The sequence below is a fragment of the Pleurodeles waltl genome, chromosome 8 (genome assembly GCF_031143425.1).
Source record: "Pleurodeles waltl isolate 20211129_DDA chromosome 8, aPleWal1.hap1.20221129, whole genome shotgun sequence".
Taxonomy (NCBI): Eukaryota; Metazoa; Chordata; class Amphibia; order Caudata; family Salamandridae; genus Pleurodeles; species Pleurodeles waltl.
In genome coordinates, this window is record NC_090447.1 from 1,169,994,330 (window position 1) to 1,170,138,508 (window position 144,179).

Genomic DNA, 144,179 nt, shown 5'->3' on the forward strand with positions numbered 1-144,179 from the left:
CAAGTTTCCTTTTAATTCGGATTGGAGGGAGAGTTCTGATTTTCCCTGTCTCCTTCTGAGTGTGGAGCCTTCTTTGTGTGTAATCTGGCTCCCCTGCCTCTAGCTCCTGTCCGAATCTGTGTCCTTGCATCTGTGAGGACAGGCCCTGTTCCTCGGTGTAGGAACTTGGTTTCGGCTCCGAGGCCGGATGTTTCGGTATCGAAACCTTTTCGACTGTCTTTTTCGGCTCAGATGACACTTTTTTGGCTTTCGGTGTTCCGGTATCTTGGTGCCGACCTGTTTCGGTGCCGCTCTCTCAATGTCGAGATTGCTCTGACCCAGTGTCTCGGGTCGAGTCTGTTCTGTGCCGGTATCTCGACCGGAGTCGGATGACTTCGACACATGTGTGCCCTTTTTCGGTGCCGATGGTCGGTCACCTAATTTTCGGGTTAAGCCATGGTCTGTTGACGGTGGCGTCCCCTGGGCTTTAGTGTATTTTCCGTGAGTTTTGGCCAGGGGCGTCTTACTCACGGTTTTCGGCGTCTGTTCGGTTTCGACCTCGTCCGAGTCCAATTCCGCGATGGAGAAGGTTTCTTCTTCCTCCAAGTCTTGGTGTCCTGACGGCGCCGACATCATTTGGAGTCTTCTTGCTCTCCGGTCTCTTAGCGTTTTCCTCGACCGAAACGCTCTACAGGCCTCGCAGGTATCCTCTTTGTGTTCGGGAGACAAACACAAATTACAGACCAGATGCTGATCTGTGTAAGGATACTTGTTGTGGCATTCGGGGCAGAAGCGGAATGGGGTCCGTTCCATTAGCCTTGAAGACGCACGTGGTTGGGCCGACCAGGCCCCGCCGGGGAATCGAAACCCGAAGGGCCACTGGAGCTCTTCAAGATTCGGTGTCGATCTGCGTTAACTAACCCGATACCGAACGCAAACAATACAGTCGAATTTTCCGAGATTTAACTATCTTTCCGAACCGAAACACGGAGCGAAGAGGAACACGTCTGAACCCGATGGCGGAAAGAAAACAATCTAAGATGGAGTCGACGCCCATGCGCAATGGAGCCGAAAGGGGAGGAGTCCCTCGATCTTGTGACTCGAAAAGACTTCTTCGAAGAAAAACAACTTGTAACACTCCGAGCCCAACACTAGATGGCGGGATGTGCACAGCATGTGTATCTGCAGCTACACATGCCATTGAACATATACATATATATATATATATATATATATATATTTATATATATATATATATATATATATGTATATATATATATATATATATATAAATAAATAAAACTTTCCGATCTCCATCCTTCTCGCTCATGCCAGTATCCTTCGATATGTGCTTAAATACAGGGCAGCGGATGGTCGTGAGCCATCTGCTCATGAGCTACTCCGGGTGTTGCACACGATAGGGGTATGGTCGGCACTCAGTCGGTGGTTATATAAAGGCCTCTGAGACCGCCTCATGATGCCATTTACATACTTAAGGGAAAGGTGGGAGCAGACTTAGCCAGGGCACTTTCAAACAAGGAATAGGTGTGTATGCTAGAATACCACAAAGTGTCTTGAAACTCAAGATTCTAATGTATTCAATTTGCCATACTTAATGCCTCGCAAAATCAATCAGATGTACCGCAAAGCATCCTCGATTTGTCCTCGCTGCTGAGTGGAGGGAAAAGACTTGCTTGACATGCTGTTGGCCTGTCCTCTAATTTCAGACTCTTGGTAGAGAACAGCCGGAGCACTAAGTGAGGTCACTGGACAGGCCTGTTGGGATAACATTGAACCCTGTATACCATGATTGCCCATGAGACCTAGAGGATCCAAAATGGGCATGCAATTCAAAAAATTTGCTTTCCTGCTGACAAAATGCCTTCTTACTAGATGCTGGAAGTCCCCATTGGCCCCAAAACTAGAAGACTGGTGGGTGGAAGTTCATTGTTGGGGTCTTGCAGAAAGTTTAGTGTTCAGGTGGGAGGAATATAGGGTACTCCAAAATCACCCATGGGCTGCTGGAGGGCTTTAATGCACAAGATACTGTTCCCTGAGTAGACACTGGCTCACAGCAAGGTTTTCCATATTGGTCTGGCAGTGATAACACCCTGGGGGAGGGGCTGTGGGGGTCTGTGTTCTGCAGAGGATCTAATACCACCGGTTCAACGAGGTCCATAACTGGACTGTACCACACTAGCATGGACACTCCCCCTTCATTTTCAGAATGGCATCAAGGTTTTTTTTATGGTTTGGGATCTGGGTGGGGGGTTGATTATGTTGGTTAATCTTGGTTTGCCTTCCTATATTGGCTCAACTGAAAATGGACTTGGATGCCATACTCATGGCACTTTATACAAGTTTTTGACTGCAATCGTTTGTACACATTTGTTATTTGAAAGTCATTCTCCTGTAATGTTTATTATTAAAAAAGAAAAATGCAATCAAGTTTGTGTAAATAAAAAAAAAAAAAAAAAAAAAAAAAAAAAAAAAACTTACCACTGAACCACCAGGGAAACTTTCCATTTAACCCAGGTTAGTTCCTGGACTTTACACTCCTTCTGTGTCAAAATAAAAATAACATCCAACCACATAACACAGCCTCCAAATGAGGGAAAGCAATTACAAACTGTTTTGCAATAAATGTGAAGGCACCAATAAAGAAGATACACAATCACAAATGTATGAAAGGATACAATAATATTCCATGGACCGAGCCTCAGCCAGTTTGGCCAAAATCCTTTGTACAAGGCAAAGAAACCTTCATTCCTCCAGGTCTGTGGGGAAAATGTAATTTTTTTAAGGTCCATGATTTTACATTTAGGAGAATCGATTATGCAAATAATTACGCTTTCAACAATAGTGAGTACACAAATGAAAAGGAGATCAGATGGAGAGCTTACATTTAAACTGTTTCATAAGACATTAACATCTTAACAGATTATGGCCCTCATTCTGACCTTGGCGGGCGGCGGAGGCCGCCCGCCAAAGTCCCGCCGTCAGGTTACCGTTCCGCGGTCGAAAGACCGCGGCGGTAATTCTGACTTTCCCGCTGGGCTGGCGGGCGGTCTCCTTCAGACCGCCAGCCAGCCCAGCGGGAAAGAGGCTTCCACGATGAAGCCGGCTCGGAATCGAGCCGGCGGAGTGGAAGCTGTGCGACGGGTGCAGTTGCACCCATCGCGTATTTCACTGTCTGCGCAGCAGACAGTGAAATACATTTAGGGGCCCTCTTACGGGGGCCCCTGCAATGCCCATGCCAGTGGCATGGGCACTGCAGGGGCCCCCAGGGGCCCCGCGACCCCCCCTACCGCCATCCGGATCTCGGCGGTCCGACCGCCGGGATCTGGATGGCGGTAGGGGGGGGTCAGAATCCCCGCGGCGGTGCAGCAAGCTGCGCCGCCGCGGAGGATTCAATGGGGCCGCGGTACACTGGCGGGACCCCGCCAGTGGTGCCGGTCCGACCGCGGCTTTACCGCCGCGGTCGGAATCCCCATTGAAGCACTGCCGGCTTGTCGGCGGTGCTCCCGCGGTCCTCCGCCCTGGCGGTCAAAGACCGCCAGGGTCAGAATGAGGGCCTATGTTTGTCCAGGGCTCATAAGCAAAAGAAAAATGTACTTATCCTCAAAAATGTTTCTGGGGGATATGTAATCTATCTGCACATTCATCACTTTAATAATACTCCTTCCAGACTTCAGACGGGTCTTAAAAGCTTTCTCCCAGGCAATGATCTCCAGGGCTGCCAGATGGTGCCATGCGGCTCCAGTCACAACTCCACCTCTGGATGTCATATCAGTGGGCTATATTAAGAAAAAAACTGCACTGACATCAGTTCTAAATTTCTTTTCACGTCAATCAAGGTGGGCAGGGGAACCAAGAGAGCCGCAACAGCAACAAATTCACCACATAATACGTTTGCATACCTCCGGTTCTTATTAATCACAAAACTAGATCATCAGAAATAAGGGAGGATGCTGAGGAATCTGTGGGAACAAAATACATCTTCTTGCAGATGTCTCAGTATCCATTGGGAAATGGGATTTAGTAGTGCAAGTCTGCCAAGGAAATCATTCTACACAGCTCAGGCTAAATACCCATTTCTGAGTATCTGATGTGAGACAGAAGTACTTTGCAAAAGCATGAAAGGATGTAGCTGCCCAGCACGTCTGCAACCAGGAAGCCTCTGGAAAGTGACATGGAAGGAGCCATGGCCCTGGTGGAATTCCTTCTAGCAGGGCATGTCATATCTTGATACGGAGGATGGCCCAATATAAAATGGTGCATTATTCACTGACTTGCCCGTTTTTAGCTTACACAAAGCCCACAAAGAGCTGGTCAGCAACTCTGTCCTATCGCACATGTTTGATGTAGCACTGTGCAGAAACTGTTGACTTTTGGGGCTCTTTGCACTTAATCCTTCATAACTTTTTTTTCCATAAAAGGGAACCAGGCTAAATGTGTTCCTTTCATTTCCGCATAACGGCTATCCTAAAAATACGCTGGGTTTGTGGATTTACCTGGAAGGAACTAAGAAAATAGCCAAAACATTGCAAAATATAGGGTTTCTTTTGGAAAATAGTAAAAAGTGACATGCAAGAATACATATTTATTTCTTCAAGCAAATTTTTAAAAAAGTAACCACAGTTTTTGCATTTTTCTAAGTGGTAGTCCATTTTTCATATTTTTGTGGTTTCAACTTGCTTGCAGTTTGTGACGAAAACAGGTGTGAAACCCATGGGTGAACCCAGAAAATGTTACCTTTCCGAAAACATAAAATAAAATTGGATCAAACCATGGACCACACCAACATTGGTTTGATCTGTTCCTGTTGTGGGCCATAGGCCCAGCAACACAAGTATGGTACTATTATAAAGGAAGACGTGTGGCACAGTGAGTGATAGAAATGTTGTGGTCACCCACAGATTCCTAAAGATTCACTTGCAGAAATGGGGGGTAAATATGTGTGCTTTTAGCCAAAATTTGGGAAAGTAAACTTAGTGAGATCCACACAAGTCACACCACTTAGACTCACTTGGGTGTCTAGTTTTCAGAAATGCCTGGGTTTTGTAGGGCTCCCTGATTTCCAGCTAACCCCAAACTTGAATAGAGCTGCCATTCCGCATGCCAAGTGAGAGAGCAGTGGGATTTACCCCCCCACTCTGTCAATCCATATGCCAAAACTGCACCCCCCCTCCCCTCCAAAAATAAATACATCAAAATGTCATCTCATTTGCCATGGAGATGGGGATGCTCTATGCTCAGGTGGACAGAAAGACTGCTGGAGTTTTAGGGATGGGAGGCTGGTCAGATGCCTGCGTGGACTGGCCCCACTCAATTTTCTTTCCTTATAAAAAAAAATATCCCTGGTGTTTAGCGGTTTTTCTGTCCCTCAAGGACAGATTGGTGGTATCCCCCACAATCTATCTCAATGGTGGGCAGAAACACAGTTGGGTCTGTTCCATGTTGGGGGCATGGCCTAAGGTCTGGGTGGGCCACAGACCCCCATTTTCCTCTGGTGTCTATCAGTCTTATTGCCCCCTTCGAAGGGATGGGGCAGACTGGAGCTATACACCTGCAATCTGCCTCGTAAGTTGCACAGAAAGACTGTTCAGGCCATGCCCTTTTGCCAAAATGAGCCTGTGCCCCAGTGGGGCATCCTCATCCCCTTTAATTTTGTCCTTTTTTCCTTGGTGTTAAGTGAGTTTTCTACTTCCAGGGAGCAGAATGGTGATAAACGTACCCTCCCCTCCCCAATCCTCCACCCGAGGGGACAGCAAGATTGTTGTCATTTTTATGCGATGTCTTGTTAGATGTCTGCACCCTCCGTTAACCAGGAAGTGAAAGGTTGAGGGCAAAGCAACTCCAATCCACCTTCGGAGGGCAGAAAGACTATACAATCCTTTCTCAGGTGGGGGCTCGGCCTGATGCCTCTGCAGACCATCCCCAGCCCTTCTGTGTTTTCTTATGGCATTTAGTCCCTTATGTCTGAAGAGAGGGACAGATCCAACCCATCAGCAACCTAGGGGGTGCAGAAAGACTGTTATGCTAGGAGTGGTGGGAAGAACAGGCACATACTCAGGGAGTCGCTCTACCCTAAAACGTACTCCTTGGTGTGTGGATCCTTGCTTGGGGGAATCGAGATCATGGGGTATTGTCTCCTTTCTAGCACTTCCGCTCCTATTTTGATAAGCAGTGTTATGCCCTCTTGGCACCGATCAAAAGTGAAAACAGACTGCCTAATGCCTTTCATTTTGTTTGATGTGACAACATCGCTCTGTGCAAGCATATCCTAAAAAAAGTTTCAGATTTTACACACACAAAACCATAGAAATTCAGCAGTTATAGTTGTGCCTATGTTAGGCAACTATAACTCTTGACCTAAAGTTACTTAATAGTTTCTTCAGTTAAGTATAACTAAAACCGCTGAAATTCTATGGTTTGTGCATGTAAAACCTGAACCCAGCTATAACGTCCCTGTAACCTTTGATTTTTGCAGTGAATTTCTACTTTTTTGTAAAGTTAAGTAATATTTCATTACTTTACATTAATCCAACCCACGCCACGCAAGTCCTTTCGCCATGCACAGAAGCTGCATGGTGCAAGGGCCTGGCCAGCGGTCAGGCCTGGAAGCAAACTCCCATACAGGAACTCAATCCCACACCACCATCGGCCTTTGGCCATGCTCAGAGGGGGTAGGCTGAAAGGCCTGGCCAATGGCCAGGCCTGTGTCCAAATCCGCACATGCAGTTAACTCTGGAGGGAGACACGCAGCTCCCCTCCCAGGTTGCCTGCATGTAGGGGTTTGGGTGCAGAGCCTGGCAGGTACACACACACCTCGATTGTGGCCCTATGTATCCCTTCCCCCAGGGCCCATGCATATAGTAAATGGGGAGGGGGCATAAAGTCCTTGCTCCCCGGGCTGATTTCAGCCTCTGGGCCCCCATCCCATGGGTCCTAGCCTTGTTATAAATCAGAGGGGGGCACGCAGCCCCCCTCCCTGGCCCGATTTCAGCCCATTGGACCCCATCTCCTGGGGGCTGGCTGTCGTAACTGTGGGGGTTATTTGCCCCCACCACCCTCTCCAGGCCGTTTCAGCCCAGGTGACCCCCATCCCCCAATTACTGAAAGGGGAGGGTGGGCCACTCTGCCCCCTCCCTGGGTCGGGTTTGGCCCCAGAAACTCATCTGCCCAGCCAGTCAATGGCAAAATATGCTGCTCCCTGCGTACGGGATATATGTTTCACCTGTTCCTCTGTCTGCTTCAGTGTGGAACTAGATGAAAAGACAGCTCCCAGAGGGCGGGAGCATTTTTCATGCTCCCACCTGTTTGGAACAGACTTCGTGTTTGCTCTTACTTGGCAGGAGTTTTTAAATTGCTTCTATCAAGTGAAAGCAAACCCAGATTTCCCTGCCTGCATCCGTATGGGCAGGGAAAATGCTAAGTTCGGAGGTAGGCACCCTGGAACATAGCAGAAGCCAGGCCCTGGGCAGTGGGGTCCCAGGGACATTAATGGCCTGGAGAGGAGGGCCGCATGGCACCTCTTCCTTTTTAATTTTTTTTTTTAAATGACTAGGCCCCAGGGGATAGGGTCTCAAGGGCCAAAATAGGCTCGGGGGAGGGGTAAGGGGCGAGTGGCCACTTGTCCCCCTCCCACCTTTGAAAATGAGTTGGGCCCTGGGAGATGGGGACCCTGAACCAACTTGGAGAAGAGGGCCATGTGCACCCCCTCCCTCACTTATATTAATCAATAAACCCCAGGCATCTGGCCCACCTGCGGGGCATATAGGAAACAACTATTTATTTTTTACTTTTACCGTGGAATTGCAGATCCTCCATGAATTCATAGTAAAAAAAATTATAAACTGTTTTTTGGCCCCATCTCACCACCAGGTCTAGGAGGGGTGGGTGGGGGCTTCAGGGTATTTCTACCATGCCCTCCTCTTTTTTTCTTTTTTTCTAATGTTTTTTTCTTGGGAATCAGCTGAGTCATAGTCCCTAGATGGCTGCCAGCACTTCCTGGTTGAAGTGCTTGCGGCCAATCAGCTCTCACCATGAGATCTGTCGGATTCGTGGACCCTCCACGTCCCTAGATAGCTACAAATCTTTTTTCTTTAATAACTCCAATACTACTGAATGGATTTTTACCAAATCACAAAAGAGATATTCCTGGACCAAGATGTAGCTTTCTTAAAATTTGGTGTAATTGCATTCAGCGGTTTGGGCTGTAGTCATGTTCAAAGTTGCTATGGGGAAATTGCATTGGGAAAACATGTTTCGGGACTCCACCGTGTTTTTGGACCCCACTTGACGAATCTCCCCGAAACATTTCACACATCACCTAAAGTGAGTGGAAAACTAGTTTTGAAAATTTCGGGAAGCAGCACCAAAGTTATTGGTAAAACAAAAAATTATCCCGAAACTAGGTCCTACCTACCAGCGACTGCCAGTACGATTAAAAAAAAAAAAAACACACACACACACACACATATATATATATATATATATATATATATATATATATATATATATATCGAAAATGTCACTTACCCAGTGTACATCTGTTCGTGGCATGAGACGCTGCAGATTCACATGCTGTGCACATCCCGCCATCTAGTGTTGGGCTCAGAGTGTTACAAGTTGTTTTTCTTAGAAGAAGTCCTTTTTTCGAGTCACAAGCTCTTGGGACTCCTCCCCTTTCGGCTCCATTGCGCATGGGTGTCGACTCCATCTTAGATTGTTTTCCCGCAGAGGGTGAGGTAGGAGTTGTGTATATAGTAATAGTGCCCATGCAATGGAGTAAATATGTATGTACATAATGTGGTTTAAAGTGATACATTTACAAATTTACAAATCTTCAAGATCAACTTAAAACGACTACAGGCTCCCGGGGAGGTGGGAGGGCACATGTGAATCTGCAGCGTCTCATGCCACGAACAGATGTACACTGGGTAAGTGACATTTTCCGTTCGAGGGCATGTGTAGCTGCAGATACACATACTGTGCATAGACTAGTAAGCAGTTATCTCCCCAAAAAGCGGTGGCTCAGCCTGTAGGAGTTGAAGTTGTTTGAAATAATGTTCGTAATACTGCCTGTCCTACTGTGGCTTGTTGTGTTGTTAACACATCCACACAGTAATGTTTAGTGAATGTATGAGGAGTAGACCACAGATTTCGGTCATTGGTATATTTCCTAGAAAGGCCATGGTGGCGCCTTTCTTTCTAGTGGAGTGTGCCTTTGGTGTAACAGGCAGTTCTCTCTTTGCTTTAACATAACAGGTTTGAATACACTTAACTATCCATCTGGCAATGCCTTGTTTGGATATTGGATTTCCTGCATGAGGTTTTTGAAAAGCTACAAACAATTGTTTTGTTTTGCGAAATTGTTTGGTTCTATCAATGTAATACATTAGTGCTCTTTTTATGTCTAATGTATGTAATGCTCTTTCAGCTACTGAGTCTGGTTGTGGAAAAAATATTGGGAGTTCCACTGTTTGATTTAAGTGTAACGGTGATATAACCTTTGGTAAAAATTTGGGATTTGTGCGTAGAACCACTTTATGTTTGTGTATTTGTATAAAGGGTTCCTGTATGGTAAATGCTTGTATTTCACTTACGCTTCTAAGAGATGTGATAGCTATTAGGAAGGCTACTTTCCATGTTAAGTATTGCATCTCACAAGAGTGCATGGGTTCAAATGGTGGACCCATGAGTCGTGTTAATACAATATTGAGATTCCACAAAGGAACTGGTGGTGTTCTTGGGGGAATGATTCTTTTTAGACCCTCCATAAATGCTTTTATGACTGGGATTCTAAAGAGTGATGTTGAATGTGTAATTTGCAGATAGGCAGAAATTGCTGTGAGATGTATTTTAATGGATGAAAAAGCTAGTTTAGACTTTTGTAATTGTAGTTAAGTAGCTTACAATGTTTTTCGTGGACGAGTGTAATGGTTGAATTTGATTATTATGACAGTAATAAACAAATCGTTTCCATTTATTTGCAGAGCAATGTATTGTAGTAGGTTTCCTAGCCTGTTTAATGACCTCCATACATTCTTGTGTAAGGTCTAGATGTCCAAATTCTAAGACTTCAGGAGCCAGATTGCTAGATTGAGCGATGCTGGATTTGGGTGTCTGATCTGTTGTTTGTGCTGAGTTAACAGTTCTGGTCTGTTTGGTAGCTTGATATGAGGTACTACTGACAGGTCAGGTAGTGTTGTGTACCATAGTTGGCGTGCCCAAGTTGGTGCTACTAGTATTAGTTTGAGTTTGTTTTGACTCAATTTGTTTACTAGATACGGAAGGAGTGGGAGAGGGGGGAAAAGCGTAAGCAAATATCCCTGACCAACTCATCCATAAAGCATTGCCCTTGGATTGAGGGTATGGGTACCTGGATGCGAAGTTTTGGCATTTTGTGTTTTCTTTTGTTGCAAATAGGTCTATTTGCAGTGTTCCCCAGTTTTGGAAGTAGGTTTGCAGTATCTGGGGATGAAGTTCCCATTCGTGGGTCTGTTGGTGATCTCGACTGAGATTGTCGCCCAACTGGTTTTGAATTCCTGGGATGTACTGCACTATTAGGTGAATGTGATTGTGAATCACCCAATGCCAAATCTTTTGTACCAAGAGACACAGCTGTGATGAGTGTACCCCTCCCTGTTTGTTTAGGTAATACATTGTTGTCATGTTGTCTGTTTTGACAAGAATGTGTTTGTGGGCTATGAATGGTTGAAATGCTTTCAATGCTAGAAACACTGCTAGTAGTTCTAGTTGATTTATATGAAGTTGTTTTTGTTGAGTGTCCCATTGCCCCTGGATGCTGTGTTGGTTGAGGGGTGCTCCCCACCCTACCATGGAAGCATCTGTTGTGATCACGTATTGAGGCACTGGGTCTTGGAAAGGCCACCCTTGGTTTAAATTTATAGGATTCCACCATTGAAGCGAGGTGTGTGTTTGGCGGTCTATCAACACTAGATCTTGAAGTTGACCCTGTGCTTGTGTCCATTGTGTCGCTAGGCACTGCTGTAAGGGCTGCATGTGTAATCTTGCGTTTGGGACAATGGCTATGCATGAAGACATCATGCCTAGAAGTTTCATCACTAACTTTACTTGATACTGTTGGTTTGGGTGCGTGCTTTGTATTATGTTTTGGAATGCTTGTACCCTTTATGGACTTGGAGTGGCAATCCCTTTTTTTGGGTTGATTGTTGCTCCTAAGTATTGTTGTATTTGACACGGTTGTAAGTGTGATTTTAGGTAGTTTATTGAGAACCCTACTTTGTGAAGGGTTTCTATGACGTATTTTGTGTGTTGAAGACACTGTTTCTGAGTGCTGGTTTTTATTAACCAATCGTCTAGATACGGGAATACGTGTATGTGCTGTCTTCTGATATGTGCGGCTACTACTGCAAGGCATTTTGTAAATACCCTTGGTGCTGTTGTTATCCCGAATGGTAACACTTTGAATTGGTAATGTACTCCTTGGATTACAAACCTTAAGTATTTCCTGTGTGAAGGATGTATGGGTATATGGAAGTAAGCATCCTTGAGGTCTAATGTTGACATGTAGTCTTGTTGTTTGAGCAAGGGAATCACGTCTTGAAGTGTTACCATGTGAAATTTATCTGATTTGATGTAAAGATTTAGTGTTCTGAGATCTAAGATGGGTCTCAGTGTTTTGTCCTTTTTTGGTATTAGAAAATACAGGGAATAAACACCTGTTCCTTTCTGATGGTTGGGTACCAGTTCTATTGCCTCTTTCTGTAACAACGCTTAGACTTCTAGTTGTAATAGATCCAAGTGTTGTTAGGACATGTTGTGTGCTTTTGGAGCTTTTAGGAATATTGTGCTACAAGATATCACTAAGTTGAAAAACCTTATAACTTATGAAATACTTATTCTACTTACCTGCAGTATCCAAAAGATTTATCTGTGGACGCACAAAAAAATAAACTAGACTGCATATGTAAAGTTTCAGATTTACCGCATGAACAACTGAAAGACCCATTTATGGTCACATGCTAGGGGAAACCAAAAAACAACTATATAACAAACAGAATATAGCTTAATTTACAAAAGTTGTTTTTGCATGCTCTCTGCCTTGCTAAATAAAGGCGGCCCAACAATACAAACAAAAAACATCTTTCTTATGCACCCCGGACAACAAAATGAAAAATTGCCCTAGCAGTGAGCCACACAAACTACTATTCGGAGGACATAGCCACTAGGAAAAAAATATTAATTACACTTTTCATAATAACAATGATGGCCTTCCATTCTCTTTAACTTTCATATGTAGCATAATCCTACTAAAAGTAGCAAGGAAGCCTAAACACTAAACTAGACTGGGGTACAAATTGGGTTTCTGGTTGGCAGAGGTATGCACCCTGTCCAAACAGGAACCACAATACTAGTCAGGGTAAGTCAGATACACATCCTACATTACCTTGTGCTCACCCTCTGGGAGCTGGGCACACAGCAGGCAGGCTTAACTTAAGAGACAATGTGTAAAGTATTTGTGCAACACTTCAAACAGTAAAACTGTGAAACACCATACAAAAAGATACCACACCTGATTAGAACAATAGAGCTTAATATGAACAAAACAAGACCACAATAACAAAATGTCTATAAGTAGAAGTCGAGATATGAATTTTTAAAGAATAAATCTAGTTGTAGTGCTTAGAAACAAAGGGCGATTCGGGGATATCTGGTCACGCTAAACTGGGTAAAATCTTAAAAGTCAGGCCGGCCATGACAGAGGTCAGATACAGGGAACAGCCTTCGCCCACTGAAAACAGTACCTTGGTTCAGAGTTCAGTCGGCGTCCAGAACCAGATGCAAGGAGCAATGTGTTGGTATCAATCCCGCAGAGGTAAGAGCTTTGTCCGCTGCGAGATGTGCAAAGTTGGAGTTGTGTCTGAAATGGAGGCGATGTGTTGTACAGTTGACAATGCAGTGCCTCCGATCCCCGCAGCAGCAGCGATGCGCAGGCGTCGATGGCAATGCAATGTTCTCGATCTTCACAGTAGCGACGATGTGTCAATATTGAGATGAGCAGGTTCTGATCAGCGAAACAACATTGATGCCCAGGTTCTGGCAGTTGCAGTACTTTATATGCACTTCCAAAGTCCCAGGACTGGATTGGTACCACTTGACAGCACAAGGCTTGCCGCAATGAAAGTCCAAATGCTGTTGCAGGATGAAGGGATGTCTTTGATGTCCCCGAGACGTCAAAAGAACAGAATCCTTGGATTCACTTTAGTTCTGGGTTGGACAGATTCAGGATCAGTCCTTCTCACTAAAAGGCAAGGAGGGCAGCAGGCCAGCAAAGCAGAGCAGGAGTGCAGCAGAGTGACAGTCCTTTCAGCAGCATAGCACTCCTTCTTCCTGGCAGAGTATCCACAGGTCCAGAAGTGTACTGAGTTTGTGGTGTCTGAGGCCCAGTTCTTAAACACAGTGATGCCTTTATAGTGGGAAAGACTTCAAAGAGAGACCTTTGAAATGCAGAGTCCCTCCACTTCCTAGCCTGGCTCCAAACTCACTAGAGGGAGCAATGCAACCCTTTGCGTGGGATCAGGAAAAAGGCCATTCAGGTGTGTCAGCTCCTCCCGCCTCTTCTGCCAAGCATGACCCGATCAGGCTGTGGATGGCCCATAAGTCACACCTAAGCTCCCTAAGCACACACAAAAAAAAAAAAAAAAAAAGCAGATACTGGTAAAGCAGGCAGACAGCACCATGATCTGACCATCACTCTGCTGGAACACTGATGCTTGAAAGCAGTAGTCTGGTGTCAATGACTGGGTGAGGCTAGAATGAGTCAAAGTGAACTCTGCTAACTAAACCCCTACCAAACTCTATTGTCTACACTGATTGCCTCTAAAAAACAAAACCCTTTCACTAGAAAATCTTCTGTGCGACTCTAGCGCCATTTCTTAAAGCGAGAACATGCCAATGTTAGGGATGATGATCAGCTTGGCTTTGGGGAGGGCGGATGGGAAGTTCTACCACAAAAATGATTTTTGCCTCACCAACATACAAACATACTGAGAGAAGAAAGACGACCAATCAGCTGGGACCCTGGGCATGACATTTTCACCGACGAGGGAATAGCACAGACAGTCATTACCTATACGATTTGAGTTCTAAGTAACCCAAGCGTAAGTTTAAGTATCCTGCAGGAGGCGGCCAGTTTGCAGTGGACATATGCTTCATCTAGGAGACATCTTCCTCATATGATTATGGAAGAATCATGCATATGATCATGACAACAACATGCAGCGGCATCTACAAAAATAGCAAAGTCGATCTCCAGGTGGACGCAGGCTGGTCATTTGTAGAACTGGCCACTGAGAAAGGTCATAGACTGCAGCCAGCAAAACATGGATGGTCATCAAGTGACATTAGCCTCTATATATGTCCCCAAACATGGCAAGAAATAAATCTGTAGCACACTATTCAGGAGACTGAGTTTTCCTCAGGCCCCTTAGTCACTGGAGAAGATTTTAAGCTTCGTTATGAATGTGCAACAGGATAGGTCTCAACAGCATCTGGCGAAAAACTCCAGGAATTTCAACTGAGAGTGATAATGGGTAGAAGATCCTGGCTTGCTACATTCCCTTACCACTGACAAGAGTAATTTCTCAGCAGTCCTTCATATAAAAAACTGACTGGATTTATAGACAAACATTTTTAAGTATATTTAATCATTAATCAGGGACCACAGATGTTGGATGCCGATTGTCAGTGACTTTCTTCTGACACACACATGGGAGACCAACACTCATGCATATATGCTATAAAAAGCCTCACAACCCTAGTTAGGGAGGTTAGTTAGAGAAGTTAAATAGGGAATTATGTGCTAACAAAACTACAAGCTTGTCTATATACCGGGTGGTGGTTGGGTGGGGTGGGAGCAGAAGGTTGGGGGGGGGGGATCATGACTATAAAGATGACCCTGACCAAAAACCTGTATGTATTACAAGCACTTCTCTTAACTCTTGAACACAGCAATATGAGCCATTTGCATAAACTTGGAATGGTCTGGTAACAATGTACCAAAGCCTCCAAACGGGGCAAATCCTGACCTAATCCACTAATAACAGGCCTCCCACTAGATGGTTGAATGGCTGCAAGTAGGGACAAACTGGTTGGGATGCGCCACTAATTAGAACTTACCCACTCTCCCATCAGTGGGAAGTCTCCTGAGAAACCACTAGGGTTGTAAATTGTATCTCTCTGATAAAGTGGTCCACTCTCAAGAAGTGAGACTACCTGACCCAAAGGAAGGGTTGAATATCTACTCCTCTCCACTCACACCATTCTAATGCCCTTCTAGCTAAGGAACAATAACATTGTTTAGGGACAGCAAGAACTATCTAGAGATCCCAGAAACTGAATTATTTCATTAATCACTTCTAAGACACCAGGCTCTTCACTCAGTAGATGAAAGTGGAGTAAAAAGGGAGCTCATACTGTGAGGGATTTTATTTAACCCTCACGTCAGAAAACCTGCCCTCTTAAATCTATATGGCCATACATTCACAGGAAGTTGTTAACAAATGTCCTTACACATTACAATGGGAAAGAGACAGACTAAGCAATGGGAGGCAGGACATTTTCTTACAAGCCATCAACTAAGCTAGAACACATGCAAGGTAAAGACACAATATAAATACCACTATACACCACTTTAGTGTGTCCACCCAACAATCAGAGAAATCTGATCAGAGGAATGCTGAAACTGGAAATATTATGGGTGAACATCTAGACAGTATTAAGCAGGCGACATGTCCATGACTCCTGAAGTAACAAAATATGATGTTGATCAACAACTGAGCGCTATTCAGGGGTAGTTAATTTAGCTTTTACCCCTGCGACATTCCAGGATGGTAATCTTACAGTATCAATTAAGCGGGAATTCCACCCTGGGTTATAAGCAGATAAATCACTGCACTAAGTCACTTCTACTTCTGGAGATAGCAGGACAGCTGAAGAGAGTTGCACCTTTACCCTGTGAATGTGGACAACAATCGTAGAAACAGTCGCAAATGTTTTACCTATTGGAAGGTGTTTTTGCTGTAAAGATGGTAGAACACTCTCACTCCGATTGTTGTGTAGTCAATCTATTTCTGAAAAGTTTGTTGGGCGAGGAGGGGGTTTCTAGGGCTGACTGTGAGCGGCTTAGTGCTACCAATGTTAGTGTTGTCAGGTGTAGACTGGGAAGGGTTTATCTTGAACCCCTGTTCCTAACCATATAGTATGCCTGAACCTGTGTTCAAATGCTATGAGTCCTTCAACAAGCTCATGGTTAAAAACTGTAGGCCAATATAATAAAAAATTAAGGCCAGAATGTATAATTTGTTGTGCAAAACTGCAGGAACTGAAAAGCACCTAATATGTCCTCCGTGATTGGTCTACAGCCTCTAACTTTTCGAAGCCAATGAATACTTTTATTATTCAGAGATTCTTGTGATTCCCTAGTACCTGCCACAAGTTTTGGGACATTAATCCTGAATATGTCTTGGTGCTTAGTACTATACCCCAGTGGCCTAGATCTGTCATCTTTCAAATTTGACGTAAAGATTTTTGAACAAATGTGGGCAAGTGATCTTTTATCCAGACGTATTAGTATAAGCTTCCACTTGTACGCAATTGGCGCCCTGAGGTTACAGCCCACATCCGGAGGTGGCCAATATTTGCCATTTAAGATTTAGTTCTGAAGAACATGTTTGTGGCCCACCAGGTGCACAGTTCTCAGGTGTTTAGTTGAACTGGGACATGGGAGGTCATCTTTCTCCTTGGCTTGGGGGGGGTCAAGGTTTAAGTTCAATAGCAAGGTAGTCAAAAATGGCTACTTTATAAGTAAGGGCTGTGGACAACCTGCCAATACAATTGCTTAAGTTAGAAATCTCATCTTGCATATAACAGGAAATTTGTCACCATTGTGAGGGAGTAACCCATTTGCTGAGTTCTAAATCAGGCCTTAAATTGGCTGACCAGAGGGGATGGAGGGGTCACTATGAACCTCAGGACTAGTATGAGCGTTATTTTTAAATTCAACCAGCTTATTAAAGAAGGACTTGGCTTCCCCCGTCTTACTCTTCTCTGCTTTTTCCCTTTTGTAGCTAAGAGGTTCTCAACCTCCTCAAGTCAACACATTTATCTCATCGAGGGCGCAATTCTCCCTCCAAAATAGCGTGAGATATAAAAGTAAACAACAGATTTTAGTGGGAAAAATATAGCAATAAACCCAGCTCGAGCACATTCAGCTATAAATAAGTACAGCTAGAGGCCACACAGCAAAGATTTAGCTTAACTCATCAATTCAGACTAAAGGACCGTATTTAAAAATGTTTGGTCGCGCACAAGATAATAAATAGGTCCCAAAGAGTTAAAGTCAATAGAACCAGTCCATGAGGAAATAGTACCATGAAAGAAACAGAAAAATAAAGAGCCAAAAAGGATGGCCTTAGGTAAAGTTAAATAGTGTTTGATAGCACCCAATTGGCACGTTGGTAACAGGCCCGCCCTCCTGGCAGCTGTAAGTTCTAAGGGCCAAAGTCCTTGCACAAGCTATCAGCAGGAATGGTGTGCGTGCTGGACTGCAGAATGTAAAAAACCTTGAGTAGCGCCCGACTACTGCGCTAATGGCATGCCTCCTGGGAGCTAGAGGTGCTGGGGGCTAGAGTCCTCGTCCCAGAGACAGCAGCAACAATACATGTCATGCAACACACAATGTGAGGAGGCCCAGCTGGTGCACTGAACGCAAGTCCCCGCCTCTTGGCAGGTGTAAGCTGTGGGGGGGGGCTAGAGACCTCAACTCAACTGTTGGCAGCAGCGTGGTCCCTCCTCTGAGTCCTATCACGTATGCGCCCAACCCCAACAAGCAACCCAGAGAAGGAGCAGTCAAGTTCAAGGTGAACCTGAGTGGTATTAAAAGGTCTTACAATGATAGGGAGAGGCAACTGCCCAGCCGTAGATGCAAGAGGGATGGTCCTGCCTCTTACTCATGCTGACGGGTGCAGGACGGGCCTGCAGTAGTGTCAATGGTGCTATGTGACTCTTGAGGGGGCTCCTCCCCTTGCCACAGGTGCACAGCGCCTCATGGCCCGATGCAGCTTGGGGGTTGAAGTCCACACAGCCCCACTGCTGTAATTAAAGTCCCACATCGCGGGAGTGTTGATGGTGCTATGTAGAGCTGGAGGGAGCTCCTTTCCCTTGTCGCAGGTGCAGAGCGCTTCCTGGCACGATGTAGCTTGAAATCTCCACAGCCTCACTGGTGTAATGAAAAGACCCACGTCGCGGGAGTGTTGATGGTGCTATGAAGAGCTGGAGGGAGCTTCTTCTCTTGCTGCAGGTGTAGAGCTCCTCCGAACACAATGTAGCTAGGGGCATGAAGTCCTTGCGGTCCCACTGCTCCAACACAGACCCGGTCACAATAAATTCTGTACAAACACTCTATGGATGGATTAATGAAGCTTTTGATCTCTTAATTCCACTGACCATATCCCTCAGAACAAATAGCGCCCAGCTGTCTTATCCCATGTACTTAAGCCACCGGCCGGTGTGCTTTCTATATCCACTTCTGTTTGTTTTCTCTTTACACCACATCTGCATACCTTGCCACCCTGGATGACTAAATCCATTCCAATCCATTGGAGGGAGCATTTTGAGCTTTATGGGCATATCATAATCCTCCTCATTCTAAATGCAGATCTCCATACTGTTATATCTGTGGCAGGGAATTAACATGGTTTTCAAGGTGTGTCTTGATTTGCTTAAAAAGGGTATTAAGACTGTTGATTTTAGACTTTCAGAAATTCTCACAATTATTTTATAAAGATGGCAATGTTTAAATATGTCTAGACCTATTTAAACATTGCAGTTAAGTACAGTTACCTTTAAAAAAAAGCAATAACATGATTCTGCTTAGTACAAAGGCCTGTTATCTGTATAATGTTTGTTTTAGCCAACGTCTGGCACCCCCCCCCCCCTTAACTCCCCCCTGGGATCACTTGAGGCCCCCACAGGGGGGCCCTCCCCCCAGTTTGAAGACCTATGCATTTGAGGAATCCAATGATGTTTATGTTTCTGTTTAGATGATCTCGCTCCAAGTGAGAATCAGGCAAAAATGCATTTTACCATCCACTAGAAAGAGAGTGTTTTTGTGATCAGCTGCACTCTACAACAGATCATGCGCTGTTTGAAGTGTTCGGAGATTACAGGGTTTTGACAATCGACCTTGGATATAATGTTATGTTGAGAACCAAAGGGGTTTTGAATATGTGGAGTCTGGACAGGTGTGCATGCCGAGATGCAAGGAGAAGGGAGTGTTTGTAATAGTGTTAATTCCTGTAAAGCTGAAGAGTGGTCTCTAGATTATGACTAAAACAGCAGAAGTTTCTGTTTGTGAATTGTGCCTTTGTTAAGCCTGTTACTGTAATTATTTTAGTGTGCATGGTTGCTGTTTAGTCTTCAGATTTTAAAAAAATGGCTCATGTTCTTCTGTGTTCGATGTATAGAATGTGTTGATTAATTTGTAGTAAGACTGGTAGTTACACATAGATTCTCTTAGCAACCAATTCGTGAGGGTTTCCTTGGTATTCATTATCAAGTGCTACTTTTTTGTCATCAAAATGTAATTTCCTTTAATACATTTATGAATGGACAACCATTTACCTGAAGAAAGCAATCCAGAGTACCTTTGTAGCAAAAACTTGAAGAGTTAAGTAAGACTCGCTGGTTCATCATGCGTGTTCTCACAACTTCAACAGGATTTGATGCAATGGCTCCTGCTAAACCACAGGCCAGACTTGAGCTAAGTAAAGATTGAAAACAAATTAGAAAGTATGCTATACAGCAATGTCAAAATAATACTACTGGCAGGTGGTCAAAAATATTTTTCAGTATTTAAAATTGAGCACAAATCCTCTATTAACCTTTAGGTAAATAGTTTTATCACAAAATGCAGTTATTTGCAACCCAGTTGTGAAGTTCAGAGGATAACAAGAATGATGAATTACATTTCCTGCACATTCATTCACGATCCTCTATACCATAATTAAGGCATTTGTCAGATGGGCAAAGGTGACACAACTATGGTCCAGAAATCATTGTTTCTGTAGCACAACAAAATCGTGACTGAAAGCTGTCGGCTTTGGCAGGTAAAATACTACAAAACAACTTGTTAGCACTGTTTACTCATAACAGCCAACAAGTGAAACATTTATTTATTGATTTATGCCACTTTATAAAGTGCAATGTGTACTAAAACGGTATCTTGGTGCTGGGAAGGAACCAATGGAAACAGAACAGTAAACCAGAACTTCAAAAGGAAGGATTTCCACTTGGCATCGGCCATTACTGGAAAACTCTTCCACCCCATCAGAACTTAGAAGGAATTTGAAGGTAGAATGCATATGCAGACCTTGGTTAGGATCATACACAACAAATCCTGATATTAGTTGGTATCACACAGAGCTTTATATACTAGATTAGGTCATTTAAAGAAACTCTCCTTTTCAGAGGCAACCACTGCAGGGTGCTGTGGCAAGAGAAATATGGTGCGTTCTCTTTAATCCCAAAACCATTACAGAAGCTGAATTTTGCATCAACAGTAATTTGTGTGAAGCATAGGCAGGAACCTATCAAACGTCACCACTTACCAATCCACTCATTAGGTCTAACTTTCACATCTTTCATCATCAGTTTATGTCTAAAACTGTTATAAAGGGATGTTGAATCTATCCAAGAAAGCTATGACTGGGCAGGTTACCACTGGATCATTTATTCCAAACAGAGCCTCCTATGCACAAGTTTAATTCATATAGGAGGTACTTTCAGAAGGTTTTGAGGTTTCTGTTAATTTTATCACTCCAATACTTTGCTGCTTTTCTGTCCACTTCTTTTACCCACTCCCGATGTTGTCCTCAAGCCCTTACTTCCCTTCCTCTATTCCCTTACTTCCCCCATGAATATATATTTCTCCTATCTCCATTCACACATTGCTGTCTTGCCTTGTTGTCCTAATTCTGCTTTCATATCTTCAGCTTCACATGTTTATGATCTCCTCGTTTTTGCATTCCAGAAATGCATTTATCTGTATATACGACACAATGGCTTCCCCCAGCTGATTTTGTTTTGACTTATGTGCTCTACTCAGTTCCTTATTTTGCATGGTCTACAACTTGCTTCCCTTCCATGTTTAATGTACTGCTTTTGTGTGCAATTGACCTTGTTCTGATGTTTCATTTTTTTTTCTACCTACATCATTTTTCCTATTAAGTGCTCTAATGCATTTGGACCATGCTTGTATTACATAAAATTGTATTAATAAAGTAAATAATTATGCATAATGCAGGGATAGGTGTTTGACTACATTATCACAGGTTCGAATCCTGGTGGGCCCCACTCACTCTTTCACCGTCCTGAGGTTGATAAAATTACTACCACCATGCTGGATAAATAAAACCATCAGTTATTCAGTGCCAACAGGATAACACACACTTTACATATACATGCTACATTGCATGAACAGCACTGCCAGAAACATAAATGTTCTTACACCTTAAAGTAAAAAATAACTTCATGAAACTCCATAACATGAAGCGTTGGATCTGAAAAAGCTTACAAAAAAAATAATCCAAAATGGAACACTTCCTCATGGTTCAGAAATCCCCAATCTCAAGAGCTGCACTACTCTTCATATTAATTTTTAATATCAACATACTTTAAAAAAAAAAAAAAAATCTAACCATTGTTTTTGAGCTCTGATCACCTAGAGTGATGAAGAGATGTTACCTCTGTCCTTGTAACACCCCCTTCAAAAGGATACTTTTGATTGCGCAAATCCCCTTCTTCTATTGTTAGCTGACAGGGCTTCGCCAAAAAAACAACAGTGATGGTTGCATGGAAACATTGATGTAAACGCCCCCTTGAAACAAACTAATGCAAAGTAGTTCATTCAAATTGCTGCTTTGCTTTACATTCAGGCAACTTTCCAGCATAAAACTTGAGATGCCCTGCTTTCCCTTTCAGCCAGCAACACCAGAAAGTCTGCATTATCCATAGTGAGATTGTTGTTTTTGAGCATAAAGTATGGTAACTGTTACTGTAAAGTTAAAAAACGATTGGGAATGTACTTACTTATAGATCGTGTATTTTTCAACCCCTGAGGTCATCCAAAAGCCATTTACAGGTAAAGGAGGCTTTTTTTTTTTTTATTGCTTCTCGTGCCGCATGGTATTTTGCTCTCTTGGCCTTATCAGCCCACCTGCAATATAACCATAACGAACATGTGCCTTGGTTCGGAAGAACTGTGCAGAGCAGAATTCCCATGTGAATTCTGTTCCGCACAATTACAAGAGGTCCAGTGTTCCTGCATGTGGATCTACTGGGTGCAGGACCAACTAACTCAGTTTTCCTGGCCAAAAAATCCAGAAAAAAACCATTATAAATGTGGGAAAAGGCTGCATTGTATCCTGGACACCTTCCTTGACCTCTAGTCCCGACTTCAGACAAGGCAAGTGGGGAGTATTACATGCTCCCAACTGTCAACGAATTTTCTCTGCTCCTTCCTTCACTGTTCCATCTCGTAAGGCTTACAAGCCCCCTGCACACTTTTACAACCACAAAGTAAGTGGTAAATGTGTTAAACTACATGGAAAATGAAATACAACTCAGAATATCATCTGGTAAATCCAGGTCCATACAGTAATTCTCCATTCTATGGGTTTTGACTCATAATTGTATGGTACTGGGGGTTGCTACCGCAGAAAGCTAGTAGTTTCTGGTGTGGAATTTGCAACTTGTAATCAGGGTCATTTTGGGCTTTTTAAAGTGCTTGGGGATAGATCAGCAGAGATGAAAGGCCCATCTATCACATTCCACCACTTCCAACATATAGCTGAGGTTCTTCACGACACTAACTTCAAGAAAAGATGAGAATGCAAGATTACATCAGAACAGAAGAGACACAGGCAGTGAGATTATATTGTTTTGTGATATGTATATCACTTTTCAAACTCTTGAGAGGCAAAAAGCACAGCTATTGCAGAAATGTTCTGTTTTATTTTCCTTAATGTTTTCAACCCATTCATAACATCAGGCACTATTTAAACAGAAACTGAAGGAAAAAAATAATATATTCTGTAATCAGGTGATTTCAATGGTTTTTATTATTGCCCCTGCCCTCCAAAGCCTGTCCCAGGTAACTGTTGCCTTAAGCAAAGTGTATTGCCGAGACTGTAGGTACTGTGAAGTTCATATAGCATTTTTCTTCCACAGAGGGTATTTTAGGATTGCTTCTTGGCCTTGCAACTGCCTGAATCTCTGAGATTGCACCTACCAGTGGTAGCTTCTGTGACTTTCCTACACTTTGTGCCCCCTGTTCTATGTGATTCGAACTGTATTTACACAAGACCACTCCATAGATGGTAGGTATTGGCTTGATGCAGCTGTACCTATCCTCACATTTCTCTCTTACACTCACGAGCAATTTCAGCAGATTCAGCCGTATCCACACACCAAAACACTTCAAACATGGGTCAAACCGCACTCACACACTTCTGTCCATGAATTACAACTGAATGTTGAAGCACCCTATCTCTCACTCTTTTTCTTTTAAAATTTACTCTGAAACATAGCAGCAACACATGTTAAGAGCATTACTCTGGTCTTGACGTAGGACATAAAAAAACTCCTAATGCAGGCCACACGACAAACACAATGTTCTGTCTATACTACTTCACAGAGTACGGTGCTATCCCTCCACAAATGCCCTTGGGTACTGTTAGGTGTATGAAGCACAATGTAAAGACAAGCACAACACAATACAACATACTCAAACCCTACTGCACAACATGGCCATAATAATGGCAATACAGAGCTAGGAGATTTCTATTGATGTAGCCTACAACTGCCTTCATTAAAAGTACGAAATTTACTTAGATCATGATTCAAAGTTATGTTTTAAATTCCAATCCATGCACAAACTGAGGTTTGCATACAGAATGGAATTCCGAGTTATGCATCAATTACAATATTCTGCAATCTTTTCCTCAGATTTACCACGACAAGACTGAAGAAATCTATCAAGACAAAAAGCTAAGGCACAAATGCAAAACATGAATTAATCTGTGTGGTAAACACTGATCACAAATGCTAGGTGTCATTCTGTGGTGGGAAACTCAGTAGTAGTTAATTATATTACACATTAAATATCCCCACACTAGGAATGCGGTAACCACTAAGTTCACCAAGTTCATCTGAAATTCTACATAGCTTGGAACAATGGCTTTAGTCACCAAATCCGTTTTTGTGCTTCGATCATGATAATATCCATAAATAGCTTACAATATACTAGTCTCAATTTGGGGTCACCGAGCCCGCCCATTTTGTACCTGCTGTAACCTCATAGCCTTTACTAAATTTCCACGTCTTTCCCTGGCAATACAATTAAACATGAAGAGAAATGGAGGGTGCGGGTGTGTATGTGTGTAAAGAAAGGGGAAGTAAAGGGGCTGGAGCTAGTTTAGGCATATCTGGCTGAGGTCGGAGGAAGAGAAACAATGCTACAACTACACCCTGGTAAAAAAAAAAAAAAAAATGCAGTTTTGCTGTTAGCAAAACAAAAACGTGTAACATCAGACTTTGAAAGCATCACATAAATGTCAACAACTTAAACATTACAAAGTATCTCTTAATGGTACAAATACCTCTTATTTCAAATTCTATATTTCATGCTTCAAACTCCTCATGGGCTCTTTTTGCAGGCAGTCTATAATCTCACCAACCTGTCCTACGTTAAAATGACTGTTCCACCTCCCAAGATGTTTGTGACTATTTAGCTCTTTATTTCTCTGCAGAGATAAAGATCATTCCGTACTGTATTGCCTAGCTTCCTTGTTCATCCGGTCTAATGCAGCATGATAACAAGCCTTGGCCCTTTTCTTTCACTCTTCTCACAGCTCACCCAATTATTAAGTAAGAGGAGAAAGATTCCTCCTGGTTCACTTCTCTTCCCCAGATGAAGTATGATCACTCTGGACTCTAAAATCTGAACGTGCATCTTCATACTTAACCTGTTTTCATCTGACACTGTCCCTAATGGATCGAAAAAAGGGGTTATCAAACCTCTTCTACAGAAGAAGTCAAACTTGGACCCCAGAGTTGAAGGTAAGTATAGGTGAAATCTTTATTTTGCCAGCAGTCACTAAAATTGGTGTTAAGTTCTGGCTCGCCGGCTTTCTATACATAGTGAAGAGCACCAGTAAATAGATACAAGTCAGATGAGCTTAAGGCCTGGTTTAGGCACTGAAACTGTTCTGTGACTGTATTAAATGATTTCAGACTAGATTACAATGGTGTAATTTCCACCTGCCTCACCCTGCTGTTGCAGATGTGTAGTCTGGTTATCTCCAATTCAGAACAGAACGGAAAGAATGGTTGTTCTTATTATAATATATGCTCTTTAGAGGCACTATGACCCTCATTACAACCCTGGCCATCAGTGATAAAGCGGCGATAACACCGCCAACAGGTCGGCGTCAAATTTTTTTGAATCATGACCATGGGGGGGAACCACCAACACAAACAGCCCCTTTAACACACTGACAGCCACAGCTGTAGCAACAAACACGGTGGCGGTAACCACAAACAGCCAGGCGGAAGACAATGTACCACCTACTGCATTACAACACGCCTATCCACCAGCTCTTCCAGGGCGGTACCAATGCGATCAAAAGCACGGCGGAAACAGTACTCTGAAGGGAAACGACTCCCTCTCGACACTCAAGGAAGAATCACAACGCCATGGAGCCCGAGCTGCACTTTTTCCCCAATGCTGGTGTACCTTCTCAAACACCAGGAGCATGAACACCAGCGAAGACAACCACGGTAAGTACTACATCTAGCACACAAGAGAGGGTAGAGGAAAAAAAAGAGTGACACACACACGCAACACCCCCACCTCCAACACCATACACACAACAACATTACATATACACCCTGTAACCCTCAGGAATAATGCAAGGACAAAAGGGATGGATTAAATTGAGTGTAATATTATAAATATAGAAAAATACATTCTTAAAGCAACAAACAGTAATGTACAACATATACAAAAGGAGGGATAATGCCCACTCCAAAATGTCCGTGGCCCACTGGGCCAAAACACATAGGCCAAGGCCACACTTGACTCCTGCCTCAATACGGAGAGAACACTGCAGGGGCATCAGGTCGAAAACACACAGGCACCTCAGGGGGATGGGAAGTGGGGGGGGGGGGGAGGGCACCTCAGCCAGAAGATGGTACAACGCCTCGGGAGTGCAAGGCCACAGTCTCTTTAGTGTGTGGTTTGCCCACTGCTTGGTCCTGGGGAGTGCAAGGCCACAGTCTCTCAAGTGGGTGGTCTGTCCACTGCTTGGTCCTGGGGAGTGCAAGGCCACAGTCTCTCAAGTGGGTGGTTTGTCCACTGCTTGGTCCTGGGGAGTGCAAGGCAACAGTCTCTCAAGTGCGTGGTTTGCCCACTGCTTGGTCCTGGGGAGTGCAAAGCTAGAGTCTCTCTAGTGGGTGGTTTGCCCACTGCTTGTGCCCAGCTTGCTTCATCCTGGCAAGGAGGAGCCGAGAGGATGCCTTCTTCCACTGGTTCTGGAGGGGGCATTGTGCTCAGTGTGCTCCATCCTGGCAAGGAGGGGCTGAGTGGATGCCTTCTTCCACTGGTTCTGGAGGGGGCCTTGTGCCCAGTTTGCTACATCCTGGATGGGGCAAGGTCACAGTCTCTCACCTTTTTATCACACCGACAGGTGTTGCAGGGGCCAGGATGCACTGCAGCCCATGTATTCACCACTACACACTGTTTGCCGGCGGTGAGGGCTGCTCAGTGGATGCCAGTTGTACTGCAGGTGGCAGTGCTGGCAGTGGTAGCCTCCATGCCTCCACCTGCAGCCTTGAACGGCTGTCAACTGGGGCTGCTGCTTCTGGCGGTGGTGCATGTGGCTGTGCTGGCTGTGGTGCAGGTGGCGGTGCTGGCAGTGGTGGTGGTAGCCTCCAGGCCTTCACCCTCGGATGGCTGAAGTGCCATGGCTGGTGTTGTGTGCCTCTTCCTGCATTTAGCAGATAGTGGTGCCTCCTTGCTTCTGCTAGCTGGTGACTTTTTCTTGCCCTTGCTGTCTGGTGGTGCCTCCTTCCCCTTGCTGGCTGGCGTCCCCTTCTTGCCCTTGCTAGGTGGCGGACCCTTCTTGGCCTTGGCAGGTGGTGCTGACAGGTGCCTCCTTGGAGCCTCTCACACCTGCAGTTGCTGCAGAAGCCACAGTGGCTGTGGACTGGGTGGCTGAGGTGCTGGGTTTGGTTCTGGCCACACTGCCCCAAAGTGAAGGACGGGGGGAGTGAATAGGTCAAGGGTGGCGAGGAAAAGCTTCTTAGGGACACTTAGGGACACTGGGACGGGAAGAGGGTGAAGGTTTGGGAGTGGAGGAAGAGGGAGTGGCTGTAGGGGGTGTCAGTCTGCTGTGTTTGGGTGCAGGTGCATGGGCTGGATGCTGTTGTGAGGTGGATGGCTGTTGGGTGTCTGTGTGCTTGCGTTTGTGTACTTTGAGAGAGGGGGCACAAACAGTGGGAGGGAACACAGGTGCCGTGTGCATGGAGGTGGGGTGGGGACTGCCAGAGAGGGGTGTGTAGTGATAGGCGTGCTGGTGATGGAGGTAGTGGATGAGGATGTAGTGCATGCAGGTGTGAGTGGAGACGCTACTGGGAGGGAGGTGGACGAGGAGGGGGACACAGTGGAGGCAGTGGATGTTGGTGTGTCTGCATGTGGATGGCGCTTGTGGGAGTGCTTGTGAGACAAAGTCTGGTGCTTGTGTTTGCCTGAGCCACTTCTGTGTGTTGATTTGGGTGATTGCTGGTCTGAAGGTGTGCTTGGGATAGGCTGGGGTTGAGGGGATTGGACTGGGTAGAAGAAGCTGGAGGGGGGAGGCTGGAGACATGGACAATGGCTGCTATCAGTTTGTTGGCCAGAGCCTGGAATGCTCTTTGTTGGGCCGCCACGCCAGAGTGAATGCCCTCCAGGTATGCATTTGTTTGTTGCAAATGCCCTGCTACACCCTGGATGGCATTCAGTATGGTTGACTGCCCAACAGAGAGGGATCTCAGGAGGTCAATAGACTCCTCACTGAGGGCAGCAGGACTGACTGTGGCATGGCCTGAGGTGCCTTGGGCGAAAGAGATGCCCACCCTCCTGGGTGAGCGGGCACGGGAAACACGCTAAGGGGCTGCTGGGAGGGCGGTGCTGGTACAGGGGTGGCGGCTGTACCTGTAGTTGGGGTGGCCACAGAAGTGTCCGCCACCGCCAGGGAGCTGCCATTGGAGGAGGTGTCGCTGTCGGTAGTGTCCCCTCCTGTATCCGTCGTGGTGCTCCCTTCGCCCTCCGTCCCACTGGTGCCCTCACCGTCGGTGGATTCAGCCTCCAGGCCCATGTGGGATGCAGCTCCCTCCGTCGCCGGTGCCTCTGCTCCTCCGCCAGATGATGCTAAAGCACAGAAGGCGAGCGTCACAAAACAAAAAGGGGGAGGAAAGACAGAGGATACACTTGGTCAGTGCCAGCAACACTACCGTCGACGTACACAACTCATAGGAAACAGCCCTATGGAGTAGGCCATGCACTACCAGTTACAATGCTAGTCACCAGTCCATGGGGTACAATGCCTAACCCCATTAGCTGCACACCTGAAACCCACAGGACCCTGCCCAGTAGTAGATACCCACTAACTTTATTGGGGGTTGGAGTGCATCTGAGCTTGCCCATCATTGAACATACCCTGCCATGTTCGCCCTGGCCTAGGGGCACCCACAGCCCACATCCCCCACCCAGGGAATACATTAACGCGCGCAAAGTCATGATTCAGGATCTGTACTCACCCCCGTGTGGCTGCTGTGATGCCTTCAAGCACCCATCCAACTCCGGATAGGCCACAGCCAGGATGTGGAACATCAGGGGGGTCAGGTTACGACGGGCACCCCTTCCTCGTTGGGAGGCCAGCCCCAGCTGGGCCTCCGCCATCTTCCTTGCCCAGCGGCGCAGTTCCTCCCACCGTTTGTGGCAGTGGGTGCTATGCCTGTCAAAGACCCCCAGGGTCTGCACCTCATTGGTGATGGCACGCCAAATATCCTTTTTCTGTTGGGAGCTGACCTGCAGAAAAAAAAACAGCAGGAAAGGGATTAGTTATACCGTCCGGACTGTTCTACTCATGGACCAACATATCCCCTCTTTCCCCTAACGCACATACATTGACCACCATACATACAGCACTCTGCCCAGGATCCCTCAGCCCCCCCCCACACGAGGCTTACACACACAGCAATCCATACATTCATGGCCCACCCATCATGCTCACAGTGTACTCACCTGTTTGTCTGGAGGACCATAGAGTAAAGTGTACCGGGGTAGGACCCCATCCACCAGTCTCTCCAACTCCTCTGAAGTGAAGGCAGGGGCCCTTTCCCCAGACACTCGATCGATTGTCGCTTCAGACACAGGTCACAGCAGCACTTGCAGTGTAGGTCCTGTCTTGTTGAAGGTCAGGTAGCAAGTGAGTGCACAGATAGAAAATGGCGGTCATGTCCGCGGCGGTGCGTACAGTCACCGCTGGCATACATCGCCATTGGCTCCTGGAACCCATAGGGCCCAATGATAACCAATGCGGTGTTGCGCGGCGGTCTTCGACCGCAACGGCATACAACGCCAGCGGAATTACCTCATTTCCACTTGTCCCTCCTCACAGGTCAGGCATCTGCCATTTCAGGGGGGCACAGGCCATGGCACCTAACTGCATCACAGCAGACATTGGCACATCAACTGACTTACGAGTTCACATACTGTTTCTGTAAAGCAAAAACTGCATATCAATGTTGAAATAAGTGTGAGTATGACCTTCTGCTCACCATTTTTCACCCTAGAGTTCAACCACTGAGGATGAATAGGAGATGGAGCCATCCCCGTGTACAGAACCCTGGTGGACCTGGCGACAATGGAGGACAGGCACATTATCCTGACCTACAGACTTGATAGGGCCACAATCCAAGACCTGTGTGCCCAATTGGAGCCAGACCTGACCTCAGCTATCCACCACCCCACAGGTATCCCCCCTCTAGTGCAGGTCCTATCACTTCTCCATTTCTTGGCAAGAGGTTCCTTCCAAGCGACAGTGGCCATGGCATCAGGTATGTCGCAGCCTATGTTCTCAAACGTGTTGACCAGAGCGTTGCCTGCCCTGCTGAAACACATGCGCAGCTACATCGTATTCCCCCAGGTGGAGGATTTGGCCACAGTGAAGGCTGACTATGCACTGGACATATCCACAACATCATTGGTGCCATTGATGGTACACATATTGCATTTGTCCCCTCCCACCCAGAGAAATTAACAAGTGTTCAGAGATAGAAAAAGCTTTAACACTCTGAATGTGCAGATGGTGGGTTTGGCAGACCAGTACATCTCCCATGTCAATGCCAAGTATCCTGGCTCTGTGCATGATGCCTATATCCTGAGGAATAGGAGCATCCCAAATGTGATGGCTCAACTCCAGAGGCACCGGGTGTGGCTAATAGGTGAGCCCATGGTCCCCACCCAGTTGATGTAGGTATACGGGTGTGGGTTTGGCCCTAAGGGTGAGTGTGTGGCTAACAGGTATCCCTCGATATTTGCAGGTGACTTTCGTTACCCCAACCTCTCATGGCTACTGACCCCAGTGAAGAATGCCAGGACAAGGGCAGAGGAACGTTAAAATGAGGCACATGGGTGAACAAGGAGGATCATGGAGCGAACCTTTGGTGTGCCAATGCCTCCCTCATAGTGTTGGCCACGTCTGCCAGCACCCCTGCAATAGTGACCAGGGTGGTGTGGATGTCTCTCAGGTCCTCCCTGATCCCCAGGTACTGTCACTCCTGCACCCGCTGGGTCTCCTGAAACTTGGCCAGTATCTGGCCCATGGTCTCCTGGGAATGGTGGTATTGTCCTGGATGTTGATGAGTGCCTTGTGGAGAGTGGGATCCCTGGGCCTGTCCTCCCCCTGTCGCACAGCTTCCCTGTTGTCCTGTGCCTCTGTCCCCTGCACTGTGTGCCCACTGTCACTGACCCCAGGTCCCTGATCGTCCTGTGTTTGTGGAGTTGCCTGGGGTCCCTGTAGTGGTGGACTCACTGCTGATTGATGAGTCCTGGGGACAGAAGGAAGGGCCCGCTGGGTGGGTGCTGTGGTGGTGTTTCCTGAGGGGGGAGGCAATGTGGTGGGTTGGGACTGTGCCTGGGTAACCGACTGTCCAGAGGTCCCTGATGGGCCTGGTTGGTCATCGTGATCCAGGTGTGCAGAGCTGCTGTCATTACTGTGGGCCTCTCCTGGGGGGGGGGGGGGGGTGGAGGGGAACTGGATGTGGCTGGCACCTCCTCTCCGGTGACGTTGAGTGGGGGTCCTGTGGGGATGTAAATGCAGTGTTATTGTATCTGCATATGCCATCTTGTGCATGGATAGGTTTCCCTCTATGGTTGTTATTAGCAAGGCAGCTTTCTCTTGTGTGAGTTGTGATTGGTTTGGCTAAGTGATTGTCACTAGTGTGCATGCTGTGGTGATGGGTGTCCATGCATTGTTATTGCATGCAGAACTTAGTATTGAGATAGGTTGGTTGTGATGGTGGGGTATATGTGAGGTGGTGGAGTGATGAGGGTGAGGGTAGGGGTAGGAGTTTGTGATACCATGCAAGTAGGGGGGGGGGGTAAAGTAGGTAAGATTTTACTTACCAGAGCCCAGTCCTCCTGCTACTCCTGCCAGGCCCTCCGGATGCATGATCGCCAAGACTTGCTCCTCCCATGTTGTTAGTTGTGGAGGAGGAGGTGGCGGTCCATCGCCAGTCCTCTGTACAGCTACATGGTGTCTTGCAACCACGGAATGCACCTTCCCCCGTAGGTTGTTCCACCTCTTCCTGATGTCAACCCTTGTTCTGGGGTGCTGTCCCACGTCGTTGACCCTGTCCACGACTCTCCACCATAGCTTCATCTTCCTAGAAATGGATATCGGCTGCACTTGTGATCCAAATAGCTGTGGCTCTACCAGGATGATTTCCTCCACCATGACCCTTAGCTCATCCTCTGAGAACCTGGGGTATCTTTGTGGTGCCAGGGGTGTAGTGTGAGTGGTATGTGTGTGGGGTGATGTGTTGGGGTATGTGCTGCGAGGTGCGTGGATGGTGTATGTGTGATGGTGTTCTGTGGCTCAGATTCAGTGGGTGCTCCTGGCTTGTCTCTCTCTCACTTGCCAAAATCTTTGGGTCGTAAAGGGTTGTGAGTGGGTGTTTTATAGTGTTGTTGGTGTGTGGGTGTGGTGTGTGTATTTTGAATTGTCCAATGTGGTGGTGTTTTGTTAAAGTGTGTGTATTTTGAGCGCAACGGTGTGTACTGCCAATGGATTACCGCGGTTGAATGACCGCCGCGGTGATTCGTGGGTCATAATGATGTGGCCGTATTTCTGTTGGCGTAACGGTGTGGGTTTTGGTAACGCCAATTTATCACTGACCTTTGGGCTGGCGGACTAATGTCTGTATAGTGGCGGATTTCTATGTGTGGGTCATAATACGGGTAGCGGTATACCACCGAGGTATGTTGGCGGCAGTCAGCATGGCGGTAAGCGGCACTTACCGCCAATGTTGTAATGGGGGCCTATGTCTGTTGGAGTGACCTCTTTACAGGACACTGATTATCAGCCACACAGTATAGGTGTTCTTGAGCTTGCGGGAGTACTTCTACCCTTTTCATGCTAGAACACCATTTGCTGCAAAGTTATTTCAAGGCAACTACCTTTTTTGCCAGTTCCTTAGGCCTGGTGGCTTCATGCATGGGTGTAGCTCAGTCCTCTCATACGAGAATAGCTCCATGTGGGAGAGCTAACAAGTATTTTATTTTGCTTTATAATAGCGCAAATTCCTCGCAGAGTAATGGACAGTAATATTGCCAAATAATTGGCACTCACTCATTCAACCTCAGGAGAAACAGAAGATGTATTTGGAAATAACCAACACTTGCCAGTCGCACAATCCAAAATCAGGTATGTTAACTCATTAAGCTCACTATTCTGAGACATGTACCTGTGCGCAGCCTCAAACAAGCATAGGTTGCGATGTCCAGTGGGCAAGACAGAAAACGTAACCTTTGGTCAAGAGTTAGGAGTGTCTTTCTGAAGATGGGAATAAAAATATTTCATGAGCTCATTGTCATTTCACAGAAGGAATTTTCGGAGGAATGGCAAAAGGGCTGTATTGAAATAAGTTTGCAAAAACTGTTTGTAAATTGCTTTATACTGAAATCTGCAGAAGCTTTTTTTTTTTTGTCAAATCACTCATTCTAGTTTTTACATTTCTTGGTTAGTCAACTACAAACATTTTCAAATACACTAAAACATGTTGTAACCATATACAGTTTGACCAGTATGTCTAAAATGCATAATTTTCCACTGCTTTCTTGTATTGGCTGTGAGGATAGCTCTGCCTTAGAGTCTGAAGTGTTAACCCTGCATCCATTGGTTGACCAGTTCACCCCACCTCTACTCAGCACCAACGATTTGTGTCTAGTTGCACCCCGATCAGCACTGTTACACACCAGAATCAAATAAAAACAGAGGAACGTGTTATAACTCCCTCCAAGCTTATCAATGAAACTAGAAATGCTACACACAGATTTTGAAACGGTTTTTAACCTAAAGGCATAACCTAGTTCGGAAAAGGCAAATATCTGAAATAATACAAATGCATAATTGTTTGAAATTAAAAACATATTCACCAATAAAAATGCTGTGCAACTCAAAACATACTTACAGAAAGTGAGTATATACAGTGTCTCCCATGTGGCCAGACTTGATCAGGTGTTTTTTGGAGAGATCATAAACAGGCAGCTCCACTCCTACAACAATGGCAGCCCTCTGGGCTGTTAAAGACACACCCTATAGAAGACACATTTACAAGAAAATCAAGATGAGGTATAGATCATGATATGAAATTTTAAGAAAAGGCCAGACAGATCCAACTTACCTTCCACAATCCTCGCGTCCCTTCTTGTTGATAAATATTAATGAAGTTGCCTACCATGCCTCCCTGGATCAAACTGCCTTGAACCTGCATTCTTATCTGTACATTACAGAAAGACAAAGGGAGAAAATACAAATACAATTCAACTCCAGATGATAAGCTGTGCAAATATAACATTAGCATGCTCACTTAATGAACAATTTAGTTATTGGATAAAGCCTATGATTAAGCCAGAAGCCAAAATTACCCTGACAGGAAAATACATAAATGCCCAAATTCAAATACTCTACCCAGTCTCAGAAATAACTAGCAGTCTGTCAAGTTGGTATATTCGGAACATGATTGCCAGGTTTATATAAATACCTTACGCCAAATCTGCATATATTGTTATGCATGAGCTTTTATCCAGACAGGTGCGAGAATTTACACAGCAGTTTTGCTTGTCTTCGTAAACAAACTACCATCCATGTAAAAATATCTCATTAATCTCGTCAGATAGCAGTCAACAACCAGCCTTTCCATTTGAATTAAGAAAAGTGGGTAAACACAGGCCTCAAACCACATTAGCAATAGCAGCCAGCAGAATGAAACTGCAGATGGAGCTGGAATGCAACACTTAAACGTACTGCATCACTATCAGATTTCGTCGCTGGCTTTCTTTCAAAATCCTATGATGTCTGTATTGTACACAGATACCAGTTCTGCATCGCACCCACAGCATATTCAACCGTGTGCTGTCCTGGTGCTAGTAGTTGATGCGCAATCTAGAGGTCAGACCATAGACAAGGTATCATTCCCAATGCACCATTTGATTACCTGCTGTAAAATAAACATGGTGACAGCAAAGCATCATATAATACCACCATATAACGTAAAAAGAGGAATATTACAGGAAGAAACAGAGTAAGGGGGTCATTCTGACCCCGGCGGTCATGGACCGCCGGGGCCAGGGTTGGCGGGAGCACCGCCAACAGGCTGGCGGTGCCCCGCAGGGCATTCTGACCGCAGCGGTTTGGCCGCGGTCAGATGCGGAAATCCGGCGGTGTCCCGCCGGTTTTCCGCTGCCCATTAGAATCCTCCATGGCGGCGCATTCTGACAGCCCATACCGCCATCCTGTTCCTGGCGGTTCTCCCGCCAGGAACAGGATGGCGGTATGGGTTGTCGTGGGGCCCCCTTAAGAGGCTTTGCAGACACTGAAATACGCGACGGGTGCCACTGCACCCGTCGCACCTTCCCACTCCGCCGGCTCAATTCTGAGCCGGCGTCCTCGTGGGAAGGGTGGTTTGCACTGGGCTGGCGGGCGGCCTTTTGGCGGTCGCCCGCCAGCCCAGTGCAAAAGCCAAAATACCCTCAGCGGTCTTTCGACCGCGGAGCGGTATTTTGGAGGGGGGGGGAACTCTGGCGGGCGGCCTCCGCCGCCCGCCAGGGTGAGAATCACCCCCTAAGTCTCAATGCAGCACCATTTTGATCTTCGACATAAGAGCCCTGCCATTTGCATGCAATGTTCAACAAAAGCATATAGGCTATCTAACATACTCATGTTTCATTCGAAAAGGCACATACAACAGGCTGTAGAACAAGAAAGCTTGTCAGCATTTTGGGGAGTCTGATAGATGACATCTTCTGGAGTCCAGCTGGGTGGCACTGGAGGTTTTGGACACTTCTAGACAATACTTAAGATGGAAGGGTAAAGTAACCAAGAGGCTCCACTTTGGCAAAGCACCAATGTGAAAGAGGTGGAGGAACTGAAGGATATCCAACAGAAGGATAAGTGGCACACATTTACATTAGGCATGTGATAGACGTAGGGAGGGGTAAACTGTTTAAAAACCTACAGGAAGAATACAAACGTCACCCCAACATGCGCTACACATGCCACCAACGGCAGCGTGCTTAAGGGGCAGAGGGAATTAACTGGAGCGGGGTGCCAGAACAAAGTCTGCTTGAAGGCAGACTGTTAGGGGATAAGCTCACTAGCAATGCAATATTGTGTATATACCATAATAAGCAACAAGCCTAAAACCTTGAAGAAACTCATGGAAATCAGACATGGGCCCCCCAGAAGAGTGGCACTAATGCATTCGAAGGAGGTTGCAAATTAAGTCTGACTGTGACTTATACAATTAAAGATCTTACAGAGAACCTACTACAGGAGTACTTTGTTAAAAAATGGGAAGAGAACAAAGCCCCATGTAACCAATGCCAAGTCGCAGTAGCATGTTCCTACACACAGCCTGGTATTGCCCAATTACAAGGAAGTTCTGGAAGGTAATCATAGGAGAGCTAGACTTAGTCCTGGAGGAGGACATGCGACAGACTCCATAATTTTTAACTCTAGGAATTCCAAGTTATGTGAATTTACCAAGGGCAAAACTGTTAGTTTGCCAGGCTTGGTAGGATAGTAACAAAAAGGGGCATTGTTCAGGCATGGAGAAAGAGTCCAGCTCCTACCAAGCAACAAAGACTGACCAGTATGAACAAACGCATGGAGGAGGAAAGAGTGGTATATGAAGGGAGGTGCTGCCCAAAAAAAATTGACAAGATCTGGAGGGAAAGTTGGAGAGTGTATCTTGAGTTATGTTAGGAGAGCTAGGCTCCACTGGACAATGTAAGACCTAGAGAGGAGGGTTGGGGAGACAGACAACAGCAAGATGATAACTAGCTGGAGTTGTGGGGTGGGGTACAGGAGAACATCATAGAGAGTGCTTTAATGTGTATTATAGTATTGAATGATTTTGTGCAATATCTACGTGTAGAATCTGACCGATGCGATTTTACCACAGAGGTTATAATTTGTTGGATGTTTGTAATAAATAAAAATAAAAAAGGAATGCACTGTCAGTGTCACTTATAACTCTAAACATAGCACACAGTTTTCTCAGCACTGTAATAAAATAAATTACCGCTGACAAATTAGGCCCTCAACATTACGAGTGATATATTAAATTCTTTTATATGTGGTAACTGCTGTTCTTATGTGTTTTGCTGCTATAACTGCACCCCACCAATTTTCCCCAGATAAATTTCAGCAAGTCAAACCTGCCAACATTGTTCTGGAAATATATAAATGTGATATAAGAATATGCTGCTAAGAAAATGTACCCTACTGCTGGGAATGTTTTATCACATGTTCTTCTATGTTGTATGAGATGGCAAAAATGAATAACAATGTTTTTTTTTTAAAAACTGCAAAAATGTGTTGATGAAAAATGCCTCAAAATTACAGGAAAATACTCATTTGATCCGATAACACCAAAATTCATGTTACCCTACAAAAAAATATAATAGGCAATAATTACCACACCCAATGACTCCTTAGTGTCATAATTTATCGGATACAATAATTATCGCATCTGATAGTGGGTCACTCGTAATGAGCGCCATTTTGCTAAAATTGCTGGTACTGGAAAGATGAAGGGTTGAAAGTAATACAGGACCAGAAAAAATTGTATTGTTAAGACGTGTGTAATGTAATTTGCCATGCCTCTCCCCATTCCTGATAATTAATTCGAACATTAGTCCTATTTATACCACCACCAGTGGGAAGGTTGAAGGGGGGAGAGGGCGCTAAATAAAAACATTTGCAAAGCTAATGGAAGCCCTTCCTGGAAGGCAAAATGATAAGCCAACTAGCCAACAGAATGATGTAATAGGGCCACATTTCTGGGTACAGCCAAATCCCACTCTATGACTATTTTAAATAAATGGTAACAATCTGTCCTGGACAGCTGTGCTCTCCTGTCAGACCTAAAATAGAACTTTAACAAGGAGTCATTCATTGAAGATACAGGCCTTTAGTTGTGCCACCCTATAATGACCATTAAGTAAAAGGTACTAGCCAAAAGATCACGGTGTGGGGAGCTGTACCTTACATATATTAAAAAACACTATATATATATATAGCAATTTCTCTATTAATTAGGTAGATATTTAAACATGGCACAAATATCAATTCAAATAGTAATGCCTCACAGAACTAAGGGAGGGAGGACACATTTGTGTACATCTGACACACCCAGTTGTGCAGAGAAGGTGGATAACTTAGAGACTGACTGTGTCCACAGAAAACACAGACCAATGTATCGAGAGCAGGATGGCGTATCTCTGGGAGCAGAAAGAGTTTGGAGAGGAATGCCAAGCCAGACTTGCGTGTCTGATCAGCAAGAACTAGGACCCAGACCAAAGGGTAGTATAGGAAGGTTGTGGGGTTGATCAGATAAATGCCAGGGTGAAAAGGTGCATCTTCCATGTTCTTCTAAAGCTGGAATAATTATTTTCCATTCTCACATCCAGATATGAGTTCCTAAAGGAGGCCCTACACAAGGAGAGATTGGCCCTGTATCTCTTATAACTGAACTGAACATCCAGGGCACACATTCGTATGCAGTGAAATACAGTATAAGAAATACTGGTTGTATTTTGGGTAGGTGCTCACAAACAATTTAATTTGCTACCAAAAGGGGCAATATGGAACTAATCAGACAGGATGGGCCCTAACAATATATAATTAAGATTCTTGAACCCCATTTGTAAATCTTTAGAATTAAGATATTTTGAGAATGGTACAAATTCAGACACCAAATGTAGAACTTTGCTGCTTTTTATTGTTCTTCAGTACAGATGTATAATATTTCATAGGTTGAATTTGTGGTAGTAAATTCATTATCATAAAAACAGCAGCCACAGCTAATGTGTTTTGACCCTTATAGGGGACTTTTTCAATGATGTAAAGAGTAAAACAAAAACCTATAAATAAAACCAATATATATGATATTACAAATAACAAAAAATACAAAAGTAGCCTATACATAGCTATGGATAAAACTCAACCTACGGGTGCCAAGGTTAGAGTGAATTTAGAATGAATAAATGTGTGTTTAATTAACATGAACAGGTCACAAATAATGCAGCTGAGCTGAATTTAATAGAACACATCTTTTTAGACAGTCCTAGTCATGTCTGAAATTCACTTGCAGTTGTTGTACATTGCACACTTCAAATTTAACATGGTTTCTAGTATCTCTGTTAAGCATGTCCTTCAGTGGATACACGAGGCTTGATAACTTCAAGTAAAAATATATCTGATCCAACATAATAATCATACAACAAAACTGGGAACCATACTGTAAACCACAGAGGCAACAGTAATACTGACATGTTATACATACATTCACTGAGAAAACCAAAGGTTACAGGGACGTAATAGTTAGGCTGACGTTTTACCCATACAAAACCTTAGAAAGTCAGCAATTGCAGTTATACTTAAGTTAAGAAACTATAACTCGTGGCCTAAAGCCACTTTCTGGCATGAGTTATAGTTTCTTCAGATAAGTATAACTGTAAGTATAACTATAGCTGCTGAATTTCTATGGTTTTGTATGGGTAGCATGACAACCTAATTAGAACGTCCATGTAACCTTTGGTTTTCTCAGTGAATTTCTATGTATTTGGTTAATGTAATGTAATATATAATTACCGTATGTTAATACAAACACAACTGCGCACTTTGGCCGCAGGACGTGCAGCCAACCCATCTGAATGCCCCCAACTGCACGCCGTGGGAGTGTTAGTGGGTGTTTTTTTCTTTTTGATTTTTTTCTTGGATCTGGAGATCCTTTACAAGTTTACACAGGGGGCCACGTTGAGTGCCGCAGCAGATCCGCTGATCAGTCAAAAAAAAAAAAAAGAAACTAGGCAATTTTCTTTTTTTTTTTACCCATGAAGTGTCCCTCAGGGTCCCCTCCATGTGTCCTATCAGGACAGGATACCTCTATCCTGACCCCATATATGTTTTCCCCTTCTTTCTTCCCTCCCCCAGCCCAAGCGAGGGGAAGTAAAACAAAATAAAAAATAAGGTAGCAGAAACATTTCTTTCAGGTTTTTTACAGCCAATGCCTTGCTTTTGGCCCAGGATCCACGGGGTCCAGGCAAGTGGATCCACGTACCTAGAAATCTATATTTTCTTATCTTTAATTAATCCGAAACTACTGAACAGGCTTACATAAAGTAACAAAAAGATACAAGAAAATTGGAAAATCCCTACAGACACAACATGGGGAAAAGGTGCTTTGGAACCCCCCTCTTTTTCTTGGACCCCGCTTGATGAATCACCCTGAAATTCTATAGGCAGCCGCTAAACAAACTGGTGAATGACCAAAGTATAAGTTTTGAAAATTTTGTGAAGCTCTGTCAAACTGCCCCAAAGTTATTAGTAAAACAAAAAATGCTTTTTTCTATGGAAAACGCTGGTGCTAACTAGAACATCCTACTGCCTATCACAAGTAGGTGATATACATAAGAAAATTGTTACTTACCCAGTAGACATCGGTTTGTGGCATGTAAAGCTGTAGATTCACATGCTTTGCATAAGTCTGCCATCTAGTGTTGGGCTCGGAGTGTTGCAAGTTGTTTTTGTTCGAAAAATCTTTGAGTCACGAGATCGAGTGACTCCTCCTCTCTGTGATGGTGCGCATGGGCATCGAGTCTTTTGTTAGATTGTTCTCTCTCCGCCGTCTGGTTCGAATGAGTTTCCTCTTGCTCCGGTATATCTCGGTTCGGTCTCCGTTAAATTTTCGTTTCGACAACAGTATAGTTTTTCGCTTGGTTATTTCCAAACTTAAACTAAATCAATCCGATTCTCAGCGTCTGTGTTGGTTTACTGCCCTTAGGGGCGTCCACACCCTTCTTGCACCTACTACGTCAAGTGCTGTTGAAATATTCAGGGCTAACGGAACGGACTCCATGTAGGTTCTGTCCTTGATGCCACTCCAAGTTCCTGCATACAGATCAACATTTGGGATTGTAACTTGTGCTTGTCCCCGGAACATAAAGAGACAAACTGCGACGCTTGTAGGTCTAAAAAGACTCTCTGAGACCAAAGAGCATGTCAGTTAGAGATGGCGTTGAAGACACGCCCGACATCTTCGGAGAGGATAATGCAAATCAGGCAGCCCTCTCGATCCGAGACTCTGAGTCGGACGTTGATTCTGACATTGAGAGCCAGCCGATTCCAGCAGCAAAGTACGTGAGTACACCAGCCCCATCTCCCATCATCTGTTTGGGAGTTTGCAGTGAGGTACTACAGATAGGTCTAGTAGTGTTATGTACCAAGGCTGATGTGCCCATGTTGGTGCTATGAGTATCATGTTGAGTGACATTTGGTGCAACTTGTTGACCAGAAATGGAAGGAGTGGGAGAGGGGGAAAGTGTAAGCAAATATCCCTGACCAATTGATCCATACAGCATTGCCCATGGACAGGGCATGTGGGTGTCTGGATGCAAAGTTTTGGCATTTTGGATTTTCGCTTGTTGCAAATAGATCTATGTCTGGTGTTCCCCACCTTTGAAAGTACTTTTGAAGTACTTGGGGGTGAATCTCCCAAAATGTGTTTGTTGGTGATTTCTGCTGAGGACATCTGCCAACTGATTGTCTATTCCTGGAATGTATTGTGCTATTAGGTGAGTTTGATTGTGAATTGCCCATTTCCAAATTGTTTGGGCTAGAAGGGGCAGTTGAGATGAATGTGTACCTCCCTGTTTGTTGAGATAATACATGGTTGTCATGTTGTCTGTTTGAGAAGAGGTTAAAATGCTTTTAGGGCAAGGAATACAGCTAATAATTCTAAGTGGTTTATGTGTAGTTGTTCCTGTTTGACATCCCATTGCCCTTGAATGGTGTGATTGTTTAGGTGAGCTCCCCAACCAATCATTGATGCATCTGTTGAAATTATGGTCTGAGGCACAGGGTCTTGAAACAACCGCCCCTTCATTAAATTGCTGTGATTCCACCATTGAAGGGACATATGTGTTTGGCGGTCCATCAACACTAGATCTTGAAGTTGACCGTGTGCATGTGACCATTGTTGTGCAAGGCACTGTTGTAAGGGCCTCATGTTTAATCTTGCATGTGGGACTATTGCTATGCAAGATGCCATCATTCCTAAAATCTTCATGATAAATCTTACAGTGTATTGTTGATTTGGCTGTATGAGTGGAATTAGATTTTGGAAAGCTTGTATCCTTTGGATATTTGGATACGCTAGAGCTAGTTGAGTATGTAGGATAGCACCTAGATACGGTTGTACTTGTTCTGGTTGACGTGTGACTTTTGGTAGTTTATAGAAATTCCTAGTGTGCGCAGAGTTTCTATCACATAACGGGTATGTTTCTGGCATTGTGTACGATTGTTTGATTTTATTAGCCAATCGTCTAGATATGGAAAGACATGGATGTGTTGTCTTCTTAAGTATGCTGCTACTACCGCTAGACACTTTGTGAACTCCCATGGAGCTTACTGTTATGCCAAAAGGTAACACTTTGAACTGGTAGTGTTTTCCTTTTATGACAAACCTGAGGTATTTTCTGTGAGCTGGGTGGATGGGTATTTGGAAATACGCATCTGTGAGGTGTAGAGCAGTCATAAAATCTTGTTTTTGTAGCAGTGGACTAACATCTTGCAGAGTTACCATGTGAAAATGTTCTGACAAGATGTAAAATTTGAGGGGCCTGAGGTCTAATATTGGCCTGAGGGTGCCATCTTTTTGGGGAATTAGGAAGTATAGTGAGCATATGCCTGTTCCTTGTTGGGACTGTGGAACTAATTCTATTGCTTGTTTGAGTAATAGAGATTGAACCTCTTGTAACAAAACTGTATGTTCTGGGGATAACTTGTGATATCTTGGTGGAATATTTGGAAGGGTGTTTATCAATTCTAGGCAATAGCCATTGCGGATAATTGATAATACCCAGTTGTCTGTGGTGATATTTTGCCAATGAGAGTGGAACTGCTGTAGTCTTCCCACCACAGGAGATGTATGGAGTGGAAGGGAGGAAAGGATGTCACTGCTTTGGTTGTGTTGTTGGTTGTTTAGAGGTTTGGAATTTACCTCTATTTCTAGAGTATTGACCTCTATATGTTCCTATAAACCCACCTCGCTGATACTGGGTTTGATATGGTTGCCTTGTTTGTGAGGTAGAAGCCTCGGAGGATTGTGCTTTAAAACCTCCTCGAAACTGAGGCCTGCGAAATGACCCCCTATATATGGTGTGGTGTACAAAGCACCCATTGCTTTTGCTGTAGCCGAGTCTTTTCTTAATTGTAGTGTTTACTTCTGGGCCAAAGAGGTGCTTTTTATCAAAAGGCATGTTAAGCACAGCCTGTTGAATTTCTGGTTTAAAACCAGAGGAGCGTAGCCATGCATGTCTTCTGATTGTGATGGCTGTGTTAACGCTCCTTAAATAAAAAATCTTCTTCCAATGGCTCTGAATGCATTGTTACCCCATAACAAGCTGCAGCCCTGGCTATGACCTGGTTGTGTACTGTGGTATCCTCAGGTGGAGATGGTTTGGATGGGTAAGTATCTGGGTCATTATCTGGGATGGGATCAGGGTCATAAAAATCCCATGGGTCTACTATGTCTTCTTGTGAATAAAAATAGTGTGTTGGAGAAGGCATTGGTGGAGGGCTGGTGCGGGGGAGGCAGATAGTTGTGGAGAATGAGGAGGAGAAGTATGAGGAGGTATTGGCTTATCCTTTTGCACCTCAGTTGGTGGCTGTACAGTGTCCAGTTCCTCTTGGAAAGCCAGCTTCCTTTTTGTTTTTAAAGGAGGTGCAGTAACAATCCTTCCTATCTCTTTATGGATGTGTATCCTAGATGGTCTCTCATCCATAATTTGTAGAATGGGCTCAATGTCCGACTCTTCCTCAGAGGTTTTATGGCTTTCTCTTAATTTCTTGGAAAGTCCTTGCTCCTCTGTATATGATGTCTTCTTCAGTTCCGAAGATTGTTGTTTTTTCAGTTCCTAAAATGTTGTGGAAGGTCTCGGCTCTGAAGCCGACTTTCGAATTTTCGACTCCGAAACTTATGGTTTCCTTCTGGAGTCCGAAATGGAGCCATTTATAGTTGTACTCGACTTCGAAGCGGACGGAGGAGTGGCCTTTTTCGGCCCTGATCCCAAAGGCCGGTCTCCAACAGTCTTTTTCCGGGCCGAACCATGGCCTTCCGGCAGTGGTGTGCCCAAGGCCTTAGAATGTTTTTGTGTAGGGGTGCAGGGAAAGACGTACTCACATGCTGGCCAGCTGTGATGGGTCTGTCGTCCTCTGATTCCTGTTCGGAGTCTGTGTCTTGGATAGAAACTGCTGTCTGCGCCTACTCTTCTTCAGTGACGTCAAGATGTTCACTGCTTTTCGACGCCATTTCAAGTCTTTAGGCTCTGCGATCTCTGAGAGTCTTTTTTGAACGAAACGATTGACAGGTCTCACAGTTTTCCTCCCGATGGTCTGGAGAATGGCACAAGTTACAAACCAAGTACTGGTCTGTATAGGGGTACTTCGCGTGGCACCGAGGGCAGAATTGGAATGGAGTCCGATCCATCAGGCTTTCCACGCGGTAGGCAAGAGAAGGCCTGAGTTGGGGGCGCGAGCCCTGAAGGGGAAACAAAAGTAAGTTTCCGAAGGTACTACCGGTTCGATGCTAGATGGAGAACACGATTGAAATGATACTGACGAAAAGGAAGGTTTTCTAAAGTTTTTCCAAATCGAAAAGAGAGGAAACACGTCCAAATTTAGAGTGCAGACCGTGCTTTTTGTTATTTGCTGTAAATCTGTTCAGTAGTTTTGGAGTTACTAAAGGAAAAAGAAACATAAATATCTGGAAAGAGCCTAAGCACAGATCTCATGGTGAGATATGATTGGCTACCAACACTTAAACCAGGAAGTGGTGGCAGCCGACTTGGGACCAATATACTTAATAGCACCCCATTGAAATGCATTGTAGTGAATGGCAGGTTTTGAGGGTTACAAAAAGGAAAATATATAAAGGGTGATAACAGATTTTAATTTCAATATCAATCTTTTTCTTTCTTTCTTTTTTTTTTATGGTTTCCATACTGATTTTAGGAATTGTGGTGTGTTCGGAGGTGATTTTACCCTGTGAAAAAGCCTTCTGCTGGGGTTTCATGAATCATGTTTGAAGAAAACTTTTCTCATGTTTTTCCCCATATAGGTTATGGAAGGTGCTCCAGAAGCTAAAATGAGAGCTTATTTTCTGTAAATTCACACTATCTTTCCCAGTCACAAGAGAATGAAGTCTGACATTCTCAGCAAAAATTGTACTTTCAACAGGAGTAGCCTGTCAGTTGATTTCCTCGTGTTTTTCTGCAGCCTCCTAAAGTGTTCTAAAGGACAACTAGAGTGCTAACAGTCTTACTCATGCCAAAAGTGTGGCACAAGTGAAGCCATCCTGATTGAATCAAACTGGTAAAACTTAAAACATGAATTTAGAAATGAGGGTTCATTTCATCATAGAAATGATGTTTAGCGCTGTAGAAAGAAAAAATAGGACATGCTTTAAGTGAGTTCTCAAATATCTTCCCCTTCTATTTCATTAAACCATTCTGACATGCAGACTGAAACATACACTTTCAACACCAGCAGCAGAGTGCCAATTTACTCCTTGGTGAGCAGCAGTTTTACTAGAGTGTTCTAATGATCAACTACAGTCCTAACATTCTTAATTTATGCCAAACGTGTGGCACATCTGAACGCCATCTTCATGGAATTGAAGTGGAAAACTGAAAGGAGGGAGGAGGATAGAGGCAACAAGTTGACCACGCTGGGTAGGTGGGAGGGGCAGTGGCAGCACAATGGACCAGGAGGGCAAGGGAAAGTGGGGCAGGGGCAACAAACCAACCATGCAGGACAGGCAAGAGAGGCGCTGGCAATACAACAGACCTTTGCGGGCAAAAAAAAAAAAAGAGGCAGTGGTAGCACAACCATACCTGCCAACAGACCCGATTCAGGCAGGAGACTCCCGATATTTTTAAGTGCAAAAGGGCCTTATTATATCTGTCTCCTGCCTAAAATCCTCTTTTTTTCAATGTAAGTCAATGGGGAAAAAATCAATTCCCCAGGTTTGTTTTTTTCAAAATAACTGTCTTGCCAAGTTCAAAATGTTGAGAAGTATGGTGCACTCGATCACGGAGGCCGGAGGGAAAGGGGTAGGAACATGGGCTCGGATAGCAGAGGGTAGGAGGGAGATGGGCAGTGGCAACAAACTGACCTTATAGGGCAGACGTCAGGGGTTGCTTCAGCACAATACACCACACAGGTCAAGCTGGACGGTACTGCATCACAACGGACCATGAAAAGCAAGAGGAAGGGGACAGGGCCATGCACAGGGAAATCAGAGAGCAGAGGGCAAAGAGGTAAGGGCTGCGAGCTGACCATACCGGACAGACAGGAGGGACAGTTGTAGCATAACGGCTCATGAAAGGCAGGAAGGAGGGTGCAGGGGCACAACAATGGACCAGACAAGGCAGGAGGGAAGGGATAGAGGCCTGCACATGGAAAACAGGGAGCAAGGGGGCAGGGCAGGAGCAGCAAGTTGACCATGGACAGCAACAGTGAGACTATAATGGGCATACATAGAGCCAACGGCGGGAAGGTGGAAGGGTTCATGGGCGGTAAGATTACCACACTGGGCAGATGGGAGTGGCTGCAGCAGCACAGAAGACCATGCATGGAAAGCGGAAGGGTTAGAGGCATCACAACGGCTATGGAGGGCAAGAGGGAAGGACATGCACAAAGTACCATCGAGGACAGGAAGGGAGGGGTAGGGGCTGGACACAGACAAGAGAGGGCAAGGGAATGGGCCTCACAACAAACCACGCAGGCCCAGCAAGATGAGTAGTTCCAGCACAACAGCATGGAGGGCAGAAGGGAGTGGCAGCAAAATGGACCATAGAGTAGAGGAGGGAGGGAATAGAGGCATGGAACTGAGACAGGCAGGGTGGAGGTGGCAGGGATAAGCGGCAGCCATCTGACCATGCTAGGCAGGTGGCATGGGAAAAGGTAGCTCAACAGAACACTCAATAGATAGGAGGAGCTGTGACAGGTCCATGGAACATGGTGGGTAAAAAGGAGGTAGCTGGGGTATGCACATGGCGAGCAGGGAGAAGGACGGTAGGGGCAGCAAGCTAAGCACAGAGGCCAAGCAGGAGTGCAATGATGGAGCAGAGAACTGGGCAACGAAGGGCAGGAGGAGTGGGCAGGGATATCAAGCTAAATGGAGGGCAGTGGCAGCCCATCGAACCATGCAGGGCAGAAGGGAGAGGGCTGGTGTGTGGACTCGGAACACAGAGGGTAGGGGAGGAGGGCAGGAGCTGCAATCTTGGGGGAAGGGGGCACGTAATGCCAGTCAGTGCGACTGCAAAAATTTATTCTGGTATCTATGAATTACAATTTACGATTCAGTAACATGTTACTGAATCGCAATTTGGAATTGAGCATACATACAGATTTGGTATTCGGAAAGGGCGTGTCAAGGGTGTCCTTCCCCAATATTGAATCGCAGTGGTATGTATGAATGTTTTGAGACCGAAATGTGGTCACAAAACATTTGCATTTTACCACCTACTTCAAGACCCCTTCCCCTTTGTGAATGGTAGTGAAAACTATTTTTTTTTTAAGACCAGGCAGTGATCCCACAAACCACTGCCTACTCTTAAAAAATGAGAAGAAAACTTCCCATTTTTCTTTTTTTTTTAAATGCATCCTGTTTTCCTGTAAGGAAAATGCGCTGCATTAACAAAAAAAAGAAAGATTGCTTTATTTAAAAGCAATCACAGACATGGAAGTCTGCTGAGCCCAGCAGGCCACCATCCCTGTAATTTTTGTGTGCCCTAATGGGTCGCAAATTGCGACCTGCCTCAATATAAATCGGTCGACTTGGAATAATGATGAATATGGCCCTTAATTTATGACTCCAGTATTGGAACTTTCATAGATTCACATGCTTGAATCAGATTAAACAGCAATGAAAAGCATTTTTCTACAAAATCAAACATATCCATTGAGAAGAAAACAGTATACATACAAATATCAAGTAAAATGTGCATAACCGGCAAGAAGTTGGCACGAACGAGGGAGACAGCTCACCTTCATTTGAAAGGATGTTAAAACACCGCTTGTGGCACTGCTGCATCACTGAACTGCAGACTCCAAGCAGTAGTGCTGCCTAAAGGTGTGTCTATTTTTCCAGGTTGCTGCTCGGCAGATTTCTGGGAGGGACAGACCGGCAAACAACACCATTGAAGCAGAGACAGTTGTTGTCGAGCGAGAACTCACCGTTGTGCTTAATGGTCTGCCAGCCTTCTAATGACAGAATTGCTCAATGCCACTCAATATCCATCTAGAGATGCTTTTCTTTTCTTGGAGTGTTGTATGCTACAAATGGTTGATTGGCTCTGCGAAAGCTCTTCGTTTTGTCCACATAGAAGTTTAAGCACCTTTTGACGTCTAAAGAATGTAATGCTCATTCAACTCTTGTCTTAGGGTTCGGAAAAAAAGACCCGAGAACCAGTGGTTCATTAAGGTGAAAGTCCAATGGGACTTTAGGAATGAATTTAGGGTTTGTGCAGGAAATAACCCTATTGTCCCCGAATCGGAGGAAAGTCTCCTGAATGGTGGAAGCCTGTATTTCACCTACTCTTCTGGCTGAGGTTAAGGCCAGGAGGAGAGCTATCTTCTAGGATAGAAATATGATATCTGCTTTGTGGATGGGTTCAAAGAGAACCTTCATTAGCTGTGAAAGTACAGTGTTGATCTGCCAAAACGGAGGAGGAGGCCTCACCAGTGGGAACGTCCTGAATAATCCTTTGAGGAATTGTTTAATTAGTCTAGTACACCATAATGATGGTGAGGTGGGAGATCCCCTTCCAGTGAGGAGGAAAGAGGATGTACCTAAGCCCTTTGGCACCACATGCAAAACCTTTTCCAGTTGAGTTGAAAGGATTTATTAGTAATGTGGTAGAAATGGGGTCTCTAGTTGGCAGTGGTTTGCATCCTGTCCAAGTAGGGACTCTCACTCTAGTCAGGGCAGAGGAGTCACACAGCTAAGATAATCCCTGCTCACCCCCTGGGTAGCCTGGCACGAGCAGTCAGGCTTATCTCAGAGGCAATGTGTAAAGTTTTTGGTCACACACCCACACACACAAACACACACACAGTAACATAGTGAAAACACCACAAAAGTACTCCACACAAGTTTAGAGAAATAGCCAATGTTTGTCTGATTAAAACAAGACCAAAATGACAAAAATCCAACATACACAATTAAAGATATCACTTTTTGAATGTTTACATGAGTCTTAGTCAATAGCAATCAATGGTTTTATCTTTTTAGCACAAAGTACCTGGGATGCATAAAAAACAAAGGTGATGCAGGCCGCAAGGGAGGTGAGGTGCAGAAAATACAAAGCGATGCACCGGTTCCTTACTGCGCAGGGGAGATGATTCATCGATTCTTTCTTTGCAGGAAAGGCGATATGCTGATTTCCGGACACGCAGCCTCAGTTCTTTACTGCGGTACAGGGGGGTGGGGGGGTTGATGAGAAACTGATGCCCAGGGAAAATCAAGATGTGTTGTGAGGATGGAGCTGCGGCGAAACAAGCACTGCGTCAATACTGCAACCGCGAAACAGCCGCTGTGTCAATTTTTCAACCTCAGTGCATGGATTTTCGCCTTCAGGTCACCAGCTTACACTTCCAAGGGCCCAGGGACTGGAATTGACACCACTTGGCAAGTCAGGACTCTCAGCAGAAGAGCCCAAGCCATGGCAGATGAAGTCTTTGATGTCCCTGAGACTTATTAACAGGAGGCAAGCACAGTTCATGCCCTTGGAGAAGCAGAATGTAGAAAGCAAAGTCCAGTCTTTTCATTCCCAGGACTGGAGCAGTAGGTCAGCACAGCAGAGCAACAGGCAGCGTGGCAGTCCCTCCTATAGCACCCAGCTCTTCTTCCTGGCAAAATTCCCTCAGTTCAGAAGTGTTCTAACTTTGTGGTGTCAGAGGTCCAGTACTTAAACGCATTTCTGTCTTTAAAGTAGGCAAACTTCAAAGAGAAGTCTTTGTAGTGCACAAGCCCCTGTCTTTCCTGCCCTGGACCAGACTCACTCCAGGGGGTTGGAGATTGCTTTGCGTAAGGACAGGTACAGCCCTATTCAGGTGCAAGTGTCAGCTTCTCATACCACTCTAGCTCAGGAAGACCCACCAGGATATGCAGGGCACACCTCAGCTACCTTTGTGTGACAGTCTAGAGTGAATGCACAAACAGCCCAACAGTCATCCTGACCCAGATATGTATTTCATGGACAGGCAAAGCATAGAACGGTTAAGCAAGAAAATGCCTTCTTTCTAAAAGTAAAGCAAAACACAAATAAACACAAATGATGGACGGAATGCGGAACCAATCAAACATTCACCCCCAGTCACAGATCTGGGTTTAATCCATTGTTCTTTTGCTCACCATGCCACCCCAGTTTAGACCCGGCCCTTTGCAAATCAGTCTTGACCCTGTTCCTCATGGGAACAGTCTGGCCTGAACTGCCAGGTCCTCACTGGACTGGAAACAAGCATCCTGGGACCGGTTTCAGGGTTTCAACCTTCATCAGCCAGGCTAGCTTGAATCCAGTGGCATAGTGAACCCGAGACCCACGTCTGGGCATACCCGGCGCACTTATGGCATCAAAAGCAAAGCAAAACAAATGATGGACGGAATGCGGAACCAATCAAACATTCAACCCCAGTCACAGATCTGGGTTTAATCCATCGTTCTTTTGCTCACCATGCCACCCCAGTTTAGACCCAGCCATATGCAAATCAGTGTTGACCCTGTTCCTCATGGGAACAGTCCGGCCCGAACTGCCAGGCCAGGTCCTCCCCAGACCGGAAACAAGCATCCTTGGACCGGTTTCAGGGTTTAACCCTTCATCAGCCAGGCTAGCTTGAATCCAGTAGCATAGTGAGCCCAGGACCCATTGTTCAACACTCCGTCCATCATCCTTTTGTGTTGCTAAAGTTGCCCTAAGTGGGAAGGGTATGCCCAGACGTGGCATTTTCAAACTTACAATGCAAAAACCAACTTCACCAAAAGCTGTATTTTTTAGTTCAGAGACCCCAAACTCCACATCTCTATCTGCTACCAATGGGAAATTACACTCAGATCTTTCAAGGTAATCCGCATGGTACCCTATGGGAGAGCGAGTCCTTGCAATAGTGAAAACTGAATTTAGCAGTATTTCACTATCAGGAAATGAAAAGCACACCAGTACATGTCCTACCTTTTAAATACACTACATCCTGCCCATGGGACTGCCTTGGGCCTACCTTAAGGGTAACATACATGTAGTAAAAGGGATGGTTTGGGCCAGGTCGAAATGGTAGTTTAAAACTGCCCACACAGACACTGCAGTGGCAGGTCTGAGACATGTTTACTCGGCTACTCATGTAGGTGGCGCAATCAGTGCTGCAGGCATTTGATTTACAGTCCCTGGGCACACATGGTGCACTGTACTAGAGACCTACTAGTAAATCAAATATGCCAATCAAGGATAAACCAATCACCAATACATTTTAGACAGAGATCATATGCACTTTATTACTGGTTAGCAGTAGTAAAGTGCCCAGAGTCCTAAAGCCAACAAAAACAGGTCAGAAAAAATAGGAGTAAGAAGGCAAAAAGTTTGGGATAACACTGCAAAACAGGCCAAGTCCAACATATTGTCTGGCCGCTCTCTAGCTCGTTTGTCTCTGCAGTCTGATGGAATCACTAGATGCTGGGAATTGTGGAATTCAGGTGCCAGGCTGACAAACAAGGTGACTTGGGGTCTGGAGGCAGACCTTGGCCCTGTCTCTTTGTCAGCAGAGAAGGGGATGGCTTCAGCTGAATGGGTCGCTCCTCTGAGAGGAGGAGTAACTCAGTGAACTGATTCTGGTGTGGCCATGTTGGTGCTATGAGAATTATCTTGCATGGTTCAGACTTCATTTTCATGAGGACCCTTGGGAGGAAAGGCAAAGATTCTGGACCATGCAATGGAAAATGCATCTCCCCATGACCCTGACTGGGGTTACCAGCTTGCGTAGAACAAGGTGTGCGTGTGTTTTTTTGCCAGAGTGATCAATTTTAGTTTCCTTTCTGGTGTGGGGTACACTTTGGTGAGCGTTGTATCCAGCGTGCCCCAAAAAAATGTTATGTTTTGTGATGGATAAAGAGTAGACTTCTCTGGGTGACGCATAGCTCTCTGAAGAGATTCATGCAGGCGGTTGTTGACACTTGTGCAGGCTGACTGGAAGGGGCCTTGACCAACCAGTTGTCAAGATAAGGGAACACTTAATGCTTGTGTTGTCTCAGAAAGGCTTCTAAAGGTGCAAGGCACTTTGTGAAGATACAAGGGGTGGTTTTCAGGCCAAATGTGAGCATTCTGAATTGATAGTGGCTGCCAGCTAATGTCAATCTTAGAAATTTCCTCTGTTTTAGGTGGGGGAATATGAAAATACACATCTTGGGGATCAAGGGATGCCAAAGTCTCCTTGGTTTAGGAGCTGCAGTATGTTCTGCAGTGTTACCATGCAGAAGGATTGTTTTTTTGAGATATGTGTTTAGGTTTCTCACATCTAGAATTGATCTCCACTGCCTTAACTTCTTCGGATCAAGAAGAAACAGGAATAAAAGCCTTTTTCTCTCTGTGCCACCAGAACTCTCCCTATGGCTCCTTTTTGGAGCATGGTTTTGACCTCCCACATGAGGAGTTGCTGATGTTTTTGCATGGATGGTTGAGGCGGGGTTGGAAGAGGTGTGGACGAATTCTAATATATGGCGGAATTCAACAAAGTCTACGACCCATTGGTTGGTTATTTTTTGCCAGCTTTGCAAGTGATTGGTTATTCTCCCTCCAAGCCAAGATGGAGAAGGCAGGTAGGTAGCCAGTGCCTGCAAAAGGCCATTGACAGCAGTCAGTATCCTTTCCTTGGCGCCCCAATATTCCATTTGGAAGGGGTCTATTATAGGCTGCCTTTGTGGGTATTGGGGCGAAACTGCTGAGAGGATAATGAATATGTGGGGTATCAATACTGCTGGCAGCCACCTCTATAGGAGAGTTGTCTGCTTCCTCAAGCGTCTCAAAAGGGAATTTTTCTGTATAACAGGATAAAGGCCGAAAACAGGTAACTTTGAACCAGACTGGATGCCTGAGAACTGCTCCAAACTGCTAGCTGTCTGAGGCTGGTACTGGCGATGTCTGTGGCACAATCTAGGATTTCAGACAATGTGAGCTATTCCTCCTGCAATACTTTCTTAGCCTCCACTTTTACATCTTTGGGTAACTTGTCGAGGTATGGTGCAATGTCCAACCATATCTGGTTGTCGTACCTCCCAAGAACCTCTAACAAGTTTGCTGCCCTTACTGTGAGTACTGACATGGACGAAAACCTTTTCCTGATGTTGTCAAGGTGCCTACCCTCTTTGTCTGGAGGCGCTGATAGAGGTGCCAAAGGGTTTTTGGACTGACACTGGGCTGCCAGTGTGACAACAGACTTGGGTAGCCCAATGAGACATGGAGGAGCATCTTTTGGAGCCTTGTACTTCTTGTCAAGTCGTGGTAACACCGCTGCTACTCAAGCTGGAGGTTTCATTACCTTTATTCTCTGTTCCAGATATAGTCAATAATGGGCATAGCCCTGATGCTCTTATAAAAGGGCCTTTAAAGTTGTACAAGAAACAGTCTGTTTTGTGGGCATTGGCCAGTCAAATCTTTTTGTTGCCCTCTGAAGAAGGTTATGAAAACCTTCAATATCTCCCGGAGGGGAATCCACAGGAGGCAGTGTTGGCAATGATGGCATTGGTATCACTTAATTGTCCCACTCAGCCTGAGTTTTAGGGAGTTCACCTTCTTCCATATCATCCTCCGAGGATGTGGGATCCTAGAGAGGAATCGTCTGTGGGTGTGCCAGGATGATGGGGGTAAAGGTGGAGGCTGTGGAGCCTGTGTGGTTGAAGGCTGGATCAGTGGAGACTTAGCCGGTGAAGAAACTGGTCTTCTGGAAGGTGATGTTAGAAGGAAACATCTTCTATAGTCAGTAGGCATGAACTGCAGGTCACCAATGATGAAGGACGACAATGCATTTCTTCTTGGCATTGCTGATGGAGTTACTTTGGAAGAGCATAGTAGCTCTGGTCATAGTACTCCTCTTCTTCGTCATCCTGTTGGCATTTGAAGTACAACTCAGATGGGCTGTGCGTAATTCCACAGGGGCCATCGACATCAGAGTCATCTTCAGCTAGAAAATGAGAAGGCAGTAATGCGGACATCTTACTTGGAAACTTGGGGGATCTTCGACAAGGATGTTATCAAGACTGTAAATGGTATTTTCAGCGTCTACGTTATGAAAGCTGACATCGATTGGCGAGGTCTTCATCGACGGGGGTGTCATTGTCAATGGGAGCGTCCTCGTCGACGACACAAGGGTCGTCACCGTCGACTGTGGTGCCATCGTCTAGGTTGTCCTTGACATGGCTAGAACAATCTTCAGCTGGATAACATTGTGTTTGGCTCGTCGACGATGATGTAGTTGTCGAGAAGGTCATGGCCATTGATAATGTGGATACTGTGCTGGTAGTGGAGGCAGTGGTTGCTTTGGTCATCAACGATGCTGACCGATTTTCTCACTGACGGTGAGAAACTCGATGAACTTTCTATCAACTATGCAGATGTTTTTTTTAAATTGTGAAGTACCTTAGGCAGAGGTGTAGGTGGGTCAGACAATGTTTTTTGAAGTGTTGTTGAGGAGGAAGCTGTAACTTTTTCATTTTGCCTTGAAGAGAACTCTCCTTCCAGTGGAGACTTAGATGGGCTGCGCTCCCTGTGAGACTCATGAGAGGTCTTTGTGGAGGATTATCAGTGGCTCCTGAGAAGAGTGAGAATGGGAACTCTTTCTCTCTTGCAAGACTTCCCTGAGGAAGATGAAGATTCCTCACTGCCCTCATCCTCAGAGAGGTTCTATTCTGGATTTAGCTTCTGAAGCCATAACAACAGTCTCCCTTAAAGGTCTTTTAAAGTTCTGGCTGAAAAGGTATGGCACACCTTGAAGTCACTGGCCTTGTCTGATGGATACATTAAGTGTATGCAGCCTTGATGAGGGTCATCAGAGTAAAGCCTCTTTTTATCACAGGAGCCACAGGGTCAGAATAGCCCTTTCTTTGCTGTTTGACATGGTAAAAGTGAGATTTGAAGCAAGGGAAAAGATACTGAAGCGTATAGCGATGTAGATGTAAAAGTATCTGGAGATATAGTCCTAAAAATCTTCTGGAATGACTGGGTGGAGACTCCCTCACACAACATCTGGTAGAAAATCGAAGGGACTGAGGTTTCTCACAGGAGTGTCTACAGGGTCGTGCAACTTGATTGGTTAAGATTTAAGTATAGTCTCTGTTTTAAAAATGACTATAAGTTGGTACTACCCTGAAAGGCATAGTGCCCTTTATGGTCTATACCTATCATTGCATTGCTTTTCTAAGGTACCATACGACTCCTATCTCGACGATGAGGAATGATTCAAGCATTTTAATCTATGGAATTTCCAATACTGAAGTAAACTACTTTATCTTTCTGTGATGGAGGGACTGGTTTCACTGCTTTTTTGATCAAAAAATGCAGGCTTGCAAATTAAGAAACTCCAGATGGTACTGAGAAGTCTTCTTTGGAGGAATGGATAAGGACGATAATCGCAACCTCAGAGATTAGCCAATCAGCTCAATATTTAACACTCATTTGTCAGATGTAATTTTGCTCCACTTGTCGCAATGGCGGATGATGCATCCTCCTACGGGAGTAGCGAAAGGAAAATGGCTAGGAAGGGGGCAACTGTTTGGCTGGCTCCCCAGCAGAAGCTGATGTTTGTTGTCAACCTTTTCCTTTTGTTGATTTACAGGGTCTTTGATGCTGGTGCTTTTGGTGGACATAGGTGGGATTATTCAGTGCTTATGACAAATAATGAAGTTCCCCTGGAGGAAAAACATATTTACCACCAGCGATAGACAAAACACATACCTTCTTTTAGACCATCTCTCACCAGTTAGGTAATTTTAACCCTTCTTTCCGATTGGTCACACAGACTCCCCTACGATGTCAGAGCATACAACATATCATTACTACCAGAATGCTTTTTAAACTAGTATGCCAGAGCACCATGGCTTATCTCATAGGGACTCCAGAGAGCTTTAGACCAACTCTGCAGACCTCCAAAGTCCATATAAATGAACCTGGATGAGAAGCTCAAACACTCTCCCTAGGTGGGAGAGGCCAGCCTGTTCTTTTAAAGAGAACACTGTTTCTCCACACAGTCACAATCATAAGGGTCACACTTCAACAAACACAAATAAGCAATCTTCATTAGCAGAAATACTGAACTGTCAGGCCCATATTCTAGTTTTATTTGCATTACTGGTTAGGGAGGGTGAATAGCAGGCCTTAACATCCATCCAATCCTTTTTATTGTAGAAATGATTTACTATCTAAACCAAATCATTCCCTAACTGTAAAAAGACTTCATGAGAACTACCTCTCTGGTGCCTCTGTTTTAGGAGCACCTTTGCAACTTCAATTGCAATGTTTTTACCCCTGGCCATCTGGTGGACTTTCAAACCCTGTGGATGGAGAGGTTAGGGTGTATACCACCTATTTGCTTTTTCTGGGAGCTAGGACGTTCACCAGACCATCAGATAAACAGTGAGAAACAGAACAGGGTATCCAGGTTGCACATCCTGGGACTGCCAAGACAAGCTAGCTCATACCCCATAAAAGAAAATACCCAGTGGTCTTTCTGCTCCCAAGAGAGTAAATGCTTCAATCTCCCCTTAGGGGTGTAGGGGCAGAAGGAACGTTGGGGCCATTAGGGTAGGCTGTTAACCAATGCCAGTTTGGTCTACCCTCACCCCCACTCCACCACATTCTGGTTATAAAAATAAGAATCTCTGATGACTAGTCTGCGTCTGAAGCCTTGGGAGGGAGGATTTGAGGTATTTCCCCCCCCCCCCCCCCCACCTCCTAAGCACACACCAATATGTCAGGGGAGAAAGACTGTTTGGGAAGGAATAGCCCAATGCTAGGAGTTTTTTTTATTTTTTATTCTCAGGCTTTTGTAATTCTTCGGGGGAAACAAATTGGGGTTAGGACCTCCTGTGGCAATTCCTATGCAGGTATCCACTTGGGAGAGGTACCACTAAAAAGTGCATTCTCCTCTTTCTAGTGATACATGTGCCATTGTGAAGAGCACTCATCACAGAGAAAGTAAAAGGAGCCAAATGGCTCCTTTTACTTTGACTCTGTAGACTCATGAGGTCAGCAAGCCATACACCTTGATCGTCATTCAGAAATAAAATGCCTTGGGCTACTGGGGTAACTCTTTACCAGCAGCCTGAGGCTCAAAATATAACAAGCATTGGTAAAGCCAATAGCTCTCGCCTTTGCGGGGGTCATTGATAAGCAGTAGTAGCATTCAGGAGATACAGAGCCTAAAGAATCAGTGGTATGGAGTGTTTCTCTTGCAACGTAGATACATAACACAATTTAGTGGTTAAACACACAAACTATGGAAACCCAGTCACATATATCACCTTTAAACGTGTGGCACTTACGTACGAAACAAGCAGTAAAGATAAGGCATAGGTTAGTACCCATTTTTTTCTGGCAAACATAGAACAACATCCTATTCAAGCCAGATGCCCAATGCTAGTGTATATGCAAAATTTAAGGAAACCATTTTGGCTGACAGGTGTAGTTAAGTAAATTCTGTGGAGTTCTACTGCCTTCCTAAAAGCACTGTTTGGTTGGAAAAGAGCTTCATTGCTCAAAGAAGAAATCCTGACTCGAGGAGAACATCCACAGACAAAACCAACAGGAAAAAGAAGAGCCTCCTGAATGAGAAAAACACAGCACCAACACATCAAATCTGAAAAGGTATTTCAAATATAAACAGAATAGGGCCACAGCCCTTTCACAGCTTCATAGTACTATTGCTCATAGGTAGCATTCATTTCTGCCAGAACTAGGTAGCATCCATTTCTGCCAGAACTTGCTAGGAGTTTTATGTCGATCACCAAGAAACTTTGCAAGGATATACAGGATTTCCATGCACATTTTTTTAAAGATTAACACAAGCCAACCTAAATAGACAGAAACATGTAACTGTGTCACCAAACATTCATTCAGTATTAAAGAATTAAGCTTGAGACACAAAACCAAAGAGAGAATAGTGCAATAGGCCACAGCACACCCAAAATCTGTTCCATTTTCTTATAGTACACTATCAGTTGGCTCCATCTCTAGAAGCTGTGAGAGCAACTAAAAAAGGCCCATGCGGTCTCTGTATTACACCACCACAAAATCCCAGCTCTTTTATTCCATTATAACATGACAGATGCAGTTGAAGTTTCTGTGTTCTATGTTGTAGTTCTGGGTGGATATTATACTAGGACCTGTTTCTACCACAATACATTTTAAAAACCGAAGGAGTTTAACACTTTGCACATTTCCTGGTTATCATTCAAGGTTTTCAGTAGGTGGATTAATATCAATCTGACCACGATACACACAGAATTAAGCAATTTTCATGAAGAAGTAAATACATCTTCCCCATGATGCACAACACTCTCTTGATATTAAGCCTTGAATATGCAGAAAATCTGCACAGAGGCAAAGTGACTGAAATAGTTTTGAATAACCTCATAGCAAAACTTTCAAAACCTTCTAGTAGAGATAAGTGTAACAACTCCAGCACAAAAAGGCTTAAATGTTTGCCTCTCTAGCTACTTTATACAAATAGGTTCACCATTAATTGATGATGTCTGCATACTAACATACGTAAAAGCAATGCTTTTTTTTTTTTCATGCCAGATACACATTAACATTTTAAAGTCAAATCCGGTTTACCTGAGAAAAAGAACAAATCAAATGCAAAATTTCCAGATTGCTTATTAGATTTTGTTTTAGCTTGCAGTTGTTCAGATAAAAAAAATATAAATACTTCCAAAGCATTCTTACCTTCAAAACATCAGTCGGATTGGCAATGCATGAGGAAATGACACCAGAAAGAATGCCACAACACACGTTTAATATAAGTGTTTCATCTGTCTCACAAAAAAGAAATACTGAATTAATCTATATGCAAGTCCGACATAAAATGAAACACAGCACGTCAATATTGTCACACTATTTTTGTAAAATTGTCTCCATTTCATGATTTCAGCAACTATTACTCTCCTACTGTACAAGAGAAAAAAAAAAAGGGGTAATAAAAGAGGTAAAAAAAAAAAATCACTCTCCAATGCATTACTCTGTCTCACCCTATACCTCTATCAATCTATCCTCTAGCTCCACTCTGACTCATTCCAAAGCTCATTCCGCTACTATAATCTCCAAAATAACACTTGCTACATTCTTCCCTCGTCTACCCCTCCTGGCTCAACCCAACCCTCAGTTTACTATTATGATCTCCCAAACAATCCCACTAAATTCTCCCTCATGTATCTTTCCTTTGGCTCATCCCGAAACTAAATTGTACTACTTTGATCTCCCTAATCCCTTTCTACAGACTCTTCCCTCCTCCACCTCTCCTTTACTCTTCCAAAACCTCATCTTACTACTGTGATCTCCCTATTAACACTTTCTGGATTCTTCCCTCTTCTATCCCTCCATTATTCTATTTCAATCCAACTAACAGACTTGCATGTCCTCCGCTCAAATTAACACATACCTCCCTATACTAATACTATACTCATATTTCCCCATACTAATCTACCACTAATCCTTTTGGGTTCCGGAGTAGAGTGCTACTTGCTGAAAAGCGCTTGGACACCTCATCAGAGGGTAGTAAGTGCTATATAAATACAATTAGACAGGCCCCAAATCCCTCTCAAAGTTCTTGTAAAATATATTTTTGACGTACAATGTGTTTACACAGTACAGCTGCATGCACACCTTTAATGCACAAACTGGAGTGGAAGCTGGCCCCTTATGGCATGCAAGCTGGTTCCAATTTAACCACTTTAGTTTCTGCTAAAGGGAGTTATTAAGAAAACAGAGGGCCAGGACTCATGCTATCAGCAGGCACTAGGCCTCACTAAGGTAAGTTCCTTCCTCGATTCCTCCTTCCTTTGCTAACAAGGAAGAACCTTGGTGGGGCAAGTGGAAACAATCAGTCATGACAACCTATGTCAGTTGCAGATATTCTTTACATAGCCCTGGCTATCTCTGACATACCAGATGTAAACATAGTTTCTTAATGATTTACATTATGGTATTTGACGATAATTCATGAAATATAGACTCTGCCTATGTGTGAAAGTTTTATAGAGAAGTACTTGGTGAAAACAACAAGCTTATTTTAGGAGACCAAAAATGAATTTACCAAAATGAAAATCTGGCTCTTTGTAATAAAATACTTGAGTTTTTCCATAAAGATGACAAACTGCTGTTTGGGGAAAATCAAGCTTATTTAACCAAACTAAACATTTTGTATTTCATGGAAAAGGTTCTGCATTTTCAGAAACTGACTGGATGTTTGAAACACGACTATATATTTTTTAAGATATTTAAAGCAGATTTGAGTGATAAATCATGCAGAGTTTGGGAAATGTATTGCAGATTTTTCTTCTATGGTAGCAGAGGGCACTTCCTGCCATGGTTGTTATTTCATGGCTTCTGTGCAGGCACTTTATTATCGTAATTGACTAAGCTTTAATTATATTATCACCGTTTTAGTTCCCTGAGAATGATGGCATTATCTGTCCAACTGATACTGTTAACCTTATGTAAAGGAGCAGTAGCATTACAGGGTGAGCCTGTGGAATTTATTTAGCTCCGTTTTCTATAACTTGTGACTGTAAGATCCTCTTAACTTTTGATTTTTTCACCCTGCTAAATCCAATCATGTGACAAAAATCTGTTTCTACTGGGCAGGAAAGAAAAATGATGTAAAAGTAAAAAAGAAATACTAATTGTACATGCAATAGAATAGACAATTTAAAAAATGATAGGTCATGTGACCTTGGACATCATGTTAAATAACCCATTTTGATGCCACTATTTTGATCAAATATTTCTTGGAGATAGCGAATTCTAAAAGTAAGGGAATGATTAAGGCTTGCCTGGCACAGAAAAAGACTATGAGAATATTCCATTAGTACCACTTCAGTGTCCCTGGTCTTGGTATCCAATTTATATGAAAATTATAAAATACACAAATCGCCACTATTTTGTTCCTTCATTTTTCTTCAGGATAATTGGGTGAGGGGTGAGGAGGAGACTCTCCCAAATCGTCGTAGATGTAATTATGCTTATTCACTTTGCTTTCTCTGCTCAATTTGAGTAATGTGTTTATATCCCACAACTTTCGAAGTCCACCAGCTACCAGTGCACAAACACTTCATTGAAATGGTCTCACATAAAAGGTTAATTTTTCCATAATACAATCAGGGTTTTTTGCCCAACAACTGTTTTCAACTAAATAATGTTGTGTAATTTGTCCTTTCATCCCGTTACATTTTCTCAAACGTATCATCTGAAATAGGCAAGTACTATAACTGATTGCAAGTCTGAGGCTCGACTACACTAAGAACCTTTACAGATCAGGGAGATACTACCAAAAAGCATACACGTTTATGCCTATCCTACACTCTCAACAACGGTTCTGGCACACAAACGCCGTAAGCATTTGGAAATCAATAAGTTAAGCAAGAAGAGTAGACGTCCTCCAGCTGATAAAGATTAAATGGTTCCATGATCGGAGAGCATCAACTATATTCACCTCAAACTGCATGGGAGGCCTTTACTGTACTAATTTCAGTCTGAATCAGGGGAACACATTCTTTGATACAGTATCCCATTTCCCTTTCTTTCCATTTATTAGGAACTTCTTGAAATGCCATGCTATGCATGCAGCATTTGTACAGCGTGAACCTAGCCACAAGGTTAGGTAAAGCACTGTACGGGATCAAAGGCAAAGCTACAGTCAACAACTGATTGGAGAAGTAGCCAGGTGTTGGAAGCAGAAGTGTACTGTTACTTCATCCAGATATCCAGAGACAATAAATCAGACAGACCACGATGAAAAACACAAACTATTCAGAAGCACTTGTGCACCTTCCTGATCTCAATTCATTTTAACAGCTTGTGTACATGAAATCCAATTCTGCACTTATAATCAACAATATTTTTTAATGTTGGGCTGTGGCCACACAAGAAGAAACAGGACAGTTTAAGAGATACACAAAATAGTCCTGCCAAAGCACATGAGCAAGAACCAAGCAGAAAACACAGCGTCAGGGGCTACTTAAACAGGTAAGCTTGCAGAACCTTCTGATATTTTTGATATGTAGAAGTATTCTGATGTAAGACGGGGTGACACTTAAAAAGCGATTCTTGGGGGTTGTGGCCAGGCCAGCCAATTAGGCGAACATTCTTCTTAACAGCTCTGAGCCAAGTCCATGAAATCCTCCATCATCCATAACGGGGACCACCTTGAAACTGCAACTGACAGTGAAGGTGACAGATGCCAGATTTCCATGGTGGAAAGCTCTCTGTAATGCGATGACTAGTCTTGGGGAGGTGTGTCCTCTGGAACTTAAATGGGCTACAAAATAAGGTTAAAAAGAAACAGTCCTTATCTCCGCCAAAGAATACAGGGATGGGATACTTTTATTACAGATTTAATGTTGCCTTTACAGATATAACGTTTTCACACTACTTTGCTCCTGATTGGAGTCGATGTCCTGATAGGTGTTGATACTAACACACAAACACCTCCTGTTCCTAGTGATGCACACATGGAAAAAAACACAGGTGGGAGGTACATTACTGTGACAGGCATCCTGTTCAATCTGATCACCACCCTCATTATCCAAGAATTTTCTGTCCAAACTTAGATCCATCCTAATGAAAGTGAAAACTGAATTAACAATAGCAGGAGGTGAAATCAATTCACCGGTTTGTACATGTGATAGGTCAGGTGTCCCCTACCTCCTCCCCACACAAGAACACGGATGGCCCCTCTACCCACAATTATTTGCAATCACAATTGTGGCTTTAGACAGAAAGATCAAGCATTCTGAGAGGGTCATTGGGTTTCCAAGATCAGAAAACCTTGAGGACAAAATATCCCAATATACCGACGAGCTCCTGAAACTAGTGACCTCAGGCCCTGCGGCCACAAAGGTACTGGAGATATTTGGCCAATACTCAGGACTGAAGGTCAACTGGTACCAGTGGAGACTTTACCCCTCATGTCCGGTTGAGCGATATGGAGCCTTGCTGAAGGACAATGGGATGTGGACAAGCACAGACTCTATTAGATACTATAGGAGTCACCTCACCCACGCAGTAGAGGTGACTAGAAATGATAACATTACCCCAATGATAGACAGGGTTCACAGGGCCACTCAAACCTGGATGTCTCTTCCTCTATCTATGATGAGGGGGATTGCATTGGTGAATATGATCATCCTTCCTAAAATCCTATATACACTGCAAAACTATCCATTCAACCTTCCTCGCTCCTATATGCACACTCTGATGCCATTACTAAGATCAATTTTATGGAAAAAGGGTTGCCCCCCAGGTCTCGTTCGTTAAATACTGCAAATCAACACATGATGGTGACTTAGCAACAATAGATCCCATCCATGTCTTACTATAGGGTTACACACTTGACCGTGAACATTTGGATTTATTCCACCCATTTAGGAAAAGTATCAGATACAGCTTATGTATCCAAACCATGGGTGACTGGAGAGAGCTCCCCATTCCTTATCTGTATGGAGGAAAGCTTCTGTATAGAGCTCCCTCAGCAACAAAAGGTAGTTACAGAAACATGAAAGGCCTCCAAGAAACAAATTGGTGGACTAGAGAACGGACAGAACAAACTCGTATGTGGCTGGGTACTGCTGTGACTGCCCTTGAGGGCTTCATGGAGTGGGGCTGTTTGGAAATCTCAGTCCTGGGAGAAGTGGCAGCAGATGGTACATTAAAATCCTTCTTGCATATCTAAGAGGAATTTGGGCTACTTCAAGCTCAGTTCTATAGGTATTTCCAACTGCAGCATGTAATTGGTCATGTCTAACAATTCCTGTAGACGTCCCTCAGTTCAATCCCCTCTAAGCTAAATTGACCACGCCACCACACACCCCACTAGAGAGAATACCCTGCCTATACAGAACTGTGATCATTAACTCACCCAATACTTTTGAATAACTCAGAGAAAATTGGGGGACGGACAAAGGCAACCCCAAAAAGATTGTGGTGATTTCAGATTGCTTGAGATGCTGGGCTGAAGTCCGATATTCTCTACACGGTCTGGGCCTGCCCAGTCCTCAGGACCGTCTGGAAGGGGATCTTTAACATTTTCCATGCCATACTTGAAGGGCCAATGGAATGTAACCCAAAGATAGCTCTGTTAAATATACTAGGAAACCAGGGCTCCCTGATTGCTGAGAAGATTCCTCTGAGATTAGGGTTAATGCTGGGGAAAAAAAAAAGACATTGCATAGAACTGGAGGAAGCCAACACTACCTGGTTTAAGAGGGGAGGTGTAGTATGGACATACAGACTATACATCGGATTCTGATATACAAGGGGGAAGATTTCATCCAAAAGCATCAGGTTATGGGCTGGATGGGAAGACTACTGTGCAGATAACAGATGATTAAGTCAATCAGGTTCCCAATATTTAAGATGCTACCTATGATGTGGTCACTTTATGCAAATATATTTTGTAGCCAACATGCTAGGTTGGGTAATATCAAGACTTCAATATATTTGTCAATACTTCTCTGTGAGTTTGCATGCAAACACCTTATGATATGTTATGTTTATGTAAACAGCAACAAAGAATTATTTGGTTTTTTTTTAGATGGATTCTTGTTTGATCAAGGCTCCTTAATCACTGGACTGGATACCCTGGACAGAAATGCATGGTTATGGCTGTTCCAATACAGGATTAGCAAAGGTTTAGCACTGCGAAGATAACTACAGGCTAAGCAGAGAGACTTGAATATGAATCCTTGGCGACAGCCAGTCAGTGTTAATTTCACTCACCTTTTTTTAAGACCAGAATCAGGCGAGTAGTTTCATTTTTTTTATTGTAACTATACCATTCACCAGGCTAGCTGGCAGGGTTAAACAAAGAATTATAGGACTGCCCCCTATTTCACCAACCACTTTACGCTAAACCTCAATGACGGGAAGAGATGCTATCATTTGGTGCAAACACTAAAACAAAGCCTGAACTACTGACCCAATCCAAGCATCCATGTTCTGCTCATCATGAAGGAGGACACCCAAGCTGTACACTTTTTTTGGGGCATAGTTGGTATCAAGGCTAAAAAATGTTGGTGGTAACAGTTCCGTGGATGATAACGTAATGAAGTGTAAAAGGCCAATCAACAGAAACTGGATGAACTACAATGAGCGCAAATCGGCTAAACTTATTTTAATTACTCACTGCCTCAAGTCGCTCTGATGCCATTAAAATCCCTTCATAGGCTCAGAAACACACAAACAGATCTGCAGGTCAACATGTGAGTGGAATTTAGGACCTCTGGATCAAAACAGTGTCATGCGTCTTAGGAGGTTCTCACACTACAGTGGACAAAGCAAGGAGTCTTATGAATGCCAAATAGCAAGGGGTAGATGACAAGTAGGTTTCTACCTTAATCCAAAGTTGTTCTTCTGTTGTAAAGAAGTTGAAACCACTCTGAAATCCAGGCTATTGTTTCCCATTGTGTCAGCTTGTGACAAAGTTTCATAGTGCTGAAAGCTGCCCACAAACCAAAAAGACAAAGAGTGAATGCTCACATTTGATTGTAATGGATAACATAATATTCCATCATGGCCAAAAGAGCCATTTCTCTTCTGTTAGGGAAAAACTTTACCTCTTGGCTGTCACACCTAAATAGAAGCTGGTCTATTATCGTGCCCTATAAAAATCATTTGTGGCATTGAAGACCTACTACTTGTTAATAAGTAGTAAGCAGGGATAAGAATGACTTTTGTTATAGTGTTGAGTCAGGACAAAATATTTTAGGAAGTGGAGACAGTTCCTGTTTGTCAACCGAGACCTAGGAATTTTCTGATTCTCATCATCACAATCAGGTCAGTAAACACATTTGTTGTTCTTTCAGGAAATACATCAACATTAAAATATGCATGTTAAATCTGTTTTACTAGTCAGTTAATATATTCAATATCACCCTACAGTGTAGGAAAAAGGTTTCATATCCCTGCAGACTCTCAGGTGACACCAAGGAAATTTGGTATTCTACTTTCTTATTAGCAATGGTCGTTTTTGAACTTTTAAATACAACTACGAACTTTGAAGCCTTCACTGGTCTCCAACCATTGGATGGATCTGGGCAGAGGGCAGTACAAGATCAGTATAGACTGAATAATCTGAAAGCTTTCTAGGGTAGTTGAGCAATAAACCAATCTTTCATTTCAGTAAGTCTTTTATTCACCTGAACGACATGCCCTTTTATTGTTCCTAAAGGAGTCCATGTGGATACAGAGATCATCTTCTGGTTGGTTTCCAGTGTGTAATTCCTAGAGAGAGGCTGTTGCATCTACAGTGGGCCAGACATGTTTTCTGGACAGTCACTCCTTAAGTAATACATATAGTAATGTGTCCAACATAGTGACAAGGTTTCAGTAAAATGAAGTGGCACATTCTTGCTATATGAAACCGAGGCAGTGGCCATTAGACAGTGGTCACTAGAATTGACCACTATCACCAATTATAGTGCTTGTGTTCTCTAAAGCATCCAGTCACACAACATGGACTGAAGTGAGGGTCCAGGAGCAGAAGATGTCCTTTAAGGAGTTGCTTCATTTGCTGAGACATCCCTGTAAACTGTAGTTGAAATTTTTAAAAGACAATTTGATCAGTAAGAAACATTTTCACTGAATGAGACTGAATCACTAGGGTAATGGACCTATATCCAGTCTTCCTAATTGATGGGATTGAGATTAAATCCGACTGGTTAACAGCAAAGGCAACTAGAGGATTTTTGTTTTTTTAAAGCAATCGATTTTTTCTTGGGTACAAGTAATTCATAAATACAGTGAGGGCTACTTATTACTAATTGATCGTTAATCAGCCCCAGTGTAAAAAAAAAAAAGACAGTTACATTAAAATATTGAGGTATCTTTTTTTCTACAACTTGAGGATGTTATAAAGTCAGGTAACAAACACCCTTCTATCAACGTCACTCAAAATGCAAGGAATAGGTATTATCTGCAAAGCTGTGCCTGGGGTAGCAATACAAAATCGGATATGAAAAGTGCAGTGCTTCTCTCCAATCACCTTCTTCAATCCTGAACATGCTTGATGTCTGAAAAAAGGCCACTGCACTGTGTGTCGCTCTGAGCATGACTCAGGGTGCACATGCCGTGTAAGAGTCTGAGAAATTGTAGTACAAATGGCTGTGTGTTTTATGGTTTTTGAAAAAATGACTGCACAGTTTCTTCAGTGAAGTTTGAAAACAATGTGAACAAAAGAGACGCTCACCTTCCGGCCGATCAACAAACAGTCGCTTCAAACTCTGATATGTACCAATTTTAATGGTTCCATAGGATGCTTGACGTAGCACTGCAGGAGCAATCCTTAAAAAGAAAAAAAACAATTTATGTAATATACTTTGGGGGAGGGAGTTAAAAAAAAAGTTGGACAATAAATAGAAAAATTCAGAGGGATCCATATATAACAAGAAAACATATTATAATCTATATACACAGGTTAATCGTGTACATCTGCAATATTTAGAGAGCTGAGTGGAGATTAGGACGTGCTCGAAGGGGAGAGATTAAAACATGGGAGAGTTAGCTAAAGGAGTCATTATCAAATTAAAAGGATGCAAGGGATTAGAAAAATAGGCAGGTAGAAGACTTGCAGCAGGAAAAGAATGGGAGCAAACTGAGAGGAGACACATTAAAGTCAGGGGGGTACAGACGCAATAAAAAATGGAGTCAACTTAGAACTTGTCTATGGAAAAAGAGATTTAAGCTCAGTTTAGGAAGTAATCAGAGAGGTGGTGGTGCGTAAAGTGGAAGAGTGAAAGTTTCAAATTTTGGTTGCACTAGTTGAGAAGTATCAGGCCACTGAACATTCATTTTTTTTTTTAATAGCTGAAGATTCTAAGAAAGGTGATTCTGCACCAGGTAAACCCATGACCCCAAGATATTTTCAACTTGCAAGACAAGCATCAAATGCGGATAGGTGTATGCAGAAACACACAGGTGATAAAGTAAAGTACTCTCACTTCTTCAGGAAACCACTGAAATGTTATTAGCGATGTGTTTTTTTTTTTTGGTATCACTGAAAGCATACCACTGCATGCAGTACTGCCTTCTGATGAGTAAGGTGTACTCTAGAAAGACCAGTCAAAAGAGGTTCCTTAATCAATTGTAGAGAGGAAATGAAATTGGACAAGTGCCTTAATGTCTTGTTCTCGGAGGAACTGGATAATTCCTCATAGAAGTGGTAGTTGGAAAAATGCTTTCTTAGTCATGTGAGTTTGGAGGTTAAGTATTTATCCAGGATAATGCCCAGAGAGTTTGTGCAGTTGATGGCAGTTTTGCTATCAATAATGCTATATGAGTCAGCTAAAGCTGAATGTGAATGTGAGATGAGAAGAAACTCACTGTTTAGTGGACTGAGATTCAGTCATTTGGCTGCAAGGATTCAGATGAGGAAAGGAGCTGCTGAGTAATGAATATTACTGGCAAGTTATCCTGCAATATCTCCTCCTTTCTTTTCCTTGTCCAAGACCTTATTAAATGAGGATATACTAAAGCTATGTGATTCTTCTATTAAAAAAAAACAAAAACTGAGCCATGGAAGATGCACAGACAGCAAACAGTCAATATGGATGAAGCACTGAGGACTGTAGAAAAAATGCGTTCTAAACTACCTCTGTTACCCCTACAAATAGACAATCTAGAAAATTTTAGAGAGCTATCCCAGGCAGTTTCTCCCATAGAGGCTGCAATAGAAGTGGGTTTGTCTGCTATCTACAATAAAGGTACACTGTTTCTCCTAGATGATAGCATCAACTCCAGAAAAGGCCAGGGTAGGCTGTCAGGATCCACTCTACAGACATTGTTAATAAGTGAAGCAGTAGAACTTGTACAAAAGAAGACAATTACAGTGAGCTTCATCTCCGCCTTGAAATGTGTGAGGGCAGACTGGGGATCAGTGGAAAATGGAAGGCACACAGTAATCAAGGTGGCTATGGATCTAACAGAGCATCCACTCCAGATGTTCCCACCTCATGCAGCTGGATAATAAAAGGCTGTTGAAACCAGATGCATAATCTGATTAGGAAGTTTGCACATCGACATTTGTGATAAATATTGGGACATTAGTGATTCTTATGAGCCTCACAGCATTGAAAAAGCTACTTCAGAGTGTCATTAACCACAATCTCAGTGGCCAAATTGAACAGGGTTTACAGTGCTGCTAAGCATCAGAATGGTTACTCCTGTGTGGGGCTTGGTAGATAGGTAGCTGTACTTTATTGTTCTTTCCATCCTCTACCTACTTTATTTCTAGCCCCTTTAACTCAACTGATTGTGAACTACCACCATTTTCCTCTCCTCTGATTTTATCCATCCTATATTATACTTCTTCACCTCCTCATATGCACCTACTGGTGAAATTCAGTAAAAGCTTAACATGATGTTGCCATAATTGAAAACAGTGATGGCCACAGCTGAGCAGTAGTACCAGTTTCAGTGCCCTTGCTAACCATTCAGGACTACTCAATAGACACCTTACACCGACACTTTAAGAAAACTTGACAGTTCACATGTCTAGTATAGCCCTTTGAACCCACCGTAGTGGGCTCTACCGCCCATTAAAGGCCCGCTCCCGCATTTAACAAGGGAAAGGGCTTTTTATGGCCGGTAGAGCCCGCTACGGCGGATTCTAAGGCTATTAGAACATTCTGCCACTAGAGGGCAGAATGTTCTATCAAATAAAACAAATTCCTCACGAAACGCCCAGAGCACTCCATTGTCTGCAACAGAGCCCCCAACATTCCAAGGTTCTAATAGTAATTAGATATTAACCTAACCAGAGTGGTAGCCAGCCATTGGCTAATAATGCTACATCCAAGATATATGTAAATACTCAGAAACTATATATTTGCAACTGCGTAGTTCAAGTTCCCAGGAACTTATTGATCACTTTTCTGGATCTCTCTAACCAGAGACATTGGTACATAATTCCAATGTTTTTCACTTGTAATGTTACCACTTTGTCGGCTGCTTACAAATATTTGTTACCAACCTCTTAATGTTTTTAGGTTTAAATATTTGTATCAATTTTACAGTAAATATGAAACAATAAACATCTCTCACCTACAATCTCTGGCTGGTGAGGAACAATAAAGAGGAGGAATGTAGATAATGAAAGAGACATTAAGAGGGACGTGTACCTACTCTTCTGAGTAGGTGTTTAATGCAATGAAGCTGGAATGTAAAGCGTGATGTAGATCCAGCCAGAGTCCTCCTCTGCAGTATATGAATTTAGGCTAGTACTGAGCCGGTGGGTGTGAGGAGGAGAAACCCGTAAATAATCAGGGCAGGTGAGGGCCACAAACTTTTGAGAGAGGTAGGACAAACAAGGACCCCACGTTTTATCAAATAGGGGCAATCTCTGCTCAACTGTGGCCGTCAGCTTCTCCGTGCCTATTAAGTCCCAAAGTCTATATAGCCAATCTAAGTGTGTGGGTATAGAGTCGGTGCCCCATTGTGTTAACAAAATTTGCATAGCTGCACATATGGCCAGTGTGATGGCCTGTCCCTGTAGCAATTTCAAGGGGTAGTTTAAAAAATCCAGAAGGCCTTGAAGAAGATAGCTCGGAAACCTAGACATCGTTATGTTACATATTTTGTCAATGGCATCTAAAACATCAGACCAGTAGAGGTGGAGATGTCCGAAACTCCAAAGGAGATATGTCAGGGGTCCTGGGTGCATCCCCGCCAGCAGTGAGCATCTCCATCCCTCTTCCACTGGGCCACTCGTGCCAGTGTATAGTAACAATAGTGTACCACCTTAAGCAGCGTCTCTTTACCTGAGGTGCTTCGTGCCGATGAGTTAGCCCGTTTGAGGATATCTGTCCACTCCCTACCTGTGAAGGAACGTTCGCATTCCTTCTCCCAACATCGCTGTTCTGAGGATGCAGGTGGGACTTGTATAGTGCTACGAAACACACAGATGTCTGAGAGTAGGCGTTTGTCGGAACCTCTAGTCAGTAGCCATTTCTCAAAGTCAAATGGGGTTGGCTCGCGTGTGGCTTAATGGAAGGCTGAGTAACCCAATGGCATATGGCCAGATGCGGTCATCGGGTGTTTTCAGGGACACCATATTATTGTTGGATCTGAGTGAAGGTCAGAAGACCGGATTCATCAAACAAGTCACCAATCCTCTTACAGTTGGCCTGCTGCCACAACACATAATTGGGAACCTGATATGTGTGTGTGTGTGTGTGTGTGTGTGTGTGTGTGGGGGGGGGGGGGCGGGGGAGGCTCGTCAGGATTATCTATGTTTAGAGTGAGGGGGGCGATTCTGGTGGAGATTCCTACTCGTTTGTACTTTGTCCTAGAATCCCACTGTGGCTCTTAAAATGGGGGAGATATAAACTTGTGGTGGTCTATGGTGCTTAGGTAGCCACAGTATCTTCCATATGTGTATGCCTGCGACAGCCTGATCTATGAAGCAATAGTGTTTTTCTGTGAGGGCTCTGGTCCACTCTACTAAGTATCTCAGTTGAACGGCCTGACAGTAATGTGTAAGATGAGGGATCCACCAAGCCAACCAACCCTTCTTGGCTATGCATGCATTTTTCCCTTCCCAAATTTAGTCCTCTATTTGGCGTTGTAGCTTAGTCAGCATGTGGGGAGAAGTGGTAGAGGCAATGTCTGCATCACGTATAAGATTCTAGTTAACAAGGTCATCTTAACTGCTGCATTGCGGCCCAGCCAGGAGAGCGCATAGGCCCTCCAGGAGTGAAGGTCCGCACGCACTCTTGACAGTAAGGTGCTATAGTTAGATACTGGTGGAATAGATGCAGAATCCCAAATGCATCACTTCCGGTGTCCCCCAGGTGAAGGGGAAGCTGCGTTGTAGAATGACTTGGTTTGTCACCAGGACCGTTAGGTTTAGAATCTGAGCTTTTTGTAAGTTCACCTTAAACCCAGAAGTCTTTCCGAAAGCCTCCAACTCTTCTATCAGTGTGGGAAAGACAAGAGGGGATGCGTCAGGGTCACTACAACATCGTCTGCATGAAGTGCTACCTTGTGTTCTCATCCCCCATGTGGATGCCAGTTATTATGGGGGTTCGACTAATACGCTCAGCAAAGGGCTCCATGTACTGTGCAAAAAGTAGTGGAGATAATGGTCAGCCTTGTCTGGTGCCCCAAACGACCTGAAAGGGGAAAGATGTTAGACAGTTTACCCAGACCACCGCCTTAGGACCACTGTAACTGCACTGTATCCATCTGATGAACCGCCCACCCATGCCTACCTTCCGCAGCACTGCAAACAAGTAGGACCAAGGCACCCAATCAAATGCTTTTTTGGTGTCAACTGATACGGGGATCGTTGAGTCTTATCCAGCAGGTTGCATATGCATTTTGTATTATAACCACAGTTGCACTCCGGGATAAAAATGGCTTGATCTTGATCGACAATGCCCTGCATATAGGGGGCTAATCGATTCACCAGGACAGAGGTGAATATCTTGGCATCCACATTTATTAAAGAAATCGGTCGATAAGAGGAGCAGTGTAGTGGGGCCTTACCTGGTTTGGACAAAACTGTGATAATGGCAAGTTTAATGGATTCTGTAAGGGAGCCCGTGGTGCTGAAGGAGATATATAGGGGAGTGAGTATAGGGGCTAAGTGGTTACCAAATAGTTTATAAAATTCTGAGGTATAACCATCATGCCTGGAAGTCTCATTGGATTATAAACGGGAGATCACAGATAGTATTTCACTCACACTGATGTCCTGATCTAAACGCAAAGTGTCTGATGTGGGTAAATGCTCTAGCGGTGAGCGTGATAAGTATGATACAAAATCTCCTTCTGTTAAGGAGTCAGCAGAGCAGAGCTGCTCTAAGGAGTTGGCGATTTATTCATACTGGTCTAGGTGCTCACCCTGGGATCCCTCCAGTGCCACTATCTGCTGTCAGACTGCTTGGGCCTACTCGCAGTGCACAAGGAGTTGCCCGGCTTTATTGCTCCCACAAAACGTATGCAGATCTGTCCATGTCCAGCGTCAAAGTTGCTTTCGAGCTATGTTTATTTGTCAGCCTATCCTATGAGACCCTGTCCATTTGTGGTCCATTTCTGGCTCCTTTACCTGTCCCTCAAGCGTGGCCCTTTTATCCTTCCATATTCTATTAAGGAGAGTCACCAGGGCAATCAGATGGCCACGAACAACAGATTTTAGTATGTCCCAAAGCATTACAATGGGTGTGTCCAGGAGGCCATTGTGTCCCAAAAATTCAGGGATGGTGCCCAACAATTCTTCGATATGTTTCACTAGTAAGGAGTTGATGATTAGAGCGTTGCTGAGGGGCTAGGCCTGGGAGAAATATGGTGGTGTGGAGAGGAGTATGGACAGAGTGCTGCAGTTCCTATATCTACATGAGGGGTGGATTGCAAAATGTGCGGTGTGGCTAGATAGAGACCTATTCGCGCATACGTCTGGTGGGCTGCCAAATAGAAAATGTAGTCGCTCTCTGTGGGATGGCGACTGCACCAGAGAGCCTATCGTTTGTCAATTGTTCAAAAACGCTGCATGGAATTGCCCCCATCTGTCCCACTCGCTGTGCAGATCTGTCCAATCCCGTATCTAGTACTAAATTGAAATCCCCTCCAATTAATCCATCCTTATCTGAAGTGGCCATCACCCTACCCAAGGCTTCTAGATAAAAAGTTTCCTGGGAGCAAGTGTGAAGGTGTGATGCGGAGTGCAGGAGCCTGCTAGGGATATCAGCCTGTGTCTGAACTACTTTGCCCGGGAAGTGGGAGACCAAAAGAATGGCTACTCCAGCCTTTTTCCCTATGCCAGAGGAAAAGTATTGTCAATCATACCACCTCAACCTTAAACGTTTCCAATCTGATTGTATGAGGTGAGTTTCCTGTACCAGACTAATATCACATTTGGAGTCGTGCATCATGGATAGAAATGTTAACCAATTTGCGGGCGCATTAAGCCCCCAGATATTATAACAGATAATGTGTGTCATTGGAGAATCGATGTGGAAATGTATGCTTGTGAAGTCGACCACGGACTGTCCGGAAATAACCAACCAATATCTCTTTGATAGATATAGTACACCAACTAATTCTTGCTATACATAATAGGTAGGAAAAGGGGAGAAAAGAGATAGCATAGATTGCCAAAAAGAGAAAGAGTAGAACCAATGTGGTCTTTCCCAGCACCGCGTCAAACCAACAGGTTGAGGCATCACAATCAGAGCTGGCGTCCCCTCCATGGGGTGAGAATCCCTGATGTCAGTATATGTCCTTCTCGAACATTGGAGATGGGCCCAGATGATCTGTCTTTACTTGGAACCTGGAAGGTGGTAGGTTGGTCCAGCGTTGGGGTCTTCTGTGCCATGATGGTCAGGCAATCCTTTCTCAGTCGTTTTCTAGGCTGGAAGCCTGATCCCGGGGATTCAGGTGACGAAGAAGGGCTGCCCTTTCAATTTCAGTTGGCTCGACCATTTTCACCTTCTTTCTCGCCGAGCATCTGAGGGATGTCGACGAGCGTGAGGAGTTCGGCTTCAACGAATGTAACGCATCATAATTCTGTCGATTGGTGATGGGTAATATTGCCTGCACCTCTTCCAAGGTGTGCATGCTGCGTGTCTCATCATTCCAGACTAATGTGAGGTGGAAAGGGAGACCCCAGCGGTAGCGCACATCCTGTTTTTTGTAGAAATTCTGTTTTGGGTCGTAATTGGCAGTGACGCTGCAGAGTTATAGGTGATAGATCTTGATATAACCAGACCTTGTTGCCCTCAAAGTCTATGTGGTTGGGGTCCTTCACTGCTGCCATGATGGTTTCTTTTTGTCACAGAGATGTAGAATTCCTATCACCCGACGCCTGGGACATATTGTTTAGGGTCAAGGGCAACAGGTTTTCATATTTATTTTGTCCTTGGGACAAGTATGCCTAACCCCCTGCAGCAGAAACTCTTTGGCTGACAGTTTACAGAGAAGGGAACCGTCTGCAGTGGAGGTGATATGTGTGTCCATATGTTAATGCTGTTCGAACTTGTGTTTATGGTTCATGAATCAAAAGGCTTTGTTATTAGGGTGAGCGCTGCTGCAAATAAACATTTTAATGTCACAATGCACTACAGTGGTTCCAAAAAAAAACAAAAAAAAAAAAAACAGTGTACACGTTTGAAAAGTTTAACAATATGAGGCTATGTATAATGCTCCTAGTATGCTCACTGATTAGATCCAAATGTTTGCAGAAGCTTGAAAGCAAGAGTGATGATTCTTTGCTTTCAAAATAAAATGTTCAGAAGAAAATGCAAGTAGGAAAAAAAGGTTTTTCTACTATAAAATTTTAGGTGCTATTACTTTGAAACGTCATTTAGTAAAATGTGATAATGCATGCTAGCATGTCCCAAAAAAATAAAAAATACTAATGGAAAGTCACTGTAACCATTTTCAACAATATTATGGGAAGCATGAAAATAAACAAGCACTGGCAAAGCAAACCAATCTGACATGTTTTGTGAGTCTTTTGGTTTCCTCAACGTGTGTCTTGTTTTGACATGGCTTTTGTAACACTTTATTGTTGTAGGAGCTTCCAGGCCCTTAACCATCGTGCAAAACACTGGCAAAAAGGGGTGGGGGGCAGTTTTTGGTCACACAAAGCACACATTGCCACCAGTAGCATAACAAAGGCCCTGCAGCAACCCTCCAGGGGGTCCCTCCATGTTCTTTGCAGGGGGCCACCTCCAGTTTTGCTATGCCACCAATTGCCACAGTGGTTCCTGGCACCGAACAAAACTACTTTGTGTGCCAATATGCTCATTGTGGAAGAGCAGAATGTGATCACTCACAGTAAAGCCAGCCGATAGATTGAGAAATAGAAGTTTAATAAAAACAAAATGTTCTTGTTAACATCAGACCTAATTAGGGACCCAATTCTTTAAAAAAAAGTCATAAAAGTGCACTCATGGTATATGTCTTTGAATTAGTGGCTTTCATGAGTTTGCAAAAACTTACAGAAGTAGACCGGGAAATGTTTCTCCTAGAAAATATTTGTAAACTGTATTTTAAACACGAGCAAATTTCCATGTGTAGATCTGCTCATGTGAAAATCTATTGAGCATTTACAAGTTCACTTTCCCTCCAACCACTTTTCTCCCAACCCTGGAAGAACTTCTACTTCTGCCCTTATTAGGAGTACATTTTCAAACACTCTCATTATGGTTAAAGATTAGGTAAGAGTTGGTGAAAATCCTTAAAACATGCAAGTTGGTAGGTTTTCAGACTCAAAGGCATTCCCAGCCCTGGAACTATTGCTTACTGTTTCCTCCAGCCCCAGTATGTAGATCTGCGAAAGGGTAGAAAAATAAGGAAATAGCTTTATCAGGGATTAAAAATGCAAATATTCAAGCCCTACTATAGTAGTAACCCTGGCATAATCAGAGAGGGTATTATTAGTGCTCTTACATAATGAGATTGCTGCCATAATTTGTTGCCGCACTACTTGACACCAAAGGGACAAGTAGATTTTTTTTTAACCAGACAAGTAGAATTAAGAAGCAACCTGTCCCATGGATAAGTAGAGTTTTTTTTTTTTTATTCCACACCTCTATGTCGGTAATAGTGGAGGCAAGTTAAAATGTCTTGAGGTTGCCCAGGGGATGCAGCAGGTCTCCCGGCCCTATGGGTTCTCTTCATGACAACCTCTATGAGAGCAAGCTCTGCACAATACAATGAGAGTTTGCGGACATAGTCCGCCAGGTACCCTCCGGCTGCTTGCAGTATACTCCCTTGATTCTAATGTTGGCCTTCCTGGATCTATTTTCAAGATCTTCCACCTGGTATCGCAGTTCTGCATTTTTGTCTTGCAAATCCAGTATTTCTCGGTGCATCCAATTCTTCTCCCTGCGTATTACTGGTTTGTTCAAGGCCGGACACCCGATCCATCAGTTCATTCATTTCTTTCCCCAGTCCCTTGATATCCTCCATGATGTCCTGTTTAAGTTATGCGATATCGGCGTGTACAGCTCCAAAGAGGGTCTCCAGAAAGGCATTTGTAACGGACTCTGCACCATCAGTTGCTCCTGTGGTGTCGCCATCTGTAGGTGGGTGCGCCGGGTAGGGTGGCCTCCTCATGCTGGTCCACTTTTTTTCCCTGGTGGCTTAATAAGCAGATCCCTAATTGAGGGTGCTTTCTTATGGGTGCTTGGGCCCACCATGATCCTCACTGCAGTAGGCCCGTACCAGTCTCCGAGGTTCTGCAAAGGTTATTCCGTCAGTCACTAATCGATGTTCCACCACTTGTGTTCTGGATATAGCGCAAATCCCCCACCCCCCCAGCCACTCCACAAACATCTACCCAGCCGCCTAGCATGTCACCAGGAGGTCTGGTTTGCCCAATTCTTCAGTTGCAGTTATGCCAGAGCGCTCGACTCACAGGCATGCAGCTCTCACCTCCAGGGTCTCACCGTTCACCAAGAGTGTGGGCAGCAGCAAAGCCTCTGCCAGTAGGAGGCGTGTGACCCAATCAGCCCATCCATGTGCCACGGTATCTTTTGGTTGTGTCTGTTCTCCATGTTACTCAGCGGAGAAGGTCGGGGGGCGCACCACTATTCGATAGTGTTGCACTGTGTTCCGCTGGCGTTCACCAATGATAACCGACATTTACCGCTGCATGGGCCCTGTGCTGGTTTTCCACCAAATGGACTCATCATCAGGGACCAAACGTGTCTCTTGTGTGGAGTCAGGAACTCTGTGGGAGGGTGCTGAATCTAGCTTAGATAGGGGTCCCCAGCATTGAGGGTTACAGTGTGCGCTGCCCCGTGTAGCAAGTAGGCTTGTGTCTGCAGTTAGCTCCAGGCGGCTGCCATTTTGAGGTCAGACGAGCAGCGGTGCACATCGTTCAAGCCTCAAAGACGGGGCTCCAGTGTTATCATGTGCCCCCACCTGCCAGCGGTGCTCTGGATGCCTCTTCTCCAGTCCCCAGCGCAGGGAAGGCCCAATCTCGGACACTGTTATCGGGCAGATGGCAGAGTTACAAGGTTTCACTCCTGTCCAGGCACCATCTTGGACATGCCCCCAACTTCTTAATGCTTTAAAAGATATTTAACCTCTTGCTATACATTCACATAATGTTGACAGAAATTGTATTGTTCTACCAAACTATAATCTTTCAATACATAAATAAACCTGAAACCGTATTTTGGTCAAAGGTATGGTTCACACAAATCAGATGTTGATAGATTAAATGACCGTTATACACTTGTTTTTTTTCCTCTCCTGAAATACAATAAAATATATATTACAAAAATTCTTGACAAGAAGGCAGTGGCTTAGGCTTCTTCGGTCTGAGTACAGGTAGGTGACAAATGGAAAAAGAACAGATGATTGACAGAATCCTGAACAATGTCAAACATTCACCCCCATTCACAGATCTAGGCCTAAATCATCAATCCATCCATCATCTGTTCTTTTGCATTTGTCATGCTAAGATGCACCGGGTATGCACAGACATGGGTCCTAGGCTCACTGTGCCGCTGGATTCAAGATAACCTAGCCGATGAGGGGTGATAACCCGATACCATTCACAGGATGCTCGTTTCTGGTCCAGTGAGAACCTGGCATGGCAGATCGGGCTGGACTGTTCCCATAGGAAGCAAGGTCAAGACAGATTTGCATATGGCTGGGTCCAAACTGGGGTGGCATGGTGGGCAAAACAACAATGGATTTAGGCCTGAATCTCTGACTGGGGGTGAATGTTTGACATTGTTCAGCACTCCGACCATCATCTGTTCTTTTTGCATTTGAGCACGGGGTGACTTAGGGGGGAGACACATATGTGGTGGTTTATGGTGTTACCTACCTAACAATAAATCTCTATTGTTGGCTGATTTCCTGGACAGTAAAAGCTTGCAGAATCCTTGGAAACAAACAGTCATGGAAGTAATGGCAGAATGCTTTAGGTGCTCCCTTTAAAATAGTATCTTCCCCGATTCTACTCATGTCGGAACCAAAGAAGGAAGAATAGCACACATTCACAGCAACCCAGCAGAGAAATGTGGTAGATGACAGTCCTGCTTTTGAACAATCAGAATGAGCAAAATATCGAACTGCACTGTCCAATACTTCAGTCAAAGCAGGAGTGATTATTCCCAGGTAGTGGTAGCCTCGCCTGAGATTATAGGCATGAATTATTATTGGTAGGCAGGGTGTGTCCTCCACCTTCTCCAAGACTTTAGGTAGATCTGAACTCTATTTATTCATACCATTAGAAAGGTAATGGAGCAGGTCATTTTTTCTAGAAAGATGATTTTTAGGGATGTTTTCCAATGTTTCTTATACTGATTATATTACAGTGACAACTAGTTCACCTGCTAACTGCAAAAAATTAAAAACTGAATTGTTTCAACTTGTTTTAAAATTTGAAAGCAACCAAGCTGGTGGTAATAATTGCATTAACTGAACAGAACTAAGGTCCAACTATTTTCGTACACCAGTCATTGCACATGTTGCCATTAATCTTTTGGTCTTTAAGATGAAAGACAATGATCATGTAAAAGGCCTCCATAAAATTATCAAATGTGTACAGTCTCTAAGGTTGGAGACCTGGTTAGAAACAAAATCCTCTCTTGAGCATTGGCAAAATGTTCCTTATTCCAGGTGCGAGAGCAGACTACATACAGGGTTTCCAACATGAAGACCTTTAAATTTAAATGGCTGTCAAATCTTGAGAGAACTCCTGAAGTATGATTAGATTAAAATATTGGCAAGCAACATGGTACTCAAACTTTCAACCAGCTTTACACACTGAACAAATGTTGGCTTTTCTCTTCAATGGCTAAGAGATCAACTAGCAAAAAGCCCCGAACATTGACAAGGTGTTCAAAATGATCCCCATTTGAGTATTATTTTAAACGTGAGTAAATCACTATAGCCTAACACCAGTTCAGCGACTGAGGATGCAGCCATCAATGATTCCGAAACGCGCGCAGGTCCAGATTCTGCGCAGATAAGACGCAGTACGAAGAGGCAAGCACACATGGTCTCTCCTGTACTTAGTTTTTCCTACCAACAAAAAAGAAAGTACATTATCAGCACAGTGCTGCAAATGCTGCTTTTCTACTAATGACGTGCTCTCATGTCTACCTTTCGTCATTGATTTGTTCAGCGCAATTAAAAGCACTGCAATCTATAACCAATGGTGTATTATTTAACACTTTTTATTAGTTTTTGACTGAAGTCAACCAACGCTGCCAGCCCTTTTGGTGCTTGATTGACTGTTCTAACTCATTTCTTATTTTTCTTCATTCCATCTGGGGATTTCATTCCTACGGAGGTTCATGGTGTACTTTATAAACATACTTTGCCTCCCATCTCCTCTGCCATTTCTCCTATGAACCCAATAAAACAGAGGACCAAAAACCGATCACAGCAGCTTCAAAAAGGCATGCTCCTGGTCAGATGTCTGGGGTGTGAGGGTGTCCATGATGGGCCAATTACTATCAGAAGGCAAAATAATGTCTGGCCCTGATGCATGCACCAGGTTTGTGCTCACTACTAAACAGTTCTGGAGAGATCAACAAATGTTGCACTGTCTCACAACAGTACTAGGACCTCAACCCATCTCTCTAGCAAGATCCCCTCTGAGGTCACATTTCAGAACCAGGGGAACGTTTAGATGAGTGGTCTCAGGGTTAAATAATGGTTTCAGAATTATGTAACTGTCACAGAAGGAGTTCACTCAGGCCCGCCTAGGTCTCAACAAAGGAACTGGTGGACACACACGCTTAGACTATATTACAGATAGACAGATCTCCAACTCTACCATTATAAATACCTCAGAGAAGGGAGACTGAAGCTAGACTACTACAAATTCTTGTATATGTGGCACTGGTTCCCACACCAGTGGGTACAGGCAAGAACCTCCTCTTCATCAGATTGCTGAAGATGCCACCAACCAGACTGCAATATAATAAACAATCTGGGAGTGCCAGATACTGAGACACTACTGGAAGATAAATGCAAGCCAGTGCTGGAGTCACTGTATGCCTTGAGAGTTCATCAGTTATACTACACAACACAATGCCATATCCAGAGATTACTCCTCAATTGAGGCATTGGATTTCAATGGAACTTGCGCTTGTGAAAATATGTTTATTCGGTTTCCAGAAATCTGATATTATACTGACAGCAGAGCAATGGATTGAAGAAATGTTCTTAATGACACCTTATGAGAAAATCAAATACATATATATATCTATATACTGGAAATCGACTGTCCATTTTTGAAAAAGCATGGGGCCCTTTCTTCAAGTTTATTTCTTGAACAGCTGACACCATCGTCTGAACCATCGGCTCACACTACGAAAATAGGCTAGATCAACCCGCCCACATTGATAGGGTGATGCTTACTTTAAGGTGGAACGTGAAATATTTTGATAAGGGCCAACTCTTCGGATCAAACAAGTAACAGCCTCAATAAGATTCTTTCCAGATAACCGGGATGAAGCCATGTGGGTTAATGTAATGTCTTTCTTAAACTGTTCTGTATCTGTGGTTGTAACAATGAGAGAGGTGAGGGGAATGGGGCAGAGAGGGAGAATATGAATTGTGACCGCTCAGGTAATTGCATGCATGGACAATAGTGGCTGGGTCTGTGGCCCTATTCTAAGATTTGTAGTTTACTGTTTGTACTATCTCATATGCTTGAAAAATCAGATAAAGCATTTATGTAAAAAAATGCATGTCACTTTTCCTTTCAATGGGACTCACTTTGGAACCATTTTCCTTTAGTCACATAAAATTCAAATAGTGAAATAAAGAGATGAGTTATCTCACAAGCAGGCTGCGTAAATAGGTCTCAAATAGAACATGGATACCTGTGTGATCAGTTGACCTTAACAACCAAACACTGCAATTGTGCCCTCAGAGAGGCAAACGGAGCCCTACTAGATTCTTTAAAGGATGAAAAACAACTTCTTTTGTTTCTAATACCTTTAGTCCTAGCTTCCCACCTTTACAGCTATTTGGGAATACCACAAGGAAGGTGGCTTTACCAAACATTACAGTGACTGAGTGATACTCAATATGATTGCATAGTGATACTTCTACTAATCATCTTTTCGAAATTTATGAAACAGTCAAATAAATACTTAAAGGTAATTGTGCAGATGTATACAAATCTTCTAAAATGTAGAAACACGAATCCAGTTGTGTTACAATTTCAACAACTCACAGACTTAAGTGTGAAGGTTTAATATGGAAGAATATCTATGGGGACCACGGTTGAATTATTTTTCAAAGTGGAGATTCCAACTGAGAAAGGGACATCAACCCTACAGATTTTATCATCATCATCATCATCATCATCATCATGGCTGCCATGAACAGAACGTATTATGAAACTGAAGCACAAATGAAACCACACCCTCGTCAGCAGCAGATTGGACTACGGCAACGCACTCTATGCAGGAATCCCAGCAAAGCACCTCCGACGACTACAACGCATCCAAAACGCCTCCGCCCGACTCATCACCAGCGCCCCCCGCCACAGCCACATCACCCCACTCCTCAAAGAGCTCCACTAGCTTCCCGTCAACAAGAGGGTCACCTTCAATCTCCTCACCCATGCACACAAGGCACTCCACAACGCCGGCCCTACCTACCTGAACAGCAGACTCAACTTCTACACTCCGACCCACCAGCTACGCTCCGCAAGCCTCGCCCTCGCCCCACGCATCCAACGAACCACCTCCGGTGGCAGATCCTTCTCCTACCTCGCCGCCAAGACCTGGAAAACGCTCCCTACCTACCTACGACAGACCCAAGACCTACTCGCCTTCAGAAGACTCCTCAAGACCTGGCTCTTCGAGCAATAGCAGTCACCCCCCCCCCCCCATTTAGCGTCTTGGAACCCTAACGGGTAAGTAGCGCGCTCTATAAATGTATGTGATTGATTTAAATGTTATGTTCAATGTGGCTAGTGACCGGCTACTCATTCTATTAGACTGTATGGATGTTAGAGGAACAATATTACGTCCATTGTTAAGAGGCTGGAACATTCCAAGATCGTGCACTGTTATGATGGATCACTAAAATTACATACGTTCTCACCGAGTCATAGAACATGACATCCCCGATGCTAAAATGACCAAGGCACCACCACAGGGGATCACAGATTTTGAAAGTCTTCATAAATACCTTTACATTGTAAGGAGGTAGAGCTCTTCGCTGTACCAACTACAAAAGGTAAACATTAAGGTAGCCAGGGGGCCACTGTTGCTTCGATATTTTACTCATGACTTTCTTGGATCTCTGCTTTAGCAATCTGTTATCCGAGATTCATTGCTTTTAATAAATTAAAGTACTGATATTTAGTAGGCTTTGAGTCAGCCCCTTGCTCTAGATTGGAAAGCCTTGTTGTCTGTCTCATTTCTCTGCTACTTATTTAGTGGCTTTCCACAGCTTTCTTTGTTTAATCCTGCCTCTACGGCATTCCTTCTTTACTATTTTCTGACTGAATAATTTGTGTCCACTGCGTACATTCAAGGGACAATTGTTACTTTTTCTTCTAAAACTTCATAGAAAAGTGTGTTTTCTTACTCTAGCCATCATGTGCTGATTCCCCCCTAAATTCTCCTCCTCGTGTGGCATGCCACTCCATTGCATTACATCACCCACGTGCTTTTTTTTTTTTGTGTTAACCTTTGCTCCTCCGGTGCTCTTCCATCTATGCTCCGCTGCTTAGCGGCATGGACTTCATCTCCACACCCCCTTCTCAATTCCTGCCCCACCTCCCTCGCCATTTGTTTTGCTAAATACTTTATTTTTTTGGGTGGGCCGGGCAAATGCAATTTGGTGCAGTGACACTCCTTTCTGAACAAGTCCTTTCAAGCACATTTTATTCATTTACTCTATTTACTGCTCCAAGAAAGGCATCTGTCATCATGGAACAGTAAATTTTATACAAAATGGTGGCAGAGTCATGCATCGTGATGCATGCAGACGTATCACATCAGGCTCAGGGGCGTCCCTCTGTCCCCTAAGTGTTCCTATGAAGCATTACTTACCTTGTATACCCTGCAAAAGTCAACAGGAAGTATCAGGGCAGAGTTCAGGCTCCCAGTACATCTGCTAAGGCACTTATGCACAGACTTCAGAACAGAAGTGACTGGTAGATGGCTGGTTCGACCACCCTCTATCTACTCTGATGGGGTTACTTCCAAAAGGTGAAGCTTCACCCTCCCTTAAATTCCTGAACCCACTCATCCTAATTTTTGAACCAGAATTGATACAGTTGCCAGCAAGACATGAAGCACCCAAAGACTTTGCCATACAGGTTGGTGTCATTGGTGCTAGGTTTTGGACGAGACATAGCAGAACTGTTTAAGTGGTAAGTGCAAAGTTAATACAATGATTACAATGATGAAGGAGGAGATGCTCCTTCCTCAGTATATGTAACATCTTGTGACAATCACCAGGAAACATGGCCCCTGACGCTCGATATTGCTGCAATAATCAACTGCTCTCTACACAGTCAACCATGTCACCGTTATCAACACTGTCAAGCCCGGGAAGTGATTCCCTGGTTACATCCTTCACTGCCTCTCCTCATACCTCAGCAAGTGACACCACTTTGTTCACATAGGGATCTTCCGGCAAATGTAGGAGCCTATTAGATGATAAGGCTCCCAAGGACTCTTTGTCCCCCCATCAACCTCATCCTCTACTAGGAGCAGCTTGGAATATTATTTGTTGGTAACAGAATCAAAATCCATAAATACGATGACACACACATCTCTGCGTGAAAGGCTCCTTCAAACAACAAACTCAAGCACTCCTTGTACCTCATCCAGACCTGACGTTCCAGCACTTCTGTGATTCAGGAATACTCCATATTAACTGAAAACACGAAGCAAAACAGAGTCCAAACCTAGCTTAATTACATTAACCTGGTTAGAATCAAATCCAAACTTTGTCTCCAGGCCAGGTCACTCTGATTCACCCTTGACTCTAACCTCATCATCAATTAACACACCGCCATGAAAACCAAGATACCCTGGTACCAGCTCTTTCGAAATGAGCAGGTGAAAACATTTCTCCACAAACCAACTTTATAACTGCAGTTTGAGCCATCTTACTCTTGAATGTGGGTGGTGCCAATACTCTATGGCGCAGCCTCGCTGACTCCACATTGCTTCCCCATTCAGCATCATCTTAAAGAAGAAGGTACACCTCAGCATGGGCCTAAGGAAGAATGACCATATCACACCCCCAGATGATTGTGATGTAATTGTCCAGGCGCTGACTACTTCCACGGGATCCCACGGTCAACTGGCACCTCATTCAAGGTCAGGTGCATCATCTATAAAGGCAAGGCCAGCACCCCCATCTATTTGGTTTTGGAACTCACCATCGTAAGTAGCACTGATTACACTCACAACCAAGACAAAATAAAATTGGAGATGAAGCGCACGAAAGAAAAAAACTGGCAAACGTTTTTGTCCGCCTAGGCCCTCAGATATATGGGTAATTAGTTCCAGATAATAAGGTCCAGCCCTACTCTTCTTCAATATAGGAAAAGCCTTGAGGCATATCTCTTTAAAGAGCATTATAGGGCAATACATTGCTCAGCTGATTTTCAGCAAGATTTGTGCTGTACAAATAGTGCAAGCATACATACACACAGGTGGTACTGTAGTGCACAAAGTCTGAAAGAGAATTCAGACTCAACGCACCCTGTTGAGAACAGATAACACCATCAAAGCCTATCATAAGGGCCCAGGCATCAGTTAAGCCCTTCAGAGATCTATTTTGGGATGTAGCTCTGGAAAGATCACCGAAAACCACCAAGTGGGTGGACTGAAGCAAGATGCTACATCAAAGTGCTGTGGCCAAAGAGATCTAAAGGGTAGTTTTGGGCCAGATATCACATGTAAAGAATGCTGAAATAATGGGAACTAGAACACACAAAAGCACGAAGTGACAACAGAAGGCATGGCTGATATTGGAGGCTAGTGGTGGTTTGATCTACTGAACGAGTGTGCATAGGGGCAGACAGACAACTTGCTGCCAGTCAGTAATATGCTGTAAAAACAAATGGTTATTTAGGTCAAACTCAAAAATTGGAGGAAGTTTGGAAACCTAAGCCCATAGCTGTACCCTCTGCCCAGTCCAAAGTATATAGCCACAACGCTACAATTCAGGTACCTTTCAGCTGATCGAAAATCATATGGGACACTGGTGATGATGAGTAGACAACTTTATTTGTACAATTCCATTTCGTTAATTGTACGTAAGGGCAAGACATTCTTGAGGAGGAGGCAGGTTTTGAAATTAGCAGCTGCTGGTACTAACCATAAAACTCTTTTGGGGCCAGAAGTGGGCAAAATAAGCAGGGGTTTAATAAGACTTTTATCCTTGCTTGCACCTTCAGGGATTCCACTGCATTTTCCAATGCATTTTAACTTCAGGCAAATTGTTTACTGTTTTGTTAAGACCGTAAAATAAAATATTGTAAATGGGGGCAAAGACGTGAAGAGGGGTGAGAAGTTAGCCCCTGCTGAAATTCTTTTCACTTGAACCTCTAAACTGAATCTCACCACTTCGCTCAAAGCCCAAGGCATGGGGCTAAAGAATAACTGAACACTGACTATCAAGTAGACAGCACCATATTCAAACAAGTTCATAGATAATTCTTTCTTCTCCTTGAGGATCCCTTAAGTTCCAAGGTATTACCTACAATCTTAGGAGCCCTAGGAAACATGCAACTTTGCAGAAGTGTCTCTTCCAACAAAGGTGTGGCCATTGCTACCAAATCCATAATCCACATGGAATAGGGTTTCAAAAAGACAATGGTGAACAAAATAATAATGTGGAAATAGAGGTGAATGCCAGACTTAAGATCCCAGAATTCTACAGCAGCAGTGTTTATAGAAATGCGTTTAACTGAAAGGAATTATCAAGAAAGCAGTGCCTTTGGGGACATTAACCCAGCATTTATCCAAGCCACCTCAGAAAGTAAGCTGAAGTGAGGATCACCAGAACATTGAGGCAAGAAGGCAGCACCCTGGCTGAAATTAAGTCACTGGCTTTAGGAAACAAACATTCTGTAACAGAGACCTCAATGGTAAGGATGCATGTGAAACCAAGTGGAAATATGATTCTACCAAAATAACACCCAGCAGCTAAAATGGAGAGCTACAGCAATGATGCAGCTCATTTTCACAAACAGGGTATTCAAAAAAAGCCTCTTCTGGGGTTCTAACCATAAGATTACACGTGTTGAACAGTGAAACACAAACCAATCTGACCCACATAAAAAAAACTAAATCAACAATAGAGGAAGCTACAGCCTTGTTTTCATATTCATATGCTTTCCTCACAAGAACCTGAACCACCGTTACTAGCTCCACAATGCAAATGTCAGCATGGAGTACAGGAGCCAGCAAATCCCCTATCAGTCTTACTTTTAATTAAATATCGAGACAGTCACATTCTGTCATCGAGCAGAGACAATAAATAGTAATTCTCAAAATCAACAGCCACCATGTTCACCAACACAAGGTAAATGCTGTGTAACAACTTAAAGTTCAAACAGGGAAATGACAATGATAAACAACTGGAAGTCAGCAGCAAAACCACCACCCTGATCTACAATTCCCTGCTGTTCATGAGTGGTATACTGGTGCCATCACAGCATGGTTAAAAGAAAAGAAAATTGGTCTGAAAAAGTTCAGGCATTGCACCCTTTGAATGCTAAAAGGAGCTAAAATCTGAAGATTAAGGTTCAGTAATACAGGAATCTTGCTAGGCACATTACGGGCAAACCATAATCTATCCGCAACTATATCAAACATCAAAATTGATCTTACTCCAGCATTTACTCCATTTGAATGATTATTAGCCACTGAAGAATACATTAAGAACAAGGTTTAAACAAAGCATTAAAATGATAGCACTTTCTCTCAGTCCTCAGTTAAAATTGCTTACTGTGGACTTCTTTTTTTGTAGGTCAAGGCACATATGAACCAACTGACCCCTTGAACCATCTAGTTCTTTTCATGCTCAACTTTGTTTTGTTCACCTTTTTTCCTAAAATATCCTATTGTAATTTTACAACATCTGAAGCAATTTGCATACTTCACAATAATGTAATTGTATGCCGTGTATTGTTGAACTGTCTGTTTTAATGAAAGCGTTAGAAGAAAGGTTAGACCAGAGGACTGTGAGCAGATCCACACTACAGACAGAGCAACAGTTTAAGTAGGCAACTGGGTGACCTAAAACAAAAACAATTATATGTAGTCACAAGGGTTCCTAAATTTATCATCATTGGATTACCTGACTGCTAAAGCATACAAGGAGAAGGCGACTTGAGGCTCACAATCTGATACAGAGAGAGAGTGAGAGAGTGAGAGAGTGAGAGAGTGAGAGAGTGAGAGAGTGAGAGAGTGAGAGAGTGAGAGAGTGAGAGAGTGAGAGAGTGAGAGAGTGAGAGAGAGAGAGAGTGAGAGAGAGAGAGAGAGAGAGAGAAAGAAAGAGAGAGAGAGAGAAAGAAAGAGAGAGAGAGAAAAATCTGAACCCACGAAACGTGGATTTGCAAACCCAGGACAACACTTCAGCAAGGAAGCAATATTATCCATAAATATGAAAGCAAGCAAAGCAGTAAACTTAGAAGCAGCTTACAAAAATAAATACTAAACATAAGCAGGCATGTACTCATAACTGATACGCAAGGTTTACTCTCCTCTGTGAGGACTGCTAGGAAAACATTTGAAAACTATTGGTTACCCATAAAAAAATAGGTATAGGGGCCACATCAAGTAGAAAATGTCACTTAAATTTGGTTAATTGGAAGAATTAAGAGTATACATTCTGAACCCAAAAAGCGAATTGAAAAGATTGCCTTAAAGGTCCCTGTAAACAGAGATAATGGAATTATGTGATTCAGCAGTGTTTTCCACATAATTATGGATTAGCCCCAATTGCTACATAATCCATCATCCACTTCATAATCTGCAGATTTTAACTAAAAAATATTGTTTCTAGCTCCAACGGATCGAACATGCTGACACACATTTCTGTGCACTGGAAGGCTATTTACTAAGGTTGACTAGTCAACGTTCAGCTGTTTATTCATGTATCTGGGGGTTACATTGATACTAATAAGGTAACATTTTTCTGCACACAGTGCAACCAAGTGTGAAGAAGACAAACTAATGAAATAATACTATCCAAAATATGCTGCATAATTTCCCTTTTCTTGCTGCATAATTTAGTCAACGCTGTCACATAATTTGGGCCTCCTCTACCACATAATTCCAGTATCCCTGCCTATAAGATGTTCACCTGACAGGGCAATGGGGATTGAGACTGCAAATATAGGTTATATTGTGATTAGACACCAAAAAAATCCTGGTCAGGGTTTTTTCATTTGCTCAGTGCTCCGACTCTTGAAAAATACAAAGACAAATATTTAGAGATGAATGAAGTGTGTGGGAGAGATAACATTTCAAGCAAAATGTAGACAAGAGATAAAGAACTTAAAGATTTGAACCAAATGTTAACAAAAGTACAAAATGTATGTATCAGAAACCAAAAAATGCAGATATATGGTAAATTACTGCTCAGAAAATAAAGAATAACATCATACATTCTCACAGGAAACCTACAATTCTATTGCAGTCTCCCACAAAAGTAAGATACTCAGAAAAATGGCTAAAACAATTCAAAGGACTTCTGTGCATCCTGTGGCTCAGCTGAGGCTAAATAAACAAGTGCATTTTATCTGAATAAGCAGACACTTCAAGAGTTATCCTGGAATTCTTACTGAATGCCAGAAACTGTAGGCCCACAGGGGTAAATCTCCCTGCAAGTTTTATTAATCTGAGCTTTTTTGTCTAAATACAGGGAAGTTCGGGTCACTGGTCAGCCAACTTGACAGTGAAGTTTGCTTTCCGCTTATCAGTCTACACTCATAAAACATAGTGACGCAGGACCACTTGTCATTACGATTGTTAATCACTTGTTCACCTTGGTCTGGCCTGGAAAGAAAAGTTTTCAGTAATAACCACTCATTTATACAAAACATATACATACCCAGAGTACAGTGCACGTAGTCCTTCTTCTCTGAATATCCTCACAAACGCATGGACCATCCCTCTGTATCGTATCTCCATAAATTTTGCATCATGTGCTTGACCTTGAATCTGAAGGCGTGTTTTGGTCAAGTCAATGGGAAACGTGCCTTAAAAGAAAAAAGAAAAAAAAGAAAAAAACATTAACAATGGTATAAAACTTTTTTTTATATAAAGCGTTAAGGAACTTACAGCAGAATTTAGAATTTTTCTGGCAAGTGGCAACAAGCAGACAGTAGAGTTAGATATCCTCAAGATTCCAAAAGAAGCTAAATTGTTGGTATTATTGTTTTTGGATTATAACTTCTACATGTGTTACAGGATATTCTTTTCCTTACTGTTCTCAGGCCCTGGGTGTTGTGATGGTGTCCATGGAGTTGGAGAGTAAAGTGAGAGCAGCTGTGCTTTCGATGCAAAGTTGGACACAAATGAACGCCTTAGCACCTTAACACGATAGGTCTCATTCCCCCTCCTTCAATTCCCCACTGCAGTACAACGCAATTAAGACAGTAGCAAAATAGCCTGACGATGCCCCTGCCTGCAAGGTGGGAGGCACAGCGAGGACATGCAATGCACCCAGGTTACGGAGATCAGAGGAACTAATGGATAAGCACAACACATTGCTTGGGGTGAAAGAACAACAGTTTCCTACAACAGTGCAGAGTTACAGATGAAATCACAAAGCAGGTGGAACAGAGACACCTTGAGGAGGCAGGGCAGATTAATCCGTTTTTATACAGCATTTTCCTGAGTAGCAAATGCTTAAATATTTAACAGCTTACTCTGACATCCTTACTCTAAGACAGTGTAGAGCAGGGATGCTTGTATGGAGACCGATTTGTAGTTTCAGTTGCCATAGAAAAGCATACAAAACACAATAGCAGCATTGTCAAAGAAAGCTAAAACAAGGGCGTACAAAGGAGGACACACGATTTTCCACAGATCCCAATGGAATGGGAAGTTACCAAGAAAATGACATCATGGCTCCCCAAGATCTAAGACGCTATGAGGGATTTCCTGTACAAAATTAAAGATATGGAGGCAGCATCTTATAAGATTGAGTACAATGTGGGTGACTGTAATAGTGTCTGAGCTAGGGACAATGGATATGAAAAAGCTGAAGTAGAACCGGATCTTAAGGAGTGGGAATGTGGCAGTGGGTGCTTTTTTTTTTTTTAATAATCTGAACTACTAAGCAGTTTGAATAAAGAATGCCTGAACGCAGAATGCACCTTCGTCTGTGGATAATGTTTTGGTAGAGATGTAAAACGGTGTGTCCAGCCGTGAAGACACCCCACCACAGAAAATAACTGTGTGGGTCTGCATGGCTTGGAGATGGGGCAGCCACTGAAGCGGAACGTTCAGGAAAGATGAAAACTTGCATTTATGGAGATTGGCACATCCAAACCATTGAGGAGGTAAACATTAACTGTACGATACTACAATTCCCATGATGCAACAAATGTGAGAACCTCGGAGGGAGTTATTGATAAATAGCAAAGGAATTAGTTACCTGTTGCAGCTGTGGACAGGGCTGATCAATCGCCTGTGTACAAGGGAAAGGAATGCCCAAAATGCATCAGGCAAGAGTGTTTTTTTAAAAACATAATCTGAACTCCTAAGCAGTTTGAATAAAGTGTTTTCATCTGTGGACAATGTTTTCAAACCCCACCCCCGCTTTCCCCTTCCCCCCCCCCCAACAAGCGCCCATTGCAGGGGTGTCACTGTAGCGAGCAAGACTTTCTGAAGTCAAAACGCATCTTCACAATAAACTTTGATGCACACTGCATGCCCGAGTGCACATCTTTCAGTTACGTTTTATGGCCGTTGTAAAAAAAAAAAATATATATATATATATATATATATATACATACATACATACATACACACACACATACACATATATACATACACACACATCCACACACACATACATATACACACACGTTCGTATCAAATAAGGCCACCCCTAAATGATATGCAAGTGTACTATTTGCAACTGAATAGTATTTGCCACTAACTTCCGCTTGGTCATACTACTTTACCTTTTTAACGATACATGGGAGGATCTTTGTTGTCTTCAACATATTACATACCCTGTCCTTTAGTTTATGGGTATGCTCTTGTGGTTGATCCAGACATTCTGTAAGGATGGCAGCACCTCCGAAGAGCATAACTTAAGTGGAATATTTTGCAAGCTCAAAGAAGTTAACGGGAGAAATATCTGCTGGAACTGGCCTCAAAGAGGCAGGCTTGGTCTACTCCATTTTAAAAATGGAAGCTGTCTTTACATTAGATATAAAAGCAAATATAATGTTTGGTTTCTCTAAAATGTAAAAGGAAAGGGCAACTGCATCTATAGGACTAACCACACATAAGAACATATCAGCCTGCAAAACCCATTCAAGTTGAAATTCTGTATACTAGAAGTGCCTGAGACCCACTCAGAACCTCATTCAAAACTAGTGTCCCTAGTTCTTCTGTCAGCTAGAAAGGTTGAGTAGAGCACCCCTCTACAAGCTTGTAGAAGTAAAACATTTCACCGGTGCAGCAACTGAAGGCACACATTCTGCTATCCCATATTAAAAGGCAGCAGACCTTTGGGGTCAGATGTTGGTGCTGTTGCAAGAAGAATGATATGCAATGATTTGTTCTGCAAACATCCAGCACAGCTTTCCAACCATTCTTAGCAGTTCAACATGAGAAAAGAGTGCTAGAAGTGGCTGAATTAAAAAATAATCAATACTTTTTTCCATATCATATAGTGTGTGTGTGTGTGAAAGGTTTTGAACACACAATAAAATTGTAGGAAATAGCCGCACCAGTTAGAGTACAATCTGTGCCTCTTTCAGTAAGGAAAGGGTTGAAGGATTTACCAACCAAATTATGCGAGGAAGGCATAATTGAACCTACTGACTACAGAATGGGTTTCAGCAGTGGTTATTACTAAAAAAAATAGAACAAAAAGGTGAAATAAGATTGTGTGCTGATTTAAGATCATTAAACAAAAACATAGTGGTTGATTGCCACCCATTACTAAAAATCCAAGAAATGTTAGCTGGCACCAGTGGGTCAAAATATTTTTTGCTGATTGATCTTCAATCAGCATATCATCAAGTGAAACTTTCAGCAGTATCCAAAGATTATACCACATTTGGCACACCATTTGGTGCTCACAGACATGTACGGCTACGATTTGGCCTTCCGTCTGCCAAAAGTGTTTTTAAAAAATGAACAGATATACTGTTTAAAGATTTGAATGATGCGTAAAAATTTCAGAATGACATTTTAATACATGCTGAAACTATTTATGAGCACAATTCAATTGTGGATAGGGCTCTGTAAATCCTTTGACAAAAAGGCATGACCGCAAGTAAATCAAAATGCAAATTTTTACACAGAAGTTGAGTATTTAGGACACACTACCATCTGATGGTATAAAACCAAAAGAAGACTTACTTAAAGCTATTTGAGAAGCACCCAATCCAAAAGATAAAGATACATTAAAATCATTTCTTGGGTTAAGTGACTATTACTCACGATTTATCATAGAATATGCTATTCTGGTTGAAGCACTTAGGAATTTATTAAGGAAAAGAGTAAAACTTGAATGGAGTACAGAATATGAGAAAGTATTTGAGGAGATCAAAGAGGCAACATTAAAGGCCCTTGCATTACAATCAAATGATCCGAAAGGATGTAATAACAGTAGATGTCAGTGCAAAGGGGATAGGAGCATTTTTTAGTCAAAAAGTGTCAGGAAAAGAATACACAGTTGTGTCCATCAAGAATGCTCAGGAATTCAGAATGGCTTTATAGCACGATGGAAAGAGAAATACTAGCATGTGTACGCGCTGTTGTGAAATTAAACATGTATCTGTGGGGAAGTAAATTTGAACCTGGACTTATAACTAATCTCAAACCTTTAGTTTACTTGAGGGATTATTGTGGAAAATGTATTGCTAAAGTGTCATCAAGGTTGGTGGGAATAATTTCTAAGTTGCAGGAGTACAATTTCAAAATATAATATATTGCACGAGGTATAATCAAGCATGCAGACTGTTTATCTAGACTACCTCTAAGAGAAGAGAATGAATTAGAATTAAATGACTTAGAGTGCGTTGTAGCAAATACAGATGCAGTAGAGTTTTACAAAGGTGTAACTTATGAAGAGGAATGGTTGCAAGCGTTTAATGAGGATTACAACAGGCCGTGAAGTATGTGACTAAAGGATGGCCACCAATTCGGAATTTAGATACACCAATTAAAAGTTATTTACAAGTAGCTAATGAAATAACTATTGAGGGTGGTATATCACTAAGACATGATTTGTTTGTGCCACCATATGTATTAAGAAAGTAGTTAAATGATTCAGCTCACAATGGGCATCCAGGGACTACAGCTAAGAAGAAACTAATAAGGAGTTATTATTGGTGGCCAGTATTAGATACTGATGTAGACATGTATGTGGATGAGTGTGCCGAATGTATTAGATTGGATCAACACTGGGAAATTGACAAAGACTAAATGAATTTGGTTTCTATAGACATTTCAGGTCCATTCAGCATACTAAATGTTGACATGCGTTATTCAGTAGTTCCCAGTTATTATTATTGTAAATGGATTCATTATGAGTCCATTTCACACATAACTACTTATGTGGTTTTAGAGTTTTTAAAAACAATTTTGACAAATGAAGGATTACCAAGAATATTAGTTTAGGATAATGGTACAAAACTTATTTCATAGAAAATGTCTACATTTTTTAATAAACAAGAAATAAAAAGAAAAAAGAAAAAGAAAAACTTTAGTCCATCTTCTAATGGTCAAGTAGAACGAGTTAATAGATTTGTAAAAGAAGGAATACACATGGTAATAGCCTCCAGTATATTGGTACATGATTTTTTACGTGATAAAGTATGTAGTTATAACAATACTATTAATTCAACAACTGGATATTCTCATTTTTATTTACCAAGAGGCAGAAAAGAAAACACAATGCTTACACCAAGGTTTGGAAATGATACAAATGTACAACATAAATTTAAAAAGATTGATGATAATGAATTGTAAGTGAAAAGAGATATTGCTCAGAAACAAATCAAAACTAAAATCTATTATGATGCTACCAACAAAGTAAAATCTAAATAATTCAAGGTAACAGATTGGGTTCTTATAAGAAAACCGAGGAAAGTATAAAAAGAGGCATGAGTATATTCTTCACCAGTACAAAATTGTGAAGGTTTCTTATAGCGCATTATTATTCGGAGATAAAGGATGGTGGAGTAAGAGCGCAGTTGTTTTACTGAAACCAGGTCAAGAAAAGTTATAGAATGACAGATAATTCCAAATGGTGAGGAACATGATTATTTTGATGTAATTACCAAGAGTGTTTCTGGTAGAAGAGAAGAAAGAGAACCAACTGTTGATATGAACACTAGCCAGAATATAGAAGATAGAGAAGATGATAATGTTGTTCAACAGAAAACAGAGATGATGATTTGTCAGGTCATAATGGTAATAATGTTGTGGTTACATCCCAGTCTCAATCTACAAATGTTAATAGTAAACATATTTTAGGCACAGGAAGAAAGGTAGTGATATCAAAGAAATTTGCTGAATTAATTATGTATTAGTTCTTTATTTAGTAGTTGCTTATTTTTTTGCTTATTTTTGGTTATTACAGAAGGGAGATTATACATACACACAAACACACATCCTTGTGTAAACAAGATAGTAAAAATAAAGTTAGTAATAATAGTTGTAGTTCATAATGGTATAGTATAAGCTGAACAGGCTAAGTGGTAAGAAAGAATGTAGAATAGTGTGGGGGTATAAATGCTGAAGGCATAGAATGTTGCACATAGACGAATCATGACATGGATGGCACCAGGAGCTCTTTGTTTGGCGTTGGTGGTGGGCCTTATTACTGACCTTTATTATACAAAGATTTGGAGTGAGGTGTCTTTATAACAAGGGGTTAAAGGGTTGGTGCCACAAAACCCCCGAACCAGAGTGATAGGGACATGGCCTACTATGGCACTGCAAATTGGGTGCCAAGTAAACTTTTCCATACTTGTCTTTCAGAGTAGCGATTGAAAACAGTCAGATGTCTCATGAAAGAAGTGTGTAGGGGAGGGGGCTATACTCGTAAGTGTAACAGCTATGCAACAGAGGTACACAGTAAGTGTTGTCAACTCCATTGCTTTTCTATAAAGACAAAAACATACTTTTATTACACATCAAAACACAATACTATGCAGAATAAGGCAAATCAGGCACAGGGATCTATTACACGTTCTACAGGATTATAATCATAAAGGCCGTGACTAGGCAAAATAATGGCACAGGAGCAAACTCACTAGGGAATGTGAGAGCAGGATTCAATACCCGTAAAGAAGAAAATACACTTTCAGTTTAGCAGTAGAGGCACAGTCAATGGTTTAATTTACTTGGTTGTTTCAGCATCACCTGCTTGGCAATTTTGGGCTGAAGCCTGCAGACACAAAGTTGCTCTAGTCACGGGCCCCTTTAGCTGCCTGGGCAGATCTCACTTCATTTTTCCATTGCCAGTCAAAGAACATGGTGGTTCTGACAAAGCAGCATTACAGGCCTAGGTTATCCCACCACCAATGTTCCCTGTAAGGCGCGCGCGCACCTTTCCTTCCCCCATCGCCCAGGTCCCTTTGGCAGGCGCGCACATTGCAACGTTCTTGCAACGTTGCTCCCTGCATCGTGCGGCAGAGAGGACGTCAGCGCTCAGTCTACAAAACAGACACAGCGCGAGGACAGGGTCACTCTTTGCTGCCGAGCAGGAAGGACATCTTCAGGACGCAGGTTTGCTTCAGAACAGTAGAAAATGTGCTGTTATCAACTTTTCCATCATTGTCATACTTCATAGTTGTTTATATGCATTATCACTTTCTCAGCTCAAATAAGCCTTTTAGAGCGATAGTCGTGCTCTCCTATTGCAGAAAATGCTCATATTTGAATCTGGATTGAAGTCAATGAAAACAGCGTTTAAAGGCCGCGGGGAGTGTTTTAAACATCATTTGGCATACTTTAGCATACACGCAAGCAAGTGATATTTGTCTTGGAAATTAATGGTTAATGAGCTAGGAAATGCTTCAGAACAGTAGAAAATGTGCTGTTATCAACTTTTCCATCATTGTCATACTTCATAGTTGTTTATATGCGCGCATGAATGGTCAATTTCTTGGTGCACGTATCCTTGGCTGCAGCTCACAGAGACCGCACACTGCCGCACACAGTTGAAAAAAATGAGAGGGAACATTGCCCACCACCCATACTGTCGGTGACAGGTCCTCAAATTGTAGTGTCAGTTCCTGGCACAAACAGCTCAAGTTGATTTGCTCTCAAATGTACAGAATTGAGAAGCTTGGTTCAGCGTACAAGATACCCACTGCTATGTTTGGTTCTGCACCTGCTATACTCCCTTCATTCAATCTGCACTCCTGGCCTGTACCACAAACTACTAAATATCTGGAATTCAACTTGTGCAACTTACATCCAATACATATATGGGAAGGACACTGCAAAATTCTTTACAAGGTAACAAAATACATTATATTAGATTACATCATTGCACTGCGTGGCAATTATTAGAAGTGATATAATTGAACTAGGGAACAATCATGCCCCACCCTCCACTGCCCTGACGACAATGCCACTGGTGGGTCGTCTTCCAGTGTCTTTTTTTAAACATGTGCTAATATTAAAATCTTTTGCTCATGTACAAGCGACATGCTTGTATAGAACATGCTCAGAATTTGTGTATTTCAAGGTGCTCACATGTAATGATTAAGGAAAAGGAGAAACTGGGGATCTGACATTGTGGTCACGCGGAATCCTTGAACAGCACAGCGTTTAATGCTATCATATTGTGCAATTTAACCACTTCCCTCAAGTTAGATGGGTGCACTGTATTAATTAAAAACATATATTACATGCTGAATCAAGTGGACTAAAAAAAAGGCTGTTAAAAAAAAAAAAGCTAAGTCAGGGGAACGTTGGATACTTCACTTTAATGTTGGGATTTTGGGCTTCTCCTTACTTCACAAAGAGACCGATTTTAACAGAGACTCAACATTCCAGTTGAAGGCAATTAAACCTGCCATAATATTAGGTTATGTCATATTTATAAATGGCATTGCTGCCCAGACACAGGTATCTTGACACTAAATTACCAAATTAACGCATGCCAATTAAAAAGGAGGCACATTAAAGTTGTTGAAAAAGTCAAGTCTTTTTAGTTTTTCCTCAAAATTATTTCTTGTCTAATAAGAGGGTAATTCAGCCTACTTCTTAAATAGCAAGAAATAGACATGGGCACCAGAACGACAGCAGATCCAGGGAGAGGCCACTAATGAAGCATTCAATGAATGTAGGTCCTGGCCTGGGGCAGTAAGGAAAAATCATTCTTGTGATACACTTAGAGCCAAGACCATTTCATGTTGCCATGAAGCACAGGACATTTAAAGGGCCCCCTTGTGAACTGGGAGTCTGTGTAATTTCCACAAAAAAGGCAACATATGAACGGGGAAGTAACCTCCATGGCAAACAAATTTTGGACCAACTACAGCTGCGCCGATACTGAAAAGAGAAACTGAGGTTTAATAACGTGTTAGAACTAAATTAGTGTGGACACAATCAGGGAAGGGGTGACCATTTTACAAGCATGATTAGGAAGAATCCTGAAAATCTTATGCAGCATTTTTAGAATAGGCAAGCAAGTAACAGCATCTTTGCCCACCTGGAAGGCAATAGGCAACTCATGCTCCAAAGTAAATCCCAGATTTCTGACAGGAGGCACCAGTACTGGAGACGCTCCATGTTACACTGGCCACCACTCCATGGTACAAAGGTAAGGTGGTCTTCCCAGCAGAAGAACTTCTATTTTAGGAAAGTTTAGCCTGAATGTTTAGCCTGAGACAATTTGAATTAATTCAAGTGGTGACTGCACACCTGCAGGCTTAAAACTTGATTTGAGTAGCAGAGACCTTAGGGATGGTGACAATAATCTGGTTGTTACCAGTATTAGGCCTTAAGCCAACCATGTTATCGGTACCACTTTGGGGGGGGAGGGTGGGGGGGTTCTAATATGATTTATTGGCAAGGTATGGATGCCTAGAGATGGAAAGTATGTAATAGCAATTATTATTATTGATCTACACATATATTGATACAGATTACATGCATGAATTGTACTTACAATTTAAAATAATAATAGTTGTCACATCTTACATAGGCAATGTATATCAGGAGTGAACAAACACAATTTTATCATTCACACTCATCTTCTTCTAAATAGGTGTCATCATTCTCTGCCCGTTTGATTTTCATAGACGGGAAATCTGCATGTCAGTCCACTTGAGGTCATTTAGACAGCAGACACATGTTGGCAGTTTGCAGTTTCCTAATGCAGTTACAAGCTGATAGATCAAACACAGCCTGAGGTGCTGGTTTCCTCTCCATTCAGTCCACTACCAGTTGCTCTGCTCCCTCATGTTTTTCCAACTTCCACCCTCTCCCAATTGGACTAGGTGTCTGTAGATCATTCAGAAGACAACTCTTGCTTATAGTGGCTTAATAATTCACACATTCAACATGTTTCTTCAGACAGTCCTTGCAAGGTGGAAGTTGAGGACTATATCTCACCCTTCTTTACGCAGAATAGGTGATATCTCAAGTCATTCATGTGATGAACCAAAGATTTTGGCGAATACAGCAAGCACGGGAATCGCTCTTTTGTCCATTAGTTCTTCAGAGAGATCCCATTTGTCTCCGAGCTGCGAAAATATTTCTTGTGTATGACTGTTGGCAGACAGGATTTTGAATGCACTTACTTTTCCTTTTCCCGCAAATGCACTTACTGTGTCACATCCGGTAAACGTATGGAGACCCATCACAGCTCGACAAACATTTTCACCAAGAGTGGAAGCTATTTTCCCAATCTCAAGGACTCGCATAAGTGTTTTAGAACCGCATTTCAGAAACAATTTACCCATGATTCTGTCATGTAATCCAAACACATAATAAACACACCAGTGCCATCTGAGCTTATCATTACTGCCTCATAACCCTCATTGGTATCATGTACAGCATGCAGCAACAAACAACCATCTGCTTCTTTAGGTGTGCTGAAGAGATCGTGCACTTTGTGGCTCCCTTCAGATGTGATTTTGTAGCATTTTTCTTTGCAGTTTGCAAACAGTATTTTATTCTCAAGTTTTACAAACTACTCTGTTTTCCTCCATTCATTAACAAGTAATGGAATTAGAGCGGCTTTATTCCTTACGTGGCATAGGGATTTCCTCCACTGTCTGACAATCTGGGAAGGTGAGATGCTCTGTAACTGATGGCAGAGTTCTTCCCCTTTGATTGTCCTTTGGCTGTTCTTATTAGATGCCCCGTACGTATAGGACACAACATTGATTCTTTGACTCCTACTTCATTCCCGCAAAGCCATGGACAAGACAGACACAGCCACCTCACTAAAGTTTGATTCCTCTCCTTTTACTCTCTGAACAAGAACGATACCATCAATTAGCGTGGCTAAATTTCCAGGTATTTCCTCAGCAGGAGTAACACTTTTCTTCAAGTATGTTGCTAAAACAGCTTTGTATGTCTTTCATAACAGACCTTTTGGAGTTGCTAAAGTCCATGGTAAAGGTCCTAAGGGATGACAGAGTACATCTGCCATTTGAAGGTTCTGATTCTGTGCGGTCACAATGATTATACCAAATGGTGCTTTATTTGCTTTCATGATGATTGTCCTGCCATTGCTGTTCACCGCCCTCTTCTTGCTGGGTCATGAAACTTCTAATAGGTGGATTATTCTCAAGTCACTTAAGTTTGAAATCTGTATAGCACTTTTCACCCATTTTTATGCGTCTTCATTATGTCGGACACTATGCCTTGTGATGTCTTTTTTGCAGTGGAGAGATTAATGAGATCATTTGGCCCAACAAATGTATTTATCCAGCTTTAAACCAGAAAAAACAGCTCTGGTAACAGTATCTTTGTCTTTTTCAATTCGTGACTTGTGTAAGTCGGCACGAGTAAGATCTGATCAGTCCCTCATCTGCCCCAAAAGACGCTTTTGTGTTCTTTTGTCATATAATAACTTTTCATAGCACCTGCCTTGAGGTTGAACCACGTCATACCACCAGGAGTCTCTGTGTCTTTGTTGACTGTACCTCTATCACTTGATCGACCAGAATTCATCCAAAAGGATTAACATCGGACAGTTGAACTGAAAGCATCCATTGATGGAGGAGAGGTGTATCTCTGGATGATTCACTGCACGTAATGTCATTTTGGCATAGTATACAGGAAGATTTCTAGCGTAGTTCATCCTGCCCTACACAAAACACCATAGAGCGTATGGCTGTAAGATGTAAATACCAATTTCCTTCCCAAGCACCACGCAGCAGAGCCAGCAAGACATGTTCAACAATATCCACATTCGACATCCAAAATGCAGAGAGATCTCCACTGCCATGCCAAAGATGTTCCAGGAACACATCCCAAAGCTGTTTTACTTCGGCAAAGGCAGCATTCTGTAAGAAGTTGTCTAATGTCTTGGCATAGGCCTTTTGCAGAGACATTACCATCCTCAATGAAGGAGTAGATTGCTTGAATGTTCTCTTTATAATTCTTCTCCACCCAAGGAATAAATTCCAACCAAGCCCGTCTCAACATAGCTTCATACATGCACTTGTGTACTTGAACTGCACAATTGTGCATACAACCTTCTAGTACTTATGATATTGATCCTTCTGCTATCATGTCTGGTTCAATGCAAAGGTCACGAAGGCCAGCGTCTAGAAAGCGTTTTCCGAGAATGGACATGACATTGTAAATGGTGTGAAAGGTGCCCATTAAAAGAATGATTGTTGTATGTTGCTTTATGCTTCCACATGATCTTAGTAGCTTTTGTGTAGAGAGCTTGACCCATGACCACTAGAATTTTTGTCAAACACAGTGATTCCCTTATCAGCTCTGACTGTTTCAAAATTTCAGAAACAGTGGTCAACTCAGTTGTAGGGACATTAATGGTGGGCAAGTAGCCAATGGAATCCTGTGAAACACTAATTAGATCTCTAGTACTGATATTAAATCCTGCCCAACTTGGTATTATTTGTGGGAGGCTCACTTCTTGTCATGTAACAGCCCAGATTTACTGTAATTTATAAGAATAAAATTCACAATAATAAAAATTATGAAAACAATTTTGATTAACATCAATGTATCTTGGGAGTGGAGTGGTACCTCACAAAGGGCAGAGAGTTGTGACTTGCTATCACATATTTTCCATTTCTAGGCATCCATACCTAGCAAGAAAATCATGTTACAACCCAACCCCTAGATTGTCAATTGCCTAAATTTGTGGCCCTGGCTTATGGCCTAAAAACAATATTATCTTAAAGCCAAAAGAGTGTATCTTCTTTGCCTCGGGAAGCATCAAACAAGGGTGGGGCTCAGAAAAGATCCCCGATTCACCCTTGCTCCATAGGTAATTCTGCCAAGAATGAAGGAGATAGAGATATTGATTGGGTTGTGTTTTAGAAAAGATGCAAGTCACCTCAAGGCCTAAGAATGGACACCGATCTTGCAAGTCATCTTATTAGAGTAGAATGGGAGTTAGTATTAAGAGCCGCAGAAAGATCTAACTGATCTAAGAAGGCTGTGGAGCCACCTGGGGCTAGTATCATTTGTAAACTACCTGTGGCAGCAACCAAGGCATGTTCCATGCTACGGTAGGCACAAAAGCCCGAACGAGATGAATCAAAAAGGGAGGGAAGCTTCTAAATAGCTTCAGAGTTGTTGATTCATAGCTTTTTCTAGATATTTAGCTGGCGAGGAGAGTAAAGAATTTGGGCAATAGTTATACATAACTTCAGGATCTAGTATATTTACACATCTCAAAGACTACTGCAAAATTAACAGAGGCATCGCATAGAGTAGTAAGTTAGGGAACTTGAACATGAGAGTCAAAAGACAGACTCAATTATAAGGCAGAAAGGCCTTTGCGTCTGCTTTAGAATGTGGACGTAAAGCTAAAATGGATGTGCCATTCGGAGCTGGACAGCAACTCTCCAAGATTTTCTCCATTTGCACTCACCGTGTCTGAATATCTGGAAGTGGTGGGCCTCTCACGGTGAACATGAAATCTCTTCCAAGGAGCAAAAGAACGGAGGGACTATGGGCCAGATGTAGCAAACGTTTGCGAGTCGCAAATGGCCCGAATCGCTATTTGCGGCTCCGCAAAATCGGAAATGGGATGCAAAAATCCCATTTCCGACTCGCAAAAAGCGTTGCGAGCCGTTACCGACTCGCTAAATTTGCGACCCCATTTTGCGACCCGCAAATAGGAAGTCGCAATTTACGAGTCGCAAACCATATGCAATAGCAACTCGCAAATTGCGACTAGTCGCAAAAAGCCCAGTTTGCATGTCCAATTTACCACTAACTCAGAGCAGGTGGTAACCATTACCAAAGTATAAAAGGAGACCCAGAAGGCATCTGGGTTACTCAAGATGGCGGAGATATACCTGATAGCAGTGAGGAGGAGAGCCCACGCCGCCCAGCAGAGGAGGAGGAGGAGCCACAGACAGGAGAAGATATACAGAACAAGGCAGACACTCTTCCAGCAAACTGAGGAGGAAATATACGATAAATATAGACTTAGCAGCGCAGCTATACTAGATTTAATTGAATTACTCAAACCACAGCTAGAACGCCAGACTCTGCGTGGCTGCGCCATCCCTACGCATGTGCAAGTGCTATGCTCACTGCACCTCTTGGCCTTGGGTAGCTATCAGGGGGTCATTGCTGTGGCAGGTGGGGTATCCCAAAGTGCACTATCAAGGTTCCTCAGGGCTTTCCTAGATGCCTTACTCACACACATGTCCCAATACATATACCTACCCAGGAATGAGGCAGAAATCAACAGCACTAAGTTTGACTTTTACCGGATTGCCAACTTTCCCCATGTCATAGGGTGTGTAGATGGGACACATTCAAATATGCCCTCCTGCAAACCTGGAATATCTGATCCGCAATAGAAAGTGTACCCACTCACTCAATATTCAGGTTGTTTGTGACGCCCATTATGTCATTACTGACATTGTAGCTAAATTTCCAGGCAGTACTCATGACTCCTACATTTTTAGGCACAGTGGGATACACCAACGCCTGGAACGTGGGGAGTTTGGAGACGGATACCTCTTGGATAGAGCTGCATACACCTTGCAGACATGCACACAGATCAATGTGCACACCAACCAGGACTTTCTAACAGTATACTTTTTGTGCCCAACAGGTGACAGTGCATATGCCTTACGGCCATGGATACTGACTCCGTACTTAACACCCAGCAATGAATGCGAGAGGCGAAACAACACTGCACATAAGAGGACCAGGAACCTGATAGAACGAACCTTTGGATTGCTGAAAGCACGGTTCAGATGCCTTCACCGAAGTGGAGGTGCCCTCCAGTATACCCCCATAACGGCATTCAAAATAGTTGTCGCATGCGCCATCCTGCACAACATTGCCACCCGACGTGGGCTACCTCTCACCCCTGCAGACCCAGATTCTGAGGATGAAGAGCAAGAGCAACCACATCGCCATCATGGGGCTAGGAGCATCGCAAATCAAGGCAGACTGAGACGGGAACACATTGCAACCCAATACTTTGGAAGGTACGTGCCAACTTCTACTATACTCACCAATTGAACAAACACTCCATTTGTTAAGTGGAACAAAAAAATTATTTAATTTGTGCAAAAACCGAACTATATACAATGAAAAACTGTTCAGGGACTTCAAAAAGCCCACCTGGCATGGGGCACATTGCCATCATGTGCCCCAACATCAGGGACAGTGTTTAGTTTACAGCCTACGGCGGCCTCTGCCAGCCTGGCTGGTACCAGGTTGCTCAGCAGTGCTCTGCCTCGTACTCCCACTCCGGAGCACCCTGGTGTCACCAGCAGAGACACTGCTGACAGTGGAGCCCTCCTCGCTGTCTTGTGGGGTGTCCCCTGTACCCCTGGACACCTGCCGGGCCTCCATGAGGTCTATCACATGGGTGATCCGGCCCAGGCCCCTTGCCACATCACCCGCAAAGTGGCCCATTTCAACCTAGAGGCCGACTGTTCTCCTTGACAGCCCAGTAGTGTTCACTGCCAGTCTGCAAATAGAGGAGGCCATCCTGTCCAGCCTTTGGAGCAGCTGGCGGTCCCTGCGCCGCACACCCTCGCTCTGTGTAAGCAGTCCAGCCACCAGTTCACGCATTGACAGGGCTAGGTCACCAGTGTTGTTGCCAATTACCTCCAGTTGTGCATGAACCTGCTGCATGCTGTTTTCATTGTTCCTTACGAAGCGCTGCAGAACCCCACTAATCCGCCCTAACATTTGATTCTGCAGGCACTGACCACGTAGCAGTTGTGCCTCTGTCAGTGTGGTGGATGGAAGCCCTGACTCTGCCTACAGCCCTGCTCTCCTCATCCTGCGTCGCCTGCGCAGCGGTGGATGCCCTGTGAAGTGTGCTGTGGCACTCCTGGTTGTTGCTGGTGCAGGCTCCAAAACCACTGTTGCTGCGGGTGTTGCCATAGAGGGGATGGTGTTGGTGGGAGTGGTGGCTGCTCCTGTTGTCTCCTCATGGGGCTGGCTGACCAGTGGCACCTGGCTGCTGTGGCTGGTGGTGGGGTCTTGTGGGAGGCCTGTGGGACATGGGGAAAACACGGTCAGTGTCTACTATCTGTTGCACACTTCCTAATAAACAATTGCCTATTAACTGCCTACTTGACTACATTGCCCATAATGCATCATGCTGGTATCTGCAACTCTGAAATGGAGCTATCTTGGTTGTGCATGCCCCTGTGTACATGGTGGGTGGGGGTATGGCATTGATGGGGTTACAGGCATATCACATGGTACTCACCGGTTGATGTTCTGGGCTCAGAGGTGTCCAGTTCTCCAAATCCTGTTACAGACTCTGGCTCCAGGGTCTCCTCCACCCTTTCCTCCAGGGGTGTGGGTGGTGGTATGGAAGATGGTCCCCCTCCTGCGCCTCTCATCTCCCGGAGCCTTTCTGCCACCCTCTCCTTGGTCCGGGAGCGGAGGTCATACCACCTCTTCTTTATTTCATCGACACTCCTGTGGCTGACCCCCAGGGAGTTCACCTTCTCCTGAATTTCCTGCCAAATTCTTTTTTGGCAGAGTCTGGCACATTGAGGGCTGCCTTCCCATATAGCTCATCATGGTGCTGACAGCATTCCTCTGTGAGCACCTCCAGCTCCTTCTCTGCAAATTTCAGCTTTCTCTTTCTGGGAGTGTCAGCCATGGTTGCTGTTGCTCTGTTAGCTGTGCAGCAGTTAAGAAGGGTGTGGTCCTCCCTCCTCCCAGGTGTATTTGTAAACTTCCTGGCTGTGATGTCATCATCATGTGCCAGGAATTGTTTCCAGAGTGTTCTGGAGTGGTTTCTGGAGTGTTCTGCAGCACCTGCAATAAATTTTCATGAAACTCGCAATTTGCGACACCCACTCGCAAATTGCGAGTCCGTTTTTTGCGCGTCGCAAAAAGCGACCTCGCAAACAGCGGACTCGCTATCTGCAGTACGACTCCGGGTGCGAGTCGCAATTTGTCCCCGCAAATTGTACCTGCATTCCAGTTAGCGACACGCAAATTGCGAGTTGCACATGCTCGCAAATTGCGAGTCGCTAATTTTTTTGTACCTACATCTGGCCCTATGTTATGTAACCGTTCAAATTGATAGCTGTTGTGGACAGCTTGAAATTTCAATAGAGAGACAAATTCATAAGTAACTTGCGTAGCATAACCTTTGGCCCCAAACTGACTTGAACCTAAAGGTAACCAGAAATAATTTATTTGGAGACTGAAGGCATTTTCAGTTGAAATAATTAATTCCAGTAGAAAAAAATGTGATTACTAACTTCAACTGGTGGAGAAAAAGCAACAGAGACTAAGATAGGCCTAATGGTTTTAAGGTTCAAAACTAATTTTAGGATCTGGCCTCTTGGGTAATCCAATGCAAAGGTGCAGCTCATGAAGTTCTTTAAATTCATAAGCAATAACTTTCGTTTCAGTCAGTCAAACAGTGTAAGTGGCCAAAAGATTTTAATAATAACAAATTAATTTTACTGATAACGCTAGAAACTGGGTTTCTGGTTGGCAGAGATATGCAGCTTGTCCAAACAGAAACCACAATCCTACTCAGGCTAAGTCACAAACACAGCCTAAATGAACCTGTGCCTACTCTCCGGCAGCTTGGCACAAAGCAGTCAGGCTTAACATAGGAGGCAATGTGTAAAGTATTTGTGCAACACTTCAAACGCCAAAACTGTGAAAACACAATACCAAATGTTACCACACCTGGTTATAAAAATAGAACTTAATATATTAAATAAAACAAGAAGAAAACAACAAAAATTCAATAGGTTGAACTTGAGTTATGAATTTTCAAAGAACAAACTGCAGAAAAGAGCTTATAAGCACCAATCGGGGATATCTGGTTGTGCTGGACCACGACAAAGTCAAGCATTAAGGCTGACCACAATGGATTGAGGGCCGGACACAGGTCCCACTTAGACCCGCTGAATAAGAGTATCTTGATCCTGGTTGCGTCAACATCAAGGAAGATCCATGGTGCAACCAAGGCGATGCATCAGTTCCCATTCTGCAACAGAAGCAGGGGAGTCAGTTTTCTCCACGCAAAGTTGGCAATGCTTCATTTCCAAGGGCGATGCACTGGTCCTGAATGCAATGGGTCAATTCTGCCTTGATTCCCAGTGAAATGCCCTGGTTCCGAAGGTGATTTGCTGGGCCCTTTCCACGTGGCAAAGAGGGTGCATCGGTTCTGATCCACACAAAGGTGAAGAAGCGCCGGTATCGATCCCAGCAATGGCGAGGATGCACAGTTCCAATGAGGGTGCTTGGGTCGACTGAAGAAGCACCACAGGCCTTACTTCCAAGGGTCCAGGTCTGGGGTGGCACCACTTGGCAGGTCAGAAGCACAGATGGCAGAGTCCCGGTGCAGATACAGGTATACTGCAAGTCTTATATGTTCCTGAGACTTCAGAAAACATGAGACCAGTCAGCTGGTTCTTGGAGTCACTCTGGGTCCTGGCAAGGGGTGGGGGGTGCAGGTTCAGTCCTTCTCACTCTGAGCCAAGAAGTAACAGGAAAGCATAGCAATGCAGGAATCCAGCAGAGTAGCAGTACAGCAGAGTGGCAGTCCTTGTGGCAGTGCAGCAGTCCTTCCTGGCAGAGTATCCATAGTCCACACATGTACTGAAGTGGTAGTTTTAGAGGCCCGTTACTTATACCCAGTTGGATCTTTGAAGTGGGGCAGACTTCAAAAACCAGCACCTAAACTCCCATTGTGGGTGACTATTTAGAAGGAATACACAAAGCCCAGCTGTCACCTACCCTAGACATGTGATCAGAGACAGGCAGCAGGCACCAAAGTAGAAAATGCCAACTTTCTAAAAGTGGTATTTTGAGAATTGCAATTTAAAGTCCGACTTCACCATAGGATTTTAAATTGTGATTCCAGAGAAACCAAATCAGAAATGGTATCTCTTTCAGACTGGGGAATACACTTATAGAATGTAAAAAGGTAACTCCAATGTTAACCTCTGGGAGAGATATGCCTTCCACTACTGACAAACGAATTTAAGAGTTTTTCACAACCACAGCATGTCAAACTTAAAAGTACATGCCTTGCCTTTTAAACACATTGCCCTGCCCTCTGGGTTGTTCAGGGCCTTTCTTAGGGGTGACACATGTATAACAAGAGGAGGTTTATGTCCGGCAAAAGGGTCGACATGGCAATTAAAAACTGCACACACAGGCCCTACAATGGCAGGACAGAGCCATGGTTAGAAGGCTACTTAAGTGAGTGGCACAATTAATAGTGCAGGCCCACTAGAATTTAATTTACAGGTCCTGGGCACATGTAGTGCACCTTACTGGGGATTTTTAAGTAGATTAAATATGCCAATTAGGGATGAAACAATATTACCATGTTTAGGAGAGAGAGAGAGCACAAGCACTTTAGACTGGCTAGCAGTGATAAATTGCACAGAGCCCTCAAGCCAGCAAAACTGAGGGCAGAAAAATGGAGGAGGTAGGCAAAACGGTGGGGGAAGACCACTTTAAAGCTGTCAGGTCTAAGACATACCATCACTGTAGTGTCTGTGTGATGCTAATTTAAGCCTAGAAAACTCATCATTTTTCTGCTGTTAGAAGAAAGTTTGCTAAACATATTTGTCTTAGTGATTAACCAATAATGGAAGCAATGTAACGTAATCTAATAAATGGATACATGAAACCTATTAGCCGTGCCCAAATACTCTTTTAAAGAACAAACATGCAAAGACAAGTAAAACTTAAAAGTACATGTCCTTCTTTTTAGTTGCATAGCACCCTGCCTTATGGGCTACCTAGTGCTAGCTTAGGGGTGACATAGGTAATAAAAGGGGACCTTAAGGCTTGGGAAAGGGCTTTAAATGCTATGTCCAAGAGGCACTAAACTGCACACACAGGGCCTTCAATAGCAGGTTTGAAAGGCTACTTGTATCAGTGGCACAATTAGTTCTGCAGGCTCCCTAGTAGCATTTAATTTACAGGCCCTGGGTATATGGTATACCACTTTACAAGAGACTTACAAGTAAATTAAATATGCTAATTGTGGATACACCAATTTTACCATGTTCAGGGAAGAGGCACATGCACTTTAGAACTGATCATCAGTGGTGAAGTGCTCAGAGTCCTAAAGCCAACCAAAAGGTACAGCAAAAAGTGTAAGGTAAAAGACCCTGCAGAAAGGACCATTTCCGATAGTGCTTATGTGACATCCACAAGAGCTAAACATTCATCACCACGGCACAGTCTGATACTGAAATTGACAGTGGAAACTAAAGGAGCTGACATATTTAAAGTGCATCCAACTTTGCCTGTCAGTATTCAGAGTGCTCAACAAAATGAGCAATATGTGAATGCAAGGCATGCCAGTTGGAAGAAGCGGAAAAGTTACTGTTTATGTAGGTGGAACGAAGTCTGCAACTAGTTAAATGGGACCATATGGGTCTCCTTAATCACATACACGAACGTAGATATACCTATTAAAGCCCAACCCTGGAAACCCTCCAAGGCTATAAAACTATGAGTATGGTACCCAACCAAAGTGGAGCACCCCTGGTTAGTCTTTTGTGTGATCCAAGGTCTCGAAGGGTCACTCCCCAGAATTCTAATAGCAGCCTTGTTACCTGAAGGAGAGCGGGAAGAGACCCCCATAGAGATAACGAAGGACGTGCACTGTATCCATTGGCCTTCCCTTGTGAATGCAGGATCCGATTATAGGGAATGAAGCCAAAAACGGTTTTTATTTTTGACATGCCGAAGAACAAAAATCTTAAGCAAAGTCAATAGGTTGAAAGGGCAAGACTGGACAACTTTCTTATTACGATAACCACTTTCTCGCATCAAAATGCTTCAGTTTCTGGGAATCACGTTCACTTTCTTGTAACACGCTTTCCTCTTTAGAGCCTGATTTCAAGACTTCAACTATCAGATTCGCTTCTTCATTTCTTCTCACAAGCCTTGCACAGGAGTTACTTTATTTTCAATCCTTTTTACACTTTGTTCAGCAACTCTCATCAGTGACACTCTTCCGGAGTCAGGCAAGTCCAGTAAGGTCAGCCCCAACAGATGTAAGTCTCTGGGCTTCTATGTGAGGTGCGAGGCAAGCTAAGGGGAAATAATCTGTGTTTCTTTTGAGATTCTTATTTAGTTTATTACTGTGGGTGGGGGGAGGTGGAAGGGTGGGGGGGGAGGTCTTGCAGCTGAACGACTCCCGGATTTCAGATGAGTTGCAACAAATCCAGCTACTTGGCAGCACGTACCCTCACAGGAGTCCACATCTGGATTGTCTCAAGCAATCACTACTTCTTCTTTGGGATAATGATCTGTTTGAGATACTGTGCCATATCTCCAGTCAAAGATTAACTTCATCGCCCTGCACATTTCCCGAGTTCTCGCTTCCTCAGCTCTAATTGGAGCTGTGGCTTCACCGGACACTAGGATTGCCCTTCATGTGCCCAGTTAAACGTGGGCTTGGACTTGCAATCTCCCCCATCACATCCTCAATCTCTGCTGCATTTTGGTGAGATGATACAGCCATGGTCAAGCAACCAGTTATAAAAGGTTACCGGCACCCCCCACCATCTTCGATACACTTCAGTTCTGGGAAGGAGGGAGTACTAGCATCTTGTAGCAGCAGGAATCTGTATGTGCCACTTTTTAGAACTTGTTTTAGGGTATGCGGGCAGCCTGGCAATACTGATTTCCAAATGTGACAACTAGTCTTCCATCTCTGTTGTCCCAGGAAATCCTACAGCTGGACTGATAACTGAAGGTCAAGAACAACTTTTTTAGCACTTAATCTTCAAGTGGGCAAAGAGTGATCCACGGCTAATTGATGGCATATGGAAGTGTTACAGACAGAACTCAGAGCTATGTAATATCGAGCAACAAATAAGAAAGTACAGCCAGTGCATTATCTTTTACAGAGAGAAAGTACTTTAATCAGAGCACACCACTAGATAATAAACAGAAATACAAGGAAGCAACCAACATACTAAACTAAGGCAAGTGGTCCAATTAGTAGTTTTAACATATTACTTGATTAGTGTTCCCACTGTTTTTGAATCTGATATTGTTTAAGTGGCTGCTCACAAACAGAACAATCTTGCTAGCAACTCTGAGTTGACCAAGCCTCTTTCGTCATTGTGTGACCCTAAGCTGTGCTCCTTTATACTCATGGAGCAGCAGATTGGGTTTTAGGGGAAGGTGGGTGTGATGCAGTGGACTGCAAGGAGACTGTTGCTGCAGCGATCCAGCAAATTTGAGTTTATGGTAGCCTTCTCTGCAGGTCATGTGCAGCTCTAGTCCTTGTTTATTCAACCTTTCTACTGAACCTATAGCATACCAGCCAAACAAGATCACTATCTGACCCCCAACACATCAATCAAGTAAAAAAGGGAAAGAAAGAAAAGCTGTTACTAGCGTGCGAGTCTCAGTAAGAGGGTCAACTGAAGCTGGTTCCAGAGCACGAGGATCCCCGTGGTATAGTACTTTGAAGCTGTGGTGCAGCAGATATAAATGGAGACACAGCTCAGTTTTGGGGAGCAATGCACTTCAGGAAGATGGATCAATCAATGAACCTGCCTGACAGTCTGGTTCACACGTGGCAGTTTGCAACATCCTGATCAGCTACTCGGGGCATTTAGATTTCAATATCTCAACAGCCACCTGAAAGATTTAGGTGCTATCTGCACTGTCAAGGTCCTTCGCCTCCACTAGCAATTTCATGATGACTCACAGTCTTGAATTGTGAGTCAAGTAAACTTGAAGCTTCTGTGGCTACTAGTGGGCAGAAACTTTGCTGTTTTGGGATGGAGGGATCTCATTATGGTGGGTGCAAAGATGGAACTCACCCTGGGTTCTGCAGTGTAGTCTGTATTTATGGGCTGAATTTTCCATTTCTGGACAGCTTTTGTCTTCTGCAGGGCACTTCCCACACTCCTCATCAGTAGACAACGGGCTTCCTCCTTTAGGGGCAAAGTTCCTGGATTTTCCAAGTCTGCTTCTGACTTGGCAAGGACCCTGTACACTGGAGTACATTTCCCTGCTGGTTATGAATATCCTGGCACAAGGTCACTGAGTTTCTGCCCTCTGCTTGCAGAACGACAAGAATATGGATTCCACCATCCTGTCCAGGTTTTTTGTTACATTCATATTTATGGGAATTGGAATATGGGTGCTGGGCAGCTTCACACAGGATATTATGGCCTTAAACTTTCAAATGCAGAATCACGATGAATAGGTAGGGTATGGAGTTGGATATGCCCTGACAAAAGGGGAGTAGAAAGTTCAGGAAATAATGAAGAGCAGGTCCCAGTACCCAGGACACTAATCAGACTAAGTGATGCTCTTTGGACAGCAAAGCATAAAGATGTCAGAGGTGGAATACATTTGTACATTAGAGTCTCTTTTCCTCTGATTACATAAGCCTGATACACTTCAAAAGGCGGCAGCTGAGGAATTTCTTGACCCACTTTTATTATTATTATTACAAAACTTTATTCGACTTTCAACAAGTCATAAAAGTAATACAAGTCATAGAAAGTCTCCAATTAAAATACATTTCGAACTATAAAAGAAATAAATAGTAAAAGAATAAAAAGCACACAACAATAAACTGTCTGATAGATCGATAAAAGCCCTGTCACTAAATTACAATTACATTACCGTCCCCATAGATTTCCTTATCTTTAATACAGTACATAAAAAGTTAGCCAAAGTTCCACAGATCTCTAAAGAAGATAGTGACTGAAGGCAAGTGTAGGCTGTGCGACATTGGGGGAGATTGATTGACCTTAAAAGTGGAACTACTAGGCGCTTCCTCTGATGGACATAAAAATTGCAGAATAAAATCACATGAATTGTGGATTGAGGTGTCTTTGCATCACAGGGGCATGGTTTTAACGAGGTAGACCAATCGTTCATAATTGGAAATGAAACTAGACAATGAAACGTATCTAGCCTGAATCTAGTAAGGACGTAACGATGGCGAAGGTGTACCACTTAATACACAAACTATCTGACCAAGAATCCTCTCTTTATTTGATTTTGGGACAACCACAAATGTATTCATGTCCCCATATGCAGAATACACAACACACCTGCATACTCACCCCACAGTGTAGAGAGCAACCTACATCAGTATCTCACAAGGATGGTGTTAAAGTCCTGGAAAGGAAGCTGGGCATGCCTTTTACCAGGAGAAGTTAGATGGCAACTCTCCCTGAAGGCTACAGGAAAAGGACCTGTCCCTCTCACTACATTGAGCTGCTGCCACCAATGCCAATCCTTCTTAGCCTGCTATTGAACATAGTAGTCATCATTATTGTAATTGTAATATTATTTATATAGCGCTTGCTACCCCTGACGAGGCGTTGGAGCGCTTTTCGGCGAGTACCACGCTACTTCGGAACCCAAAAAGAATTAGTGGTGGATTAGTATAAGGAAATACGAGTAAAGTTTTAGTATTATGATTTAATTTGAGCCGCGGATGTGTGAGTTTGTTAGTTAGATTGACTGGAGTAATGGAGGGGTGGGAGGGAAGAATCCAGAAGTGTTGATTGGAAGGTTATAGTAATAGGATTTATGCTCGGGATGAGTAAAGGAGGTCTGAAGGAGGGAAGAGTCTGTGGAAAGCGTTAGGGAGATCATGGTAGTAAACTGAGGTTTGGGTGAGCTAAATGTGGAAGAGGAGGGAAGAGCGTAGGCAGGGTTATTTAGGAGATGAAAGTAGTAGAATGGATTTGGGATGAGTTAGAGTGGGAATGGAGGATAGATTGATAGAGACATGACATATGGTGATGGGTAGACAAAGTGTGATACAAAATGAGAGCAGGGATTCATAAGTATCTAGTATAACAACTTACCTAGGAGTTATGCAATGTCCTATGAACATGTTAAGCATAGAATAACATTATATATATATATATATATATATATATACATACATACATACATATACACATACACACACACATACATATTTAAACTATAAGTAAATATACATTAGTTAAACAGGTTTTAAGAGTATGTGTGTAGTTTGTTATGACAGTACCGATACATATTTTCTAAAGAACTAGAATATACACATAATCAGTGTAAACTGCAAAACTTGCTAAAATGTTTCAAACAGAGAAATCTGCCAGAGTGCTTTAGAAAGGAATGTATAAGTGCTACAGAAAATATTGACCTAATTCTGAAAAATCACGAATAACCTTTGACATGACACTGCAATATTAAGGAATAGTTAAGACCTTTGAAGAGTGCTATGGTGTATTTTTAACGCACTTTAACCAATGTATTTCACTACTTATGTGGCTTTTTATTGGCCATACACACGTTAATATATTTTCCAATGATACCTTCGTTTTTCTCATAAAACACAATTTGACTGTTTTATGTAGTGTTCCAGCATATTTTGATGTTCAGTAACTCTATAAATCAGCGATCCCGATAATCAGATCAGGGATAGCATTTCATCTTTCTGAGATAAGTAGAAAGGGAAAGGTTACTAGTTGCTCAGAAGAATGAGTGGTCTTTGGGTGCACTCCGACCTCAAAGCCACATTCTGCGGGTCTAACAACATTACACAGGCGATTCCTCCCATGCACATTAATGATTCTCATTAAGAATGTGGAAAAAGAAAACCGGAAACATGCAGAGACTTGCTAACATGGAACCCACAGCAGAGCCATACAGAGGTATTTGCAAGTCAACACCGCTCAGCAAGGACTGCTACGTCTGCCACTTCAGTCACATCCGGATTGGTCTCATTCAGGGATCCACTGTGCATGCAAAGCCACAAGAAAGGAATGGTTTTAATGCGTCAAAGAACAGCAGCTATCTGAATGCACTACAACTTCTGCTCAACATTTATATACTTTCAAATGCGCAGCAGCAAGAACATCGAGTTTTTCTTAAAGGTGCTGGTTGGAAGTCTGGTTTCTGCTTTATTGGGACACTTACCCTTTGAATGCAGAGTTTGGACTTTTAGCATATTGCATCCTCAGTACACTGCACTTAATCTTAGTGACTGTAACTAGCCACACTGTGTCTTCCTGAACCCCACTGACATCAACCCCCACTGTACACCGTCCTGGAGCCACTAATCAACCAGACTGCATGCTAGGGACACTAACCCGCCACACTGAATCCTTGAGGCACTGATGCAAAACACTATAGACTCTGCGGACACTGCGAACTGATGAAATCAGCCAAAGCAAAACATTTCATGTTTTGTTTAGAGTGTAATAAGATTTCTTAATTTTGTGATTTGATGTATCAATTGAAGTCCCGCCTAGGTCTTATGAGGTAAACAAACATGTATATGCTGTGGTAAATCAAAAATGTTCTGCATCAGGGCCTTATTTGAAAAGTGTTTGTAACAGCAACCTGGGAAAATTAAAATGTGCTCTTCTAAAACAAATTTACAAATTATGGTAGATGTCACCACACACTGGCAACTCCTAACTCGATACACAAAGTTAACATTGTAGAACAAAAATATATGCCTTCTATTAGAAGTTGCATAAAAGAATCAACATGCCACACTAACAAATTCAATCTTTTGCAGAGGCAGAAAATGTGAAAAGCATTGTGATTGCATTGCCATGCCCTGCTTCCGGGACTCTAATGCAATACTGTGTCACCAGAGGTACTAGATTAACAGAAACTAAAAACTAAAGCACCTACAAAAGGCCGAGGCATGTGGCTTGCATTCAGAACATTTACGTGTTAGAGATAAGGGAGAACAGAGCATGGCGGCGTTATTCCGTGCATGTTAGACGGAAGGAGTTAATTCATGTCACAGAATATAAAGTCAAAGACACAGTATATAATCATTAGTGATATACGAGATAGATTTATAGATGACTTAGCACAGTAGTGCTCAGCCATAAACAGCTAAAGTTGTCTGCAGCCACGCGCTAAAAACTAGTTGCCTTAGAGAACGTGTAAAATACTTACCACATTCAGCAGTGACAGAAGCTAAACCTCCATAAACAAACGGTTTCCAGTTGAAGGCAGACATGTTTCACCCGTCAATGTTCCTTTTTTCTGTAAAGAAACCACTGTTAGGAATCGGATCACCCAAAGTCAAATCTATAGCTATCACAAAAATACTTCTGCATATCAGTTAAAGCATGTATCCTTGGGGTGCAGATGAATTCAAAAATGTAATCAAATATTCGGGAACAGAGACTTTCCTGTTTATATCAAACCTAGGGTCTGATTGGGATCACAACTAGGCCCGGCCTTAGCTTGGGACGCAAGGAAGAAGGAGCACATCTCCATTACCACCCAGTCCCTCCCTCTTTGGAATTCATCACAGTGTGGGGTGCCTCTCCAGACACTAATCACCAAGTAAATCTATCAAGTAAAGGACCCCTGGCTCCATTAGCTTGTTCTTGTTTGGTCTTTCCAGACTCATTGTGTTGGCCATGTGCAGAGCTGCAGCAGCATCTCAATTCATCGGTTCATATGAAGACCATAAAGGTAGGAACAGTTGAAGGTAATAGAAGAGGCTGGGCACCGTGGGGCAGCCCTGCAGTTTCTTCTCAGCCTAGGGTGCTTTATTTGGGAGGGGCGTGAATATTCTCTGCATTTACTGGTGGCATGAAAATTCATGGGGACCTGATTGGTAGGTCTCCAAAGGACATGAAGGTATATTTAGGAGAGGTAGACCCTTCTTGCTCATTTAGGTGATCACAGTGGAGGGAAAGAGTAAATCTAAGATAAGGCACATTTCTTCTTCATCATCTGATAAAGAGGGACTAACTCCTGCCAGAAGAAGCAGTCTGTTAGCTCTCCTTCTTTGGCTGGTGGCATGTTGGCACTTATGTCTGCAACACATGCAAAACATGACTGAGGCAGCAGGGTCTAAAGTTCTCGCAGAAAAATCCAGACACAAGTCCAAATCGGCCAGAAGTTTTAAAGTCTCCAAAACAGTGTGTCCAGCAGATTCTGATGCAGAAACTCTGACTTAATCTGGGAAATACATTAGAAGGGAGGAAATGCCCAAGATACTGGGACATATTTGAGGTAATTTGGGATTTCCTCCATTTCCATCTCAAGAGAATGTGGAAGGGCTCTTTGCCCAATATGTCAAGCCACCTTTCTACGTCACGCTTCTCATAGTAGGATCGAGGAGAATTAAGTATGACTGAGCTATAGTTACAAGGCTCTTGCAGAAGTTGTATACATTAGAGGAATCTGATGAAGGGCTTCCACACAATATGAAGATATACATCATCCTAGCAACTTTAATTGGCAGAACCAATATAAACCCAGAAGTTCTCTTCATCGGATACAATAGATAAAATGATAAGAGAATGCATAGAAAAAGTCTATGGTAGCATTAGCATTTTAAAAGCAGACACCTTCTAAGAATATGCTACACAATCACTATTGTAGGACTTTGAAAATCTAGCAGTCGCCATTCAGGAAATGACTGTTTGTACAGAGCTTTTAGTAGCAATGGAACCAAAGGCCCAGTTCTTTGCGGATGTTTCTTCGGATGTGCTCATGTCTACTGCTCTGGCCACATGTTGGCAAGAAGGAACTTCTGGATGAGGGACTAGAAGGTAGAAGCATCAGAAAAATCTGCCCCATTGAGTTTCCCTTTGACGGCGAGAAACTGCCTGTGAGCAGTTATATACAATGATTACCGAATCATTTTAATACATTCAACCTTTATAATCAATATGCCTCTAGACCACCTCTTTACTCCAGTCACAAACATATGCATTATTTTAGATCATCTTAGAGTGCATGGATCACTTTCACTGATAAAGTAAGTTTCCTTCGTACGGAACTAAAATGATTAGTCTCAGGATTTTGTTAATTTCGTGTAGATTGTTTGAGTGTTTGTAGCCCAATAACAAGAGCAGCGAATTAGCTAGCCAACCGTGAACACTCACTTAAGTTTACTGAACAATTTCCAATTTTTCTTCATTTATTAACTTTTGGTGTTTTTGCTATTTCATCTCTCCTGACCTTTTAATTTGAGAAGTCACTTGGTGTAAGCAGTTTGAAAGTTCCCGGCTCCCGTGTTAAATCAAACCACCCTCTCTACTCCTAGGCCCGTGCTGCAGGGCTGACCTGAAAGTATAAATCAGAATTGAAGCAGACATTGCCCTCCACCCTGATGAAGGAACTATATGGCTACCCTCCTAATTAACCCCACGCTGTCACCCATTCACGACGTGTCTAGCTTGACTGTTCGATACGTACTCCATTTACGTCACCCCCATTCAGAAATCTAAGTTTGCAGCCTAGACAATGTAAAAATAAATGTGTGGGGGGGGGGGGGGGGGGCACAATTTAGCACAATCGAAAGAGCGACGAAGACCATTCTTTTCTACGAGGCCATCGGTTTACCATCTGCCACCAGCCTCCACCATACTGTAGATTTCAAATCCGAGACCTTTACTTTTTTGCAATTATTTAAAGCGCGAACTCGACCCGAAGCTTTTGGAGCACTTTACACGAGCACTAGTTACATTATCACAATCATGTTTTAGTTATCTGTACACTATCCCTGCAACAAACACATTTATCAATTACGCTACTTTGAAATTTCATCCAGAAATTTAGGAACTTCTCCTCATTTCCCGGGACATGTTGGTCATACAAAAGCATAGAATACAATGCTGTACACAAACACCCACAACTGCCACAAAAGGTACCTCAAAATGGGTTTCAAGGAGGAAGAGAACAATCCAAAATTCCACCCTTTTACGCTTCCAGCCACGATGCTTAGGGTCCGTGTCCAATCTTAAATATACAACGTGGATTTGGCTGCCTTGCCTGTCTGCTTTTCCTGCTCAGTTGTGACTACCTGCAACCGAAGAGCACGGAGCGCCTCCTCGGTGACTTGCCTCGCTTACAGCTCCAGTGCGACCTAGAAAATGCAGTGTACTACAGAGAAACAGCGTGCACAGGGACAGACACGCCCATAGCTTTACGGCTCCGCCCAGCTCAGATTAAACAGGTAGAGGGCGTGGCTTCAAACCTCGTAAGAGGGGCAGAGCAAAGAAGTGCAAACCTTTTGTCACCAACCACATATTTGGATCCTTTGCTCATGTCCTTCTTAGATATCTGGCTTCCTTCTACCTCTTACAGGCACAAGAGCGATGGTAGAAGCGGGGCGCTTGGAGACATGGGGCGCCGCAGCAGAACTCTTATAAATGACACTGTTAACTGCCGCCAGTTGTCCACAGAGCACGCTGTGTTCTCTCTTCGTGACCTCTGCTTGCACTTATTTCGTGCTTCTGTATACTAGTTCGTAAAAGTCTATTTGTACTTAGATTTTTAAATAGAAACTCAAATTGAGAAAGTACAGTGAAGTACTGTTGTATGATGTGGTCCGGCCTATAATAAGCATGCAGTGATGGGGACCTAAAATGAGACAAACTGGTATCGTGGTTAACTGCCCGCGAGCAAAACGTCCCCGGGCTTATTTATTAACTCTTTCCTCTCAAGCCATGGAGGATACCATCTGCGCCGGGCGTGAGGGGTTTGAAGTGTCACACTGCGGTTTTTGCGAACGGTGGGAGGATCCATCTCAACATAACAAGTACCAATCAATATAATATCACATGTTGTAAAAAAGTAAATAGGGTTCTAATTAGCGCAGGCAATAATCAATGACATAATCTTGAGCTAAGTAACTTCACGGGAGGTGGTTGTTACACAAAGTAACTTCACGTATCAATATTTGGGAACAAGTAAGAGGGCTAGTGTGGGGGGAATTAATTTTCCCCAGTATCTTTCATTTAAGTAGAGGAAGTTATAAAAGGAACAGACTTCAAGAAAGCCATTCTAGTTTTAACAAGCATTGGCAAATCAAATTGGTTTCGCCTTTTGTCCGTGTCATAGCGTTTTTTTTTTTTAATAACTTTAAGTTATACTGCACAGTTGTGCAATATGTAAAAAAAACATTGACACACTCCAAAGAATTAGCGTAGGTCAAACCTATTGGCTTTGCCAATGCTTGTTTATGATGTTTATAGATTTATGATGTTGACACTAAGTATAGTGTCGTAAATCAGCTTTCCCTTGTGCCATTTACCTCTTGTCAAAGCTGCATGATTACAGTGCTAATGGTACCTCAAAACAAGGGGACCCCGACTGTGTCTGAAGTGAATGGATCCAAAACGTGCTTACTTGAAGATTCAGCACGTCTGTACTCATCCTACACGATCAACTTATTTTTTTAGAAAACATGGTCGATTCTTTGAAGTGCACCAAGGACGGAACAATAGTTTAACACCACCTCAGGGTACAATGTTCTTCTTGGAAAGCGTATGAATACGATAGCAAACAGAAGTAACAAGTAAAGCAATTACACAGCTATAAAGATACTTGATTTTTTGTCAGCTACTGCAAAGAATAGGGAGTGGGAGATAGTGAGTAGGGCAGTGCAAATATGCATGGATAATAGGCGAGCAATCTACTGCAGTGTAGACATAGTAAGGCACAATGGGGAAGCCGTTTGCCTAAAATACAACAGTACATTTTATACAAAAAAACGGCATCTTTGCCATGAAGAGAAATTAATGATGCTGAGTCAACTGTGAAGAACATAGCTTGCTTTTCGGGCGCAGAGGGGCTCTGTAATTCATTCACAGCTCAAACACAAACCCATCCCAAACAAGGTATCTCCTTCCAGGTTTAACTTTGATATGAGCCTGTCTCGAGTTTATGAACCACAAGTACAGGAAAAAAGCGGGATGCCCATTCAGGATGAAGGGAATAGAAATATCCACGAAATTGTCATTGATAAACTAAAGCACGCGCACACATTGACAAGAAGGAAGCCAACCCTACCAGGCAATGGAGGATAACATTCCACGTGCATTACTACTACTGTGCTCATCATGGCTGATATGATTCCTGACCGACTTATTCGTCCCCAAATAAAGAAAAGAATAATCAGCGGTGAGCCAAGAAAGAAGAACAGCAGACCTGTCTTGAGTTTGGAAGGAAGTGAAAAGACAGGGTCAAGGTCTTGCAATACGTCATCATATAAGAACCAGCGCCTCTAACCTGGAAAGACATTGTCAAGCTACTTGATGCAACCTAAGCAGAGCTCTGAAAGGATAGCAGAAGCTGAGCTTGCATGTAAATCTGGCGCTTCAACCAGAGTTTACGATTGTGGCCTGCAATGTTGCGGTTCAAGTACTTACGTCCCCTTGTTATTTTAGTTTGTTACAAGACAACACCACATGCTGCAATGTTTACCTAAGACGTCCGAAAGCACAAGTACAACAGAACCGTTGCTATTATTACAATGACACCCCTTTAACTAATACCTCGGCTAATGCATAAAATTAAGACATACGAACTAAAACTGTTGTCAGATCCAGCCTTTGTGAATAACTGAAAGTGTTTCTGGCGCAAATGCGGCAATAAAACAGAGGAACAAATATGCAGTAGGTTTCTGTGCTTAAAGAAGAATGAACACCGTTCCTAAATGGCTGACAAAGGTCTGCATTCTGAAAACAAGGGGGCCGCCATGTTCTAGATGCCAGAGTCGCATCCTTCATTGTGCTGGAGAAGACATAGTGCCTCTTCGGTGAAAAAACAAGCAAGCTGAGGATCGGCGCTATCAAGGGATGAAATGTGCGCAGCTACAGGGAGTTTATGTGAAGAAGCACAGCACAAGTGCTGTGCAGGCAAAACATTAAAACAGTTCCTCAAAAACTAATGAAAACAGTTCTTGGACCTCGGAACACTAAGAAACACACAAGAGACAAGCATTGGGGAATGCAGGAAATAGTATGCTACAGCTCAAAGAGACGGAGGAAAAGTAAGTGACAAGCACAGGAACCAATGAAAAGCAAGGGCCCCTTTCAAGATTTATATTGAATACAATAGATTTGACAAGCACAGCGCAAGTGCTGTGCAGGAGAAACCTAAAAACGAGTCTCCTACATAAATCAGGAGGCTCTGTAAATTATATCACAACTGTATAATTTAGCTATATGACTTTCATTTTTCACTATAATAAGTTGGTTCACAAATGTACATTCAAGCATAATCAAGTAAATCAAAATAGCACTAAAAGCAGTCAACTGAATAAAAACACATTCAAATCAATACATTACATATTTTAAGAAACTCACAAATGCTGTTGTAATAGCCATATCTTGCATACTAAATAGAAGCACCTGCTTGTAGCTAAATGTCATACTTAATTAGCTATGTAATTATGTATATCATTCTAGTATTTGAAAACTGTTAGAAATGGGGTCTCTAGTTGGCAGAGGTTTTCACCTTTGTCCAAATAGGGACCACAATCCTAGTCAGGGTAAGTCACACACAATCAAGATTCAATAAGCACAAGATGAGTTATCACTTTATAGAGAGTCTTAGATCTTAAAAATCAACAGTTTTCTCTTGTTTGCACAAAGTACCTGATTTGCGTCGAAATCACCACGTACTGAGACCGCAGAGGAGGAGATGCGTGTAAAAATAAGGTGTGCGTCTGATTTTCCAACGTGGCACAGATGATGCGTCGTTTCTTTCCTCCGCTGGCAGGGGCTTTGCGTTGATTTCCGGTGCATAGTCTTGGATCCTCACTGCTATGCCGGGTTCTTTTGACGCCCAGGGACAATGCAGAGAAAAATCCTAGATGTACAGGAAGAAGTCACAGGCTTCGTCGATCTGGTAGGCGATGCGTTACATTTTCTGTCACACAGCAGGAGCTGCGTCGATTCTTCACTCAGGAAGTTTGGCTGCACTGTTCCAACTCGGCTGCACGTCGATCCGGTAGGGCTGTGTGATGAATTTCTGATCGCAACACAGGCGCTGCGTCGATCTTCGCTCAGGAAGTCGGGCTGCGTCATTCCGGTTCGGCTGTGTGGCAATTTTCTCATCGTAAGGCAGGCTGTGCGTTGTTTCCGGCAGGCTGTGTGTCGATTTTTGGCGCGCAAAGAATTTCCTTGAAGAGAGGAAGTCTGTTTGGCCCTGAGACTTCGGAAAACAGGAGACAAGCTCAATCTAAGCCCTTGGAGAGCACTTCCCAGCAAAGTCAAAGGTCAGGAAGGCAGCAGGGCAACAGCAAGGCAGCAGTCCTTCACAGCAAAGCAGTCCAGATGAGTCCTTTGGATAGCCAGGCAGTTCCTCTTGACAGATTGCAGGATAGGTTCCAGAAGTGTCTGGTTTGAAGTGGGGGAGACTTCAAAGAGTGGTTTTGAAGTGCACAAGGTCCCCTTTCAGTACAGGTCTTTCTGCCAGGGTCCCAAAAGGGGGTTTGGCAGTCCATTGTGTGAGGGCACTCTAGCCTTTGAAATGTAAGTGTCAGGGTCTCCACCCTTCTAGCCCAGGAAGACCCATTCAGCTTGCAGATGAATGCAGATGTGTCTGAGTGTCCTGTGTTTGTGGTTGTCTGGGTGGAATGCACAAGGGAGCTGTCAACCAGCCCAGCCCAGATGTGGAACGTAGACAGGTTGTAAGACACAGACGGATTTTAGTGCAGAGAAATGCTCACTTTCTAACAGTGGCATTTCTAAAATAGTAATATAAAATCAAACTTCACCAATAAGCAGGATTTTCTATTACCATTCTGGCCATATTAAACATGACTTGTTTACCCCTTTCTGATCAGGATCTACCACTCAACCAGTATGTGAGGGCAGACCTGTGCTGGCCTATGAAAGGAGCTGGCCACAAAGTAGTGGAAAACAAATTCAGGAGTTTTCACTACCAAGTCATATAAAACACATGTATATGTCCTACCTTTTACCTACATAGCACCCTCCCCTATGGGTTACCTAGGGCCTACCTTAGGGGTGATATATATGTAGAGAAAGGGGAGTTTAAGGTTTGGCAAGTACTTTTAAATGCCAAGTCGAAGTGGCAGTGAAACTGCACCCACAGGCCTTGCAATGGCAGGCCTGAGACATGGTTACCGGGCTACTTATGTGGGTGGCACAACCAGTGCTGCAGGCCTACTAGTAGCATTCAATTTACAGGCCCTGAGCACATATCGTGCACTTTACTAGGGACTTACAAGTAAATTAAATATGCCAATTGGGTATGCGCAGAAAGGCCATTTTCAACAAAAACATTAAACAAAATAGAAGATGACATCTCATTGAGAGTTCTGAATTAGAAAGGACAATTCTCCTTATATTCTCAAGATAAAGTACCAGATTTATACGAATGAGACTATTAAACCATTGTAGTCATCTAAAATAAGCAACACATTATTTATTAGGGGAGCAGTTTAGAAAACCAGAGCAAACCAATTATATCTTGGTTAGTTTTATCCATTGCAGAGGATTGGGAGCCAGTGTTGCTTCTTGAGGTCTAGGGTGATGTGAGTCTGTCTGAGGAGGTCAAGGATGAGTTTTGCTGCTGAGTTTTGAATTGTATGTAGTCTCTTGAGGAGGCATGCAGTGATTCCTATGTAAAGAGTGTTACAGTGTTACAGCCTGCCGGTGACAAGGGCTTGAGTGAGGGTCATTCTGATGTTGATTGGGAGCTACCTGAAGATCTTACAGAGCATGCATAGGGTGTGGAAGCAGGCGAATGAGACTGTGTCTACCTGTTTCTGCATCAATAACTTGCTGTCCAAGATGATGCTGTGGTTGTATGCGTGGTCTGTCAGAGTAGGGAAGGGCCGAGTTCAGCAGGCCACCAAGTGTTGTTCCAGCTCGAGGTGTTGTTCCCAAAGATGAGGACTTCAATCTTGTCTGTGTTGAGTTTGAGACAGGTGTCCTTCATCCAGTTGGCGACATTCATTGTACATCTGTGGAAGTTGGTTCTGGTGGTGTAAGAGTCTTCTAACAGCGAGAGGATGAGCTTGGTGTTTTTGGCATAGGAGATTAAGTTGAGTCCATGCGATCTAACAGTGTTGGCCCGGGGGGTGGGTGATCATGTACGTGTTGAAGAGGGTGGGGCTGAGGGACGATCCTTGTGGGACACCACAGATGATCTTCTTGGGATCCAAGGTGAATGGGGGAGAGCAAATTCTCTGGGTTCTTCGGTGAGGCATAAGGCTATCCATTTGAAGGCGTCTCTCTAGATTCCGATTTGGTGGAGTCTCTTGATTAAGATGTGGTGGGAGACGGTGTTGAAGCTGGCTGACAGGTCCAGGAGGATGAGGTCTTCTTTTGCACCACAGTCTAGGAGGGCCCTGATGTCATCAGTGGCTGTAATTAGGGCTGTCTCAGTGATGTGGTTGGCTCGGAATCCAGATTGAGAAGGGTACAGGAAGTTTTATTGTTCCAAATGTTTGGTGAGTTGCTGGTTGACTGCCTTTTCGAGAAACTTCACCAGAAAAGGGAACAGGGAGATGGGCCAGTAGTTCTTTGGCTCGGCTGCATCAGAAAATAGTTTCTGCAAGAGGGGCCTCACTTCAGCATGTTCCCAGTCCTCAGAGAAGAAGGCCATGGTGATGGAGGCATTCAGGACTTTCTTGAGCTTGTCACCAATCATCTTGCTACAGAGGTTGAAGATGTGGTGGGGACATGGATCTGTGGGTGCTCCCAAGTGTACAGAGCTCATGATGGAGATTGTGGCTTGGTTTGTGAGAGTATCCCAACATGCGAGCATTTGTTCAGGGTTTGTGTTTGTGGCTGTGATTAGGCTGATGCTGTTGGCAGCGGGGTGTTGGGGTTTGAAGTTCTCATAAATCGCTGAGATCTTGTTGTGGAAGAAGTCCTCCAGGGTGTCACACAGTTCTTGGGGGAGGGGGCAATGTCATTCCCGGTGACTGCGTGGTTGGAGAACTCCCTCCCAATGACAAACAGTTTCTTGCTGTGATTTGTGCTGGCTTCTTCTGTGGTCTGCTAGAGTGTTCTTTTTTTGTCTCTCTCAGGAGGCGGTGGTACTGGATAAGTGCTGTTTTAAAGGTGGTATGGTCTTTTGTCTTTTCACTAGTACACCACTTCCTTTCTAGTTGCCGACAAATGCATTTGGAGGATTTCAGCTCAGTGGTGAACCAGCTGGATCTTCTGGCCAGTACTTTGGGTTTGGCTGGCTTGGCCGGGGCAATTGTGCCAGCACATTCAGTGATCCAGAGGGAGACGTTCTTCACAGCTTTTTCTGGGTTAGGTGATGTGTATGGGAAGTGGTAATTGAGAGTGTTGTTCCACTGGTCTTCTGATACCTTTTTCCATTTTCTGAGTGTGGAGATGGGGGGTGGTGCAGGTGTTGGTAGATCCTGAGATGATGAAGTAGATGCTGTAATGGTCAGTCCAGGTGAGCTGGGAGATGTGGTTGTACATGACTCTGTTGCTGGATGTAAAAATGGGGTTGAGCGTGTGTCCTGTGAGATGAGTGTAGTTGGTGACGAGTTGTTGAGGGCCGATGTTGTTCATGCTTTCTAGAAGGTCAGTTGTGTTGGTGTCATCAGTGCCATAAATGTGGAAGTTAAGATCTCTTAAGAAGATGTAGTGCTCAGAGTCGATAACAATCGGAGCAATGAGGTCAGGGATGGTGTTGAAGAAGCTTGGGTGTTCTCCCAGTGGTCTGTATGCAAGGGTCCCTTTTTCCGTTTGTGTTTGTGTTGAGATGCTCCATTATCGGGGTTGGTTCATCTGAGGAGGTTGTGCAGCGGATGGTGTCCTTGTAGTTGATGGCAACTCCACCTCGGTTTTTGTTGATTCAGTCCTGTAGTGTTATCTTGTAGCTTTGGGGTGTGGCGATGCGGATGTGTGGTGCGGAGGCAGGGCTCAGCCACGTCTCTGTGAGGAAGATGACATCCGGAGTGAGGGATGAGACTGTGTCCCAGATCTTTGTGGCGGGTTTGCTGAGCGATGGTGCGTTAAGTAAAATGCACTGGATTAGTGCCATGGCGGTTTTGTTCAGCATGGTGGCCGCAGTCATGTTTGCGGTGTCTCTGGTGTTGTTGCTTGCTTCGATGTTGCAGGTGAAGTGGCAGTGCTGCAGGAGAACAGTTCTCTGGTTATGCCTGGATATGTGTGGCAGCAGTTGTTGTCAATGCACTCAGAGTCCAGGGCTTGGTGGTCTGTGGCGGTGTAGCTGTGCAGGGTGGATGAACCGGGGTTCCTGGTGATAGCGCGTCAGAACCTCAATAAGTAAACTTACAAGGGGACACGCCTAGGCCGATGAACCTTTTGACCACGTTCGGAGACTTCCCAGTACGAGGTATGTTTCTGGCATCACAAAATCAGTATCTCAATAACCCAATCAATCTCTTAGTAGCTAATCAGCTAGATAATTGCACCATTGCTTTAGCCAAAGACATGGCGCGGCTCCCCTCTCCTCCATTACGGCATAAGCCGGTGTATCCTCTGGCGCTGCAACTTTTCCTACACTCGCGGTAATATATATATCTCCCCTCAAAGCGCTCTTTAAAGCCTTGAAAAACTTCATTTTTGCGTCTTTTATTTTGTTTACAATCGAATCAGGAAGTGACTTTAATTCCCAGAACTCTCTTCGCTTACCTTCTCAACCAATTGCCTCTCACGGACGGCCGCCAATCCGTGTGCGACCCTTCTCACAAACGCCCTATCCCAGTGCGGCTCCAATGACGTCACACACACTGCAGCTGACAAAGTCTTGCGGCTTGTCTTCCTCACTCTCCGCTCACACAAAAACTAATGCAATATATTGCGAGCACCAACAAAAACTCTACAGGAAAGGGTAACACAATTGCTTCAGAACTTTACAGAGATTTTGCTTAGCCTCGGCCGCTACTCTCTCCTTCTCAGATCCCGCGCTCGCAAGCAAAATTTGACCCGCAAATTCTACTCTCGACTTGTCAATGGGTTGTTCTCGTGCACTTTAGAACTCACCGAATCTCCATCAAAGTTTTCATTCACTCACTTGACTCAAACTCGACTCGTCAACCACACCCGATTGACCTATTAAACCGCGCAAATTACAACATAAACCAAGTGTCTCATACACTTATCAATATACTCCGGAGTCTTAGATCACGCAGGGTCCGTACATCACCAACAACCACGTGGATAATTTTTTAGCACAAATCGCCACACTCACATGAAGTTCGCCGACTTCCCTACGCTCATACTGCGGAGTACGCACACTCCTACTAAAACAACATCATTTGGCCTAAAATCCTCACAGACTTCACACTTCACCTGCGGTATGCATTAGCTGTGCAAGCGCAAACCCTAATTCATTCACACTATCACTAGAATGCCGAGAACATACTCAACTCCCTTCGGCAGGCTCCGAGATTCCGGGAAAGTCATTCGGGACTTAGGGGCACATCATCTCTTCAATCAGCATCATTGAAAAAGAACAATTTTTCCAAAACCCAATTTTTCCGATACACCTTGCTTACTTCCGAACTACTCTCATCAATTGCTACCAGACCCTTTGAACCAACAATCTCATCAAACTGTGGTCCCTCATCCTGGGTCCCCAAAGGGCCAAACCATCCTCTGCTACCAAAAACTGATAGCGCGTCAGAACCTTGATAAGTAAACTTACAAGGGGACACGCCTAGGCCGATGAACCTTTTGACCACGTTCGGAGACTTCCCAGTATGAGGTATCTTTCTGGCATCACAAAATCAGTATCTCAATAACCCAATCAATCTCTTTGTAACTAATCAGCTAGATAATCAATAACATTTAATATAAATCAATAAAGCGAACACACCATGACCTTTCAGTCATGAATAACCACACCAATTTAGTTAAGAGTTAGAATATTTATTTCCCTATTTGTTACAATCTAATATCATCTCCGTTAATCTCATTAGCAATCAATCTCATTAGTAACTCTTCAAACTTGTAAGTAAAACACAATTAATCAAAGTATAGAGCATATACGTCCAGCACTAACATGTCATTAGTAAGAAACAGTTTAGCAAGTTGCAGTGATACGTGATTCAACAAAGCAAGAATTCAGTCATTTGTCTATTTGCGTCAGATTTTGGTGAACACCTTAACTAACCTCGAATTAGCATCGGCATGTTGGGCTTCATGCATAACAATTTAGCAAACACAAATTTGGAAAACATCTAACTATGGCCTCTATCAAAAGAGCAGTTGGTACCTAGAAAGAAAAGGCAAACAGACAAAATCCAATTTCATCGGATAGTTACCCTTCCAACGAATCAGCAAACAGCGTCAGTCTTCGTCCTCAGGACATCAGTCGATTCACCATCAGCAGTGATAGGACAGGGCAAGTCTCAGTATGTCATATCTAGGAGTAAGGCTCTTCCCTCATAAGAAGGAGAAGTAAGTATCAGGTAAGAATGAACAGATGATAGTTTAAAGTATTAGAAGAATAAACAGCAAAGTCTCAAAATGGCAAAGTACAGGTTCAAGTAGAATGTCTAGTAATGGCTAATAATGGCTGATTTCTCCTTGGGTCCTGCGGTTATATCAAAACAGTCGAACTAGCCCTTAATTCCCTATTGGATCAATTTTGGTGCATCATTATCTCTGTCCAATAATTCTCCACACACCTTACTAGAATTTTCCACAAAACACAGTTTACTTCCGAACTACTCTCATCAATTGCTACCAGACCCTTTGAACCAACAATCTCATCAAACTGTGGTCCCTCATCCTGGGTCCCCAAAGGGCCAAACCATCCTCTGCTACCAAAAACTGATAGCGCGTCAGAACCTTGATAAGTAAACTTACAAGGGGACACGCCTAGGCCGATGAACCTTTTGACCACGTTCGGAGACTTCCCAGTATGAGGTATCTTTCTGGCATCACAAAATCAGTATCTCAATAACCCAATCAATCTCTTTGTAACTAATCAGCTAGATAATCAATAACATTTAATATAAATCAATAAAGCGAACACACCATGACCTTTCAGTCATGAATAACCACACCAATTTAGTTAAGAGTTAGAATATTTATTTCCCTATTTGTTACAATCTAATATCATCTCCGTTAATCTCATTAGCAATCAATCTCATTAGTAACTCTTCAAACTTGTAAGTAAAACACAATTAATCAAAGTATAGAGCATATACGTCCAGCACTAACATGTCATTAGTAAGAAACAGTTTAGCAAGTTGCAGTGATACGTGATTCAACAAAGCAAGAATTCAGTCATTTGTCTATTTGCGTCAGATTTTGGTGAACACCTTAACTAACCTCGAATTAGCATCGGCATGTTGGGCTTCATGCATAACAATTTAGCAAACACAAATTTGGAAAACATCTAACTATGGCCTCTATCAAAAGAGCAGTTGGTACCTAGAAAGAAAAGGCAAACAGACAAAATCCAATTTCATCGGATAGTTACCCTTCCAACGAATCAGCAAACAGCGTCAGTCTTCGTCCTCAGGACATCAGTCGATTCACCATCAGCAGTGATAGGACAGGGCAAGTCTCAGTATGTCATATCTAGGAGTAAGGCTCTTCCCTCATAAGAAGGAGAAGTAAGTATCAGGTAAGAATGAACAGATGATAGTTTAAAGTATTAGAAGAATAAACAGCAAAGTCTCAAAATGGCAAAGTACAGGTTCAAGTAGAATGTCTAGTAATGGCTAATAATGGCTGATTTCTCCTTGGGTCCTGCGGTTATATCAAAACAGTCGAACTAGCCCTTAATTCCCTATTGGATCAATTTTGGTGCATCATTATCTCTGTCCAATAATTCTCCACACACCTTACTAGAATTTTCCACAAAACACAGTTCTCATGCAGTTGATTGGCTCCTGTAATTGACGTCTTCATCGGGTGGAATGTCAGGTAAGAAAAGTTACACTTTACGCCCCAGTCAGTAGTCCCATTGTCTTCTCCTAGTCTAGGCAGCCTTGCACCTGTTACGAATTACACTGTTGCATTCGGCAAGAATGTCTCCTTGAGCAAGTTGGGTCCCATGAGAAAGAATTTACTACGGCTACACACACATATCTAGCTTCTGGAAAAGTACAGCTTTGCGTCCTTCAGGAAAGCAGCACATTGCACGTTAGAAAAACACAGTTTAATATGAGACCAGGCAGCTAGGCCCAGACCTTCGCTAACTAGGGCCTAGTAATTTAGTTAACAAAACCCAAATACATAGCGCTAATTATGATATGCTAATACAAATTCAAACATTAGTACATTATTAATTCATCATTAATAAGTTTCATTAGTCTTCGTATACATTGGTGGCCACTCCCCGTGGGCACATTTTCAAACGTGAGTATTATTTTCTACGTTAACACATTTTCTATGCAGCTTCATTATACATTATATTGCAAGCTTTTCATGTTAATATTGATTTTAAAGGTCATACTCCAACACTAGCACTGGGTGCAGTCCAGGCATGGACGAGTTCACATGGGCTTGCCTTTGGTGATCCTTCTGCATGGGGGCAGTGTGCCTTCTACATGTGTCTGCTGTGCATCCACCCTGCGGTCTCCATTAAGTTAGTCCTGGGAGGAGGGAGGGGTGAAGGAAGGTGGTGGGCACTGCTAGGGGGAGGTGGGAAAATGGGTGGCAGGTGGGAGTGGCAATTATGGAAAAGCAGTGAAAGCTGGGGAAAGCAAGGAGCAAGCAGTGAAAAAAAGATGGAAAAGCAGGAGAAAGCACTCAGAAAATAGGGCAAAGGAAGGTGAAAGCAATAACAAATAAAAGAAAAGCTGGAGAAAGCACTCAGAAAATGGGAGAAAGCAGTAAAAAAACAAGGGAAAAGCAGGAGAAAGTACTCAGAAAATGATGGAGAAGAAAGCAGTGAAAAATGAAGGAAAAGCAGGAGAAAGCACTCTGAAAATGGGAATAAGAAGGAGCAAGCAGTGAAAAACGAGGGAAAAGCAGGAGAAAGCACTCAGAAAATGTTGGAAGGAAGGAGTAAGCAGTAAAAAATTGGAGAAAAGCAGGAGAAAGCACTCAGAAAACAAGAAGGAAGGAGAGTGATGCAGCAGCACCGGAGATCTGGGCCTGGGACCTGCTCAAAATTGTTTCTAAATGGGATGTCCAATTTAAATCACTTGTGAAAAAACATTCCCAGTTACTTGTGGTGTTTCACAGCTGAAGGACTATGGTACTAAAAAACCAATAGAATAGTGAACAGTTATTTCCAAACACAACTGTAAGACACCGGTCGGGGGACCTCAACACAGACAAGGCATATTAGGCTTTGACTGTTGTGGTTTAGGTCATTTGCCACTAGTGTCCCAGTGTCCGTCGTTACTATGGCTGTACAAACTGGCCAAGTAAATCCCTTTCTACACTTGGGGCCAGATGTAGGTAGGTTAAAATTTGCGAATCGGAAATAGCGACTCAATGCGAATCGCTATTTCTGACTCGCAAAATCAAATCCAAGAAATAATTGCGATACCAATTTGCGAGTCGCATAGGTGTTGCACCGCAATTTGCGACCTCGCTAAAAGCGAGGTCGCAAATTGCGAGAAGGGTGTCGCAAATTACGACTGACTCTCAAATTGCCTGCAGGTGCTTCACAACGGTTTGGAACCCACTTCCTGGCTCTTGGTGATGACATCAGAACCAGGAAGTCATCAAATACACCTGGGAGGAGGGAGGACCACACCCTTTCCAAACTGCTGTGCCACACCCAGGAGAGAGGAGCTGCTGCTACAATGGAGGAGACAGGCAGTGCTGACAGGAGAAGGAAGGTTACGTTTTCGGATAAAGAGCTGGAGGTGCTGACAGAGGAATGCTGCCTGCACCATGACAAACTGTTTGGGAAGGCACTCAAAAGAAAATGATATGGCAGCAGATCTAGAAAAAGATAAATGTCATAGGGGTGAGCCACTGCACCCTTGAGGAAATTAGGAAACTGTGGTATGACCTGTGCTCTAGGACGAAGGACAGGGCTGCCTCTGAGATAGATGAGGGGCACCGGAGGAGGCCCATCCACCGTCCCACCACCCACAGCCATGGAAGCAATGGTTGAGGAGACCCTGGAACCAGAGGCCGTCATTGGCATGGGAGAAGTGGACAGTTCAGTGCCAGGGACATCCAAAAGTGAGTACCATGAGATATGCTGTGACACCCACAAATGCAGCATACACACTCTCCCAGTACACAGCAGCAGGCACCACCAGACTAGCTCCATTCCAGTCTAGCAAACTCTAGAATAGTGCATTATGGGAAATGTAGTACAGTAGTCAGAATATAGGCAAATGTTTATTATGAGGAATAAAACAGATGTGAGAGTCTGACAGTGTATCCCCTATGTCCCACAGGTCTCCCACAAGACACCCACAGCAGCGACAGCAGGCAGGGAGGAGAGCATGGGCCAGAGACACTGCAGGAGGCTGCTGCTGAAATTGCTGGGCCCAGCAGGACACCACCAGGGTCCATTGAGGAACATGCACAGGACATGGGGGCAGCTGACACAACCCCAGGGCCCGGCCCCACAGAGAGGCAATCAGAGCCAGCAACAGGACGAATGCACAGACGCCGGCGCAGAGTTCAGTTGGTGCTCCAGGAGGAGGTAGGAGATGCAGGCTTCGCAGCACCGGCAAAATAGACAATTAAGGACAATAACAAGAACCCTCAACAGGATGCAGAGCAGCATGACCAATGGGCTGGCGGATGTGAATAGTCAGTTCACCAGGATGAATGATCATTTGGGGGATCTCACACAGTCCATCTGCCATCTGGTGACTGAACTCGTGGCAGACCGACAACATGCAAGGTGCAGGGAGCGCCACACAGCGGCACGATTTAACCGCCTGGCTGCATCCATTGGGCGTCTTGCAACCAGTACAACAGGCCTCTCTAGACAGACAGTCAGCCTACAAGTGGAACTTGGGCATTTTGCTGGCCATGTGGTGCGTGAACTTGGCCGCATCAGCCATGCTGTGGACCTGATGGAAAGTAAGCAGGCTGCAAGGGGCACAGGGGAGACCCCGCAGGACAGTGAGGAGTGGTCTACCATCAGTAGCGTGTCTGCCAGTGAGTCCCGTGTGCTACGGAGTGGTAGTGCACGGCAGGGGTCAGGGGACCCACCAGGGATGAGCCATGATGGCCGCTCAAGGAGGCGGATGTGAGCCACCATACAGCACTGTTCATGAGGCACATGACTTATAATGTGTCTTCATCACATTTGGACAATTACAGACTGTGACAGACAGCACTTTTCTTGCCCCATATAGTTTAGTAATAAAAAGGTTTTGTTTGTTTCACTACACAACTGGGCTATGTGTGTCTGACATCAGTGAGTGTGGTGACAATTGCCACATACCTGCCAAAGTATTGGGTTGCAATGTGGTTCCGTCTCTGTCTGCCTTGATTTACAATGCTTCTATCCCCAGGCTTTCGGTGTGGTAGCTCTTGCTCCTCATCCTCCGAATCTGTGTCTTCAGGGGTGAGATGTAGCCCACGTCTGGTGGCAATGTTGTGTAGGATTGCACAGGCAGTGACAATCTTGAATGCTGTTTCTGGGGCATACTGAAGTGTACCTCCACTTTTGTGGAGGCACCTGAATCTTGCCTTTAACATGCCAAATGTCCTCTCGATGACAGTTCTGGTCCGCCGATGTGCATTGTTATAACGCCTCTCGTTCTCATTACCAGGTGTTAGGTACAGGGTAAGTGTCCATGGTCTTAGAGCATATGCACTGTCACCTGTTTGACAAAAATAAGCAATGTTAGCAGGGCATGAATGGTTTCCCCAGTGACCTGTATGCAAGGCTTCAGGGTGTATTCAGCAATACCTAATAGATATCCGTCTCCAAACTCCCCACGTTCTAGGTGTTGGTGTATCCCACTGTGCCTGAATATGTATGAGTCATATGTACTCCCTGGAAATGTTGCTACAATGTCAGTAATGACGTTATGTGCATCACACACCACCTGGATGTTTAGTGAGTGGGTACACTTCCTATTGCGGAACACATATTCCAGATTTGCAGGAGTGCAGATTTGTATATGTGTCCCGTCCACACACCCTATTACATGGGGGAAGTTGGCAATTCTGTAGAAGTCCAACTTGGTGATGTTAATTTCTGCCTCATTCCTGGGTAGGTATATATATATCAGGACATGTGTGTGAGTATGGCATCTAGGAATGATCTGAAAAATCATGAGAGTGAACTCTGGTATACCCCACTGTAGTGCTTTTGTCTTATTTAGTTTCTAAGCACTAACATAACACACCTGAAATACACTTCTGAGTTCAAAGAAGACTTTTATTGTTGTTAATTCTTCCCCAACCACAATATTTATGAATGACGAATTAGTAGCTTTCAAGTCCGCGTTAATCAAACAAAATATATCAGTTTGCAATATACACAGCAGGTTATATTTATAAGATATTGAATGCAAAGCAAAACAAATACTTCACCGTGTGGGAACTATTCACAGCTTCATCTTTCTAAGGTCTGCAAGCTGATGACCCCTGTCAGCCGCGAGAAAGAGAGATTCATCTACCCACACGGGATTGCTGGCAGCTGGCGCCAAGCTCCAGCACGAGGTCCGGCAGATTCGAATCTGACTCTCTGCAGCCTGTTACATTCGTTACAAAGGTGTGCCCCCTCCTCTCAGACCTGGGAAACTGAGCAAGCCTTTTGGAGACTGGCCAGGTCTCCAAGACTACTCCTGTTCCCAAGCTCAAGCGAAGAAAAAAACAACACCCATGTACTCTCTCTTATCATGTCTAGTCTACTGTGAGAAAAACATCTTGGTTCTCTGGTGCAAAAACACAGCTTGGAAAAATACAGCTTGGATTCTCAACTGCAATGTCTAACTCCACGTTAAAGGCAATGGGCAGCTAACCTAAATATCAAATGCAATGTCTAGTGTCATGTCAAAGCTAATAGGCATCTAAGCTGAATACAAAATGCAATGGCTTATATCATGTCAAAGCCCATAGGCAGCTGAGCTGAATACAAAATGCAATGTATAATATCATGTCAAAGCCAATAGGCAGCGGAGCTGAATATAAAATGCAATGTATAATATCATGTCAAAGCCAATAGGCAGTTAAGCTGAATACAAAATGCAATATATAATATCATGTCAAAGCCAATAGGCAGAATATCTAATAGCATCTCAAAGTCAATAGGCAGCTAAACTGAATACATCATGTCAAAGCCAATAGGAATGCAATGTCAAAGCCAATAGGCGGCTAGACTGGATACAGCATGTCAAAGCCAATAGGCAGAATACAGAATGTAATGGCTAATGCAATGTCAAAGCCCATAGGCGGCTCAACTGAATACAGAAAGTAATGGCTAATGCCATGTCAAAGCCAATAGGCAGAATACAGAATGTAATGACTAATGCAATGTCAAAGCCCATAGGCGGCTAAACTGAATACAGAAAGTAATGGCTAATGCCATGTCAAAGCCCATAGGCGGCTCAACTGAACAAAACATACCATGTGCTACTGGTGAACACTGAGCAACTAATATGCGCAGTGGTGAAACACAAAGTCATTGGTCAAAACAAAATTTAACAAATGGCAGTACATTCCGCCCTTTGACCAATGAATTTTTGTTTCACATATCTCTTGTTTCAAACAAAAACAAAAAAAACATCAGATCAAAGCAATCCCTGTAAAGCAATAGAAGTGGATTAACACATTGATTTCATAACCTTTCACATCAGATACATCTACATAGAAAAGACTGGGCAATTTTTTTTTTCTCTGAATGAGTCTCTAATTCAACAGTGTTAGCAATTTGATGTGGCATGAGTTCTACTCATGTAAAGGTGCACGGTCCACCTGAAAGGTTTGCTGGAAGGTAAGCAAAAGTCAGAGTTCCATACGAGAGGGGAAAAAAAAAACACAGCTTAGTTCCAGTGGAAGAATGCAATCAAACAAGTTGAACTTGAACTGAAGGCGCAGTTTGCGCAAAATGGATCCATGGTGCTGGCACTTTACTCAGCCAGGTTCAGGTTGGGGATTCGGTCCCTTCCCCGACCCCACACGCACACACTGGAAGGGGGACCACACAGCACACTCAGGGACAGTGGCGAAACGTGGTAGTATCTGCAAAAGAAACAAGTATGACTTTTCTTGCAAATAACATTTTTCATTTAAACTGCACCCTTCCTCTTTCTTTCCCTGTTTTATAATCAGCAGGACGTTTTTGAGGCCCTTTGTTATATTCTCTGCAGGTTCTGGAGGATCACTTGGGGCTTCAGCCCACACATCAGCACTGAGGTTTTTATCTGCTGCACCACAGCTTCCCTTTTCTTGCACTGTCAGAAGGGCTGGGGCAGACTCCTTCTTTACCAAACCTCCATCCACTGCACTTTTTTCAATTTGGGCCATTCTTTCTCCAATTTGTTTGAATGAATCAGATTCTTTTCTAGGTATCAGCATAATTTCGATTTTTCCTTGGTAATTTGCAGCAATCACTCTCCCTAAAACCTGATCAATTTGCCATTTCTGTCCTGGTAACTTTCCTCTCCCCAACTGCTCTGTGACTGCTTGCATGACAGATTGCTTTTGTGCGTGCTGCACAGTTTTTATCAAATCTAGGGGAATGTGCATCTCTCTCATCTCTGCCCACCTGTAAGTGGTTTTTTCTCTCTGCTGTTCACATTTCTGGGGCACCCACTTAGCCATCCCCACTAAGGCAGAATTCTGGGTGAACACTTCTCTCTCTGAATTTTTCTCATTAACATCTGCAAGGTAATTGAACCAGTTAGGTGCTAAAACATTAGCAATGAACCAAAAATCAGCGTAAAAATGACACATCTCACGTAGCTCTTGCTTTAAAATCTGACACACATTATACAACGCTGTTCCTTCTACTGTGCCAGAAAACAACATTTCAGTCAATGAATCATTAGTAAAACAAACATGCTTTTTATCTTCAGTAGACACGAATTCAAATGGTGCACACAATTTAATGGGTAATTCTTTTACCTGTGGTACTCTAGCCCTGTCTTGCAAGTACCAGATCCATTGTATGATTCTAGCTAGGGGCACTATTTTCTTTCCTTGTTCTTGACTTACATGTACATAAGTATTTCCTTCTTGCACTGCGCAAAAACCTAAAGTCTGCATTATTTCATTTGCCAAATCACAAGCGCGCAACTGCATATAATTTTTCACAGTGACCATATACAAAAGTGTTAGGATTTCTCTCAAATGAGAGCTATTCTTTTTCCAAAAATCAAACAAGCTAATGCAACTCGGTGTCTCTTTCTCTAAAATCTTTCGTTTTACTTGTGCATTTTGCAACGGTAACTCGTAAATCACATTCTGAGCTCTCTCCTCCAATCAGTTAAGGAATGCATTTTGTCTGCCAAAAACCCTGGCTCACACGAAAGCTCAGTGCAGCTCGGAGCTGTCTTAACCCCCTCATTACTGGAATGGGAAAAGAAAGATTTTTCTACAACAGCAGTTTTATAACTTTCAGAATTATTTTGAATTATTGTATCCTGGCTAATTTGCTCACGTAAATTCCTATTTTCATGTTCCAACTTCCTACATTTCTCCTGCATTTCTCTGTAAGCAGATAAAGGTATCCAGACCTTTCTGTCATCATTACTTCCAAAAGACACGTTTTCTACATCAGGCATTTTAGCTACACATGCATTTTCTTCTGTAATTCCCCAAACAGAAAACAATTCACAGTTTTTCTTAGCACCATCAGGCAGTTTATCAACACATGTCTCAGACATGGACTGCCGTGCTACTGTGATTCCCCAAACAGAAAACAATTTCTGTAATTCTCCAAACAACAAAAACAATTACACTTTTAAAGTGTGCACTTAGAAATCTACCAACTCGTCAACACCCTCTTAATCACCTCTTAATGACCGACCCCACGACTCCTGGTACCAATTGTAGTGCTTCCCTCTTATTTAGTTTCTAAGCACTAACATAACACACCAGAAATACACTTCTGAGTTCAAAGAAGACTTTTATTGTTGTTAATTCTTCCCCAACCACAATATTTATGAATGACGAATTAGTAGCTTTCAAGTCCGCGTTAATCAAACAAAATATATCAGTTTGCAATATACACAGCAGGTTATATTTATAAGATATTGAATGCAAAGCAAAACAAATACTTCACCGTGTGGGAACTATTCACAGCTTCATCTTTCTAAGGTCTGCAAGCTGATGACCCCTGTCAGCCGCGAGAAAGAGAGATTCATCTACCCACACGGGATTGCTGGCAGCTGGCGCCAAGCTCCAGCACGAGGTCCGGCAGATTCGAATCTGACTCTCTGCAGCCTGTTACATTCGTTACAAAGGTGTGCCCCCTCCTCTCCGACCTGGGAAACTGAGCAAGCCTTTTGGAGACTGGCCAGGTCTTCAAGACTACTCCTGTTCCCAAGCTCAAGCGAAGAAAAAAACAACACCCATGTACTCTCTCTTATCATGTCTAGTCTACTGTGAGAAAAACATCTTGGTTCTCTGGTGCAAAAACACAGCTTGGAAAAATACAGCTTGGATTCTCAACTGCAATGTCTAACTCCACGTTAAAGGCAATGGGCAGCTAACCTAAATATCAAATGCAATGTCTAGTGTCATGTCAAAGCCAATAGGCATCTAAGCTGAATACAAAATGCAATGGCTTATATCATGTCAAAGCCCATAGGCAGCTGAGCTGAATACAAAATGCAATGTATAATATCATGTCAAAGCCAATAGGCAGCGGAGCTGAATATAAAATGCAATGTATAATATCATGTCAAAGCCAATAGGCAGTTAAGCTGAATACAAAATGCAATATATAATATCATGTCAAAGCCAATAGGCAGAATATCTAATAGCATCTCAAAGTCAATAGGCAGCTAAACTGAATACATCATGTCAAAGCCAATAGGAATGCAATGTCAAAGCCAATAGGCGGCTAGACTGGATACAGCATGTCAAAGCCAATAGGCAGAATACAGAATGTAATGGCTAATGCAATGTCAAAGCCCATAGGCGGCTCAACTGAATATAGAAAGTAATGGCTAATGCCATGTCAAAGCCAATAGGCAGAATACAGAATGTAATGACTAATGCAATGTCAAAGCCCATAGGCGGCTAAACTGAATACAGAAAGTAATGGCTAATGCCATGTCAAAGCCCATAGGCGGCTCAACTGAACAAAACATACCATGTGCTACTGGTGAACATTGAGCAACTAATATGCGCAGTGGTGAAACACAAAGTCATTGGTCAAAACAAAATTTAACAAATGGCAGTACACCCACCTGCTACTGCAATCACCCCCTGATAGCTACCCGAGGCCAAGAGGTGCAGTGCGCATAGCACTTGAACATGTGTAGGGATGGCGCTGCCACGCATTGTCTGTCGTTCAAGCTGCGGATTAAGTAGTTCAATTAATTCTAAAATTGCTGCACTGCTCAGTCTATATTTGTCATAAATCTCCTCCTCAGTTTGTTGAAACAGTGTCTGCCTGGTTCGGTATATCCTCTCCTGTCTCTGCCTCCTCCTCCTTCTCTGCTGGGGGGCGTGGACTCTCCTCCTCCATGCTATCACATACAGTTCAGCCATTTTGAGCAACCCAGATGCCTTCTGGGTCTCCTTTTATACTTTGGTACTGGTTACCACCTGCTCTGAATCAGTGATAATCTGGATGTGCAAAATGGGCTTTTTGCGACTGGCTTTTGCATATGGTGTGCGACTCGCAAATTGCGACTTCCTATTTGCAAGTCACAAAATCAGGTCGCAAATTTTGTGAGTCGGTAATAGCTCGCATCGCTATTTGCACTTCAGAAATGGGATTTTTGCATCCCATTTTGGATTTTGCGAGGTCGCAAATAGCGATTCGGGCCATTTGCGACTTGCAATTGTTTGCTACATCTGGCCCTTGATTCTTAGAGTAGGTAGAGTGAGTATCACAGGCTTCTTAGGATGGTAGTGTGGAGAGCAAGGGCTCAGAACTCAATAGTCAAGCAACATAAACAATAACTTAATGTTCAGCTTGGTGCTTGTCTTTCTATAAATGTGAGTACTTTAATCACACAACAGAATTGTCAGGCAGACACCACCCCTGGTTACACAATAGCTCTTTGAGTACTCTATGGAGCACTCTTCTCCTTGGTCGAGATAAACTTGCGACTGCAACAAAGTAGGTTGATTGAATCCCACCTTACACACACATTTTCCAGACTGGGGATATAGATCCACTGTCTCAAACTTCAGAACCAGTTTGAGGTAGTTATTTTTTAAGGGAACTTCTCAGTCTGGTTTCCAGACACAGCCAAGGTGTATTGATGCTTCTCATAGCAAATAGCACCTGGGCTGGCTCAAAGCAGGACTATCCAAAACACAAGCACAATGAAGTGTGAGATCTCTGCACCTGGCTGTCACTAGCCTTTCTGAAGCAGTAATCAGGGACAGTCAAAAGAGATGGTGTCACCTACAGACTTTCTCTCATTGAGCAACAGAAACTGCAGTCCCCCCACACCCCTTACTTCCCACCAATTGGCAGCTCTCGAAAAGAACTAATCAGCAGCTCATTGCTTACAGAGTCATCATTACATTTCGAAATGTAGTCCTGTCTCCATCCTCCTTGGTTCAGTGTCTGGATCTTCACCCTCCAGCCACAGGAATGTAGACAATACACTTCCCCTGTTTGGGAAAGCTATCCTAATTCTTCATCTTGTGCAATGCTAACCCAGGGGCATCCAAAATGGATCCCACTGAATTAAGTATTCAGAGTCACATCCATATAGACACAGACACAGTCCTGCTACCATGCAGGTATCACATGCTCACTATACACCCAACAATTCAACATGGAGATAGGATGTCAACGCAATGTTTTAGTTCTTCACATAAAAGCAGAACTTTACATGAAAGTGGTTAGTAAACCACAATGTAACTGGCACAAAGAAAAACATTCTGGACACACTATAATCATAAAACACCGCATACACCACCACCACTTTACATGATGCCCCAATGACAGTCAGTAATCTGGAGTTTTCTATGAGTGCATACTCGTACATCCCTCAAGATCACAGGATGGGCTCTGGATCTCACATTGTTAGGGACAGTAAATTAGCATGATGCCAGGGCCCTAAGAAAATTCAGGATACAATTTTCATATGCAGTCAGGCACTCAGGCCAAGGATACCCGTTCACTGTACACAGAACATTTTTGACCCAACAGGCACTCCTCGCGGATCTGACTACTCAAAACCTTACTTCATTTGAGCATTTCTTTAGCTGCTTAAGACCAGATTATCTGAGTGGGTATTTAAAAGAACCCACATTGTGTCTGCACCTTTAAACCAAACCTTATATTTCTATTAATGACATACTGATTCATTGTGATGGGACTTTCAATTAGCTGTTATTAGTTTAAACTGCCAATTCATTTTAAAGGTACAGTTTTGCTATCTGTGTCTGTTTGCTGGTTTTAATGTAGCTCTTTAGCACAATTTGTGGTTTCTGTGGGAATTTTGAATATTATATGTTATTGGGGGCCTTTACATTTACATTCTTTGTAGACATTTTAAAATGTTTAATAATTTTGTCTTCTCCTGTTTCTGTTTATTTTGTGGGTTGGTTCGAGGGAAGCTTCCTCATCCAGTGTTACCACCATGTGTTCTCTTCTACACTGTACACCAAGGTAATCACCATTTTGTGTGTCCCACTAGTTGCTAACAGCCAGATCTTCAGAGTATGTATTTAATGGAACCTTCAGCACATCTATGAAGTGATTGCACCAAAGGAAAGCCTATCAGTGCCTTTTGTGCCAAAACAACACCCTGCAGCCATCCATGCACCCAGTTAGCTGTTAAAAGCAATGCTTTGCCTATGATTGAGCCTCAATTTTTAATTTGTATTCCATCTTTTATGCTCTTGATAATGACTCTACTGGTCCTCAAAACGTGTAGCCTCTTTACAGAGAAACCAGAATCTTGTTATCCCCTCCCCATTTGGAAAGTACAAACATTTGTTGTTTAATCTCTTGGTTAATGCTCATTCGGTAGTAAAAAATGTCCAAGCTATCAGAGATATTATTATTGATCATAATCTTGATCTGGTTGTGATAACTGAGACATGGTTTATTGATTTTACATTGAAAGTTTTTAATAATATTTCTCTCCAGAATTACATGTTATTGGAAACTGAATAGCTCCATAAAAAGGAAGCTGTCTTGCATTTCTAGCTAAAAACACTTGAAAGTGTTTAAAAATGGATTCTCTTGGAACTCGTCCTCTCGAGACCCTCATCTTGAAATTTAAAGACCAACTTGATTAGTTGTGGGCTCTTATAGACTTTCTACTGTCGGTTTTGAGGCCTTTGATGTATTAGCTTCTGCAACTGCATACACTTTGATCTCTCTACCATGCCCTTGACTGTTAAGTCCCTTGATATGTTTGC

General features: G+C 43.4%; 1 protein-coding gene across 1 annotated transcript; it reads right to left on the reverse strand.

Moving 5' to 3' along the window:
• Window positions 1-2,250: 2,250 nt before the first annotated feature.
• On the reverse strand, window positions 2,251-120,042 carry SLC25A30 (solute carrier family 25 member 30). The gene is made up of 9 exons (XM_069203185.1): window positions 119,676-120,042; window positions 116,956-117,045; window positions 90,260-90,407; window positions 67,425-67,519; window positions 58,910-58,995; window positions 34,039-34,134; window positions 33,826-33,950; window positions 19,654-19,792; window positions 2,251-2,756 (listed from the first exon to the last, which is right to left on the reverse strand). The coding sequence occupies exons 2-9, from the start codon at window positions 117,017-117,019 to the stop codon at window positions 2,475-2,477; spliced, it is 1,035 nt and encodes a 344-aa protein (XP_069059286.1). The 5' UTR covers window positions 117,020-117,045; window positions 119,676-120,042; the 3' UTR covers window positions 2,251-2,474.
• Window positions 120,043-144,179: the final 24,137 nt, after the last annotated feature.

What these genes read in the sequence shown, in the direction of transcription:
- SLC25A30 (XM_069203185.1), bottom strand. Translation starts at nt 117,019, where the DNA reads ATGTCTGCCTTCAACTGGAAACCGTTTGTTTATGGAGGTTTAGCTTCT. An exon ending in TTCTGTCACTGCTGAATGTG is followed by an intron (nt 90,408 to 116,955) that starts GTAAGTATTTTA and finishes TTTTCTTTTAAG; the next exon opens with GCACGTTTCCCATTGACTTG. An exon ending in ATCCGACTGATGTTTTGAAG is followed by an intron (nt 34,135 to 58,909) that starts GTAAGAATGCTT and finishes TGTAATGTACAG; the next exon opens with ATAAGAATGCAGGTTCAAGG.